Source organism: Hydra vulgaris, chromosome 10 (assembly GCF_038396675.1).
Source record: "Hydra vulgaris chromosome 10, alternate assembly HydraT2T_AEP".
Lineage (NCBI taxonomy): Eukaryota > Metazoa > Cnidaria > Hydrozoa > Anthoathecata > Hydridae > Hydra > Hydra vulgaris.
In genome coordinates this window covers 51,973,340-52,090,733 of record NC_088929.1, presented here as the reverse complement: position 1 = coordinate 52,090,733, position 117,394 = coordinate 51,973,340, and the positions used below count along the sequence as shown (strand labels likewise).

The window sequence follows — 117,394 nt, the reverse complement described above, 5'->3', positions numbered from 1 at the left end:
TTTTCAAAACAATAATATATACCATATAATAAGCAATAGTATAAACATATAACATTAATATAATATATAATAATCTTTTGTTTGATTGTGACAATTTTTTGTGTGGTGAGAGGGGTAAGGAATAAGGAGGTAAGAGGGGGTTATTTATTTTGAAAGTACTTTTGTTTTTGTGATTTATTCAAATTTCTTCATTTAACCATAATTTTATAAATATTTCTCTATATTATGTATATTTCTCTATACGATCTATATTTTGTTGATAATTCTACTTTTTGACAATTAAATTTTTTATGTTTTATTCGGAAAAATTTTTTTATTGTATTGTATATATATTTTATGGAGTTTATTTAATTTAACTTCATTCAGCCATTTTATTTTAGTGCTAAATGTCTGCATGTTATGTATTTCTTTTGTTTATTTTCAGACTTTCGCTCAATGCTTCTTCAACAAAAACAGGGTGATGCAAAAAACAATAACACAAATACAAAGCATAGCAAGACTAACATTTTTAAGTCACAAGACAAGTATTATAGTTGTTGATATAATAATAAATTAGTGTTTATATAATTAATTGTCTAATTGTTAATCAGTTGGTATTAGGTTTCATTTTTGTACCAATTTTTATTTGAATTTTAATTACATCTTGCAATTTTTTTATTATGTTATTTATTTTGCTGTTGTGTTATTTTTGTTAATTGTATACTATTTGACTTTAAATTAAAGATCACATGTTCACCTGTCTTCATCTATGTTTTAGTAATACTAGAATTAAAAAGGGAAGCTTATTAGACCAAGAGAGTTAGACCAAGATCGTGATAGTTAGCTAGGTCATGATAGCATTTATAGAATAATGAGAGTAAAAGGATTTAGATTTTGAAAAAATATGTAATATTTTAAATTAGATAGAAATTTATTTACCTTATTTTTCAAGATTATCAAACATGAGGATTGCATGATCAAGATAAAAAAGGTGTGTAAATTATACATAGCAATTAAACATTAGCACATTTGAATGTTAGGACTATGTATAAAATACAATTCTTTTTTGTCCTAATCATTGTGTTGAACTAATCTTATATTGAAACCAGCAAACTTCTTTGCCATGATGATAAAAACTTTCATATAAAGCCCTCAAACAGTTGTAGGGAAGGGTTTGTGAACCTTTTAAGGCAATTCTCCCAGTGGTAGTAGAACAAGGCTTCCTAGTGATAGTAAAACAAAGCTTCCTTGTGGTAGTAAAACTTCTGGTTCCAAAAAAAATCTCTTAACTCTTTCGTAAACTTATATTAAATTAGAAAATAGTATTATGGGAACCTTTCCAAACCACATAAGTGCAGAAACATTGACATTAGTCTTGTTAAAAAAGAAAAAAAACTCATATTTTCACTACTGTTGTTGTTGTCCACTTGACTTGCTAGCATGGCATAGTGTCTAGCATAGTATAATGGCTAGCATGGCATGTCATTTAGATGACATGGAATAACCTCTAATTAAAAGAGATTTTTTTAATAAAATTTGAAGAAAGAATGGTTTAAAAAGAATTTTGGTTTATTTTAAAATATTTATTCTTTTTGTATTAAGAAAAAGATTTTTTTATATTTTGACTTTTTAATAGTAAGTCTTTTTTTCTTTTCTTTTTTTTTTTTTAATTACAGGATATATATTGTATGCCATCTTATAAGTATATACATTAATGGCATTACAGAATTTATATACACTAGTGTTCTCCCTATATTTAGTGGTGAAACTATCATCCCAACATAATTATTTAATGCTAAAACTGCTAGTTTTAGTATTAGATAGGTATGGTTTCAATATATTTGCGCATACAAACTTTTCAAATATTAAGAATAGTTTTAATGAGTAACATTAAAGTGTTTCTATTTTTTTTATTGTAGATAAATAGAATGTGTATGAGGGCTAATATTTTTTGCAACTTCCACTTGCATTTATACACATTTTCGCTGATGTTTTTGTAACGAAATAGTTTTTTAAAAAACTATGAAATTTGTAAAACAAATCAACTAAAAAACTTACCAGATAATTCTTAGAACTCAAAGAAATATGCAAGCTATTGCAATTTATTTATTTGAAAACAATAGTAAACTGGAGTTTAAGGAGATCAGTTTGGATTTTAAGGGGATTAGTTTCGACATCCATTAGAAATGTATCAAATGGGAATATCCCTCTGCTGCTGTATATAAAGTTTTTTTTGTTGGTTGTTATATATTTAGTTTAGTATTTTGATTATTACAGCTGATATGCAATTGATAATGTATAATAACAAAAAACTTGACTAAAACCATGATAATACAAGGCTGTAGACCATAGGAGGGCAATGAGTCAAATTTGTTATTTTTTTTTTTTTTTAACTTTATTTATATTCATCGATAAATTTCAAATTTGATTCAATAATCTTTTGTTGTTCGGCTTTTATGACCTTTTGAAGTTTACACCCCCCTCAAATTGAGGGGGTGTAAATTTTATAAGGTCATAAAACCCTCCTATTTGGGGCTAGGGGGGCTAACGTTTTGGGGTTTTTGTTGTTCCCAGTCTCCAATCACCGCAATTTTTTGCGTAGCATCTTTATTCCTTATATATATGAACATACTTAAATATGAAGTTTTCTTCATGTTTCAAAGTTGCTTAGCTCAAACATCAAAAAAAGTTGTCTACGACCTTGTAATAGTTATCTGATGTTTTTTTTTTATTTATTGAAGAATCCATTAGTTTTCTAAATGACCAGAATATAAAAAATAATTATAAATTTAAGTAACAAATGTTTATAACAGGTTGTAGTTTATATTCTTTGTATTATTTTAAATGTTGATCTAATAATGTTGGATAATAGTGAAGTTTTATTGTTTAAGAACATTCTAGTCTTAAAAAATAAAGGTTTTTTGTTTACTGTTTATTATTTTCATAGATTTATTAATTTTAGAAAGTTTAACATCAAGTTCTCTGAAAAATGACTTTAATAATAATAGCCGCAGAAGTAGATGAATAAAATATTGCAAAAGCAGGTGGTACAGTTTATTTCTTATCTTTTGAAGAAGACATGTAAAATAGTTTGAAAACTTTTATTCAAACTTGACTGATGTTATTTGACCATGAAGTTGTTTTTTCTTTTTGTATTTATAAATTAAATGAATAATATTTAAATGATTCAAAAATTGTACAACATACATGAAAAACTATCATCAAGCTATTTACGATAAATCTTTACTGCTGATACAGCTTTTATAACAAGACTAAAATTATTTTAAAAGATTTTTACCATTGTTTTTCAACTATACTTTTAGCTTTTTTTTTCAAAAGAATTATGTGCTTGTTCTGATCTATGTGCATCTGCTGAACTATGTGCTTGTGCTGACCGTACAAGACTCAATAAAAATACCGGCTGATCAACTGGTTTTTTGTACTCTATTTCATAAAGTTCAGTAATTAAGTTGTTCGACAAAGCTTCTTCTTTTATAAAACTTTTTATATACGCTAAAATCTCCAATAAATTTATACAATAATTACGAAGTCGAACAAAAGATGATTTAGAGAATGTAACATAAATGAGCGAATTCATGTAACATACATAAATTCATCAGCTCAAATTGTTTCTGTAACTTCTAAAACTCCTAATGTTGATTAATTTCTAAAAATTTATATTAATCGTTGTATTATTATAAATTTTTGCCGTTACAGATGGCAGCCTGAGTTTTGTGAAAAATATTATAACTTTAACTTTTTGTCCAAAGTGAAAATAATTATTCAATTAACTAAAAGTAGTGTTAAAAAATGGTAAGAAAAGAAGACTTTAAAGCTCAAAGCTAATAGTAGTGAGTACTCAAAGCTAACAGTAGTAGAAGGCTTTGAAACATGGCTTGACAGTAGTTGAAGACTTTGAAAAGTGAGTAGAGTATTAAAATTGGAAGCAGAACTTTTAACAAAGGATAAAGAAATTAGTCAACTCAAAGTATTTGTGAATGATCTGAAGAACCAACCAAGCAACATACTAAATTCAAATGATTGTGCATGGTCCGATGTAGTAAAAGGTAAAAAGTGTAACAAAACAGCTCAACTGAATTTAGTCAATGTTGTTGTTAAAGAATCTCAAAGTAAAGACCTAAGACAAAAGAACTTAATAGTCTTTTGATTCAATACCTCTAAAAACAAGAATGATAATGTAGCCAGAGAAGAAGATACATTAGGGATACAATATATACAGTAAGCAAAAAAATAAATGGCACAAACTTTTTTTGAAAAAATTTGTATAAAATGATTATAAAATGGTAGTTGATTTTAATTTTAAGGGAAAAAACTATGAATTATTTGAAAATAGCATTATATTGAAGCATCCTATTCAAAAATTGTTAAATATTAGTTCATATGACGTATAAAAATCGACTGTAATTATATTTTCTCACAAAAAAAATTATGCCATAAATAAGAAAAATGCCAAAATTAGACAAAAAAATTAGTATTTAGACAAAAAATTTAGTATATCAATATTTAGTAGGGCCACCTTTGCCATAATAACTGCTTGCAGACGTCGAGGCATCGATTCCACAAGAGAATTGGTTTCTTCTGGAGTGATTTTCTCCCATGCTTCGACCATTGCTACTTTTAGATAATTTTGTCTTCTGTAAGCTCGATCTTCAATTTTCCGTTCTAGAATGTACCACAAATGCTCAATTGGATTAAGGCCATTCCATCACATTATAATTATTTTTTCGAAAAAATTTCTTTGTTTCTATGGCAGTATGTTTTGGGTCATTGTCCTGTTGAAAGACGAAGTTGTTTCCAAATCTAAATTTATGAGCAGTGAGTTTCAAATTTGCTTTAAAATGCCTATATGCAAACTGGCGTTCATAGTTGATTCAATGAAAGTCAATTTGCCAGCTCCTCGCCAAGCAATTGATTCCAACACCATAACATTTCCACCACCGTGTTTTACTGTTCCTCTTATGCACCTCAACTTGTATGCCTCACCTTTTTTTCGTCAGACTTTTTGCTGTCCATCCAAAGAGATCAGGTTAAATTTAGATACATCACTCCAAATTACTTTCTTCTAGTACTCGATAGTCATGTCTGCATACTTTTTTGCCAATAATAATTTTTGTTTCATATGTCTTAGAGTCAAATAGGGTTTTTTGCGACATACTCTACCATGAAATCCTTGCTCTCTAATTCTATTTCGGATAGTTTAAGCTGAAATCATGATTTTGTGGTCATTTTTAACTTTGTCTGCAGTCTTTTGAGCAGCTTCATATCTGTTTTTCTTCACTTGTAAAATAATGTTTCTATTAATAGCAGCAGGTATTTTTCTTTTACGGCGTCTTCCGAATATATCAGTTGTAGTCCCATTCAAATTATGCTTTTTTATAATATTGCCGACAGTTTCAAAAGGGATTCCAGTCTATTTATCAACTTCTCTGTAGGTCTTGAGTTCACAACTAAGTTTTTTTGAGAAATCGTCCAATGTCGTTTTACGATGCGCATGTTGCTATAAATCAATTTTATTCAATTAATCATAACTTGTGTGTTACAAATATATTTTATGTTACATATGAACGCATCTTAAGTGTTACATATGTAAATATAATTTTAGACTTAAACTTACCAAAATTTTATTTTTTTTCCCACAAAAATTCAAAAAAGTACTAAATAAAGTTTTTGTGCCATTTATTTTTTTGCTTCCAATATAACACCAGTGTGCTTTTAATGTTTTTAAAAACAATAATCCTTTGGTAAAATCATGCACAAGTACATACAAAAATCTTCATAATACACGATTTTTTTTGTATAAGCTACTTAGAACTTTGGTTGGAACTCGAGTTGCTTTTTTTCCAGCCAATTTCTATATCTCGAGTTGCTTAATGGTTGCATAAGTTTCTTAGCCTAAATTTCAGTGTTTTTACGAATAAGAGACAACATACGGTTTAATATCAATCTTTAACAGAAGAGTGCTCTTTACAACTAAAATCACTTAAATTCTAATTTAAAAAAATTTCTCTCTTTTGCTGGATCTTTATTTTCTTCATCTTCACTTTCTTCGTCTTCTTGTCCGTCTAGTTCCTCGTCTTCTCCGTCTGATTCGTCAGGCAAAACATCAATAGGGTTATCCTTTACTTCGTCTGGAGTAGGAGTCTCTGATTTCCACCAGGTTGTCAATGTCAACAGGGGTGGAACAACATAAGCAGGCATGTCTTTAGGATTTATCTTATCGTCCTCCCTACCATCAGCCGTGATAAGACATCCTGTTTTCGCAAAACTCCTATAAAGCATACGAAGAAATTTCTCGTCTTTGGATGTTTTACGGTAAGCTTCACCGACCCAACGAGTTAACAAAATGCGGCGATCTTTTGCCGACAGTTTCCGATCATTTTTGCCAAGCCAGAGTTCGATGTTTTCATCATTTTCGAGCCAGATGTTTTGTTCTACTTTAATATGTGATTTGAATGCTTTTCCTGGTCCGGCATTAACAGGTTGCCAAAAATGTGTCCCGTTGGGAACACCAAACCAGACAATACCTTTATGTTGTCGCACTTCATTCAAAAACTCATCACTGACTTGGTCTGTCAGGTTATCGCAGAGTAAAACATACTCATCCAGGTTAGCGACAGCATTGGAGACAGTGTTCTTTACCCATTTCACGGAGAACGTTGTATCTGCCCATACATTTGGTACACATCTACATCAGTGTCATAACCTAAAACTTCATCTTGACTAATCTTTTTCCCCTTACCTCTGAAAATCAACGCCGGCTTCACCATTTCTTCAGGACTGAAACATATTTGAAGGGTAGCTTGTCGCTTATCAAGCCCACTGCCAGGTTGAGCTACCCATACTCTATGGTCCCTTCGTTCATTTCCCTTACTTATTGGAATTTTGTATGTTTGCTTGCTCTCGACTACAAACGGGAGTGGAATTTGATCTACATTGATTCTCTTTTTCAGTGGGAAACGCCCCCATTTTTTATCGTATGTGGGTTTGCCACTTCCAGACTTAATCAACTTTTCTCTCAAATTTGAATGCCATTTCATCAGAATCAGGGTTTGCTTTTTTACGTTAGCTTGGCGCTTACGTTGAACACACAGCATGCGGATCTTATTTTTCCTTAAGAAATAAGTGACTATTGATTTTGGCAATCTGTCAGCATTCGGGCTTTGTTGTAGATGAATTTGATTCGCTCGGACATACAACCACTCAAAGTTAACTTTTAGCCCCTTTTTTCTTGCTTCGGAGAATTTGTCATAAAGTTTGTTAAACAAAGCTTTGTGTTTGTCGCCTCTTCGGCATTTCCTGAATAACACGTTTTTCTTGTTTTCGTAGTACTTGTTGTAGATTTCTTTTTCCTTTGATTTCCATCGTGTAATCATACTCTTATGAACATTATATTTTTTTGCTACATCCCTACTTAACATACCATCGTTTAAGTCATTCAGCGCATCAACCTTTTCTTTTATCGTATAGCTCTTCCGTTTGTCAGCAATTTTTGGTAATTCATTAGCTTCAACATCAGTAAGAAGCTTCTCTAAAACCGACTTCACAGTTTTTCAATATTATCGTACTTGTTCCTTCCATCAATTCTTACTCTTACTCATGATCTTAACAGCGTTGTCAACAACATACACAACAACAACACTACTATGCTTACTTTCTTTTGAAATCGTTTATCTAAAAGAAGTCATTACATTGCAGAGAAAAAAATTGATTCGAACGCAAAATCGAATGTTTTCATTTCTCAAAAAAACATGTACGGCAATTTTTTAAACTACATAAAGCTATGTTTTATATCCAACATAAAAATAGTATTTGACAGTAAAAAAATGAACTTTTTGAGTGCTTTGATTTTTATGTGCAATTTATGAGTTGCTTATGTTAACATTTGTTCAGAACTGAAGTTGCTTAATATTTTTTCACATCGAGATCAGTTGCTTATGAACGAGTTGCTTATACAAAAAAAATCGTGTAATAGTACTCTTTGATGTACGTTTACATTTTTTAAAATTTTAAAAAACATGAGAAAACGGATAATTTAAAAAAAAACTTAAAAAAGATGCTTGTGCCATTTATTTTTTTGCCTACTGTATTTAATCAGATTAATGCTAAAGCAATTATACAACGTATTTCCAAACTAAATACAAAATCAGACAAGCCACCACCAGTAATTGTTGTTTCAACCAACAAAGAAGAAAGAAATTCACCAGAAACTAATACCATATTTATTAATGCAGACATTACAAAGGCTGAAAGACTTATAATGAAAGCTTTAAGAGAAGAATGTGCTAAATTGAACAAAGCTAATAAAGACTCACAATACTATTACGGAATTAGAAATGAATGCAATGTAAAACTCATTAAAAGATAGCAATTCATATCAAGTCAACCAGATTAGCTGATATTTCCAAAAAATTTACTCTTTAAAAACTTCAACAAGTTGATTGAAAAGAGTAATGACAGGCAACTAATAAATTTAAAAAACCAAGATCATCCAAAAACCAATTACTGTGGGAAATGGGCACTTACTAACATTTGCAGTCTAAGTAATAAAATTGCTGGTTTCCAACACTTTGTCCATTTACACAATCATGATATTTGTTGTGTTATCGAAACTTGATTAAATAAAAATTTACCTGAAAATCTATTATGTTTAAGGTTTTACACTATTCTTCGCTGTGACAGAAGTAGTAAAGGTGATGGAGTAGCAATATTTTTTCGTAGTTTTATACAATTTACAAAAGTTGATATACCACCAGAGTTTCATGAGTTAGAATCGTCTGCGCTGATTTAAACCTTAATGGTCAGTCGTTCAGAATTATTGGTTATTATCACAGTGGGGGTTTGAGTAAAGAAGCTATTGGCTATATGGAAAGTAGTCTAAAATGTTTCCGTATATTGTGTTCCATCGAAAAAAATGTGGTCATACTAGGAGATTTTAACTTACCTGATATAGATTGGCACTACTATCATGGTCCAGATAGTGTTATACATAACTCTTTGTTACATTTTAAAAATAGATATAGTCTCAATTATCATGTTGATCAACCAACTCGTAAAAATAGCATCTTAGATCTTATTTTGAGTTTGTCTTCTTCATTTATTATGATCTCTGTATTGAACCACCTATTGGTACTAGTGGTAATTTGCATTTTTCTGGCAGTTATACTGTTGGAAAAATGCAGCTATCAATAAATATCTAAAATTGGTAGATTTAATTATTATCTTTCAAAAATGTTTAAACATTCCCAATGTTTTCCTAAAGACTTGTGCCAATAGTTTATTGATTCCCATAAACCATTTATTTGATACCTCATTTAAAGATGATGCTTTACCGTTAGACTAGAAAGTAGCAAGCGTTATTCCAATTCACAAAAAGGAACCAACAGTTGACCCAAGTAATTATAGACCCATTTCCTTGACATCTACTTGTTATCGTGCATCGGAAAGAATCATTAATAACAAACTGATAAATTATTTCTTACTCAATAACTGAATCACAAAAGTGCAGCATGGTTTTATTTGTAAACGTAGTACCTTTACTAATATTGTAGAAAGTCTTCATGACTGGACTTTAAATCTTCAGCGCCGTATTCCTACACATATTACTTATTTTGATTTTAAAAAAACTTTTGATTCGGTTTCAAATCTCAAGATACTAATGAAATTACCTGCTAACAGAATAGTTGGCTATCTTCTGAATTAACTAACTTTATTTCTGCACATGAGATCACAGGTGGTAAATTTAAACAATGTTACTTCCCACGCTATATCTGTAACAAGCAGTGTTCCACAGGGGAGCGTTCTAGGACCTACTCTACTCTTATTGTTTATCAATGATGTGAGTCACATTAATAACGAGCTTGATGTCAAACAAACTTTTTGCTCATGTTAACTGTATACTTTTTGGGCTTGCTCATGTTAACTGTATAAGAGATCTTGAAGTTACCATTGATAGGAATTTTAAATTTAATCAACATATCAATCTTATTGTACATCAAGCTATATCAAGAGCCTATCTTATTCTAAGATCTTTTTATTCACTAGATAGATCGCTGAAGTTTAAAGCCTTCTGTACTTATGTATGACCTATCCTTGACAATTGCTCTTCAGTATGGTCACTTTACACTATATGCCTGATTAATAAAATTGAGAAAGTGCAATTGTTTCTTTTTTAAAAGAGTTGCTGGTCTCTGATCAGTTTTCTATGACAAGCGTCTAGCCATACTAAAGCTCAATACGTTAGAATATCGACGAATGTTTAAAAATTTAGTTTTATGTTATAAAATTCTTAATGATAAGCTGAATCAAATACCTATTAAAAAACATATCAAATACTTATCAAAAAACCTATCAAATGCTTTTATTCTCAATTCTTACTTGGGTAATCGTTTTCATAATTTTAAATTGTACAAATATCATTGTAATTTAAACAGCACCAAGTGTTTCTTTTCTAATCAAGTTGTTAATGTATCCAATAGTTTATCGGAGAATGTGGTTTCTGCATCGTCTGTCTCGATGTTTAAGAATCGTCTCGCTGTACTGATTTGTTCAACTTAACACAATTTTTCTCAAACTTGTCCTTCGCTTGATACAATTTAACATTTCAGTAAAAAATTTGTTAATGTATACTCCAGTATTAGTGGCCTTCGGGTCCTTCTGTTCTTTTGCAATAAATAAATATCAATCACTTAAACAATGAGTTTCATCTTTTTTTATAAATATAATGTATTCATTCTGATTGCTTAATGTATAACGAACAAAAAATCGGTGGCTTTTTAAAAAAAAGGGGTTTTCAAATCTTTTTAACTTAGTTATTCTTTTACCAATTTATTATCATTCTTTTACCAATTTTTAAATATTTAAAATTCTTTAACATTTTTTTTTATAAAGTTGAGCATAAATAATCGAATTTTGACTGGGTTTCTACAAATAATCGAATTTTCACTGGGTTTCTACAAATAATCATTTTCACTGGTTTCCATGACTTTTGATAGATACCTCTTTCTACTTGAATGAGTTAGAAATATTTTTGGAAACCCAAAAAGTAGTTGCTTTTTTCAGCACTGAAGCCCGTACACGAAATAAATATGAAAGAATAAGTACGTCTTTTTTTTTCTGTGGTTGTATTAAAATCTTTTTAATTGTTTTGTATTTTGTTTACAACGTGTTGTGGTTTCAAAAAAGTATGTTAGTTTTTTGGATTTAACTTGAAATTAGTTTTAAAAATGACAAGAGAAGGAGACGTAAGAGAAAAAATTATGCTCAAATATTTACAAAATCCTAATAGTAGCTACAATTCGTTGCAAATACATTCATACACCGTTAGTCGTGTTATTCAACGTTTTTCTCAAACAAAATCGATCAAACGTAAATCTGGTGGTGAAAGAAAGAAAGGTTTTAAAGATATAAAATTAGTTAGAAAACTGGTTTACAGTTTTAAGAATAACCCAAGCCTTTCACTAAAGGAACGCGTAAAAATATATGGATTTTCTCATAGTTTTGTTGCAAAAGTTAGAAACAAACATGGTTTTCATTCTTTCAAAGCACAAATAGTGCCCAACCGTTCTGAAACTCAACAAAAAAGTGCAAGAACTCGCGGCAGAGAGTTGTATGACAATATTATTTCTAAAAATTTCTGTATTATTGAAGACGATGAAACTTATATCAAGTACGATCATCAGCAAATTCCTGGTGTTGTTTATTATATTGCCAAATATAGAGGAAAACCAGATACGAAATTTAAATACACAAAACATGACAAGTTCGCAAAAAAGCTTTGATTTGGCAAGCTATTTGCAGTTGTGGCAAAAAATCAGCACCTTATATTTCTCAGTTCACACTTTCTGGTCAAATATATGTTAAAGAATGTTTACAAAAACGCCTTTTACCTCTCATTAAATCATACAATAACAGACCTGTGTTCTGGCCTGATTTAGCATCAATTCATTATTCTAAACTAGTTATAGAATGGTATAAAAAGAATAATGTGAAATTTGTGCCTAAAACAGAAAATCCTCTAAACTGCCCAGTATTGAGAGTTATTAAAAAGTACTGGGCTATTATTAAAAGAAAAATGAAAAAAAAACTTTGCAGAAACATTAAAGGTATTAGAATATTATTTAAAAAAGCATCAAATAGTTTTGATTCTTATTCTGTGCGCAAACTTATAGGTACCACTAAAGCTAAAGTTCGAAATTTTATTAGATTCCCACAGAAATAATTAATTTTTTTTTAATGTTTGATCTTCTTATATTATTGTATTAAAGTTATTACTTGGTTTGAAATAAAAATTGAGGAGTACTTTTTTTTAGTTGTTTTTCTACCTTCACATTTATTTCACGTAAACGCTTTAAAATCAGTTCTCTCGGTTTTTATACTCAATTTGCTTTTTTCGCTTTTTAAACTCAGTTTTACAGTAAGCAAGTTTTAAACATAATAAACTTTATTTGCTTTGTAGACTTTTGAGAACGGAAGTTACCCTTTTAATTTTTGCTCCGAAATCAAAATCCTGCCGTGTAATTACAGTTTCTGGTCGTGTAGTCCTTTAAAAGAACATTACTCACTAATATAGCATTACTTTATCACAATTAAATTTATTTAGTTATTAGCTAATCATTACATTGAATCAGTGTTTTTTAAAACTTGTATTTTTTATTTTTAATCTAGAGCTTTTTTAAGAAAATTTATGGTTTGTTTTTCATAAGTTAAAGTTTTCGCAAGTTAGATTGTTAATTTAGGAATGCAGGTGTACCCGCACTTATCGATGCTGATGATATGTCAAAAGGTAACATTAACAAACTTTCAATGATCACATATCTGCACACAGTCTATAAAGTTCTTCACTACGACAAGCAACCGGTACAAAGCGGTGTATAATAAAAAATTTCGATACAACATGATTGGCTCAAAACAAATATTAATAAAAAGTTATAAGGGGTTTGAAGCATTAGTTAAAATAATTATTTGCTTTTATTTATTATATCGGCTGTGAGTCCGAATGTGCGCAAAGATTTTCTTTTCTGCTTCCGTTTTTTTTTTTTTTTTTTTTTTTACATTTATCGTATTTTTAACTATTAATCCATTGTCAAAATTTATTGTAAATTTTTATAAATGCAAATTTAAATATGTTTGCACTTGTAGTAAATATTACAAATATTTTTATAAATATAGCTCTCTGAGTTTTTAATGCATCCTATATTTGTATTTTAACTCTACTTCCTTATAATATAAATTAAGCCGAGACCATTACTCTTTACAAGAAGTTACAGAGTAACACCGGGTCAAACTGCACACTTATCAATAAAAATAAAATAACTTTTTTTTTCTTTTTTTTTTTTAAAAGATAGGTAATAAAAAACTTCATGAGATAATAAATATATGTTAAAAAAATAATAATAAAATTATCGAAAATATTAAATGTAAAGAAAAAAAGTTGTGCGGTTTTAGGCGACATTCTGATAAAACCGCACACTTGAGAAAACATTGAATTTTTTAAATTTTAACGTTTTTGTTATTTTTATTTTTTTAACGCAACTTATATTTAAGAAACTGCATTAAAGTTTTTACATTTTTTGCAACAAAAAAATTTAGTTTCAACTACATATTTCTTTGCAACCCTTCCCGACACATTGAATTCTCGCATTATAACATTTCTGTTTGTCACTTTTTACACTACACTTTTTACATTTGCAACTTTTAATTGTTTGGCTGCTGGTACTTGTTCTTCATTATTGTTTTGCTGAGGTTGCTCAGCATTGCTATGTTCAGGAAATTACTAGAAGTTCTCTACTTTAATTCTTTATGGGTTCATAACAGATTTTCATGGGAACCATTACACAATCTAACCCGACGTTGGCAACTTAATTCATTCCAACGTTGGCACGTCAATCCATTCCAACGTTGGCACTTCAATCCATTCTAATGTGTGCTCTTCGATCCATTCCGATGTTGTCACTTCAACCCATTATAACGTCGGCACTTCTAGTAAAAATTTGTTAATATGATGCAGTAATGTATGTTAATATAATGCAGTTAATCAAAAATACAAAAGAAAAAATAAGACAAAAAAATTAGTTATCATTATATTGCTAAAGCTTATCGCAAGCTCAACCCCTCACCCTCATCCTAGCCCCAACTTTTACCTTGAAAGCTTATCCTTTATTTTCTAGGTAACTGTAACAAATTATTTTTACTCAGTAGTAAAAATGGCTGCAGTTTTGAAAACTGTTTACTTAATAAATACTTCACTGGAATCACGAGAATGTAATCCACATCATTTTTCTTTGATTCTTCGATTTAAGTTAACTTAATTTAAGTTAAATCTTCAAATTAAAATAACCAAAAACTTAAACAAACTTGAAAAAAAAAGAGCTACAATAACATTACTTTTAAGTTTTAAATTTGATAATCTTTTTGAAGTTTTTTGTTTTTTATGTTTTGTTTGTTAATTAAGATCCCCAAGGCCGAGAAGGCCACTACAGGTGAGGAGGCTACTTAATTCTGGTTATAACCCTCTCTCAACTCTATAACTCCAAAACACGAACCTTGACGCACAAAGTCGCTGCGCGGAGAAACAAGTTGAATTGGTAAACAGATTGGTTTATTAATGTGATTTAACAAAGTGATAAATATTTTTTGCTTTTTTCAATACATAGATTTTTTTTAAATAACTCTTTTTATTAAATTATTAATAAATTATTAAAATCAAAATTACTAAAGCATTTTTTATGTGGGATTTTTAACTAAAAATTGTTTAAAAAAAAAGGATGTCGGGAAAGCTTTACTTTTCGCTGCCTTCCTAACTAATTTAATAAGTCCAAGTCCTTGTCCAAGTCAGCGTTTTCATTGACTTTTTGTTTAGAATAATTAGGTTTGCCAAATTTGAGCCAAAATTAAAAATCCACTCTATTATTTCAAATTTCCTTGAGTAAAACTTTAAACTTGTTTGCAAATTCTTAATAATTATTTAAAAAATTATATTTAAATTGTTGTAAATATTAGAAAAGTTTGTGTTAAAGGAAGTATAAAAGTTATTATCTAATTAACTACAGGTTTTTACAATAAAACAATCAAAATACCGGGAAAAGCTATTGATATGACAAAATGTAAAAGCAAAGCAATGAATGAACAAATCATTTCGATGGGAGAATTTGCGAAACATTTAAACACAACAAGTTTAACTGTTAGCAGAGTTTCTACCGATATCACGAATACGATATAATTAAAAATTGTATCCTGGAAGCCCAGCATTTCAAATGAAGGAAATGAACGCTCAATTATTTGCACAGTTAAAAAAAAAGTTGTCATCTAATAATCTCAGTCTAAAAATGGCATAAATGGCATGTTGTTACTAGTGCTCGAACAATTAGAAGAGCACCCCAAAAATACAATTACAGGTGGTGAGCTGCTTGCGCAAAACTTAGTTTATCAAAAAAAACATCAGAAAATACAAAAAATTGGTGTTAAGTTCATAAAACTTCTCAAGTAAAACCCTCAAGTACACGGCCTTGACATTTTTTTATTTCTAATCAAGCATTTTACTTTTAATAAACTTTGCATTCTTTAAGCCTTTCCATTCCTTTATTTTAAGTTCTTAAATATTTAAAGTAATAAAAAACTAATTGAAAATAAAAAATACAAGTTTAAGTGTCAAAGACAGTAGCAATCGGGATGGCAAGAGGTTCAAGCACACCCTATTTTAATTTTTAAATAATAAAAAAAAGCCGATAAGTCTTCTAATTTTCATAAAGAGGTGAGGTCATGAAGAGCAGTATAAATAAATGTTGTCTATTCGCAAATTAGATATGGATAGACACATAGATAACTTAATTTTTCAAAGTTTTCAATTCCCGACCATAATTCTACTTTGTGGTACTTAAAAGAATGTTATCTTATGAACGAGTCTCAATCTGTATTAATAGTATGTTTTTGGGTTATATACAAAAGCGAACGCTACAGAAATGGTAATTGTTATAACCAAAAACCGTAACAAAGTGATTATTTTTCGTGTTTAAACATGTGAAAATATAACTCAATCACCAAAAAAATAAACATTTGACGCATTAGGGGGTATCCATAAAGCTTTACCGGTTTTTGCATTCATTTAAAACAACATGGCATCCATTTAAAACAACCATGACATTCATTTAAAACAACCATGACATTTATTTAAAACATCGTGCTAATCAATTAAAACAATCGCGATTTTCAATTAAAACAATCGTGACTTTCATCTAAAAGATTTAACGCATGCGCACTCTTAACATTCTTTATTATTCAAAGGTTTTATTTATATATTTATTTGTTTAAATTTGTTTTTTATTAATACTATATTAATTTATTTTAATTTAATGGAATTTATTTTAAATTTTAATGGATGTTATGCTTGTTTTAAATAGATGCAAAACCCGATTCATTTTTTTTATACACTTACTATGTTGGCAACCATGACGTTCAATTAAAACATGCATGATGATAACTAAAACCATGATTTTCTATTAAAATATTTAGCGCATGTGCATATTAGATTTTCATTAAAACATGCAGCGAAATTCTGTTTGCCAAAATACGCGAAAATTTGCTTTGAGATTGGTCGTTGATCAAAGAAAAATTCAATCTGAAACTTCATTGCCGGGAAAAACTCAACATGAATCTTTATGCCGCGAAATTCCGTTTCCCAAAACATGCGAGATCTTGTTGTAAATCTAGCCATTGATCAAGAAAAAACTCAATCTGAAGCTTCATTGTTAACAGGAGTTAATCGAAACACAATACAAGCAATTTTAAGAAGGTACGATCAAACGAATTCAATACTTCCTGGTTGTAGAGGTTGCGCTCGTCACGTTATTTATAATGAAAAGATTAGAAGAAGAATTGAAGAGCTTGTAAACGATAATACAACGATAACTATAATTGAAATTAAATATGCTTTAAATGTAAATTTATTGATTACAACTGTCCGGAGATCGGTGACCAATCTTGGAAACACATATAAAATTACTCGACCAATTTAAGAAAGAAGAAACGACAAATGATTATAAAATCTTCGAATATAATATATTAGGTGGTATACTTCAGTCTCACCTATTCATCGCTATCGAAATATTGTTTTTATTGATAAAAGTCCATTTAATTTACCTGTTTCGCAGTCATTCATGGGCAAGAAGAGGAGTTACACCAAACCCGATCATTCGCCCTAAGCAGCGCAGCGTTTCGATGATATTGGCCGTCAATGGTTTAAATATTATTCACTGCGAACCTGTCAGTGCGTCAGTCAACACAATTTTGTTTCAAGAATATATTGAGGAAGTTATACGAGTTTTGGGTACAGAGGAAGAATTCACCGTGGTGGTGAATAATGTCAGAAGCCATCATAACAATCTCATTCTGAGATGAGAGCTCAGAACTTTCGAACAAAATATTTGCTACCATATTCACCATTCTTGAATCCGTACGAAGAGATTTTTTTATCTTAAGAATAACGTGCAAAGAAATACGGCCCCAGCTGGAAGAAATGAACTTCTTACAAGAATGCGTGAGGCATGCTTATCTATTCCTAATGTTAACTCATCGAACTATTGCACGCACTGCGAAAGCTTTTTCGAAAACGTGTCTTAGGTCAGATGACATACCTGGACAGTAATTGGAAAATAAAAATTACATTTAAATAAAACAAAATTTTAAACAATTTCAAAAAATTGAATAAAAAGAATTAATATATATATTAAAATAAAACTTTTTTTTGAATGATATTGATTAATATAGATGGTGAGATCGCGCATGCGTTAAATGTTTTAATTGAAATTCAAGATTGTTTTAATTGATTATCACAATTTTTTAAAAGAATGTCATGATTGTTTTAAATGATGTTATGCTTGTTTTAAATGGATGCAAGAACCGGTATGAATGCCCCCTAATGCGTATGTAGGCTGATCAGGAGGCCCCCTAATTTGCATGTATGCTGATCAGGAGGGGTTGTTAAAAGCATGCAGTTGTATAAAATAAGGAGCGTGTCTGAAATCAGTGGTTGTACTGTGTACGTTTAAACGTACACAGTAAAATTACTGACTTCAGACCCCTTCCTTATTTTACATAGCTGTATGTTTTTAACGATCCCTCCTGATCAGTCTACATACTCATTATTTAAAACAATATTTTAAACCCCATTCCCGTGAAATTTCAAAACATTAAAAATAAACAAGATCGAAACTTTATGTTTATTTGACATTTTTATGCATTTGATTAAAAGACGAGCAATAACATATAAGCATACGGGTAAAAGACCCAGTGGAAAATATATTGCTATTTTTAATAAAAGAATTAACTTTATTGCAAAATTCACAAGATAGATAGTCAAGTCACTTACGCACTGTTTTAAACAACCCTTCCCTTTATGTTTACTTTATGAACGTTCTTATTAATTATTATTAGAGATAATCGATTTCTGAGATCTTTATAGAGGCCATCACAAATTAAGAGCGGGTAATTTCAACATAAAAACAAAAATTGAATAATGCTGGTCAACAAACTGTTGCTAAGTGTTACAATATTCAGCACTTCCCGATTGCACAACCCTTCATCACAATACCAGATTTAGAAGCAAGTCTAAAAACGAAACGTTTTTAGACTTGCTCTTAACACCTATTGATATTACTGGCCAACTGAGCAACTTGAAGACCAAAATGTTTTAATATAATTAGTATTATATAGTTTTATTAAATAGGAAATTCTTTCATACGCTTAATTACTTGTTTAACATAAATCCTTACATTGACAATATTTGATGTACTTCTAACATTTTTGGCTGTCATCTGGTTCCCTTAGTTGCACTTGGTGGTATGAATAATGTACATTGCTTCATAGAAAATCTGTTTCTATTTTGAACCCTCTGTCAGCCATTACATGATCTTTTGGTTCGAGCATGCCTAGAAAAGCAGAATCACGTACAATAAACACATCAGAGACACGTCCCCCATAAACTGGAGATATCCATGATATTGCACCATTTGGTGCTAATGTAATTAAAAACTTTACAGTGCCATGATGTTTATAACTACTATATAAACAAGCCTGAAAACTAAGACTACTTGGAGTTTTTATAAATACCTCAGTGCAATCTATTATAGTACGAACATTAGGAAAAAAGCTTTATGAAACATTTTGGCAAAGTTGCTTTAATTTAGATTGAAGATGGCCATATGATCAGAACACTCAGTTCTCTTGAGATAAGTTTTATCCAAGTTAAAAAGATTTGGGATCCTTTTCCCGGAGATACTTGAAAGCGAAAACTGAAATCTTCTACCATAAGGCCAAGGCGAATTTTCATGAGAACTAAAAGCAACTCTTGTTCTAAAGATAATTTTATTTTGGGTCCAGTTTTACGCAATTCAAGTAAACTTGGATCAACATCATAATCAGGAGACAATAATACTGCCTCTATTAATTCAACATAACTTGACCTTTTTCTTAATTTCAAACTTTTATTGCTGCCATCCCAATATGTAATAACAGAAGCTTTATGTTTAAGATAACTAAAGACACTTTTGAAAACTTCAGTACTCACCAAACCTGAAAAAACTGCACATCATTTTCACGTGTAAACTGGCAGAACGTCATAGGGACAGACAATAGAAATTCACTTGATGTTGCTATTTCTCTTTAATCTGCAACAAGAAAATTTAACTCAGAATCGCCACAGTCAACACTAGAACTACAACTACCATCCGTCAAATTTGAATTAGTTTCTTTCGTAACTTAAGATTTTTTAAAATTTATAATTGAGTTTCGTGGAATAGGCACTTTTCTCTTTTTCGATGTCATTTTGGTGTTAGTAGAGATTTTTAAAAACAAAGCTGGATCAAGATTATCTTTTGTAGGTTTTTCTTCAAGGACGTGATTTGAACAAACAAAAAAGTTTTTAGGGATAACAAAATCTTTTACCAGTGCTAACATGATGTATCTATGCATTTCTTCTCTCGTTACATGTTGGTAACTTGTGCATTATTAAATTTCCTTCAACATTGCTCTGTTTTATTACATTGTCAGGGTATCTTTTGTCATTATTACAGACACCAACTACACATCTGCTATGACTTTGCATTGTATTACATACTAGGTATTACTTACTAAATGATTTTTTTCTAAAAAAAAGCAATAAAAGTATATCAACTAGTTTCAAACTTATAACTAATTTTTAAAAATGAGATCAAACAATTCACTGTAATAAAATGTATGCACTAAAGTGAATTGTTGATTTAAAGTTTTTATACGGTATAGTCTGTACTATTTAAAATAATAAAAGTTTAACTTTACTGTTCAATATAAAATAAGTGTGTAATTAAATAAAAAATGCATAAACTTATTTTATAATATAAAATTTAAAACCAAAATAAAAGGTTTAATATCACTTTTTCTTTTCGTTTTAAATTGTGAAGATATAAATTTAAGAAAAAGTTCCATAGCAGCAAAAGCTCTTGCAACAAGTTTAACTTTTTTTCCAAATAATTTTTAACCAATAATAGACTAATTATCTATGAGTTATTTTGAACTTAAATTAAGAAAATTTTCATACTTTTTATGTGACATTTCGCATAAAAACGGAAAGTTCAAAGTTCGCCTTGCACCTCCAAGAATATTTTTCCAAGATGGCTACGCTATCTCCGAAACGGTCTATTACCAATGGTGTTCTATCCGTATTTATGTTTGGATTTTACGGATGCAGCTTGATTTAATTAATGCGAAAGTGAAAGTAATGTGACAAAAAAAAAAAGTATGGCTTGTTCTTATCATAAACCATGCAAGTCTTTTCTAAAGGAAATCCAATCTGAAATTCAGGAAACTACATCAAATGAATCTATTAAAGATTTGTTGACTGTAAATAATGGCATTCTTTTATATTGGTCTGAAATTCAAAAATGCATTTATTCAATAAGTGTTTCAAAATTTATGCAGGAATTGACAAATAAACTTGGTGATGACGAGTACCAGGTTTTTTTATTAATCTTATTTATTGTTTATTGATTAAAAAATTTTATACCTAAAATTTTTTATTTGCTTAAGTCTGTAAGATAAGACTAACCTGAAATAAAAAAAGAAACAGAAAAATGATAAACTAAAAGTAATGAATAGTAAACAGGATAATTAAAATTTTTTTTTAGAAAAAAAGCTTTAATTTTATATATATACCTATAAGTATATATAAGTATACCTATAAAGAAAATCATATCATTATTAATGATATTAATCATGTCTTAATATACCAAAAATTATATTACTAAATCTCCTGCATATCTGTTCGATCTCCCTAAAATTTAAACCTTGAAACTAAACACCAAATCATCAGACAAATGTCAACTTGCTTGTGTTAACTTGCTTGTGTTAACTTAAAACATCAGTTGTCTCTGTCTCCATTTCCTTTATTTTTTAACGTTTCTGTGTGTTTGCTGTAATAATTCTTTTGTAAATTTAAAATTTTTAAATTTAGTTATATCAATTGGATTTACTTATGCTTACAAAAGAAATATTAAGTAATTTTCACTTATAGTAGAGCCTGGCACAGATCCTTAATCAACCTTTTTGCTTTGATTAGCAATTTCTTTGGTGTTAGCACATCTCTCAACCATTCTAATTGGTTGTTGATACTCAGGGATGCTACTTTTTGCTTTAATTCCCACTTATTTAATGTTTGGAGTTCTGAGGATGTAAATTGTATGCTGCTGTCACTAAGTACTAATTGCTGTATATCAAGTTAAGAAAAAATCATTTTCAGTTTCTTTACAACTATCAGAGAGATTGTTTTCAAATTTTTCAATTGTGAATATAGTAGTTGACCACTGATTCTCCATCATCTATCATCTTGATTATTCCATTTAAATAAATCTTAACATAGAATATTCTCGAAAGCACACAAGAAAGTGCTTGCCGAATGGTTATTGTTAGGTTGGTGTGTGAGATTTAAAAAATTTACCTTTTTAAATTAATTTTTAAATTTAAATAGAAATTATTTAAATTATATATATATATATATATATATATATATATATATATATATATATATATATATATATATATATATATATATATATACATATATATATATATATATATATATATAGTGCTTTCAAAAAAAATTGGCGCAGTAAAATTTTGTTGCTTAAAGCATATTTAAACTACTATAAAATAAAAACTAAAGAAGATATTGAACAAATTTTATTTTATTTGCAAGAAAAATCTTTTTTAAACAAATCTTGCATATTGGATGGCATACTAAAACATAAAGTTGTATATAAAAATGTTATCAAACATAATAACAAAAAATACCAGTAAAAAACTGCAATTTATAAAAAATTAAAGCAAAAAAAAAATAACAATCTAAAATAGTATATAAAATATCCCCCACGAGCTTTTTTGCAAGCAGCACGTCTTTTTTGCATTGGTTTTACAAGGTTGTTGCAGATTTCGTTGGAAACTTTTCATTAACTAAATCTTGTGAGCCATATTTTGGCTGTTAACAGCTGTTTTCTAACAGCTATATAGACACTTACTTTTTTCAACAGTAAAATATTTCTAACTGTATTTGACAAAATATATTTTTCACGGTTTTCGTTGAATGTGTTGGTAAGTTCATGATAGCTTAACATCGGATTGGCTCTTTTTTTGACGAAATATGAGACTATTTTCGTGTTCAGTACTTTTTTTTACCTTCTTGATCCTGCATGAAGTTGGATGCCACATGTTGTTTTAAATGTCATTAGAGTATAAGGCTCAATCTAATTTTTTAAAAGGTCCCAAACAAAATGTCTGATCAAGTCTTGTTTGGATTGAACAGTGTCTGATGAAGTATTTAAAATATAATTTTTACGGTTTTACTGAACTGGCTTATGCAATCGAAATCTTTGTCATGTTATTCAGTTTATTTAGTCTAGTGTTAGGGTATGTTAGTCTAGTGAAATTGTAGTTTCTTTTCTTATTATTTAGAATATTTCGTGGCAGATTTTTGTTTTTAAATAGAGTAGTTTCAATTTAATATTGTATTTTTTTTAGATAAACTTAAATTTTCAAGCCGTAACTGACAACGCTTATTTTTTTTTTTCTTTACCATTTGACAACTGCTGTTTTTATGTTTAAGCAATTTAAACGCAATATAAAAAATTGTTACGTTACGTATTACTTTTAATCATTGATCTTTTTTAAAGTTTTTATTTTATGTGAAGGCTCTAAGTAAAATAAAAAATTAATTATAATGATCATTTAAAATAGGCCCATTATGTGTAAATTAAATATTATATTGAAATTTTTTTTAATTGGAATGTATTTTATATGATAAATTTAAATGTTTCAAACTATTTTTCCATGTCTTTCTAAAAATCTTTTAAAAAATTATTTTTTTAAGTTATTTTAAATTATGAATAAGTTAAATTAAGTCTTCCCATGATTTGATTGCTTTATTTTTTTTTTTGTTTCTATTTTTTTTTTTTTGTTTCTATTTTTATAAAGTATTGTTTAAAAGTTTTTTTTTTAAACTTGACTTGGTTAAAAATTACGATTTTAAAAAGACTGTGTTATTTTTTAAAACTATTATTTTTTGCAACTTTTTGAAAAAGATGTTTATACAACTAAAAAAATATTATATTTTTTTCTTTTCAATAATTTAATTTCACTTTTCAATAATTTAAATAAAATTTGTTCTTTTACATGGCTGTTTAAACCAAGTTTTACGACTTCTTGCTATTTTTTAAAAATATTAACTTAAGGGGTGTTACCAAAACATTTACAACTCTTAAAATATTAAAGATAATTTTGTTTTGTAAAAAAACATCAATAAAATGTTTCATCTTACTAAATTTAATGTATTAGTAAAAAAACTTCTTTTAGTTTAAAATAAAGGCAACAAATAATGAACTTGGATGAATTTTGTTAATTTGATGTTACTTTTTATCAAAAAAAAAAAAAAATCAGATAATGTATTTCAGATATTATTAAATGTACTCATTGTTTGACTATTATAAAAACAAAAAAACTATATTTAATTATTAAAGGTTAACTAAAACAGACTTTATTAAAGTCTGAAAGCAAACTGCAATTTTTGCAAAATTATTAAAAATGTCATTAAAAGGGGTTTAAATGAGTATGTTTTTAAATCTAGAATTACTTGCTTTAGAAAATAACTTCACTAAGCTGATAAATTCATTGCATTACAAAATAAAGTTAGATTTCTATTTGGAATATTCAGTCTAAACATTTAAAGACAAGGTGCAAAAATGCATTTTAAGTAAGGTGCTCTTGTAGCCAACCTCCTACCATTATCACATCGTTGTAAAGTTGCTTCTCTTTCTCTTTTCCACAAATACTATAATGGACTCTAAAGAGCTAGCGTCTCTTGTGCCATCTACTAAAATTCATTCTCGTGTTACTCATCATTCAATTAAGTCTCATCCTTTTTCTGTGGCTGTTCCTAAATGCTCCAAAAACTCTTATTTCTCTAGTTTTTTTCCTCAAACATCAGTTCTTTGGAATTCGCTTCCTTTATCTTGCTTTCCTGATTCATATAATTTGCAATCTTTTATATTGTCTGTCAGTCGTTACCTTGTTCTACAATCTTCATCTTTTCTCTTCCAGTAACTTCCAAATCTAATAGTGTTTTTTTTTTTTTTTTTAAACATCTTCGCTTCCAACAAGGCTGCAAGCAGCCACTAATTAAAGTTGGAAGTTACTGAAAGAGAAAAGATGAAGATTGTAGAGCAAGATAACGATTGACGGACAACTTAAAAGATTGCAAATTATATGAATCAGGAAAGCAAGATAAAGGAAGCGAATTCCAAAGAGCTGATGTTCGAGGAAAAAAACTAGACGAATAAGCGTTTTTGGAGCACTTAGGAACAGTCACAGAAAAAGGATGACACTTAATTGAATGACGAGTAACACGAGAATGAATTATAGTAGATGGCACAAGAGAAGCTATTTCTTTAGAGCAGTGCCCATTATAGTATTTGTAGAAAAGAGAAAGAGAAGCAACATTACGACGATGTGATAATGGTTGGAGGTTGGCTGCGAGGGCAGTTCCAACAATGTTTACAATGCGTTTTTGCACCTTGTCTAAAAGAGAAAGGGCATCATTAGAAGATCCGCCCCAGATATGGCAACAGTATTCCATACAAGGCCGGATTTGAGATTTATAGAGATAGAGAATAGAATCTGAAGTAAGAAAGTGACGAGCTCGATAAAGAGATGCAACATTAGCAGATGCTAACTTTGCAACCGATTTGATATATGGTTTCCAAGAAAGATTGGAAGGAAGAGTTAATCCTAGAAGATGAAGAGTAGATGACTCATCGAGTACATCACCGTTCATAAATATAGGAAGATCTAAATTATTGCGATAACGATTGGCTGAAAGAATTGAGTTTTAACTGAATTAAAGTTCACCAGCCACTGTGAGCCCCATGCTGTAGCAGAAGTGAGATCCTTTTCAAGCTCAAATGCCCCCTCCAAGCAATCAGAGGGTGATGGTTTCTTATAACGACAAGAATAAATGGTAGTATCATCAGCAAACAATGCCACCTTAGATGTGAGAATATCTGGAAGATCATTAATTTAAATTAAAAAGAGTATAGGGCCAAGGATTGAACCTTGAGGAACCCCTGAAGTTACAGAATAAGAAGAAGAGTGTTGTCCATCGAGGACAACTTTTATGCTACAATTGGAAAGAAAGGATTCAATGATCTTAAAGATGTTGCCAGATACACCATAAGAAGAAAGCTTATGGAGAAGACCAGCATGCCAAACTTTATCAAAAGCTTTTGAAATGTCAAGAGCGATGGCCTTAACCTCTCCACCTTTATCTAATGCACGATAAAACCTGTCAGTTATTACTGTTAACAAATCAGCTGTAGAACGAGAAGATCGAAATCCATATTGATGGTCAGAAAGTAAGTTATTAGATTCAAGATGAGAAATTAAGTGTTTGTTAATTAAAGATTCAAAAACCTTGCTTATGATAGGAAGAAGACTTATGGGACTGTAGTTAGACGAATCAGATCGCTCTCCAGAATTTTTGAAGATAGGGATAACAGATGCCGCTTTCCAGCAGGCTGGAAAGCAAGACTCTGATAAGCACTTGTTGAATAGTTTTGAGAGTATAGATGAAAGCTCCGAAGAACACTTCTGCAAGACAATAACAGGTATGTTGTCAGCGCCACCAGCTGTAGAAGAGTCTAGGCAGGAAATCACTTTAGATACAGATGCTGGAGTGATATGAATGTCAAGCAATTGATCAACCTGTTTGTTGGTAATATCAGGTAGAGCGCAACTAGTGGAATCAAGAGATTAAATTGATGAAAAGTTTTTAGCAAACAATTTGGCTTTGTCTTTAGGTGAGGTGACGAAGTCTGAACCATACAAGAGAGGTGGAATTATGGATTTGCCCTTATTATTGATATTATTAAAGATTCTCCAGAAGTCACAAGAGCCTAATTTTTGAGATGAGATACCAGATTTCATGACCTGAGAATAGCGGGTTTTGGCGTTAGACAAAACCTTTTTACAATTGTTTCTAGCAGTAATAAACAGACGTCTGTTTTCTGGAGAATTGTTTTGCTGATAAATATGGAAGTAACGGTTTCGATTGGCAATCGCAGCAGCACAGTGTGAGGAAAACCATGGAGGAGAGTGAGGCTTGACCTGGAATCGTCGAGAGGGAATAAAAGATTCCATGCCAGCCTGAATCCACGAAGTTATGTAAGAAGCACATTTGTCGACAGGAAGACGAAAGATTTCTACCCAAGGACCATCATGAAGAAAATCACGGAAAGAATCCAAGTCTGCTTTACTGTAGTTGTAAGAGGTTCGATAATAGGGGGATTCAGGTGATGAAGAAGAATGAGATATTAGTTTTAGAGAGATCAAACTGTGATCAGAAGAACCTAAGGGTGAATGTGGAGAAACTGAGCACTGACTAGGATCAGAAACAAGACATAAGTCGAGTAGAGAAGGTGAAGGATTCGGGTTGTCTGGAAAGCGAGTTGGAAAGTTGACTATTTGAGTTAGGGATTGAGAAAGGCAAAAGTTGTGGGCTTTAATGCCTGCCGAATCACTGACACTAGAGTCAAGCCATTCAGAGTGGTGAGCATTAAAGTCACCAAAAACAACTATGTTAGCTGATGGATAAAGAGAGAGGGCTTGGTCAATATGATCAGAAATAATGTCAAAAAGTGTGCAGTCTTGAGATGAAGGAGAGCGATATAGAACAAAGAGAAAGGCAATAGAGTGAAGTGGTGCTAAACGAAAGCACATAAAAGAATAGTCTGTGGATTCAAACCTCGTTTCACGACAAATGGGTGAATTCTCACGAATGTAAATGCCCAGGCCAAGCATGTGACTATTGGAGTCTTTACGAATTAGAGAAAGATAACCATCAACACTAAGATCACAAGATGAGACAGCCGAACTCAAATTAGTCTCACAAAGAGCAAGTAGGTCTGGTGAACTTTGCAAGAGATAAGACTCAACAGAAGAAAAGTTACTTCGAAGACCACGAATATTAGTGAATGATAGGTTTAGAGAACTTGGTGATGATGATGGTTTTTTGTGTTTTATAGTTTTTGGTACTTTATTCATTTTTAAATTTGATTGAAGAACTTGAATCAAAGCATAGATGGTACTTAGAACACTGCTTAATAGCCCAAGCAATTGCCTCATTACTACTAATAAACCCTAAGCCGTAACAAAGGGCTCCAAATGTGGCCTCCGCAATGCACACCAAAAGTACAAACAGGGACACCATCCATGCTCAACATGGCACTGTTAAATACTTTGATATTTTTCAGCTTTTGATGGAATCAGCCTCTCTGAGAGCTACCACAGAGTTCGGGAAACCTGACTATTAGCCAGCCTCAGAACCATAAAACTGAGTTTTAGAGCTGTACCCTCATTAGGAGATAATAGAATGAGTTGCCTAGTCATAAAAACAGAGACACAAGCAAAACCCATGCATTGAGTCAAGAAGATCCAGCATTCAACATCCTAAACTGGAAACAATGTATTAAAATACATCTGCGCCAGCCTAATAAATAGGTTGCTTGCAGCCTTATTGGAAGGGAAGATGTTAAAAATAAAATAAAATAAATCTTTTACACCCCGTTTATACTAGATTCATACTTCATTCTAAACCAGAAGAACAATTGCTCAACTCACAATTGTGACAATAACTTTTACAAATTTTTAATTTATTGAACTAAAGTTTCACACCAATTTGATATGTATGAGAATTATATTCTATTCTTTAACCAGAGTAGATAACTTTTTAACAACTTATCTGCTGTTAGTTTAATAATTCAAAGAGAAAAATTCTGCGTAATTTTGTTTACTTTATACTTCGAAATTTGACTCGCCAAAAAATTGGTTAATAAATAGTTTGGGGTGTAACGCATAAAGGTTATGTCATTGAAATAAAATGTTATCACAAAGGTGGCTTTTGCTAGAGTTGACTTTTTAATTTTAATTAAGAGTTTTAATATAGATTTATTAGAATTCCTGTTTTGACCAACTACTTTGTGTGATTATTTAGAGTTGATTCTGCAGCGCTGACTGTTAATTATGACAAAGGATAAGACCGACTCCTGCACAACCGACCATTTTAAAAGACATCATTTACAGCCGATCAATCAATTATACATCTAAATTAAAAACTTATTCAATATTTTTTTCCAACTTATTAACCCTTTATAGTCCACAAGACAATAAGTTATTTTTAAACAATTCAAGTCCATGACTTTGAGTCAAAGGGGATACCATGACTTTGAGTCAAAGAAAATTGAATATCTTCTTTGCATCTGACTATTTCATGTTTCTAGTTATACAACAAAAATTACTTAAGTATATATATATTTTTGTCAATTAGCTCTTAATTAATTTATTTTTTAATAGTCAGTTGTATTAATTTTTTACTACTCATAGACAAAGTTGGTTCTATTAAGGTTAGTGTATCATTTATTCTGTCATAATGGTCAAACGCAGATAGTAGTCAGCCCTAGCATGTGACATGAACACAAATATATGCCTAAAACTAACAAGATTTGTTGTTAGTATGACATTTTTAAAGACATATTTGATACCATAGCTGACGGTACCTAAAATAATTTTTTTATTTTTATTTGCATTAAAGGTTGAAATTTCAATAACTTATGTTATCCATCATAACTATTATATTTTGCATTTAAAATCGATAAATTAAAAAATATAAATGCATTAAAAACAGTCTTTTTGTAAAAAAAATCATCAGGATGATGTAGGAATCAGATAGAATGGACATTTATGGCTAAGTGTTTCAAATTTCAACTATCAAGCACAAAGCTATGTTATCAAATTTTAGTTAGCCCACTCAGGTTTTCCGCAAAGTATGGAAAAACCAGAAAAGTGATTCTAAATCATTAAAAATATTTAAAAATAATTATTTTTGTTTCAATTAATGTAAATATTTATTTAACAAGGAAAGATGAATCGTTTATATTTTTTGGTTTGAAGATGTAAGCATTTATAGAAAAAAGATACTATTATTTTAAAGTTAGTAATTTTTTATACGTTTTATTTTTTTTAGCAAAAACACTTTTTTTTTTGATAAACTCATGGGGTCATGCTCGTTTTTATATAAAGTGAAACAGCCGTGTTAATTAAACAATCAATAGAAGTAATTTGCGAAAGCGTTTTGCCTAACGTTAATTAAATGCTTTAAAAGATAAGTTTCAAAGTAGTTTTTTTCATAAGCAATTAAAAACATAACAAAAGTAATTTTAACTTCAAGTTTTTTTATTTTTATTTTAAAGCTAATTTATTTTCTTTTTTGTATGTTTTGCTTATTCTTTAGCTTTTTTCATTTTTTTTTCCTAGTTTAAGTTTAGTTTAAAGTTTTTTTTTTAAGCCTATTTCTGAAATGTTTGAATCATTAAAACATCTAAAAAGTCATGTTCAAGTTGTAACAAAATAAAAAAATCATATGCATGGTCAGTAATAACGTTCGATCGCATGCCATTCCTGTGCAAGCTTTGTTTTGTAGAATTTAATTACCGTCGGTCAAAATGTCTGATTACTTTGTATATTGATTGGACAATCTGAGGTTTTAGCCGGACAATGTCAAATGTCTGACCATTAAATTGAGCCCTGGCGTATATCTGACACAATTCTTTGAAAATTTTAGTTTTCTTGCTATTTCTCTATTACTGATCATTGAGTCATCCTTCATACCTATTATTTACCACTTTGTTGCTTCGCTTCTTTTTGACCCATTTTTATGTATATTTACTTTTAGGTCATCTCAAATTATTTTTGATCATCATAAGTAATTTTATCCAACATTTTATGGGAAATTGTCAAACTAATATATAAATTAATAAAATTGTTATGAATAACAGTTGGGTTGATAAGAAAGTAGAATGGAAGTCGATTAAAAAGTTTATGCGCCTATTTTTTTTTACAATCTTTTCCAGTATGTTATTTGTATTCCTTTGAAAAAAAGTAAATTATTAAAAAAAACTATATAGGAACTTGTTATTTACATGTTAGTTGTACAGAAATAATTCTTTAGGAAATATGGATGGGATTTTATGATGTTTTGAAAAAGAAAATGTACTCAATTTTTTAATGCGCCTATTTTTTTTGAAAGCTCTATATATATGTCTGTGTATATATATATATATATATATATATATATATATATATACACACACACATTTATAAAGGTTTTACGAACATCTCATTCACCACTGTTTGACGTTTCTTCAATAAAATGTAGCGTTACTGGCTATCATGCATTAGTTTATGGACAACATGGTATTGGCTTGATTGAGTTACCACGAAAGTGGGGTGAAGCTGGAAACTACGAAGGTGGGAAAGCTGTCATCCATTGCAAGTATTTGATTTGTATTTTTTATTTCTTCATGTATTTTTTTTTTAGATTTTTCAGTGCCAGTTTAGTCCTAAAATGGTTTTTAACCTCTGGGTTAAATGTATCCACAATCCTAATAGAAACATTTTAATTAGAGAAATTAAAAAACGAGATCCTAAATTATCCATCTTTTTTTTGCTTGCTCTGTGCTAAAGAAGGTTATTATACTTATTTACTTATTTTATTTCTATTGAGAACATTAATCTGTCATCAGTGTTACAATTATCAATTTATTAAAATAAATTTATTTATTCATCAATAGTTTTTTTAACTACATATTTGGTATTTTATTTTTTAAGAAAAAGTTATCATAAATATCTGTGTATAGCATACACAGATATTTATGTTTTTAGGGTATAAAAAAGAGAATACATAAATTTTGTTATCAGCAATTTTTGTTCAAAAAATAATTGCAGTTATAGTTTTTATTCAGTTCAAAAGCAAAAGTGAATAATTGAAAAAAAAAAAAAAAAAAATTTTGTTTTGGTACATTTAATCAACTTTTTTTCTAAGGTTTATTTAAGATATGAACACAACTTGTTTCTGTACTTTTGGGATCCTTTTTGTAAGAATTTTGTCTTCATTATGAATAATAATAATGAAAATATAAAATATACAGTATCAAAATTGATAATTTTTGGTGTTTCTATATCTAAATGTTACTTGCCTACACCAAAAAAAAATTCTCAACATTATTAAAAATTTTGTGCAGGGAAAGCACTATTTTGGTTTATAAACAACTAGAGCACTGTTTTGGTTTATAAAAAACTAGATTTTTTTGAAAGTTACCTTAATATTTAATTAAAAAAATTAATTTATTTCAAATACTTCTCCATTTTCTTTGATACATATGAACTCTCTTGAATAAATCACAGCTGGTATGGGCAAGATTGTTCAGAATTTCATTTTAACACTGGAATTAAATAAGGGATATTCTCACACCATACTTGAACGGTTTTTGCTTTGTATGTCATGGCAAAATCTTGCTGAAAAGTATAAAAGACAAACATTCTGTCTGCATGAGGTTTCACATAAGACTTTAAAATGTCATTTAAGTAGAGCTGCTGGTTGGTTTTAACTCATCTATCAATAAGATTTAATGGGAGGTTTCCATTCTTAAAAAAGACAAAAAAAAGCAGTTAATTTTATAAAAAACCACTTTAACTTTTTAATGACTATTAAGTAAAAAAGTTTGTTACAAAAGTTTGAATATAAATTTTTTTTTTTAAATTTTAATTTACCTCCTCAAGGCAGAGAAGGCCACTACAGACAAAGAGGCTACTTAATTGTGGTTATAACCTTCTCTAAACTCTATAACTTTGAAACACAAACCTTGACGAACAAGGCTGCCGCACAGAGAAACAAGTTGAGTGCGGTACTACCAGGGACTTCATCCAGATCAAACTTGGAACCACTCACTTTTAAAGTGAGCGCTCTACCATTACACCACTACCGCAGTTTATTATGTTAGATATAAGTGCTATTTACTAATTATAAAAATACAAGTTGAATTAAAAACTAACAAAACCTAATCTTTATTAAGCTATTAATTATTTTATTGATTATTTTATTAAATATTTAGTAACTGAAAAAAAAATTGTTTATAGTTATCAACAAATCTTTTTTATAAACGAAGTTAATTGAATGAAATCTAAAAAAAAAAAATCCCTAAATATTTTATTGTAATGATTGATTTTTTGGTATGAAATGCTAATACTTCAAGTATTATTTAATTTAAATAAATTTAAATGCATAATCTAATTCTGACGAAAAATATGATTTAATTTTAAACTAATTAATAAAAATGTATAATTTTGTTCTGGAAAAAAAAATTGATTTTGATTTAAAAAAAAATTATTTAGTTCTGATTAAAATATTTAAGTTTAATAAAATTAAAGTTAATGCTTGATTTACTTAACTCGTTTAACTTAATTGTCAAATTCATTTAAAAATGTTACTAAATATTCTTCAATATTGGCTTGTGGCCTACGGTGACTAATGTGTGCATTCGATCAATTGAAATCCATTCTGTTTGTCTTACGTCTGGCTCTGATGTGCTAGCCCATAAGCACAAGGAGTGATTGTGTTTAGTTTTCTATTCGCCTGATTTGAAAGTAAATGAAAACATAACGAGACCATACGAGACGACCAAACGGTACATACTAATGCACTACACCATCACATCTGTATACATCAACAGTCTCTAAAATCAGTATATCAAATATTTGTTCTTTGTTGCATATGTTTTACACACAGAGTGACTAGAGCGTTAGTTGTTTCTCCCCATGCCTCCTTATCGTCTATTCTTCGTTTTTCTACTTCACAAAAGTCTTGCCACACATTTTATATTTTCTTATGAATTTTATTTTTTATTTAATGACACCATCTACAATCTGTTTTTATTTTCACTTCTCCCAGGTCTTCGTAACTGGGCGGCTCCATTGGTCACTTTTTGCGATCTTTGTGTTGCATAAACAATTAAAATTGTTCTTTGTGGCTGGTGAGCCCCGACTTCTTCCAATGTACACCACAATAACAAAACAGACATTAGGCTATCTTGCTGGATATGGTTATGGCGCTCAATAACCTAATGGTTATGCTGACACTCACACACACATTCATTCGGAAGCTCCACAATGCACGTGGGATCAGCACTCTCTGACTATGTGCTCGGATTTAAAATCTCACTCCATAGCACATCATTCCACACCAGCACGGGGCAGTAGCTCTTTTGGCTAAGAGTGATGGCTTGTGGCCTACGGTGACTAATGTGTGCATTCGATCAATTGAAATCCATTCTGTAGGTCATACGTCTGGCTTTTATTATGTGCTAGTCCATAAGCGCAAGGAGTGAGTGTGTTTAGCTTTCACCCGATTTGAAAGTGAATAAAAACGTAACAAGACCATACGAGACAACCAAACTGTACATACTAATGCACTACACCATCACATCTGTAGACATCAGCATTCTCTAAAATCAGTATATCAAATATTTGTTTTTTATCATATACTTTTGTTCATAATCTTTTTTTGACCTTGTCCTTGTATATTTATTCAGATTTGTGTTATAATGTGTGAATGAGACCGCATATTTGTGAGCATAACAGCACAATAATTTTCCACAAAAATACATATTAGCGTATTTTTTTAACAAAATTATTCTTGGTTGGAGTATACTGAACTGTACTATTAGATAAGTTTAGATATATCACGATCTCATTAGGTTTTTTGTTTTTATCTAGTTTTCTTGATCTGATGTTGCTAAGTTAGTTGGTTGTGGTTTGCACTATACAGTGTTCACTAATGTTCTTTTGGTCGTTTTGTCAACAATATTGTTTTTAAACGTTACATTTTTCAGTGGTTATAAGCTATTAGTAAAAAATCGCATTTATTGTCTCATTGTTTATTTTCTCACTATTTTCTGCCTACTGATTATATGTCTGTATTTTTTTATCTCTGGCTAATCATTTTTTAACTTATCTGAGTCTGTTTTTTGTGTCTTAGCTATTTTTCGACTTATCAGGCAAGATTTATATTTCTCATACTATTGGACTAACTACTTTTATACTAACCACAAACATTCTTAGTTTCGATGTTTATGAGTGGTATTTACTTGTTATATTTATAAGACACATTTCAGCCATAAAAGAAACGGTAAGTTACTCATAATTATTAATTACTAAATTCTGTTTGCTTTGTGTTATTTCTATACATTAAAATTGTTTATTTTAATACATGCGCATACATGCATGTGTACACGTTTGTCTCTTCTAGTGTAAGTGTACATGACATTTATATGTATTTACATATTTGTTTATATTTACACCACACGCATCCCTTACCACCCTCATGAGATCTCTTAGAATGTTGGAGCTGTATTAAAAACTGGAATAGGGATTGGGATTTTTGGCTTTTGTAGTGTATCCTATTATATTGCTATATTGACTAGCATGACGTAGAGTGCAGGCAGTGAGATTTGTTGCAAGGACACGCCCCTGGCGAGTGGCGTTAGTGCAGGTCTCGGGCTCTCTGAAACGTCATTGGTGATTGCAGTACATTCCTGAGGAGGGGGATCACCATTATCCACTACTTAATTCTGATTGGTTATCATGGCACCAACATTTTTTACCTTTTATACCCACGTATTATAGCGCTTTGTGAGCCTTATGTAATGAAGTTGTTACATTAACGACATTTATATACTTTTATCTCACACAGGTGATTATCAGTTTTCAATTTTTTATCTAGAGTTTAGGCCATAAATAGTACCACATTTATTAGCCTATTATTTCTTTTCATATTGCCTGTACTATCATTTTTTATCATTTTACTTAATATTTTGTTATCTACTTATTTTATTGTTTTTGTATGGTGCGATAATTTTAGCCATGGTTGCTGTTAATAAACCAGCAGATCTATATTGACTTGTTTACTCATAGACCATTGTTTTATCATTTGTTTAAGATGACTAGAGCGTGAGTTATTTTTCACCCTATCCCTGAGTCCTAATATTTTATTCCTCCTACAAAATAGTCTTTACATTCATTTATGATTCTCACCCAATGACATCATCTACAATTTACTTCTATTTTCACATCACTCAGGTCTACGGAACTGGACGGTTCCATTGAAACCGTCCAGTTTTTTGCGACCATTGTGTCGCATAAACAAACTAATAAAATTAAAGTTAATGCTTGGTTTATTTAACTCATTTAACTTAAATGTCAAATTTGTTTAAAAATATTACTAAATATTCTTCAATATTAAAACTTTATTTATTCTCAAAAAAAATTAGCTCATTTTTATCGCAATTATTTTTTTCAGTTTTTCTTCATAAACATTTTTTTTTTTTACTAAAAACTAAATTCCTTGTAAATGTGTTCCGAGGTTGCAACAAAATTTTTCAAAACATATGTTAAATTTTTTTTATAACATGTTAATGCGCTGCGTTTATTTTTTAATAAATGGTATATGCAGCAATATAATTTTAACAAATGTTGTTTAGAAAACTAATCTTTGCTTTCACATCAAAATTGCTTATTAAGTAATAGACTTAAAGTAAATAAATACTTATTTACTTTAAGTCTATTACTTAATAAGCACTTTATTCATTAAAATGTAATTTTTTTATTTATTATTACCTATTTTTTTTGAAGATAAAAAAACTTTTTTAGTTGTGAAGCCACAATTAGAAATTTTAGAAATAATAATTAAGTTCATTTACCTTCTCTACTCGACTTATGTTTTGTTTCTGGTTCTAGTCTATGCTCAGTTTCTCCACATTCACCTTTAGGTGCTTATGATCATGGTTTGATCACTCAATAGTCTTTCTCGATCATAAACAAGGTTTTTGAATCTTTAATTAACAAACACTTCTCTCATCTTGAAACTAAATTAACACATATCTCTCATCTTGAAACTAATAACTTTTTTTTTGATCATCAATATGGATTTCAGTCTTCTTGTACTACTACTGGTTTGTTAACAGTAATTACTGATAGGTTTTATCGTGCATTAAATAGATGTAAAGAAGCTAAGGTTATCACTCTTGATATTTCTATAGCCTTTGATAAAATTTGGTATGCTGGTTTTTTTCATAAAATTTTTTATGAAAAAGATCAGCATACCAAACTTTATCAAAGGCTATTGAAAACATCTTTAAGACTATTGAATCCTTTCTTACTAATCATAGTATACAAATTGTGCTCAATGGACAGCACTCTTCTTCGTTTCCTGTTAATTCAGGGGTTCCTCAAGGTTCTATTCTTGGCCCTATACTTTTTTAAATTTACATTAATGTTCTCCCCAAAATTCTCACATCTAAGGTGGCTTTGTTTGCTGAAGATGCTACCATTTATTCTTGTCTCGATAAGAAACCAACACTATCTGTTTGCTAGAAAGGGGTATTTGAGCTTGAAAAGCATTTTACTTCTGCTACAGCATAGGGCTCTCAGTGACTGGTGAACTTTAACTCATATAAAACTCAATTTTTCTCAGCTAATTATTATTGCAACAATCTAGATATAATTTTTATCCTATATTTATTAACAATAATGTACTTAATTAGTCATCTACCATTTGTCCTCTAGGATTAACTCTTACTTCCGATCTTTCTTAAAAACCATATATCAAATCCATTGCAAAATTAGCATCTGCTAAGGTTGCATCCCTTTATTGAGCTTGCCACTTTCTTACTCCGGATTCTATTATTTATCTCTATAAATCTAAAATCTACCCTTGTATGGAATACTGTTGCCAAATTTGGAGCGAATCTTTGAATGATCCCCTTTCTCTTTTAGCCAAGATGCAAAAATACATTGTAAATATTGTTGGACTTGCTCCTGTAGCAATTGTCACATCATTGTGATGTTGCTTCTCTTTCTCTTTTGTCTAAATACTATAATGGGCGTTGCTCTAAAGAGTTAGTGTCTCTTGTGCCAATCTAAAATATGCCCATTAATTACAGTCCCACCAATACCATCACAGGGGGATTTACCATGGTTGGTAGCAAAAAACATTCATTTAGCATTTAAATTAATGTTTCTAATGTGATGATAAAGTTTTTAAAGTTTGTACCACTCAGTCATCAGAAAAATACTTCACACATGATACATTGTAGATTTTCTTTGATATATTTAGTAAATTTTATCTACTAAAACTTATTTTTGCATCACTCAATATTTAATTATATCTCATCCTTATACTGTGACTGCTCCTAAGGGCTCCAAAAATTCTTATTCATCTGGTTTTTTCATTGCAAATTGGTTCATTGGAGTTTTTCTTCTTTATCTTGTTTTCCTAATTTATATAATTTACAATCTTTTAAGTTGTCTTTTAATCACTATCTTGCTTTATAAACTTTAACTTTTCTTTTCCAGTAACTTCCAACTTTGATAGTGGTTGCTTGCAGCTTTGTCAGAAGTGAAGATGTTTGAAAATAATTAAGTAAATAAATAAAAATTGAAAGAAAATATACATTCCCCAATAGTATCTCTACATTTATTTAACTGGATTTGCGGTAATAATTAATAATAAGGTAATAATTAATAAATAAAAAAATTATCGAAGTTTTATGACTTTTAATTCACATTTGACTAATGCATTAAGCATTTTTTATTTAAAACAAGGCCTGCATTGTCCCTTATGCATTTTGGTATCAAGAAGTAGCTCTTACATAGCATAGGATCTCTTGCAAACTTTTTTTATAACTTGATCCTATTGTTTGTTAAGAATCTCAATTTGAATTAAATTTTAGGCTAGAAATGGGTAAAAGAGAAAATGACGATGCGACATTGATAATAAAGACAACTCTTGTATACATTATCAATGTTGTAACAATGTTTTTTAATAAATAAAAGAAATACTTTGTTTTACTTGCGTTTCGTAAAGTTTTGAAATAAGATTATTTTAAAATAAGATTAATTTAAACAGATATTAACCATTTTTAATCCATTCTTTAAAAAGTTTTTCTTTAAAAATTACCAAAAAGAAAAGAAATTTTGCAATATTAAAATGGAAACTTGTTTTATGGCAATAGTTTTGAGTAAAACTTTTTCTTATAAGAGGTTTTAAAAAATCGTCTTGTAAAGAAATAAAGGCTGTATAAAAATTAAGAAAAAAATAAAACTTGAATAGTATTGAAATTAAGTACATAAAATCAAGTTCAAAAAAATGTTATTCAATAGTAATAATAAAGAGTTAATCCTTACAAGTAGTAAAAAATGCGTAATAATTTTACGTGATAATATCTTAACATTTCAATCAAATGCTACTCTCCAAAGGCCATCTAATTTAATAAAAGTATCTTGAAAAAAAAATACAGTCTTTGACAAATAAAGAAAAAGTTGTAAACTTAATGCCTGATGAAATTCATATTACTCAAGAAGTTAAATGCATAGATGAAAGGATTTTGGGTATTGTAAATTTCTTTTTCCTTCGTCTCTCTTGATAAAAGTAATCATCTTTGGTAGATATTAACTGCATTCAGTTACTATCTTGCAGAAGGCCTCCTAGACAAAAACTTGTAGGGGTTAGCAGTAATTTCTGTTGACTATCCTCGCACTTCTTTTTCATTTATTAGGCTGGCTTAGATGTAAATTGTGTCACAATCTTTTCTTCCTAGGTTGATGGATGCTGCATCTTCTTGGCTCTACTCATAGATTTTTCTTGTCCCTTTTTGATTGCCGCTATGCAACTGTTTCTGTTATCTCCTATGAGGGTACAGCTCTAAAACTCAGTTTAATGGTTCTAAGGCTTACTGGTAGTAAAGTTTCCTGAACTCTGTGGTAGTTCTCAAAGAGGCTGATTCCATCAACAACTACAAAATATCAGAGTATTAATAGTGTCATATTGCACATAGATGGTGTCTCTGTTAGTGCCTTTGGTGTTCATTGTGAGGCCACATAGGGAGCCCTAAGTTATGACTTAAAGTTAATTAGCAGGACCGAGACAACTGCATAGCTCATTACTTGGAACGCTATGCTCTATCTAGGAATGAGTCAAGTTTTCAACTTATACCATGCCCAAAGTAAGCAATAATATTAAACATAAAAAACCATCACTGGCACCTAGCTGTTTCAATATACCTTTCGCAAATATTAGTGGTCATCAAAGTAACTTTCCATCAATTGAATCTTAACTTTTGCAAAATTCACTAGACTAGTTTTTTCTGAGACTAATTTTAAATTTGTTCCTTCTATAGATCACATCATTAGTGGTTACTATCCTTTGATTCACAAAGACTGCAATAGTCATATGCTCGGCTTCGGCATGTACTTTTATCATGCATCAATTCACTTATTTGTCAAGAAATCAGGTCTGAATCCTCTGACCATTCTTTTATGTGCTTAGGCTTAGTACTTCTTCAATCTATCACTTTTAAAATTTTTCTTTATCACTTTTCAAATTTTTTTTATCATTCTCTTATCATAACCACTCTTCCAAAAATGTTGTTATTAGTGACATTTAGACTCATCACACTGTATGGCTTGGCTCTTACACCACTTCATTCATTAAGCATGCAAAGCATGTTTTTAAAATTTACATTTTAAATTAAAAGTAAAAAAACCAACTAATAGTGAAAATCACAGGTTTTTCAAGATTTTAGTTTAAACTACAGATGTATGTATCTTGAGGTTTAAATTAACACCCCAGGTGATACTAAAGCTTATAACTTTTATAACAGTAGCTTAGACCTATTCTGTATTTCTCAATCTCTTACTCATATAGTTAACTTTGTGACTTGTTTTCCAGATAACCCTAATCACTAATCACTTCCAGGTAGCCCTAATCATTAATAACTTCCAGATAAACCCTAATCACCTTTTTCTATAACTTAATCACTCATTGATGTTGATTACAAGGATGTGACAATGGTTTAAGTTTCATCTGAGTTAAAGTTCACCCGCTATTGAGAGCCCCATGCTGTAGCAAAAGTAATTTCTTTTTCAAGCTCAAATGCACCCTCAAAGCAATTGGAGAGTGTAGGCTTCTTATAAAGACGAGAATAAATGGTAGTATCATCAGCGAAAAATGCCACCTTTGTGAAAATTTCTGACCATTGTGAGATTTTCTGGAAGATTGTTAATGTAGATTTAAAAAAGTATAGGACTGATGATAGAACTTTGAGGAACCCTTAAAGTTACAAAAAATATAAAAAAATTAGTGCTGTCCATTAAGGACAACAAGGATTCAAATTTTGTGAAGGATTCAATAATTTTGAAGATAAATCTTTCTTCCATAAATCATCTCTTGTTCTATCAACCAAAACTCACTTTTGCTTGACTCATCATTCAGCAAAGTTGGATTTTTTCACTATATCTGCCCCTGCATGCTCTAAAAACTTTTACTTGTCTATTTTTTTATCCTTGCATTTTAAGCCTTTGGAACTCTCTCCCATCTTCATGTTTTCCTGACTCATACAACCTTCAACTTTTCTTCTGTCTTCTGTCAACCCTCTCCCTGCTCTTAAACTCTATTATTTGTTTTCTAGTAACTTAATAATGGTTGCTTGCAGCTTTGTTAGGATTGCATTAGATTATTAGATTAGATAAAAATTTCTTTTACCCTCTGAAGGATGTCACATTTCTGTCAGATAACTGTTCTAAAAGCATGGCTTATCAGCAGGTTTTTATCACTTTTTCAGTTATTTTTTTTTTATCGTTTGAAAAAATCTTTGTAGGATTTATCAGTTTTAATTTTTTAAAAAGTTTTAATTTAAATACTCTTTAAAATGTTTGAAAATGTTTTCAAACACTTTAAAACTAAAATCTTGAAAATGTTTCAACTAAAATCTTGAAAAACCTGTGATTTTCACTATTAGTTAGTTTTTTTACTTTTAACTTTAAAAACATGCTTTGCATGCATAACTTAATGAATGAAACATCTGCGTGTTATTAAGAATATTTTTTATTACTTACAGAGAGGTTTGTATTAATTGGCTGGTTGTTTGTTCGATTTTTAAGTTTGTTACTTTGATGAGAGGCATTTCCAAGTGTCTAATGGAAGTTTGTGTTAAGGTTAATGCATTTTGGGTCACCTTTTTTTTTAAGAACTTTGTTTTAAAATTTAATTTTTAGATCTTATTTTCTTACTTTCAAAATACCAAGTTATTGCAAAATAATATTTACACATACAATAAATATGTAAGTTAATATTGGGTTAAACTACAGTTTATCTGTTACACTACAGTTTGATGCAAAAAGTTAATATTGGGTTACACTACAATTTATCTGTTTTCAATTTGATTATTAGTACAATTAGGGTATGAACCAGGCGAGTTTTCTAATCTAAAAAGTTTTATTTTTATTACAGAATGTCTTTAGTGGATGAGTCTTATTATGTACATCATTCATCGTTGAAAATAATTCAATGTCATTGGTACAGTGGAAGTCCAAATGATGGTCATATTGTGGTATTGACTAATGACAATAGCATGAGGTTTATTAATAAAAGTTTTTTAATTATTTTTTATGTGTATTTAATTAAATTTGTATATATAATATCTACTATATAACATCTACTTAGCATAATATAATATCTACTTAGCATGTATAGATCAGCAAATGCTAGTTTTGGTTTCTTTATAGCATACAGCTTTTTTAAAAAGAAGAAAAAAAGGAAGAATTATCAAAGAAAAGATTGTTGCCCCATGCCAAACCCTTAGTTGATGTATATACCCTTTTGAGGCCGCAGACTATAATGTAATCATTGTATGTACTGAAATCCCCGGCAACTATTTTAGTGTGATGTCACAGTGCTTATCTAATCAAGCATTTGTAGTTGTGTGTATATATATATATGAGCAGCCATAGCGCAGTGGTTAGCGCACTTGCACTTACAAGAGATCCATGGTTCCATGCCACCTCTGGGCAAGTTTTATAATAACCATAAGGAAGAAGGCGTGAACTTCCTTTCAAATGCTCTTCCGTGGTGCTCTGTGATAAGACAAGAAGGACCTCTTGGGGCACCTAAAATAAAATATATATATATATATATATATATATATATATATATATATATATATATATATATATATATATATATATATATATATAGTTGATTGCTTTAATATTGTATTAAAATTCAAAATTCTTGATTATAAAAGAGTGGTCAATAGTTTAAAAATTTAATTTGAATTTCAAAATAGAGCATTATATAATTAAAATGAAGAAAAACAACAATTTACTTGAAGTTTCATGCCTTGTAGGTAATCTTCAGCCAAAAACTACAATTTCAAAAATTAAAAACAACCATTTAAAAAAATTACGATTATAACAGAACAAGTTCTGACATCTCTATAGCATGGTTAGATCTAATGAAAGGCTGCACTTGCACTTTAGTTAGTATATACTTTTTCTTAGTATTTAGGTTTGTTAGAACATTCTGTTGCTTGGTATACTATGTTGTTAGATAGACATTTGTTGCTCTATGGGCAGGCAGATTTATTAATGTGATTACAGCTTTTTGTTTTACTATATTCTTTTCATTATATAAAATATTTCTATTGTGCGAACCAATTATTGTTTTGATGTTTAACATTCAAGAAAAACTGATCTTAATTGAGTTTTTGTTAAATATTTTGCGCAGGCTGTGTTTAATAGGGAATTGTTGCTCAACTAGGGTTAGAAAGCGTTTACCGATTTTTGTAGTGACATTTTTACAAAATGGCAGGTTGTACCATATAATATTGCACTTGTGTTTTTTTCTTTAAATTGGTTTAGTGTTTGGTTGGTGCATGAGTGTACTATTGTATCCAGATTTTTTAAATACATCATCATAAGCAAGAATGGAATTCTTTAAAATAATTTAACTTGACAATGTGGCAGACAGTCTTAACTCAATGGGTTGTGAAATGTTAGGTGCATAATTAGAATCAACATGCATGTAATTAAGGGTATTATCCAGTTCACTGTCAAGTTTGAATGAATTGTCAGAAAGGTTTAGAGTTGCATCATGATAATCTTTAGGTTAAGAGATTATAGCTTCTTTAAGCAGCAACCATGATAGCATTTGTAAAAAGAGAAAGAGACTTAATTTTATGACGATGGAAATGAGGCTCAAGCTTGGCAGATAAAGCAGATCAAACTATATTTACAATGGGTTTTAGACCTTGTCTAGAAGAGCTGTCTGTTTTAAGCGATTGAAAAGAGAATACTTTTTGTCAAGACAGGATTTTAAAGTTGAATCATCAGTAAATAGAGCCACTTTAGATGTAAGATTCTCTGGAAGGTCATTAATGTAGATAAATAACAAAACAGGATCAAAGATATAACCTTGAGGTACCTCAGAAGTTATTGGAAATAAAGTAGATTATTGGCCTTCGAGAATGACTTTGATAAAGCTGTTTGAAAGAAATGATTTGATAATCTCAAAATCTTTCCTAGATACACCACATGAAGCAAGCTTATGGAGAAGACAATCACACCAATTCTTATGAATGGTTTAGTGTGATGGTGTAATGCTCAAATAAACCTTTTAGTCACAGCAGTTCAGCCATTGAGTGTGAAGTTCGAAAACCGTATTGATTGTCTGTTACTCAAGATGGTATGCTAGAAATTTGTTGATCAAAAACTCAAAGACTTTGGTAATAACAGATAAAAGACTGATTGGACAGTAGTTGGTCAGAATATTCTCCAGAGTTTTTAAAAATTTGAACCACAGATGCCATTTTCTAGAAGACAGGAAAACAAGATTTAGTTCAGCCCTTATTGAATAATTTAATTTAGTTGAATAGAAAGAGGTCTGGAGAATGCTTTTGTAAGGCTATGACATAAATATTGTCTAGACCACAAGCTGTAGATGAGTTTAATGGAAATATGACTTTAGCAATAAAAGCTGGAGTGATTTGAATATCCAACAATGGATTAACATGTTTTACTGGAATGAAAAGTGTTTAGCCATAAGATTCAAGTTAAAAGAAAAGTTCTTTGCAAATAGCTCAGCCTTTTCTTTGGGAGGTAATAAGATCAGTCCCATGAATGAGAGATGGAATGTTAGGCCTACCTTTGTTAATGACACTGTTGAAGATTTTCTAAAAGTCTTCACTTCTGATATAAGATGCAGTATTTAGTAAACTGTTAATAAGTTAGTTAAAAGTAAAGTTTTTAAAAAGTAATAATTTATTTTTGGTTCTTGCTGTATTTCTTATATATACTCTTCTTCTATGTACCTGAACAAATGTAACTTATAAAATAAACATAGCCTAAATAAATATTTACATGATTATTTTGCCTAGTTTAACTTCTATATATATTTTTTTTACATTTCGTTTATTTATGCATATTAAAACAATAGATAAGTTTTTAAATATTCAAATTGTTTTGATATTATGATGAAAAATTGCGATGATGAAAACTCAAACTTTATTTTTATATTTTATACATTTTTTAACTTGTAAATAATGAGCATATATTATATATTTGTAATTTAAGCTTTTGTAACAATGGTGTGCATTTTTAAATTGTTAATTACTTCATTAAAATAAAATAAACATTAATTACTTTATTAAAATACTGCCTAAAAATATCTATAGAGACATGCACTATGTCTAATGCTGCATCATAAAGCCTGATTTTATATATATATATATATATATATATATATATATATATATATATATATATATATATATATATATATATATATATATATATATATATATATATATATATATGTGTGTGTGTGTGTGTGTATATATATATGTATATATATATGTATATATGTAAAGTTTAGTATTTAGAAAATTCAAGTCTTATTAATTACTATTTTATGATAATTTGTTTTAGATTTTATGATACTTCTTACCCTGAACAACCAATTTTGAGAATTTCCTTGTTTAATATAGCTGGAAATCCAAATAAATCGTGTGGTAGTTATGCAAGTGCTTGTGGTGATGCTGCTGTTGACTTTGATATTGCTCTTCCTAAAATTGACAAAATAGGAAATGAAGTATATCCTATATATGTCATGCAAGAGAGTGGAGATGTGTGGGTACTAAATTGCAAGTTTACACAAAACAGGTTGCATGTTGAACATGAAGGTCCATTAATTATGAATCCCCCTTCTCAAGATAACTATGGTTGTGACTACAGCAGTTTACTTTGCATGGAAACAGTACCAACCACCATTATGATAGCATCGAAAAATGGCGTTATCCATCATTGTCTAGTTCTTGAAGATACCAATGATAATGTAAGATGATAGAATAGTTATACTTGTTTTTATTTTCGACTTTCGGTTTATTTAAATAGAAAGTCTCGAATCTAAATTAATAACAGTTATGTTTTGGCCAGCATAGTCTTTTGATTTTAACACAATAAAAATAATTTAGTTTATATTGGACAGAAAACTGACAGAAGATAAAAAAAAATCAAATTCTTCTTGTTGGTTAGAATGCTTTGCGTAATCAATTGTTAAAAAGACTTGTAGAAATTATCTCTTTTGATTTGTATAGAAATCTTCAAAAACAAAGTCAATTAAGTACTAATATAGTTAAAAACTTGAAAAATATTGTAATTTTTTATATACTATGATATTATATTTTCTTTTTAATATATTGAATGTAAATGTGTAATTTACATGTGATAGTATATCATATATACATTTTCATCAAAGTTGTATTATATTACTTTGTTATATCAAATAAGTTATTATTTAAATTTTTTGCTGCTTTTTTTATAAAATCACATTATTTATGCTTTTTTTTTGCTCTTAAAAAGTGTGTATATATATATATATATATATATATATATATATATATATATATATATATATATATATATATATATATATATATATATATATATATATATATATATATACATAAACTTCTTATGCCATTTCAGTTTGTTTTTTTTACAGTTAATTAAAACATACCTTATGTAGAAAAAAAAAAAGAAAAAAAAATTGCGTTAATTTAACCATCTATTTTTAACTTAAACAGAGACCCTTGATGTGAACTATGAACCCTGATGTGAACTATGCATCAACTTGTTTCTCCGCGCAGCGGCCTTGTTCGTCAAGGTTCGTGTTTCGGAGTTATAGAGTTGAGAGAGGGTTATAACCACAATTAAGTAGCCTCCTCATCTGTAGTGGCCTTCTAGGCCTTGGGGAGGTGAAATAAAAAAAAAAAAAAAAAAAAAAAAAAAAGAACAAAGGTGGACATATCCCTTATTGATCTTGCTATTAAAGCAAACTTAAATCCAGGTGTGCTAAACTTATGAGCAGCTTTTTTTTAACTTTTTTTTTATATACTAACTTTGATTAAAGATATTTAGTGACAGACATTTGTTTTTTTTAGTTGTTTGTCTCTTAATGTAATTAAAAAAGTCAAATAAATGTTTCGTTTTTTAAAAACCCTGAGCTTCTTTTTTTTTACTTTTATTTCATTTTTAAAGAAAAAAACGCAACTTAAATCTAATGTGTGCTAAATTTTTGAGCAGTATTGTATATATATATATATATATATATATATATATATATATATATATATATATATATATATATATATATATATATATATATATACACACCTAGTAAAAGCTTTGAATTTAATGCTAGTTTTAAAAAGCAGCTCTTAACCACTCATTGTCTTTAAAAATATCTTAACAGCTCTTTTTCTTTATATCATCTACCTTGATGTAAAAACTTGATGTAAAAAATTGACGTAAAAACTTTGATGTAAATTTGATTAAAGAAACTAATTAAATTTTATTATTTTCTAAATAAATATATTAAAAATAAAAATATTCCGAATATTTTAATTTTTAATTCTTTTACTGTTTACATTCATTGACTGACAAATAGGTAGAACATTTAAGGAGTTCTGCTACATCAACCTAAAAATTGGTAAAAAAACATATAGAAAATGAACTGAAATTCCTTATTCAAGTATTTGTCGAAAATGGCTAGAAACAATCTAATCTCATAAAAATCATAAAAGAAATAAAACGAAAGAACAAAAAATCACTAGTGACTACTAAAAACAATGAAAACATCACCAGTACGTATCCAACAATTTCATTACCTTGGGTACCAATATTGCCTCCCAAATTACGTAAGGTGTTTAGGAAGGCAGGATATAAAACGGTCTTCAAATCAAACCTGAACCTAGAAGCAATATTACCATCAAGAAATAAATCTAAGCTACAAATGAACAGCCACCCAGGAGTCTACCTTATTAAATGTCATTGTAACAAAAAGTATATAGGTGAAACAAAAATGCAAATAAAAACATGCATGCAGCAACACAAAAACAGTACAATAGGAAATAAAACAGAACGATCTGCATTAGCTACACACATGAGACATTGCTCACAACAAATTAACTGGGACAGTAGCAGAACTCTAAAAGTTGATGCTACAAAGTTTGATAGGAAAGTTCTTGAGGCACTCGAAATACAATGTGCCCCTCAACAAAACGGTATCAATTTAGATGAGGGTCAATATGTTTCAAAAAAATTTTGGACACCATTTATGGCGCACTGACGTCAGAAAAAGATGAAACCATCCCATTGACATAAAATAAAACTGCCGTTTTAAAAATAAGATACAAAAAAACAAAACAAAAAAAACAAAAAAAAACTTTAAAGCTGAAGACGCTGGTCACAACAATCCAGCGAAAATTTCTTTAATAAAAATAAATAAAAAAATAAAATAAAAATAAATTTAGTATCGAGAGAAACTTGTATTAATTGATGTTTATAAAATGGTTATATATATATATATATATATATATATATATATATATATATATATATATATATATATATATATATATATATATATATATATATATATATATATATATATATATATATATATATATATATATATATATATGGTAGTGGTAGAGCATTTGCTTCATAACCAAGAAACTAATTTATTGCTCTGTTCTTTAAGAACATTGAGCACTCTATTTGTAAAAACATAATTTACATATATATATATATATATATATATATATATATATATATATATATATATATATATATATATATATATATATATATATATATATATATATATATATTTATTTATTTATTTATATTTATACACAGTGCTCAAAGTAGTGGCCAGTCAATTATCTATGATATGTTACTTTTAGAGCCATGATATTTTTTTCTTCCAAATTCCACTAAAACTTATACTTTAATATTGATTTTTAAAATAAGTCTTTTAAATGCGTTTCTTGGCTTTATAATAATATAAGTTATAAATTTTTAAAATAAAGAAATATTTAAAAATTTAGGTATGAAGAGTAATACACAACCTAAATTAACAATGATATGATAGCAAAGATATGTTTTTTTGAAATGATTACAATGAAGCAATTTAAAGTTTAGTCTTCATAAGTGTTGATATGTTTCAAGACTATGCTATTATTAATAGGTCTTGAATTATTTTAAGAGGCAGGCCTGTGATATTTATTTTCATAATGTTTTTTAAAGTAAAAAAGTTCCAATAAATTTTTTTGATTTAGTTTTTAAATATGAATAATAATATTATAATCATTTTAAATATTTTGTATTTAGATACAAAATGATGGTACAAAAGATGATCTTGATGAAATATTTGTACGCAGCTCTGATGCATTGTTTGTGTATGAATCTGTACAACTTGATCTTACTTTAATACCTTCACCTGATTTACAAAATGAGTCAAAAGTGTCTGATTTTTTGCTTAAAAAAGGTAAATCTGAAGTTTGATCTAGTTTGGATCTAGTTTTGATATGTTCTGAATTTTGTTTATATTTGTCTTATTGTATTTTTTTTTTTTTTTTGATAAAATTTTTTTTTGTTCACGATTTGCATTCAATATTTTTTTTAAAGTTTACTTTTTTTCTTATGTATTTATTTATTACAACTAGAAGCGTAAGATATGAGAAGCGTAAGGTATGAGACTATTAGACATAAGATTGAGACTGAGATATTCAAAAAAAAAATTATAAGGTAGTGCTTTACAGCATCTATTTGTTATGACTTTAAAGTTGAAAATTTAATGTAAAACATTTAAATTTATGAAGAACTTTCTGCAGGAAATTTTTGATAGTTTTTACTTCATATGAAAAAAATAAAGAAAAATCTTATATCAAAGAAATAAACTTTAAATTAATTTGGATTACAAGTCATAGTTGCAGAAATAGTTATTCAATAAGTTATTGCTCATTTTAGTACTATGCAGACATTATTAAACTGGTCCTAAAAGAATTGCATTCAACAGGTACTGATGTTGAGAGGGCATGAAATGATCTTGAAAATAAAAGCTCAATTTATGTTTTGATATATAAAAACTTAATCTGTATCAAATGTTTTGATTAAAACTTATTCCGTATCGATTTCTGTTTTGTTGAGTTGACAGAAAAATAAGAAAAAAGTAATATTTGGAAAGAACATTACGGACATAAAAAAATCTTTTTCAAGAAAAGATTTTTATTATATTTGAAAAATAAGATAATGATGATAGAGTTTGCATACTGCATTATGTACTTATTGCTAATACCCATTTGCTATCCATTATGTACTTACTGCAAATATACATTCTGCTGTTTATAAGTTTTACCTGGATTACTATGTTCTTTAATCAACAACACTTGTATTTTCTTGACTTTGATAAATGCCATCTTTATTTCCTTTATTAACACTGCTGTATTTGTAATAGTGTGCTCACTATTTTTCTACTCCTGATTCCATTTTCTAATTCTATAAATTTTTCAATCATCCTTGTATGGAATACTGTTGTTGTTGTTGTTATTGTTGTTTTTGTTGGTCCCTGTTTAGACAAGAACCAAAATTGCTCTGTAAATACTGTTGGATCTTTTCTAGCTGTAAAGTTTGCCATTGTTCCATCACCGCAAAGTTGCATCTCTTTTTTCTACAAATGCCACCATGGTTGCCTCTCAAACTAAATTTAAATCTTTTATTAACTGTTTTCTTTAAATCTTTTCTTTTCTTTCTATTTTTCTCTCAACTTGAATAACAACAAATTTGAATAACAAAGTTGCTTGTCACATATTTTGTCTCTAATACCACTGGCATTATTCTCCTTGTTTTTGATCTCAGAAATTATATAAAATTTTTAACAGTTAAACAGTTTTTTTTAACTAAAATTGTTAAATTTTAACAAATGCAAGTTTAGCAATTCATATATTATACATGAATCTGATGTAATTACTTCTCCAATTAATAAGAACCATTTGCAAAGAACTTTTGTTTTATCTCTTCATATGGTTTATCTGGGAATATCTTTAAAACTGTTGAATACATTTCTAACTGCGGTATCATAGATGTTACTGCTATGTAACACTCTTTTATTTCCTGTAATTTCTGGGGTACCCTAAAGTTCCATCTCTGTTCCATTTTTTTAAATCTATTTCAATGCTTTTTTTGATGATCTTATCTTTTTTTGTGTTTGCCATTTTTCTACTCCTGATTCCATTTTCTCTATGACATCATCTGTTATAGTAATAAAATAATAAGTCTCTTATTTGTCTCATCATATGTAATAATCTTATCACTTATTTGTCTCATCATCTGGAATAATCTTATCTCTTATTTGTCTCATCATCTGGAATAATCTTATCTCTTATTTGTCTTATCATCTGGAATAATCTTATCTCTTATTTGCAGGGTTGGTACCCAAAAACCTACCCAAAAACCCACCAAAAACCCAATTTAATGGGTTTTTGGTCTTTAATTTTTCATTATTTATTGATAAATCAATTTCCATTAACACGCAAGATTTGATGCTGCTCAACAATTGTTCTATCAAAAACAAAATAAGAAGTTTATTAAATCATAATTGAAAATTTTATTTTACTTGGAGCAATAACATTTAAACTTGAACATTTAAAACAAAGTTATCTAACAACTTAGTCATCAGCAATTGTGCATCTTGATCTTAAATGTCTGTAAATTTGTACAAACATTTCAGCTTTTTCTCTTCCTAAACGATTCCTAATTTTGCTCCAAATAATCCCAAAAGATGAGAAAAATTTTTCAATGGTGCCAGAACTAGCTGGACATGTGTGCAACTGCCGTAAAAATTTTGCAAAATTTGCAGCAATATGGAAGACTTAGGTTCCTTCATTTCTATAATTCTCCACCAATTTGTTGCTGATGTTGTGCTTTTTACACTATCATTGAATAAATATGTTGGGAAACAATTAGCATCTTTTAGTTTAAATGCATAATAGCCTGGCATAAATTCAGGATAGACTTTATTAAACCATTCCTCGGCTTCTTCATCTTGACTTCTATCCAATGTTCTTCCTAAGTAAACAAGTAAAGTTATAAAAACTTTTCATCTGTTTTTATTTAAAATTGATCAGATGCAATATTTTAATTTTTTTACAATTGTTTAGTTACCTTCATATTTTGGATCTGTTAAATTAGCCAGAAAATGACATGGAACAATTGCTTTCTTAAACCTCTTCAAAATATCATCTTTGTACAAAGCCAACTTTTCATTATGTACGAGGCTTTGCCAAATCTCAACTGCCTCAGACAAAGTTGTATCGTCAACCTGCAGCTACAGTAAACACAATAATTTTGTTAATAATTATGTAAATAAAGTTAATGATGGCATGGTGCCTAATATAAGTAGTTATAATATACTTATTATTATTAAATTTAATACATCTAGTTACTAACTAATTTTATTAATCTTATCTAACGCAACACCAACAATTTTCAGTTGTGCATATAAATTTATTGCTTCTCTCTGTATTGACAGATTGTCAATTAGGCTTCCTATCGAAGGATCAATATCGAATATTTCCTATTGAAGGATCAATATCTTTCTATCGTTCCATATGTTCACCTCTAATGTCAACGTACAGAAAATGATTTGAAATGTATGTCTGTAAACAATCTAGTTAAGAGTTCCAGCAAGTATCATTGGGTAGCTGTGGCATCAGTCCACCTTTTTCCAATAACCATCCCTATAATACATTTGTTCAAGAAAATTTAACAAAGAAATATTAAAAAATAATTTCGTTAAAATAAAGCAAGGATCTTTGTTGTCATAATTATCATTAGGCTTATATCATTAACACAGCTGTTTTATTTCAAAGTGTTGTATTACAGATTATGATCAATAAGTAAATAACAATCTAGAATATATTGTTATTTACTTAATGTATAAATATATATGTATATATATATATATACACACACACACACACACACACACACATACATATATATATATATATATATATATATATATATATATATATATATATATATATATATATATATATATATATATATATATATATATACACACACATTAAATAAAACAGCTTAACATTTAACACTTACATCTTTATTGAATGTTTCTTTAGCAATTTTGATTGCATCCTTAGCAGCTTGAGTGCAATATTCTGCTGTTTTTGATGGGCTTCCAGTGTCAATTGCAGAAATGAGATAGGGTTTATTTCCATTATGGATGCTATGAGCAATTATAGGATCATTACTAAATGTACTCCAACCATCTTGAATTAGGGTAACAGCACAATCATTAGCAAGATCATTTTTCATTAAATTGATTACTTCTTCATTTATCTTTACTTAGAGTTCTGAAGATATCTGTTTTCTATTTGGTGGCTCATATCCAGGTCTAAGTTTTTTAAGCAGCTTGGTAAATTCAAGATTTTCTACTACATTGAATGGTATATTTGCTGAAAAGAAAAACCTTGTAACTTGTAAATCCAGTTCATCCTTCTGATTGCTTGTTATTGTAGTAACAAATTTAGAAATGGATGTTTGCCGTTGCATCGTCATTGCAGTTGACTGAATAACTGACAAATAAGAAGAATCACTAATAAAGCTTAAGCAATCTTGCTCATTATTATCGGACAGGTTAGACTTATTTGATGCTGCAGATGTAGATGGCCTTGACTCTAAAACTGATATATCACTTAATACTTCAGCAGAGTTATTAGCGCTTCCTTTATTCTTTCTTCTGCATTTAGCCAAATGGATCTTAACTCTCTCTCTATTTTTTTAATTATGCTCACTTTGCAATAATTACAAATTACTCTGTTTGGTTGATCACTTACTATGGTCACTTCATTCCACTCACTAGCCTTATTTCTTCCCCCTGAATGATACTTTGGCATGTTGAAGAAGTATAATCTACTTACATTTTAAATTTAACTAAAAAGATAACTCTAATTAAAGATAGATTTATACTATAAAAAAATGCAACCTGATTATTAATTAAGCTTTTGTATAAGAAAATATACCTGTAAAAAATGAAAAGTAGCTTTATTATATTATATTATAAACTATAAGAAAGTTATTAAGATATTTTTAAGTTTGTTACTAAAGGTTTATACCAAACTTTAGCAAAAACCCAAAAACCCACCCAAAAACCCAGCTGGGTTAGGTTTTTGCTCAAAAACCTGGGTTTTTGCCAACCCTGCTTATTTGTCTCATCATCTGTAATAATCTTATCTCTTATATCTCTCATCATCTGTAATAGTCTTATCTCTTATTGGTCTCATCATATGTAATAATCTTATCTCTTATTTGTCTCATCATCTGTAATAATCTTATCTCTTTTTTGTCTCATCATCTGTAATAATCTTATCTCTTATTTGTCTCATCATCTGTAATAGTCTTATCTCTTATTTGTCTCATAATGTCTCTATAACAGGGCTTGAAAAAAGCGCTTAACCTAGGACATATTCTGACACTTGTCCGGTAAAAAACGACATCTATGGGTCAGTTTGTCCCATTAGTCTTTTTTCGATCATAAGCAAGGTTTTTGAATCTTTAATTAACAAACACTTAATCTCTCATCTTGAATTTAATAACTTACTTTCTGATCATCAATATGGGTTTCGATCTTCTCGTTCTACAGCTGATTTGCTAACAGTAATAACTGATTTTATCATTTATTTTAACTGGTTTTATTGTACATTAGATAGAGGTAGAGAGGTTAAGGCTATCGCTCGTGACATTTCAAAAGCTTTTGATAAAGTTTGTCATGCTGGTCTTCTTCATAAGCTTTCTTGTTATGGTGTATCAGGTAACATCATTAAGATTGTTGAATCCTTCCTTTCCAATTGTAGTTTAAAAGTTGTGCTCAATGGACAGCACTCTTCTTTGATGTCCTGTAACTTTAGGGGCTCCTCAAGGTTCTATCCTAAGCCCTATACTCTTTTTAGTTTACATTAACAATCTTCCATATATTGTCTTATCGAAGGTGGCATTGTTTATTGTTAGTACTGCTATTTATTCTTGTCTTTGTTAGAAACCAACACTCTCTGATTGCGTGGAGGCGGCATTTGAGCTTGAATAAGATCTCACTTCTGCTACAGCATGGGGCTCACAGTGGCTGGTGAACTATAACTCAGATAAAACCCAATTTTTTTCAGTCAATCGTTACTGCAATAATTTGGATCTTTCTTTAATTATGAATGGTGATGTGCTTGACAAGTCATCTACTCTTTATCTTCTAGGATTAACTCTTCTGAACTTTCTTGTAAACCATATATCAAATCCATTGCAAAATTACCATCGTCTAAGGTTGCATCTCTTTATCATGCTTGCCATTTTCTTACTCCGGATTCTATTCTTTATCTCTATAAATCTCAAATCCGTCCTTGTATATAATACTGTTGCCATTTCTGGGGTGGATATGCTAACGATGCTCTTTCACTTTTAGATAAGGTGCAAAAATGCATTGTAAACATAGTTGGACCTGCTCTTGCAGCTAACCTCCAACCATTATCACATCGTCGTAATGTTGATTCTCTTTCTCTTTTCTACAAAAACTATAATGGACACTGCTCTAAAGAGCTAGCGTCTCTTGTGCCATCTGCTAAATTTCATTTTCGTGTTACTCGTCATTAAATTAAGTGTCATCCTTTTTCTTTAACTATTCCTAAGTGCTCCAAAAACTCTTATTTATCTAGTTTTTTTCCTCGAACATTAGTTCTTTGGAATTTGCTTCCTTCATCTTGCTTTCCTGGTTCATATAATTTGCAATCTTTTAAGTTGTCTTTCAATCGTTATCATGCTCTTTAAACTTCATCTTTTCTCTTCCATTAACTTCCAGCTCTAGTAGTGGTTGCCTGCAGCCGTGTTGGAAGCAAAGATGTTGTTACGTAAGTTGAGTTGTTACGTAACGTTTGTTTTCACACTAAAATTTTTTGCTATCAAAAGTGTTTATAAAATTAATCCAAAAAAAGGTTTGAAAAGGTTTGTAAAAAAATACATATTTTTATAAATGTAATTTTGTTTAATTTTTTTTGATAGTTTAAATAAAATGGCTTTATTGTAAACATTATAATTAATTTGTTTCTTTATTTAATAAAGTATTAAGTAAACTAGTTAGGTAAAATAAGTAAACATTGTTATTAAGTTCTCTCACTTGTTTTAACTCTCTCTCTTTTCTTTTGAATTTCAATTTTTCTCACAGCAGGGGCTCCCAGGGTTGCGAAGGGGCTCCCAAGAAGACTGCAAAGCTCCCAAGCTCCTTTAACATTTACCTGGTAATAATGTGGGAGTTTTCTATCAAATTATTACCCCATCTATGAAAGTTTATTTCACCATGGCTAACAAGCTCTTTTGAGTTATACAAATTATTACTCCCTGTCAAGTTATAAGATCTGTTTAATGTTATAGTTTTGATTGTTAAAAAAAAAAAAAAAAATGTTTTTATTTAGACAAGAATCAAACTGGTAATTATATAGCTTTGAGTAATGGAGGTGTTCATTTTATTAACTTACCTTGGATAGATGACATAAGTGCAATGGTTGAAAATGGTTTGTTATTTGAAATTGAATATTTAAAAAAGAGTAAGTTTCTAGAACTTTCCAAATTTACTTGTTTTTTTAAAAAGGTATGAATTGTGAAGAGGTTTTATTTGAGACACCTGCAGAAGTTTCTTATCTCCTTTGCACACAACCATCTATAAACAGGTATTATTTATATTTATATATTTTTAATTTATTAAGTTTGACATTAGTTTTGACTTAATAATAAAAGGAAAAAAAAAAACCTTTATTTTTAGTATTTTGCTTTTAAATATTTGGGCATGGTTGCATATCTTTTTTTTTTTGCTATTGGTTTAATAATGAAACAGCTATTTTATTCATAGTTTGTGTTCTACTATTTTATTTCTAGTTTATGTTCTGCTATTAATGGGTGTGTATTAGCAAATGAAAATATTTTGTGTCTTCTTCACTCTGGTGAATTTACAAAACTTTCAATTCCAAAGTACGTATGATTTTTACAAACTCTTGTTTTTATAACTCAATGAATTTTTATAAATATAATAAATTTTTGGTAAATACATTAATACATTAGGCTTTTGGGCATTGGAAAAAAAAATCAGTATAAAATAAATAAAAGATAAACAAGAAAAAAATAGTAATCAGGATATATAAAATTATGAAGAGAATTTTGAGGCATAGATGTTAAAAATGTAAAAAGTTAATTTTAAAATTTTTAAAGAGAATCAAGTTTTTGGTTGTATTGGGCATGTAAAATAATGTGATATCATGATGCTATTTAAGGAGAAACCTTTTATAAGGTTTCTTCTCGAACAGCATCAAATAAACAATTTTCATTTCTTATTACTTCATTGAATGAACAACTTTTCATTTATTATTACTGCAATTACCATGCCAATACTATTGTAAAATAGGAAAAAAATGATAATGTTACTAAGATTTATGTAGTGACTAACTAATAACAGGCCTAATTAGTTCATCTAGTGACTAACTAATGACAGGCCTAATTTTGACAAGGACCTGGGGAAATATGATGAGTCATAATTTTGGGGATTTTTAAGGGGGTCAAAAGTTCACACAAAATTTTAAATTTCATCATTATTATTATCCTTTTAACATCTTTTTACTCATCATCTTGTACATTTTATCTTTATTTAAGCCTTAATCCCCTTTTAATTAATTTCAGCTCTTTGATGTTGTCCAAAACTCACTCATTCCAAGTTTTTCTGCATGTTTTTTTTACCTTTCTATCCATTCAAAGATTTAGATGATCAGAGTTGTTGGTTAAATGTATATATATATATATATATATATATATATATATATATATATATATATATATATATATATATATATATATATATATATATGTATATATATATATGTATATATATGTATATATGTATATATATATATATATGTACATATGTATATATATGTTAAATGTTTATATATGTTAATAAATGTTTATATATATATATGTATATATATATATATATGTATATATATGTATATATGTGTATATATATATATATATATATATGTATATATGTATATATATATGTATATATGTATATATATGTTAAATGTTTATATATGTTAAATATATATTGAAATTCAATCTAATTCTTTTGCTCTATCTACAGTGACTGGATATCATTACTATCCTCAAAGTATTGCAAAACATGTAAAAGTCTTGATTGCCGCTTAATAACCAACCAAGTCAATTGAACTCAAACTCAAAAATATCTAAAGCGTTTAAACGAGAATAAACATCAATTTGCAATAGCCATTATTGTCATTGCCAAATTGCAGCATTACCCTAAAAACTTTATTTTATCACATCAAACAGTTCATTGATCATAATAAAGCCCATATAGCAAAGGTTGAAATGAAGAATTGATTGCCCAGAGTAAGCTTATAGGTACAGAAATGCTTGTTGACTTCAGCAGCTAACACTTGTAGAAAGTTTAGATTATTGTTTTGTGTGCAAAAAATAGAATTTCTGAGTACTGTAAAAGTTCAAGTTTTTGGAATGCTGTTATTCCGCTTTTATGTGCAATAGAGAATTAAAAAAAAAATTTGATTTTTTCTTTGACATTATTGTTTGATTTAAATTTTATCCTTTTTGGTAATTGGAATGTATATTTTTACCTTGTATAGACAGCTTTGTATAGGTTAACTTAGTTCATAAAATTGGTCATTCCACCCAAAATCCGTCAGTGCATTTTTTATTTATTTTTTTGAAAATGCTTTAACTTATTTTAATTTTTTTTTTTACACATTTTTTTTAAGTTTTAACTTTCTGTGGCTTTTTTTTATACTACTTTTTTAACATTTATATAGTTTATATAGATATAGTTGTAAAAATTAATTTTTTTATAAATAATAAATTATAAATTTTTATAATTTTTAATTTTTTTATTCTTTATGTTATTTTAGATCTAGTCCACATATATTAGAGTCAAAGAGGTAATTTTAAGTGAGCAATATTTTATTTGCCAGATTATTAAAAAAGTTATGATTGTTTTTTTTTAATTTTATTGAAATTTGCATAACGATTTTTTACATCATTATGCAAGCAATCTTCTATGAATTTCTTTGAACAAAAAAGTCTGAATAGGACTCAAATAATGACATTGGTAGCAAGTCAATGCTACCAATGTCATGTGAGTTCGGTTCAGATTTTTTTGTTAAACATGGTGTAATGTAAAATCTTATATAAATATATTATTATTATTTTATTTTTTTTGTAATTCACCTCCCCAAGGCCAAAAAGGCCACTACAGATGAGGAGGCTACTTGTGGTTATAACCCTCTCACAACTCTATAACTCCGAAACACAAACCTTGACAAACAAGGCCAAACTGAACCAAGACAAACTGCGCGGAGAAACAAGTTGAGCGCGGTACTACCAGGGACGTGGTGGGAATCGAACTCGGAACCTCTCGCTTATAAAGCGAGCACTCTACCACTACACCACTACCGCATTTATATATATATATATATATATATATATATATATATATATATATATATATATATATATATATATATATATATATATATATATATATATATATATATATATATGTATATGTATATGTATATGTATATATATATATATATATATATATATATATATATATATAAATATATGTATATGTATATGTATATATATATGTATATATATATATATATATATATATATATATATATATATATATATATATATATATATATATATATATATATAAATATATGTATATGTATATGTATATATATATATGTATATATATATATATATATATATATATATATATATATATATATATATATGTATATATATATATATATATATACACACTCACATACACACGCAAACGCACAACTACAAAAACACATTAAGATTGGTAATTGACATCATAGTGAAATAGGGAACTGCGGGGCTTGGGGAGAAGGGTTAGTAGTAACAGTATCGAAAACAGCCAAACTGATTAATCTTGAAAAGGGACTTTCCGGAATAACATCGAAATAGAGAATAACATCAAAGTTGTAAAAAAAGGAATTGTATCGAAACTCCGAAAAAACAGAATCTTGAAATTGTGGACAAAGGAGTAATATCAAAAAGGGGCTTTTCAGAATAATATTGAAAAAGAGAATACATTGAAATTGTTAAAAAAAGAAATCGTATCGAAAATCCGAAAAGCAGAATAATCTTGAAATAGCTCAAAAGAGAATAATTTCGAAAAAGGACTTACTGGAATAATATCGAAATTGTGAAAAAAGGAATAATATCGAAAGGAGACGTTCCGGAATAATATTGAAAATGTGAAAAAAGAAATAGGTTTGAAAATTCCGAAAGGAGATTTAATAGAAGGCCAGTTTTTTGTGGTTTTGAATTAAAGTGTGGTGATTATACTTTATAATTGTATAATTTATACAATATAAATTAAAAGTTCTATTAGCAGAACAAAAAATGTTGAATGTTGTGTTGTTGGCTATTTATGAAACAACTTAAAACAAGATGTAGTGATTTTATTTAGATTTAATGTTAACAAACCACAAAAAGTTACAAAATTTTTTGGCAAAATCAATAAAGACTTACGAACCATAAAAAGATTAAAGGATAAAGTTATTTGTAAATATGCAAAACTAAATAATGTAAATATGCCAACTAAGTCATCTGTTATATGTGCAAAAAAATTTTAAGAAAAAAATACTTTAAAACAAGGAGAGCAGGCTAAAAGATCCTGCCTAATAAAACAATTAGAGCTAATTAAAAGATCCTGCTTAGTAAAACAATTAGAGCTAATTAAAAGATCCTGATTAATAAAACAAGAAGAGCATGCTAAAAGATCCTTTTTAATAAAAGATTATAAACAATACCAACTCCACCTCCAATTGTCATGGAAAAATTACTGTTACTAGTAGTCATCTGGTCATTCTGTTGCAGAATGTTTAATATTGTAAATACTAAAGAAATATTGAGCACACAATTTTAAATACATTGCTGGTATGGTATGTAGCTACCAAATGTTAAAAATTAAATATCATATTATATTTGACAAGATGTTATTTAATAAAATTTCCATACCAGAAGTTATTTAGGTGTTTATACAAGTTGCTGAGAGCTTATATGAAAATATTTTCCATGAGTTGTCTATTATCTTTGCATTATATTTTGTAATAGTCATAAAAATGCCCTACATATGTATCTTTGAACACTTTCCTACTTACAAAATTATGCAGAATCTGTTTGGTTTGGTTTAGTTTTTGAAGAACTAAAAAAAAAATAATAAAGAAATCAGAAAATACTGATAGATATGCATTATTTTAGTGTTATACTTCCATGCAGTCATTCAAAGCATATATTATATCACCATTAAAAATTATTTGGAAAGATTTTCCACTACTTTCTTTATTGAAAACACATTCTAGTAATATTGACACAATAGAATATGCAAAATTATTACTCAAAAATGGCCTAAAATGTTGCAAGATATCTGTTTAATATTTGATGAAATGTATTTACAGAAAATACAAATACTCTGAACTTTGAACTAAAAAAACTCAAGTCTGAACTTTTCATAGATGGTATACGATAGAAAATTGTTAAGAACATTCATTAAATAATAGGAACATTCCGTACATGATAAAAACTGCCTCAGTTATAAAAATTTATAGTAATTGGTTGAAAAATGAAACCATTAAAACTGTGACTATTTCTTTAAACAGCGCTTTTGGTGTGCAAACTTTGTGTGCAATAATCATGCAAGTAATCTTGAAAGATTTAATAGATTGCTATCAGAAGATAAAAATACCTTTAAAAAAGTTTATTTTATGGATTTGTGGATTTACTTTAAACTATAAATGATAAGCAATAAACTGTCCAGACTTCCCCCATTTGAGTATACTATGTTCAAAGATGATGATGCAGTTAAACAGGCAAGTATTTTAACAGCAGATTTATATAAAACCTCAAAAGTTACAAATAAAGTGTTGAATCCAGGAAAATTTAAACAAAATGATTAAAATCTCAACTTTAATTAGCTATGGCATTGTGGATAAAAATCTAATACCAATCTGTCTGCTCATTTACAGTAGTGAAATAGTTCTTCTTATTTAAAGGTCTTTTGAGTTATGATTATAATTGTGTCGGTAAGTTCAGTCAGTATTAGTACATGAGCGTCATTAACTTTTGGTTACTTAGAAGATGTTTTGAGTTACCAAAATTAAAATTTTATTTAAAGATATCAAATAAATTAACAATTTAATATATAAATTCAACAAATTTTTGACTCCAGTTATCCTCTTTAAAGATTTATCTGTAAGAAGTAGTAGAGAAGTCATTTTCCATATCACATATAGCAAAACGTTCAAAAATGGTTAGTAGATGTTAACAGATTAACAATATATTAAGAGTTTATGTTTGTAAATCTTTCTCAATTTTAGATTTTGCTTTTAATGTTATTATCAATACTGATTTGTCATTCTGAACAACTGCTTAGTTTTTTTTGAATTTAGTTTGCGTAATAAAAACTTACTTTGTTCTGAGCATGTGATACATAGATGAGAGTTAAGGACTGAAAAGAAAGGGGAAGGGGCAGTGACCACATATTTATTTGAAGTTGGAAGTTGATACTCCCAAGTTGTATTTCTTACTTTGCTTGTTTTGAGCACACCCCATGAAAAACATATTCAAAAATAAAAATTAAATTCCACAGGGATTCAATCCTGAAGGCTATCGCTTAGAACTAAACACATTAGATGATCGAGCTTCAACAAGTGTTTTGGAATGATAGTGTTAATAGCGCAAAAATATTCAGTATTAATTTAAGGAGAGAATATTTTATAAAAATATAAAAGAATTGGATTAACATATTGCGCTCTAAGCATTGTACTTTCGCTTAAAAAAAAAAAAAAAAGAAACCATGTAAGTTTATGGATAATAGTGAGGTTCACTGTGTTCTTCATGTGCACAAGCGTGTTAGAAGCAACTTTTTGTTTTTAACTTGTTCTTTAGGCTAAAACTAAGAAGAAAAATTTTTCACATTTAGGGCCGGGTCCCATGGCATCAAATTTGGTACAGTCAGCAAAAAAAAAATAATGTAGAAATAAAATAAAAAATTATATAATCAGAAAGAGCTTATCAAGCGGAACAAAAAATATGTAAAAACCATATGCCGTTTTCCTTTCCAAGTATAATTATAGATTATATAAAACACAGGCAGATTTTACAAAAAAGCTATAAAAATGGTTCTTTCATCCTGAATTGGCTATATATTAATGATTCATTTTGTTTGAAGAGTTGTTATTGATATGAGTTTTCTATTAAAAGCAGTTAGATAATAAATATATGTATAAAAAAGTTGTTTAGTTTGATTTTTCGTGATAAATGTTCAGTGACAAATGTTTTACAAAATGTCTCTCAAAATGCAAAAACTTTTTTTGTTTGATTTTAGTTCTATGAAGTATGTTTGCATATTTGGACGTTTGTTCAGCTATTTATTTTTATGTCAGCCTATTTAATTCATCAAAGATAGTCAAAATCCTGCAATCTTAAATAAAATACAGTATTCAGTAACTACTTTAAAATTGCTCTCAGTATCAATAATAGAAGTAACAAAATTATTTTTTCTGATCTGAATTTCATCCATATGTTAGGGGTGTTGTTTTAATGAGCTTTCTAAATAAAGTTTGTTTATAGACTGATTCATGTGCTTTCTAAATAACAATTTTAACATAATGCTGTATGTCCGCATGTATCAGCTTTTGTAAGAACTGTGTCATCTTCGCTAACTTCAATATATTTGCTGATAGCTTTCAAAAAGTCAAATACAACATAGTGTTTACTAGGTTTGAAGATATAATTATTGCATAAGTTTTTATTTGCTCTCACTATTGCATGCGCTGTGTTTATAAATCTATAGCAGTATGTGTAACTGAAAATCTATGCAACCATGGTGTAGTGGTTGAGCATTTGGATTCAAACTGCAAAGTCTTGGGTTCAATTCTAGGCTTGGCACAAAAATACTTCCACTGAGGTTGGAAACGGATAACCAATTTATTAAATGCTATTCTCCATGTGGCAGTGCTCTGTGATAAAACCATTAGGGCTTCTTAGAGTACCTTAATAATAACTAAAAAAAAAAATCAATGTTCAATGGTTTCCAATCAAAGATATGTCGATCCCCTAAATAATATTTAATGTACTTTAAAGGCTCCTTCTGTCAGGAGGATAGTCTCGATACAATGGTAAACTTGGAAATGTTGTCTTAACAGCATTTCCGATAGAAGAGAATTAAAAGCTTCCGCCTCTGAGGAACCTTTGTTTCAATTCATGATATTAATTTCATTAAACTTATGTTTTATGAAGGCTAGTAACAAAGCAGCGCGATAGGGATAGGGGTGTGCATCCCTCCCCATCAATTAACTTTAGTTCATCCAGTTGACAATTTTATACATTTTTGTTCAATCAATCAGCATATTTGGATCTATTAGTTTAGTTCCACTTTCCAAACAATTAGATCAGTCTGCAAATTTAAGCCGAAAACCAAGAACATTTTTTTAGTTGGCAAAAATACTCATTTTTTCATAATTTTTTAGCTACTCACCCTGGCCCTTGGTGGAAGCTGTTCGATTGGAGAAGTAACTTGATACAAACTTATGTTTTATATTTGAAAAATCCTATCAGTGAATCAAACTTTTTCCATAACTTTTATGCCAATATTGTTTTCTAGTTTCATCACCTTGTTGTAAAAAATCATAATCAAAAAAACAATTTTTATAAATAATATATCAACTTTGTCAGTACATAATTATTGACTTGTCTATTTATACTTGACTTGTACATTAAACACCCAATAATTCGAACATCTAGCGACTAAAACTTGTTTTGAGTTTCTGTTGGAGCCTTGTTTATTAATTATACTCCCAATATTTCAAACATTTGTCAACTCAAACTAATCCCTTGGTCCCCTGGAGGTTCAAGTTATCGGAATTTTTTTTTTTGTGTGATTTATGATATATTGTCAACATTATTGTCAAGTTTTATCTTCATATCAATGACATTTGAAGATCAAAATTTCTAATTTTCCTTTTCTTGCAAATCCTTGAATGAAAAATTGAGACAAAATCTTTTAGTAAAAAACTTTGAAACGAAAGTTTGAATGAGTGAAAACTCGTTCATTAACATGGAACTGTGAGCAAAGAGTCACATTTTACCTGAGCTTTATCATATTTTGCTTTTACGCGTTGCAACGCGTTAAAGCGAAATATGATAAGGCTCACAGTTCCATGTTAATGACAAAACTAGAATTTCACAAAAGTGGTGGTGCACTTCATAAAGTAGAGTTCAAACTGTACTTATTTTTAGGCTTTTTTATCCGCTTAAATTGTAAATCAAATCCAAGTGATGCAGTTACAAACGATGTTGTTTATCATCAATAACACGTTGTATCTTAGAAATACTACACCTTTTCAAGATGTAATTGAAAACTTAAAAGTTGTAATTAAGAAAAGTAAGATGTAAATGAGAAATACAACATGTAATTTAGAAGTCACAATATGTAATTAAGAAACACAACATGTAATTAAGACATTTTAAAATGTAATTAAGAAACCAAACATGTAAATAAGAAATCGCAATATGTAATTTGAAAAACAAAAGTTGTAATTAAGAAATCGTAATATGTAAATGAGAATACATTATTTGTAATTTGAGAATGTAAGCTTAAAGAGCATTATAAAAAATCTTCTTGTACATGCATTTTAATAAGTTAATAATATCAAGTTTAGCTTTTGTATGCACCAGCAATATAGTAATACAGTAATGGAATTAAAAGATTGCTGTGTTATTTGTCAATACACTATGAACAGAAAGTCTGTAATTAAATTGAATCCGTACAAGCATTTGTTTCACCAAATTTGTTTACAACCACTTCTGGAACAACCAGAACCACCTTGTCCAATTTTTAGACATGAAATACATACAACAAATTGAAAAAAAAACATGTTTTATCTTCATAGAATGATAGAAGAAAAGTAATTAAATTTGCTGAGCGAAGCGACGATTGGGTGACTCTGGCGCAAACTTTAGGTATCACATATAAGACAGCATATAATTGGGTCCGCAGCAGAAATTTAAATTTCATTGGAAGAGGTTTAGTTACTGCCAAAACCACAATTGCCTTTTTCATTACTTTTTTTTTTTATTGATAATATATTATTATTTATTGAAAACAAACCCATATGGTCACCTTTACCAAATTAGGACCCAACCTAAAATTACAAGGTAAACTAAGGCAACAAAATTAAAAACACAAAAAGCTTCTTTCTGACAATCTATATTATAAACTTTTCTCAATTACAACTTTTATCTTCTAATTTACATCTTACATTTCTTAATTACATCTTCCATGTTCTAAATTACATCTTATGTTTCTTATCTACAACTTTCATCTTCTCAATTACATCTCAAGTTTCTTAATTACAACTTTCAAGTTCTCAATTACATTTTAAAAAGGTGTAGTGACATCTTTTTAAAATTGCAAATAATATAAAAGATCGCTTTTGTTTAAATGCTTGACAACATTTAGCCTCTAGTAATTTTTTAGCAAAATGATTTTTGGGCCACAGCGTGGAATGTTAACTAAACATTTTATGTTAACAAAACATAAAATGCCAAAAAGAACTACTAAAAACCTACTTAGTAAAAAATAAAAAATTGTCCTTACAACAAATTCTGATTGAGGGGGAGGGGAAATGGTATCCTTGATCCCTCCCCTATGCCGTAGCCCATGTAAGTAACCCCCATGCCGTAGCCCATGTAAGAATACTTATTATTATATTATTCGCAAAATGCATTCATTTACTTTTCTAAGGCGTTTTAGGAAATTTGACTAACTTGAAGAATAAAAATATTAGTGAATAAAATATTAGTTGGTTATTGGTTGTGCTTTTTATAAAAAGTACAATCAATAACCTTCTATAAATATACAAGCCCGTATTGTAAAGATTTTTAGGTTAGGTTAGTTGTTTTGGAGAAAATTGCAGTCAAGAATAGCAAATCTTACTCGATTTTTATATCTGAATTTGCGTAAAACAAAGAGCATTTGGTCAAAAAAAGGAGGTCAATCGCTTCCCCTTCCCCACCAACACCACCAACAATAAGTGCATGATATATTTAATAAGAACTTGCTTTTAATAGAAAATTTAAATCAATAGCAACTCTTTAAACAAAATGCATCTTTATTATAAAGCAAATTTAGAATGAAAAAATCTTTTTTGTAGCTTTGGATCTGTGTTTTATATTGTCTATAAGGTGTTATATCTTGGGAAGGAAATATTTTCAGCATATGGTTTTTACATATTTTTTATTCTGCTTGACGAGCTCTTTCCAATTATATATTTTTTTATTTAATTTCTAAATATTTTTTTTGTTCACTGTTACAAGTTATGGGTCCTGGCCTCATATGTGAGAATTTTTTGGCACTCATTTTTTTCTTCTTAGTTTTAACCTAAAGAACGAATTAAAAGCATAAAGTTGCTTATAACATTCTTGTGCACATTTTTTGTGCACAAGAATGTTATAAGCAACTTTATGCAAAGAATTAAACTTTACAAGAATTAAAATTTGTGCACAAATTTTAATTGTAACATAGCAACCTTCACTATAAGTTTTTTGTTGACATTGCTTCAAGGATACATATCTAATTTTGCTAATCAAGCAGATGTAGAATTTTATGCTATCTTTATCTATACAATAACTTTAACATGTAAATGACTATTGTTTCTTGGGAGGTGGAGTTTATTTGGTATTTATTCTAAACGTTATACGGACTTTGCTCAAAACCAATACAATGCGCCAACTAACACAAAATTTTGTAGGCCCAAATGGAAATTAATTACATTTGTGTAAACTAACAAAATTACGTTATTGGTTGTTTTTTATCCCAGGTGGAGTAAGAGTAATTGGAAATAATTTAATATTTTATATAATAAATTTGTTCTTATAAATTTGAACAATTGTGTGACGTTCTAGTTTTCAAAATGTAGGTAAAGGGAAAACTTTTACTGAATCATTGAAAAGGTTCAATTATGGATGATATTGGCCCTCGGCAAGTGGGACAATGAGGTGTATTGCTTTCCTGGACTTGTTAAATGCAAGGCTGACAAAACATGTCTGCAAGGCATTACCAATGCATTTCATTCATTGACAGTGCAAGCAATGCACTTCGGTGACTCTGTTGAAGTGAAAGTTTGCAAAGGAAGACTCATCATGTTCGTCCATTAAGTTTTCATTCAAAGCACTAAAATTTTTAAAGTTTTTTTTCTTTTTTTTTTTGTTATTCACCTCCTCAAGGCCGAGAAGGCCACTACAGATGAGGAGGCTACTTAATAGTGGTTATAACCCTCTCTCAACTCAATAACTCCGAAACACGAACCTTGAAGAACAAGGCCGCTTCGCGGAGAAACAAGTTGAGCACGGTACTACCAGGGACGTGGTGGGGATTGAACTCGGAACGTCTCACTAATGAAGCGAGCGCTTTACCACTACACCACTACCGTATAATACTTCAAATACAATTTTCAATATTTCATATACAAAATTTCATATACAATATTTCATATACAAATACTTCAAATACAATTTTCCATATTTCATGGAAAAAGACTATCAAATAAAGTTAAGTTAATCAGTTTTGTAAAAAAGTTAAAGATGGTTAATAAATAAGAAGTGTTATACAAAAACTTGGAAAATTATCTTACACAGCTTTGAAGTTTTGAAAGAGATGTAATATTGTTGATAGGAATCTCTCAATTGTCCAAACTCCATGTCAAAGGTTTTTCTCAAAACAATGTATTTTTTCAATTGCACCATAGTCGCATTGGTCACGACAGACTGGCTGATTGCAGGCAAGCTGTTGAAGCTCTTGAATCGTATTACATGCTGACTAAGTAATTTCATAAACCGCCAAAATCCTCTGTCGATCACCCATGTTTGTTTTCAGACGTCTATTGAGACATTCTGCATTGTTATTGGTTTTGTGATTCAAGCCATAAACACTGAATCCTTCTGGGGTCACTATATTGAGCCAATATCTCTCAAAATCCCTTTTAAAAGCAAGTAGTTTGCTTTTGATTTTGCCACTGAATTGTGCAATCTCTATAACTCGAGATTCCCAAGCAACCAAAATCTTTTTTGCAGGAAGAAGACAAAGTGCCATAACTTTTTGTGCCCACTTCTTTACTTGAATTTGGTTCAAGTTAAGAATGGGGGGCTCTGGAAATTTGACAATTTGTTGACAAGGAGGAGAAGGGTGAGGTAAAAATTGCCAAAAGTTTGTTGACAAAATTAATGAACAACCCCGTAGATAAATATGTTCTTCTAGAACATATATTTCCTTGAAAATGTTAAATGTCCAAAACAATAAAAACAGATAAGATTAAAAACATTTTAATGATTAACATCAAAAATGTGATTTTCTGATTAATGTCAAAAACAATAAAAATGGAGTAAGATCGAAAACTAATTTTAATGATTAACATCGAAAGTATGAATTTTGATACAAAAACTTTTTGATATTAATCTGAAAATCGCATTTTTGATCTTAATCATTAAAATGAGTTTCGATCAGTTATTTTTGGATACTAATCATTTTTTCAATCAGTTAATTTTCAATACTATTCCACTTTCCCAGTAAAAGGAAGAACATGCCAAAGTTTAGCTAAAAAGGTATTCACTAATCATTGAATGAAAGGTTACAATGTTATTAATCAGAAGATAATGTATACCAACAAGTGAAGGAAATATATGAACCACTAACGTGGGTTTGATAATTTTTTCTAAAATATTGTTGACCATTAATGGTTAAATCTTAGCACAATTTCTAAAAAGGTCCTCATGCTAAAATTGAAAAAAAATTTTTAATGTTATAAAAAATTTTATTTTGTCAAGTATTTTCCTTGTAAGCCATGGTAGTATTTTGCAAAATATTTAGAATTGCTTTATGAAAAGCATTGTTCAATAAAAAGTTTACAAAGATAAAAAGTTAAAAACATTCTACACAGATAAGGTTTAGATTGGTCCTGTAAAATAAAATTTTGCGACAACTCCCTAATGTCAGAAATAGTTTATTTTTACTGCTTTTCAAAAAAATTATGGAACTTGTCTTATTAATACTTAAGAGGAATATAGAATATAATACAGGATATGGATCTAAGTTAAGTTATTATATTTTAATATTTATTATTATAATTAAAGTTAAAATAAAGTAGTAAAAAGTTAATTTCAGTAGTGATGATCATGTAAACAAAGTCAATGTGAAAAGTGATTATATAAAGTGAAAGAATTTTTTGAAAAGACTTTTACAATAAATAAAAAGAATTTAAACGTTATGCAATAAATATTGTCTTACTTTAAAAATTTTTTCTTTAGTACAAGTGTTTGTAAGTTTAATTCACCTCTACGTCAGCTGCGTGGTCTTGGTTCTTTTGATACTCATATTGCGAATATACTTAAAAGAAATTCTTCACTTCCATTAATAAGATCAGGTGAAGGTAATAAAACACTGCCTGCAGATGACTACTATAGATTGCTGACAGCAACTACCCAGATTCTCCGAGAGGAATACTTACAAAAACTGATTCATGCAAAAATTGAACTTGAAAAAAGGTTTTATTTTCTAAATTTTAATATTTTTTATAATTTTTAATTATATAATTAACATGTTTTATTACTTACCTTCAAATGTCATAATTTGCTTAACTCAAAAAGTTTTATTACTTACCTTCAAATGTCAGAACCTTTTGCAGGACCCCTAACACTTAACTTTAATTCCTCAATTGCAACTCCAGAAGTTCCAGATATGCGAAAGAAATTGGAAGTTATGCCAATATTCAAAAGCGGATGTAAGTCGAATTGTAGTAACTATAGACCAGTTTCATGTAAAATACTTGAGGGAATAATACATCAATTTCATCAATTTCATGTAAATACTTGAGGGAATAATACATGAGTCAATCTCTGATCACTTGCTAACCAAGGTATAATTACTAAAGTTCAGCATGGTTTTGTGAAAAGAAAAGGATGCACAATGAATCTGTTGGAATCTCGCAACATTTGTTCTGAAGCTGCTAATTGTAACCAACCTGTCCATATTGTCTCTACCAATTTAGCTAAAGCCTTTGAAAAGGTATCACCATGTGCACCATGGAATGCACTTTTCAGCAACATTATCAACTCAAAATCTGTCAATATTTTCAAGTCATGGTTGCAGCATCAGAGCAAATAATAGAACTATATGTATCAAACTTGTCAGCATGGCAAGGTCTGTCGCCAAACTCCATCAAGCTTTATAATATTTTTGTAAAATTTTTACTGATTACTGAATTGACTAAATTACCAAATGAACTAAACTAAAACTATATATCAAGGTATTTTAGGTATCAACTAGAATTGTATCAAGCTATTTTTTTAAATATCTTTCCAACAAGGCTGCAAGCAACCACTATTTGAGTTGGAGGTTACTTGAAGAGAAAAGATGAAGTTTATATAGCAAGATAACAATTAACAGGCGACTTAAAAGATTGCAAATTATTATGAATACATAAAAACAAGATAAAGTGATTTAATTACAAAGAACTGATGTTTAAGGAAAAAAAGTAATCAAAAAAGATTTTTTGCAGCACTTAGGAACAGTCACAGTAAAAGGATGATACTTAAATAATGAGTAACACAATAATAAATTTTAGTAGATAGCACAAGAGACGCTAGCTCTTTAGAGCAGCGCCCATTATAGTATTTATAGGAAAGAGTTGAAGGTTGGCTGCAAGGTCTAACTATATTTACAATGCATTTTTGTATCTTGTCTAAAAGAGAAAGGGTATCATTCAAAGATCTGCTCCAGATATGGCAACAGTATTTCATACAAGGACGAATTTGAGATTTATAGAGATAAAGAAAAGAATACAGATTAAGAAAGTGGCAAGCACGATAAAGAGATGCAACCTCAGCAGATGCTAATTTTCTTTATACCACCTTTTGCATCTGCTCCTCCACAATTTATTTCCATCTGCTCCTCCACATTTTATAGCCTTAAAACTTTTTTTTTGTGTCGTTAATGCTAAATAACTTCCATTAGGAAGATATTTAACATTAAAATTTGTACTATATATATATATTTTTTAATAAAATTATTTCATACAAAATTTGAAAACTTAACTTTCAAGTATTGGGTGAATAAAATCCTTTGGCTAATGTTCTAAGGGACACCTTTTTCTTCAGGTTTTTTCTGTTTTTGTACCTGGAGTTTGTGATGGGTTAGGTCGTGATATTCTATAGCACCTCTATTCTTGATTATTTTTTGCAATCTTCAGACTGTACAAAGAGTTTTCCAGACTGTACAAAGAGTAACTGAACAATTTAAATCATTAAAAATCTTTGATGTTGTGTTTTTGGTACTTAAAAGCACTACATTTTATTATGTCAATATTTGTTGAAATTTGTTGAAATTATTATATCATGCATAAAATCTTTTTCACCAAAAAATTATTAGGTGTAATAAGTCTTTGTAGAGAAAAGCGAATCTTTAAAAAAAAAAAACATAAAAGTTTTGTATTCTTCATGAAACACCCTTATACAAACACCCTTTATACAATTCACACCTTCAAGTCTGTTATTGATTTAGTTAAATTTAAAATTATTTGTTATATCTCTGACCCTAATCCTAACCTCTTGGAAATAAGTTGTTTATGATTATGATTGTCGCTGCAAATTTTTAGTTTTTCTTACGCATTTTCTGTAGTCAGGAAAACAAATATAACAGATCTTGATCAGTTTCTGTTCTGCATCTTTTTAAAATAATGGACACAAAGATCTTGAAAATTTTGTAAATTTTATGTTTTTATAATTTCATTTGCATTTTAGTTTATGGAGTTTGATTTGCTGTAATGAAACAGGGCATCAATAGTTATTAAAGCTCTACTTCATCACAGCCATCTTTAAAACATAATGGTTTTTGGTGATCTTCCCCACCAATTGGTATAAACAATTCTTTAAAACCAATATATGAGTTATCATTCCTACAAGTTCTTTATATTCATCAATAACTTTATATTAGTGCCCTGCAAATCGATTCGATTTGCAGGGCTCTATTATAAAGAAAAAATAATTCAATTTTTTTTGAAATCTATATTTATTTTGTGAGTGTTGTTGTTTTTTCAGATATTCAATGATAAGATGTTATCAAAATGTTTTTATTTATCTCTGCCAGATTAAAGTAATTATACTCGAATGTAATCGTAATACTGCTTCCAAAACAACATTGATCTGAGCAAAAAATATTTCAGTAGTTTTTTCTTTTAAAAAAAGTAGTTTTTTTTTCAAAAATTTGGATTTCCTTATATTGCTGATTCAATTTGTGATTCCATTTGATTTGCAAATCAAGTCCGGCTTGATTCGATTTGAAATTAAAATTGTTGATTTGCAGGGCCCTACTTTATATATAATTTAATTTTTTTCTTATTTATACATAATATAATTATATAAAAATCTTAACATAAAAAATGCAGTATTATTGTGATAGTCGTGTAGTGGTAGAGTGCTCGCTTCATAAGCAAGAAGTTCTAAGTTTGATCCCCACCACATCCCTGGTAACTTGTTTCTCCTTGCAGTGGCCTTGTTCCTCAAGGTTCATGCTTCAGAACTATAGAGTTGAGAGAGGGTTGTAACCACAATTAAGTAGCTTTCTTGGCTGTAGTGGCCTTCTCAGTAAGCAAAAATATTATATGGTAGTATACAATGTGGCAACAAGTAACAACTTTTTTTCTTTTGTTTCCTTGAGGAATTCTATTGTCTAAATGTCTTTGCAACAGTTAAAATAATTCCAGCACCAAGTAATGTATTCACACAAAAATACAATTCAAGAACTTGAGATTTCAACAGTCTGGAAATTAAAGCTAAGGATTAAAGTTAGGATTTCATAATATACCATAATTATATTTTATTAAATTATATAACATAAAATCTTGTTAGGCATATTACATTTTTAAATAAATTTTAAAAGATTGCTTGCAGTCCACTGTATCATTTGTGTTTAAACAATCTAAACTTTTTTTTTTTTGCAGACCAGATATTTAATGGAAATATCTTGATTGTTTAACTAATAACCCACTGAATGCGGTAGTGGTGTAGGTGAGAGGTTCCGAGTTCGGTCCCCGCCATGTCCCTGGTAGTACTGCGCTCAACTCGTTTCTCTGCGCAGCAGTCTTGTTTGTCAAGGTTTGTGTTTCGGAGTTATAGAGTTGAGAAAGGGTTGGAACCACTATTAAGTAGCCTCCTCATCTGTAGTGGCCTTCTCGGCCTTGAGGAGGTGAATAACAAAAAATATATATTATAATTATTGCTTTTGTTTTGGTTTTTATTGTTTTTTTTAATCAGATTGAGAAATGCTTAAATATGTGCATAATAATAAATATTTTTATCAACATTTTTATTTTTAGAGTAAAAATATTATCTGTAAAAAAAGAGGAACAGATTGATGAGATTAATACTTTACAGAACTTGAACTTGGATGAAGTTTGTGAAAACCTTGCAGTTAAACTAGAATCTGCACAAGATAAAATGAGAAGAATAATTGACAGGTTTGAACATACTACTCTTATTTCATTGCTCTATTGTTGTTGTTAATATATTACAATGTCTATAATTATATTTCTATATTTCTTTACTGAGAAGCAATTAAATGTGTTTATTAGGGATGTTATAACAATTATTAGCCTCTGTCATCCAAGCATCATCCACCCATCATTTTTTCTTCATTACCCTGTCATTCATCTATCATTAACCTGTCATTCACCTATCTTTAATGTTTTTTTAAGTTTTGGTATTGCATTTTTGCAGTCAAATTTGATGTAAAAACATTTATGTTCAACATGTTCAAATAAAAGTAACTAAACAGTTGTTTTGTAAATCACAAAGCTAAACAATCATTTTTTTCTTTTTCTTTTTCTTTTTTTATTTTTTTCAAAAGTTTAAGTGCAAGTAACCACTTGACTTCAAGAGTGCAAGTAACCTTGACTTTAAAAGTAACTTGCAAGTTTTTTGACTTTAAAAGTGTAAGTAATAATACTTAAAGTGTAAGACATAAGACTTAAAAAAATGTAAATGAGTTGAGAAAACATCAAGATGTGAGAGAATTCAAAATCACTGATTTGCAAGAAATACTAGATAGTTAAAACTTTTTTGAAAAATAGTAAGATGCGACTTTGCTGAATGAAAAGTTACACAGAATTGCGTTTTGGTTTTTTAGAATAGCATAATCATTGTATTAATTTATTACCAAAAAATCTTAAACATATAAACACATGTATGTTCACAAATTTTAATCTATTTTTTCAATTTGTGATCTTTGAAGTAATTTTTCATCTATCAAATCTTGTCTTGCAAAATTCACAAGATCTTCATGCTCTTGGTGAGGCTAATTTAAATTCAGTCATTTCAAGAGCAGATCTAAGTGTCGGTGGCTATTATCCTCTGATTTGAAATGATTCCAATAGACAGATTAATCTGCCAATATTATTGTTTTTGTTGACTCTCTCATTATACTAAATGGCTTGACTCAAAAACTTAAAACTTCTATCTCAATTTCTTACTCAGATACTTTTGCCTCTTTGACCTCAGTTTTTACTTAATTTCTCCCCATTTTCTTACATGTGCTTAATACCATGCTATGACATCACTAAAACAGTTTTATCTTGTACTTTCTCTACATCAGATTCATCATTGTACTTTGTCTACATCAGATTCATCATATTATTGTACTAACTACTAGACTGAATGTAATTTTTTTTGTGTGTGTCCAAACTTATGCTGATATCTTGTTCCATTAATAAAATTGTGCTGTAAAATTGTAATATTCTGTATTCAGGTTGGTATGAAAACTATTATTGTTGCTTGTTGGTTATATATCAATCTTATATTTTTTTCTTTTTGTGCAGAAACTGTTTCTAATCAATCATTTCTTTCATCTTTTTTACCATAATAGCTTTCCTGAGAACAAATGCCTGTTTATAATTGCAAAAAGTACAAATTGCAAATTGTATTTTTCTAAACTAAAGTCAATCTAAAGATATTCTCTCTAAAAACTTTAACAAATGCTTATTTTCTTGTCTGCTGAAATTTTTTTCTAATTTTTGAAAACTCTAGTGATCACTTTAATTCTTTTAACTATTGTCCAACTTACTTACCAGTCTTATCACTAATTAGTAAGGTCTTTAAGTCTTTAATTAACAAACTTCTAATTTTAGGCCTTATTGATAATCAATTATTGATATTAATGATTTAATTGATAATTACCTAATGCTATTAATGATTTAATTGACAATAAAGTAATCCTGTTAATGACTTAATTGACAATCAATTAATGTTATTAATGACTTAATTGACAATAAGTTAATGTTCTTATTGATTTAACTGATAATCAATTAATGTTACTAATTACTTAATTGACAATCAGTTAATGTTATTAATGACTTAATTGACAATCAGTTAATGTTATTAATGACTTAATTGACAATCAATTAATGATATTAATGACTTAATTGACAATCAATTATTGCTGTTAATGACTTAGTTGACAATCAATTAATGCTATTAATGATTTAATTGCAATCAATTAATGTTATTAATGGCTTAATTGACAGATTTTTATACTCTTGCTTTACTGCTGATTTGTTAATTAATTACAATTTATAATTAATAATAATTACAATTAATATATGTTTAATAATAATTACAACTAATAACAGAATAAGTATAATAGCAATTACAACAGAAATATTCCATTAGATAGAAGACAAAATCCATTGCTTTTGACATTTTAAAGTCTATCAATAGAGTATGACATACTGGTCTTTTTCAAAAGCTCTTATCATATGATGTGTATGGCAAAGTTTTCAAAGTTTCTATATTTAAGTTTGCTATATTGTTGATATTATTGCAATATTGTATGCAATACTGTTGCAATATTTAAGCTGCTTATTCTAAACTTTACAACAATGGACAGATGCTTAGGCATCTGTTCCATTGTTGTTAAGTTGCATCTTATTCTTTTTTCTACAAATGGTAACATAGATTGCTACCATTGCTGTTAAATCGAGCTATCATCTCTTGTTCTGTCAACTCAAACTCTTGCTTGACTTGTCATTCAGCAAAGTTATAATTTTTCACTGTACCTGTTTTTTATGCTAAATATTTAATTTTTTTACTTTTGATTAAAAACTTTTAATGTTTTTAAAAGTTTTTAATCAAAATCGAAAGTTCTCTCAATATTTTCATGACTCTCAACATTTTATTAAGAGCCGTTTTTTCTAAGAATCAGGCAAATTCCTGAAACTGTGGAAGTGACCTCCTCCAAATTGCTTGAATTTTTTATATATTGATCAGAATATAGAGAAAACCTGTTGGGGAAAAAAAAAAATTTCAAAAATGTTTCGTTCACTCGGAATCTGGGCTTAAATTTTTGAGATTTTTTAAAAAATTTTTAGAAATTTAGTTTTTGCCACCTTTGAACCCATTTTTTTGGCAAGGCAAAAAGTTGCACATAGCTTTTGTAGTTAATATCAGACGTAACCCAAAAGCTCTCTCCAAAAAATATAAAAAAGTTGCGTGACACTGTGCGGTTGGCTAATTATCATAGTTCAAAAGTACAAAATCAATCACTTTTGTCAATTTTTAATCGGAGTTAATTCTAGCGGCGAAGTGTTGCACACAATTTTTCTTTTAGGATTTGAAATTATCAAAGGTATTGAGTCTAAAAATGCAAAGAAAGTTATGTGATACCTAAGGCCTATTAATATATTAAGGCTTGAAATAGTTTTGTAAAAATGTAAACATATCCAACTGTCAATACAAAAAGGTCCTAACATAATAATAAAAAAAATTCGTGTGATTTTGTCACACGCATGATATAACATGAATTAAAAACTGAACAAAAATCTAACATCAAGATAACTATATTGCTAATTAAATAAAACATAAATCAAACATTTAAATGTTTTTCCATTTAAAAATTAGTTTTTCATTTATTAATAGAGTCATTTACACACATTATCCACCACATCACACATAATTTCTACTCTGCTGCAGTAAGTTTCTCTAAGAATAATGATATGACTGTATTATTTTCTTCTTCAGATAATGAATAATCGCCACAACCACTGATTAGAAAAGGAGCATTTACTAAACAGATAATTTTATCAGTTTGGTTATTTATCTCCTCGGTAGTAACTGGCCAGCGAAAAGTATTCTTCTCTTGCCCGTTAATCATACAATTAACTCTGATCCCAGTTATAGATACCTAAAAGTATTAGCGCAACATTTAAAATAATATAATAAAGAGTTTATGATTTGTTTAATTTTGCTTACATTCAATAAAACTTGTAAAGTCTTATATAATGTCATTCTGAAATTATTTTTACATTTTATTTATATTCCTTTTATTTTAGAGCACTGTTTTGTAAAACAAAATAAAAACTTGAAACTAATATATACTTTGAATAATATTACCTCCACAATATATCCAATATTCCATTGTTTTTCATATGCAACAGCAACCCAATCATTCACTTTCCATACAAGACAAATTTCTTTTGCAAGATTGGCGATGTCTTCCTCATATTTATTATCATCTTCATTGTCTCCTGCCAGATTAAAGTCATCATTTTCGCCATAAACTTCTTTGTTATCGTTAACCTGACTATTTTCATTATTTTCTGTTGTCGGTTCTACCAGCTTACCTTTTCTTTTCAGGTTACTAAATCTATAACAATATCAATTGTACATATTTTTAAACATATGTAAACAAACACACAAAATTATAACAAACACACAAAATTATCACCTAAATTTTAATTTCATATTTGTAAAAGAACTATTTAACAGTCAGAAACATAATCTAATTTGCAAAAGTTTTGATAGCAACAATGCCTACCTTGAAAATAAAGATCTTATCTGTTGGCTAGTTACATATTGATCAGGCGGAAGTTCTCTCCTCAGCTGCATGTGAACCTGCTCAGGGCTCATTTTATTACCTGATTCTTCTCCACGAATAAAGTATTTATACAACAGTTCTTTCTGCTGATTTGAAAATCTAAAAGAACTTCGAACTGGTAATGCCCAACCTTGCAATAGAAAAATGTTCATGCAATGTGGTTTGTCTTTTACGGAAGCACTGTTAGAGGATGAAGAAATTGGCATATTTAGTTGTGAAGTAATTTTCATCTTATGAACAAACGAGTTGCGAACTTTATCCAATGATGTTAATGATTTCGGAACTGTATGAAGACCGGATAGCATGTGTTCTTTTAACTCAGCATCGCTTTCAAATGATAAAGTACAATTCATTTCAGTGCAAAATCTTAATGAATATAATTGCCTGTCACTTCTTTTCTGTTTTTCCTTAAGTGACTTGTTACGCTTAATTGAATTATCTGTTTTGCTATATGGCAACAACAACTTAATCGAGGGTTGAATTTTAAGATTTCCATACTCTTGTTCAATTCCCTCACCGATATTGAAATAACGCCACATCTTCATACTTTTCTCACCAAACTCAAATGAGTGATAGTTGCTAATGTTCTTAATCTTTGGTCCAGTAACTACAGTTTTATCATTGCTAATTTGAGCAACTGCTACTTTTGCATCTTTAGCGCCAAAACTATAATGCATAGCCTTGTGTATATCTTCAGCAGTCAAAAGATTATTATCAGAGTCAATGTAACTCCTTAAAATTGTCTTTACAACTGCACTCTCCCTGTCACATTGATCTTTTCCACAACAGGGTTCATTATAATCATATCTCAGCAACTTTATATCTCTCTCTTTGCATACATTGTAGATTGCTTCAGCTGAAAGATTTCCCTGATAGCAGCCGGCATTATCAGATTTGGTAAACATTTTCTTGATATGCGGTTGATCAATTCTGAATTGGTCTAAAACTGCAGTGGCTAACGAAACAACATCACCTATTCCCTGATCACACCTATACATTGAAGTAAAGTAAACACGTTTGAATAACTTTCCTGCTATTTTTATGAAGAATATATCCACATGTAAACTCATTCCTTTCTTGCCAAAATACTCTCTTTGGCCCTCTCTGTATTGAACCTGAAGAATTTTTTGACAAAAATCTTTAAGCCAGAAAGCAGTTCCATCGTTTAATTGCTTAAAAGCTTCGATTTTTGCCTTTTTCTGTTGAGAATCTCTCATCAGGTGTTTTATGTAGTTGAATACATCCTTTACAGCAATTTCCAAATCATAAATAGAATCAGCATCGTCAGAATTCATCTCGATAGCTTTGCACAAATCATAGCAATCGGCACATACCACTTCTGATATCTCTGTGTTGGATTGAAGATTTTTTTCAGATGGATCTGATAAGGCATGTTTTGAGCTATGAGAAGAAATGTTTGAGTCATTGACACTACAATTGGTTTGATAACTTGTTTTCAAATACCTTTTTCCTTTTTCAAGGGCAGCTTCGAGAGATTTAGAACTAAATCTTTGTGCCAATTTTTGTAATGTTTGAAAACCATTCATGCCTGAAGCAGTAACATCATCTAATCCAGCTGAGCTTTTTCGACTTGAAGGTTTTATTGCATGCAATACTTTCCACAAACTTGAATCAGATAATGGTATATAATTGTTTTCACTACAACTTTTTCGATAGAATATGATAGCGTGGCTATATTTTGTTGTCAGTATTGCATGCACTATCTTTTGTTCTTCACCGCTGTCGTATTTTAATTTGGTTATTCCATAAGCAACATCATGCAAAATACCGCTTGTAAATATAAAGTCTAAGAAATGTTCACACTTTGTTTGATCAAGACTAGATCGGACGAATACTTTCTTCTCTGGAAATGCCAACCCTTTATGAGATGCATGCCATTTTCTTGCTGTTTCTATACGATGTTTGGTACACTCAAATGTGTTCATTATAAACTTTTTGGTATACTTGGTATGGTCTAATAATGAGAGGATAACTAACTTTCCCATGGAATCACTTTGCTTATATACTTTCTGAGCACGAATAATTTCAATTGGGAGAGGGCTATTTATTTCATCAACATTTTTACTGTTAAGAAAATCTATAAGCATTTCCTCTTGTCCAGGAGCAACAGCTTCCGCAAATTTTTTCTTTAATAAGTTTTCTAGGCGAACATACTTGCGTTTTAACTTATCTTTAGTAGTATCTTCCAGATATTCGAACTTCCTTTTTAATCTAAATTTTATTGGACTTGCATTAAGAACCTCAGTTACACTCTCACGGCTTCTTAGAGATTCGTCCAAAATCTCCTGTGAAACATTAATTTCACCGGGATCAAGTTCTTCATTTGGAGTAGCAGGTGTCATATATGTTTGTTCTTATTGTGTTTGTGTTTCTGTACATAAATTGGTGTTTTCGTTGACTCTAGATAAAGCAGTTTCTTGCTTTAAATGGGTAAAACACAGCATTGCACCAACTGAAAATACTTCATTGTATCGCTTTGACATTGATATGACGACATGTATTGGTGACGCCCTTAAAGCGGGAGATTTTTTTCCTTTTATATTTAGATGGTGAGGATGAAAGCATGTTTTTGGAGGACTCCATGCAATACCAAACGTGTACCGGTGAAAAGCACATATTTGTTCATCCTTTTCAAGATTTCTTTTAAGTCTATTTGCAATAAGTTCATTTTCTTCCCAAATATTATTATCGTTTAATCGCATGACCTAAAAACAATTTTTTAAACAATTATTAAGTGTGTCATTTAAAGCATTGTTTATAATCTGACTCTTCACGAAAAATGTTTACAAGTTTGAAATACATTGTTGTTATTATTAAAATACAATATTGCAAGAGTGTGATTAATTTAGTGATTATTTATTAAAAGAGTGAGGAATTAATTAAAAGAGCTATTTTTTTTTGTTTAAAGAACTTTGTCTCAAAATCTTATTGCAGAGAAGTTATAAAGTATGTAATTATAAAAATTATATTACAGTCTGCGTAAATTTAAAATACATAATTACCTTTAAGTTGATGAGGTGTTTCTTAACATCAACATCTCCCAGCTGATGAATGTAGAACATTTTGTTTATAATTTTATGTTTTTTGAATGATCCACAATTTCCTTTTGAAAAGCAACAACAGTTTTCATAAAAATATTTGTTTTGTTTCATACTCAACTAAAAACAAGTTCTATTTATGCAGTACCTATTTCTCAATAGCAATGATAAAATATCTACTCTATTTATGCAAATTTTAAAGATCGTTAAAATAAAGTTAAGACATTTTTATGGTAAAGTAAACAACCGCCCACTAACTTGTTTCTCCACAATCGTGATATCAGCGATTCTTCTTCCATTCGATCACCACAAGTTATTTGGTTATGACGTAAATTTAAATAATTCACTTCTGATCATGTATTGTTTTTTATTATTATTTATTTCAATTGTTATGATTTCTATATCATAGTCAGAAACGCTTAAATTTTTTCTTAACATTACGTGCAATGTTTTGTGTAATGCTAAATGCTAATTTTGGATGATAGAAATTTTATTGTGAGCGAAAACCTCATCTGTGTGTCCAAAAAAATATCTCTTCGTACTTAATCATTTTTAACAATTTGTACCTTTATTTTTAACTTAATATCTAAAGATCACACAAATTTTTTTTATTATTATGTTAGGACCTTTTTGTATTGACAGTTGGATATGTTTACATTTTTACAAAACTAAGCGCCTCTGCCATAATGGTTCATTTTGTAAGTATACTAAAACATTTTTTTCCAATTTCAAGCCTTAATATATTAATAGGCCTTAGGTATCACATAACTTTCTTTGCATTTTTAGACTCAATACCTTTGATAATTTCAAATCCTAAAAGAAAAATTGTGTGCAACACTTCGCCGCTAGAATTAACTCCGATTAAAAATTGACAAAAGTGATTGATTTTGTACTTTTGAACTATGATAATTAGCCAACCGCACAGTGTCACACAACTTTTTTATATTTTTTAGGGAGAGCTTTTGGGTTACGTCTGATATTAACTACAAAAGCTATGTGCAACTTTTTGCCTTGCCAAAAAAATGGGTTCAAAGGTGGCAAAAACTAAATTTCTAAAAAATTTTTAAAAAATCTCAAAAATTTAAGCCCAGATTCCGAGTGAACGAAACATTTTTGAAATTTTTTTTTTTCCCCAACAGGTTTTTTCTATATTCTGATCAATATATAAAAAATTCAAGCAATTTGGAGGAGGTCACTTCCATTGACTGCATGATTCTTACATAAAATGACTCTTAAGTATCAAATTATTATTTTATTAAGTATCAAATTACACTTTTTTAAACAACGCCATGTGGTTGTAGAAATAGTGGTTATCTGGAATCTTTTTAAACAGTTTCCCTGTTTTAAAGTGATTTTTTTTTTAAAAAAGGTAGTCACTTTCTGCATAAATGGTTTTTATTTCTTTTTTATCAGAAAACTCTTCAGTACAACTTTACCTCTTTTTTTTTTGGTATGCTATGTTGTATGCTTTGATGTATGCCCTTTTTTTTTGGCATGCTATGCTGTATGCTATGATGTATGCCTCTTTTTTTTGGTATTCTATGCTGTATGCTGAGCAACCAATATTGTATATGTTGCTTATGCAAAGGCTGCAACATTTTAGTAATTTACATCTAGCTCTCAAATGTAAAGAAAATAAGTTGCTTAGTTTTATATTATTAGTATAAATAAAAGTAAAAATAGTTATAATAAACAATAAAAGCAACAACAACAAAAAAAAAAATTTTTTTATATTCAAAACTACTAATTTTTTTATATTCAAAACTACTAAAATTTATTAATGGAATTGATTAACACTAGCTGTTCATACCCATAAAATACGGGTATTGGTAAGTCTGTTCCATACCGTCCCTCTCTTTCTCAAATTATTATACTTTTACTATAATAAGAAAATGCAAAATATATCTAAATATACTTATATATTTATTTACAATTACTATACTTATATATTTATTTACAATTAGCAAAACATTATTTATTAGAAAAAGAAACAAAATATATGACTTTTTAACCATTAAAAAAGCATAAATTGTTAAGAAAATGGAACAAAATATGTCTTTTCAACAAAATTTATACAAACAAAACAATAAAGTTATTCTTACCTTTATTGTGATGGACTAATATCTTTTTAAACTATTAGCTAATGACCAACAGTAAATTTTAAATAGTTAAAGATTACTAAGTTAAAACCATATTTTAACAGTAGACAAAGTAAACTTATGATGGTTGGTAGAGCACTGAGGTAGAACTAAAGAAATAAAATAACAACTAAATTTAAAATGTATGTAATACATAATAAAAAGGTAAAGTTATAAAAACAATAAAAATTCCTTTTAATTAAAAATATAATCCTTTTAATTAAAATATGATCCTTTTAATTAAAAACATTAATGTTTTCATAAACAGATAAGGACACATTGAGAACATAAACAGTAGAAGATTAATTTTTAAGTTCTTTCACATTGTAAGTATTTATTACATACCTCTTACTTCAGTGATAACTGTTGATTATTATGAAAATTATTAATGGCAATTTAAAGTATTCACAAAATCTTAACTGACAATATAATATTATTTTGAAATGGGGAATCATAAACACCGTCACAGCAGCAGTTCATTTTAATAATTTGCGTTTTCTGCTGGCTTAAATTTTTATGGTGTTTAGTGTAAAAACAAAATGTATAACTTTTCAACAAAATTTTTTTATAAATATAAATTAATATTTAAAAAAAGTAAAAAAATGGTATTTTTTAACAAATTTATTTATTTACAAACAAAGTTTAATGAAAAAGATTATTAAAAATATACATATTAAACTAAAAACATTCAAACATTCAAATTCTTCTATTTGTAGATGTAGTTGAGTATTCTCGCCCACTCTAACTCCTCCCTCTTCACTTTCGGTAAGGGTAATTTCTTCCTTCTAAAAAATTAAGGGTAAATTTTTTCCCCTATTCTGGGCCCACACCCTGTGTGCACTATAGGATGTGGGTCTTTGTTAACATCTCAATAGTGTACAAACATTTCATAAGAAACCTGAAAATAAAAAGAGTAAGAGTTGAAATATTTGAAATATTTGAAATATTTTAGTTTTATATTTAACTATAAAACCTACACATCATATACTAGTTAAAGATAAGGCAGCAGCTATTGTTGCTGGCATTGCTACAACTTTATTGGCTATAATAAATATCCAAAAAAATATAAGTAATCAAATTGAAAATTAAAAACAACTCAAAGCAATTAAACCATTAGTAATATATCTCATAAAATAGAATGACAAAATCATATTAGAAAATATTAAATTTTTTCTAAGTCAGTTTTAAAGATTGTCAAAATCTGAAAAGAAAGACATAGATATTAAAGGTGAAAATAATAAGACATAGATATTAAAGGTAATAATGTAGAAATAAAAAGTAGTATTAATAATTAAAAGTTACAGAACTTTTAATGGTAAAAATGTTAATAATTAACATTATACTTTTATTAAAATTAATATTATATATATTTATATATATATATATATATATATATATATATATATATATATATATATATATATATATATATATATATATATATATATATATATACATATAAAGTCATAAGGTAAATGGTGATAAAAAGATACACTAACTGTTGATTCAAGTTAACTAAAATATCAAAATTTAGTTTCTAATGATCAACTATCTTTTTATAAACTTTAAAACCTATAATATGTGATAGGCTATGGCAATAAAATTATATTGTTATTCAATTTTTAACATTTTGCACAAAAAATTTTGTTGAATTAGAACCAAAAAAAGCAAATGTAAATTTTTTTTAGAGAAGTAAATTTAAAAGCTTCTTTAAAATTAAATAAACTTAAAATCTAACCTGAATATCACCACCAGACAATAACACGTACTAAATAATTAGGTTCATATAAAATATGATTGAATATTTAACAAAAAAAACAAAAACAAAAAAAATTTACATATATTTAAACTTAGGCCATCTTCAGCTTCTATAAAATTAACAGCTTGTCGAGATTTTTTCAATTTCAATATATCACCTACAAAACGGGGAACGCGTTTCATCAACTAAAACATTAAAAAATTAAACTTTAGTAACTTTAAAAACAGATTTGTTACATCATTATAACAATATTTATTACGATAAATTACAAAAAAATACATACTATTTATAAATAAAAGTATTTTCAGTAATTATATTTCAATAATTATATTTCAGCAATTATTTATGATAATGATAGTTGAGAGATTCAAAGATATTTCAGAGATTTGTAAAAGTTAAATAAGAAATACAAAAAAACTTACCACATGCACAACAATGCATTGTGCTTTATTAGTTAATAATGTCTGAGTTGACTTTTCCAATACTATACGGAATATAGTACTATTTTGATAATTTTCTAAATTCTGTCATTGTTGCACACTAGGTGTAGAATCTTTAACGAGGGCGTGATAAAACTCTTATTACTTTATATAAAATTTATGATAAAACTCTTATTACTAAAACTTTCTTATTACCTTGATATTAGGTAATTTTAACTTTTTATTATTTTCAAATAATAAAAAATTTCAAAAAATTAAAATAAATTTAATAAAATGTTTATCATACAAAGTTTGAGTTTTAAATTGTTTTAAATAAAATAAACTTTTTAAAACCCATTTACTATTTAAAAAAAAGTTAAGGTTGCCGCGTGTCAGTTTCAAATCATCAGTTTGCTTTTTTTTTAAATTTTCGTTTTTTAAAATGCAAAAAAAAACTATTTAATAGTTAATTTTATAGTTTGCTGTATTATAAATATATATACATATTACAAACGCCTATTCTTTTAGCGAGCTCAACTTATTTGTAGAAAATTTGAAAAGTAAAACTGTAAACCTAAAAGAAAATTAACTTTTTCCAGATGTTAAAACTTACTTGAGTTAGATATTTACATCCACTTTTGTTCAAAATTTCTTATAAAAAAAGTGCAGAGAGACTCTTTCTTGCTATCATCTCGAGTTTAAATAATCTCTTTTCCCTCCTCAAATAATTTTATTGTTGTCTTCTCTAAATCATTTTATTTGAGCAAAAAATAATTTTTTTTTAACTTAATAATTTTTTAGGTTGGATGTTGTTCTTCGTAGCATAAGAACATCAGCTCCTGCTCTTTCTAATGAAGAAAAAGAATGGAATTTAGAACTCAAACAGACAAATGAAAAACTTTGCAAGTTGAGAAGAATGGTGGAAGTGGTAAGGTTTACTCCATTAGTTTACATTATTATAACAGTGTGTGACATTATTATAACAAGGTGTAGCATTATTACAACAGGGTGTAGCATTATTATGAAAGGGTGTAACAATATTGCTCTCAAATCTTATAATAACACAGTAAAATTTAGTATTAAAAAAAAATAATTTTTCTATGCTGTGTAATTCCTCTAAAATACATAAAATTTTGATTCTCAAAAGTTTAGAGATTTTTGTTTTCATGTGTACGCATACATGATTTGATCAGGAGGAGAAATCAAGAGCATGAGTGTGATTTTCCCTGAACTGAATCTGAGTCTGAACGTGAGTATTCAACCATATCCGATCCCTATTCCTAATAGCACTGTGTCCAACTTGTTTCTGTGCATGGACTTTATTATGATTAGTTTATTAAAACTCTTGGTTCGAACTAAAGGATTGATGGAGGCTTGTAAAACTAATCTAAAAAAAAATAAAAATGGTAATCTCTTTGACTATAATGGGCTTCACAATAATAATCTTAAAAAAATCCACAGTCTTACAAGTGAAGTGAATACAGTAAAAAAAATTATAATTTTAACTATAATATTGTAAATTATAAATTTAATTGTACAATTCAGATAAATTAGTTTGTTAAAAATTATTCCATGTTTCATTTTTGTTTATTTTTTTTTTTTTAATTTGATTTTATGATTATTACTTTATTTTGTAATTGTTTCAGGTCAAAAGCAAACATGAAAATATAATTTTACAGGCCGTCCCAATTCCTCCTACAAACATGCAAAAATTAGAATCACAGAATAGCTTGTCAGCATCACAATTGATAAAAGTGCATCGCGTGCTGAAGGAACAGTAAGTGCTTAAAATAAAATAATAAAGAATATTTGTTATTTTTTCTTATACATTTAAGTTATTTACTTTATTGGTTTGCCACTAAACAAAGCAGCAAGTTAATCAATTAAATTATTGAAAATTTATTAATCTTTCTTGTTGATTTTTTTAAAGTCGAGTTTCTTTTTCTTTCCATTTCTTTCCTTTTACTTTTTCTTTCCATTTCTTTCCTTTCACTTGTAGAGCTTTTTCTTTCCATTTCTTTCCTTTCACTTGTAGAGCTTTTTCTTTCCATTTCTTTCCTTTCACTTGTAGAGCTGCTATTTTTAAGTCAATAGCTTTTTTAATACATTTTTTAATTCTCCTAAGAACAAACATCTCTGACTTCATTGCTGTAAGAAGTGACTTGTAAACTGAATCTTTTCACTCAATTAAATCAGTCAAAGAAGAAGTGACTTGTAAACTGAATCTTTTCACTCAATTAAATCAGTCAAAGAAGAAGTGACTTGTAAACTGAATCTTTTCACTCAATTAAATCAGTCAAATTATAATTTCTTTTAAATGCAAATTTGCCTCTAACAAATTATGTTTTTGTCGTTTTCTTGTTCAAAACTGCTAAGGTTGCATCTCTTTATCATGCTCGCCACTTTTTTACTCTATCTATTTTTTATCTTGATTCTATTTTTTATCTCTATAAATCTCAAATCCGTCCTTTTATGGAATACTGTTGCTTTATCTTAGGCGGATCTTCGAATGATGCTATTTCTCTTTTAGACAAGGTGCAAAAACGCATTGTAAACATAGTTGAACTTAATCTTGCAGCCAACCTCCAACCATTGTCACATCATTGTAATGTTGCTTCTCTTTCTCTTTTCTATAAATACTATTATGGACACTGCTCTAAAGAGCTAACGTCTTTTATACCATCTACTAAAATCCATTCTTGTGTTACTCATCATTCAGTTAAGACTCATCCTTTTACTGTGACTGCTCCTTAGTGCTCCAAAAATTCTTATTTGTCTAGTTTTTTTTCCTCAAATATCAGTTCTTTGGAATTCGCTACCTTCATCTAGTTTTCCTGATTCATATAATATGAAATCTTTTTAGTCGTCTGTTAATCGTTATCTTTCTCTATAAACTTCATCTTTTCTCTTCCAATAACCTCCAAATCTAATAAGTGAATATGTTTAAAAAAAAAAAAAAACTAAATTTATCTCGAATCAAAGACCACCACATATTTTTCTATTCAACCCCAACTCTAACCCTTACTCTGTCTATTCAGTTTTCCTAGACAGCCTAGATTTTATTTTGTCAGAGGATACATTCATCATTCAAAATTTTTTAAAAATGAAACAAAAGATTTTCTTAACAGTTAAAAAAAAATGTATAATTGATTTATTTATTTAAAAATTAAAAAAAAATTAAAACATTTTTAAATATGTTTTTTGTTTGTTTTTTTCATTTTTATAATTATTTCAATGTCAAATAAGGAGTCAAAATTATTATATTAGAATGTTAAATTAAGAGTCTTAATTATTAAGCATCATAGTTTCATTCTAGTGGCAAATAAATTAAGATTTCATCTCGTACATCTTTTAATACAAACAATTGTATAGTTATTTGATTTAATCTCAAGTGTTTAAGAAAGTGAATGTTTTTAAAAGTGTTATAAAAAGCCTTGCAAATTTTATATTGCTGTTGAACATATCTTTGAAATGTATATTTGTATTATTATTTTTTTTAGAGAGATAAATATTGGTAATCTTATTGAAGAAACGAAATCTCTTTCACTGAAGCTAGCGAAAAACTAAATAAATTTTTATAAACGTTTTTCTTTTCATTAGTGTTTTTGAAAATGCATTGTGATTCGTCAACGGAATTGAACATTCACCTTAAAATGACAGACTATAAAAACATGTTTTTTTATATTTGAATTGTCAAAAATAGGTTCTAGTTTTAAAGGCTGATAATTAAGTTTATTTAAAAGGAGATCTTAGAAAAGGTCATTGTATTATAAATTTGTTTCAAAGCATAATGTTTTGCCGAACATTGTTTATTTGAAGAGAACGCTATAAAGTTATTTAAATAATATTTTCCCTTTAGCTTTTTTCATTTTTTGGACAATTTTCATTCATTTAAATCATTTATTCACTTAAATCATTATTCATTTGAAGTAAATAAATTCTCTACCTAATTAAATATTTATTAAAAAAATTTTATTATATAAAAATTAATATGAAAATAATAATAAAACAAAAAGTTGTTCAAGTTACATGCTGTATGTTTGCAAATATTCGGTAGTGTTTTCCCATAATCGCTGTATGTTTATATTATACAATTGTAATGATAATAATAAATATAATAAAAATGTATATAAACGTCAGGTAAATGGAACCTGAAAGTGGAGAAATAATAAAGTGCTCACTTTGTGAATATATATATATATATATATATATATATATATATATATATATATATATATATATATATATATATATATATATATATATATATATATATATATATATATATATATATATATATATATATATATATAGGGACCACTAAAATACCAGGACGCAAGACTTTAATTTCATGTAATTTTGACGATAGGGCTGAAAAATTGAAAAAGCGTAAAGTTTTTTTTTTGAGACTATTTTAGCTGTTTTTGGGTGTTTTGAGATTAATCAAGCGAATGATTAATGAAGCATTTTGAGATTAATAAAGCATTTCCTTAATTTGTTTTTGAAATTGTTAACTTACTATTTTAAAGATTGAGCCAACAGCAATTAATTACGTTAAACATTTTATAGGTCCTTTTAAAATGGTATGGTATATTACGTAATTTCAACAACAAAAAGTATATACAATAAAGTTGGTATAATTAATTTATTTATAATTTTATCATATAAAAACAATAAAGTTTAACTTCTCTATAATAATGTGTTGAACATACTAATTATGTGTTGTAAACGAGTTTTCATTTCAACTTCATTGTTTTATTTAATTAGAGATTTTTTGCGGTCATTATTTAAAGAAACTTTGTCTGAGCCATAAAACTTTGTCAAACCCTTGAAGAAGCAATTTGAAATGGTGGAGACAAGTGGGTAATAGAATATTTTTATAAATCAAAAGGTCGAGCTATATAAAATTTAAAAAAAGCTTTGAATCATACTCTACACATTGAAACAGCAGCTCTACATTAGGTATTAAAATGAAAAGTGAATAAGCATGTCTGACATACTGAAATAGATGTTCAGCAGGATGACATAGTCAACCAAGGTAAACCAAATCTGTATATTCAGATGCATTTGTGTCAAGAAATACATTAAGCAAACTTATGTTGGATTTAATATAATGATAGAGCAGCATTTTCTTCTGAGATCTGATTCGTCAAACTACAGTCTCATTACTCTTCTTCTATCATAAGCAAGGACTTTGAATATTTAATTAACAAACACTTAATTTCTCATCTTGAATCTAATAACTTACTTTCTGACCATCAATATGAAAAGGATCTCACTTCTGCTACAGCATGGGGCTCACAGTGGCTGGTCTACTTCAATTTAGATAAAACTCTTTTTTTTTCAGCCAATCGTTATCGCAATAATTTAGATCTTCCTATATTTATGAACGGTGATGTACTCGATGAGTTATCTACTCTTCATCTTCTAGGATTAACTCTTCCAATCTTGAAATATCAAATCAGTTGCAAAATTAGCATCTGCTAAGGTTGCATCTCTTTATCGAGCTCGACACTTTCTTACTTTCGGATTCTTTTCTCTATCTCTATAAATCTCAAATCCGGTCTTGTATGGAATACTGTTGCTGTATCTGGGGCGGATCTTCTAATGATGCCCTTTCTCTTTTAGACACGATGCAAAAACGCATTGTAAACATAGCTGGACCTGCTCTTGCAACCAACCTCCAACCGTTATCACATCGTCGTAATGTTGCTTCTCTTTCACTTTTCTACAAATACTATAATGAACACTGCTCCAAAGAGCTAGCGTCTCTTGTGCCATCTACTAAAATTCATTCTCGTGTTACTCGTCATTCAATTAAGTGTCATCCATTTTCTGTGACTGTTCCTAAGTGCTCCAAAAACGCTTATTCGTCTAGTTTTTTTCCTCGAACATTAGCTCTTTGAAATTCGCTTCCTTCATCTTGCTTTCCTGATTTATATAATTTGCAATCCTTTAAGTCGTCCGTCAATCGTTATCTTGCTCTACAATCTTCATCTCTTCTCTTCCAGTAACTTCCAACTTTAATTAGTGGTTGTTAGTAGCCTTGTTGGAAGCAAAGATGTTCACAAAAAAAAAAAAAAAAGTCAGTACGAAGTGACTACAATCTGATTGAGGAATGGAGCACAGAGATATAGGTAAATCCATAGCATCCAATTTACTAAACAATTTTTAACGTTGTAAACGCAAACTATTTTAAACTTCCTCTATTTAAATATAGTAATTGCCACCACAAACGTGGCTAACAAAAAAAAAATATCACATTTTAAATTAATTGAAACTTATTCTTTTAAACTGCCTTTAGAAAAATTTTATATACATAGGTTCATAAAAAAATTGATAAGGCATAAAATTTCACTGCCTAGTTCAGCTACTGTCTGAAAGATTTGATTAATTAAACTTTGTAAAGAATAAGCAGAAAGCGTAAAGATTGGCACCATACAACAAAATCTGGTTTTCCTAACATTGGCTGAAGCATAAAACAAAGTATAGTCTTAACAACTTCAGTAGGATTATCTTCACTGTAGTCTTTTAAATGACGTCTTAAAAAACTTATTCTTGGTTTAACATAAATTTCATCAAAAAGAAGACAGTAACGCTTTTCAGAATTCGTTGTTTCAAATACACAACAGGTAATGAGTTTCTGGAATCCATTAAAATCCTTTAAAAATTCGTTCACTGAAATGTTGTATCTGATTATCATAATATTGAAGAAGCACACCAGGAAATATTAATGGAGGATGTGATGGAATCTATAAAATTCATTGAAATCCTTGCAAAATTTGATCACTGAAATGTTGTGCCTGTTTATTATAATATTGAAGAAGCTCACCAGGAAGTATTGATGGAGGATAGGATGGAATCTATAAAATAATTCAAAAGAACTATATATATATATATATATATATATATATATATATATATATATATATATATATATATATATATATATATATATATATATATATATATATATATATATATATATTTAGAGTCCGCGCCAGTTCAATTTCTTTGGACTAGGGATTAAATGAAAGCAATCTTTTTTCTCTTTTTCTCAATTTTGATATCAACTTACTTGCTATGAAATAACAAATGCTTATTTTTAGTTAAAGTTTATATTTTACAAACCATAATATTTTGTACAATTTGTTAGTTTTGTTTGTTTGTTATTTAATTATTTGTCTTGTTATCTAACAAGACTTATTTAAATATATTACTGTTACTATTAATCTAAATAATCAAGTTAATTTACAGATTTATGAAAAAATTTATGGAACCAATCTAATTCTGAATTTAGTAGTATTTTTGTTAAAGTTATAACAAAATGCAATATTGCTAACTGCCAAAGTCAGCCCACTCGTCGATTCGCATCGGTTTGAAAAGTTGCGTTCCGGTATTTTAGTAGTCCATGTATATTCCTAATTCTTTTAGTTTCCTAAATCTATGAAAATCTAATGGTTTTGTTATAAAGCACCACAGTTAAACATTTGACAACGAAGTTAACACCGTTTTAAATTCCGATAAATGTATCTAAAATTTCTCTTATTTAAATTGGAAGTGGGCGGAGACTTGAAGAATATTTAAATTGTTATCGATGAAAACCGTTGCATATAAATTAAAGTTATAATGGATCTTGATTAAAAAAGTATAATACTTTTTTGTATTAAAACGTTTAAAGCTTTTGTAAATAGCTAAATAACGTGTGTGAGAAAAAAATGCTGAAAAAAATTTAAAAGTAAATAAGTATATCAAGGTTTTGTCAAAGAAAAAAGAAATTGTGACAATTTAATTCGTCAGAAACAGTTGTTTAACGACATTTTGAGATAATATTTTTTTAAAACTATAAAATAATTTAAAAAAATGTATGATGTCACTTTTCAGTTAAATTTTCGTTGCTTCACAAATATAGCCAAAAATTTTATAGAAACAAAAAATAAAATTTCTATAAACATTTAAATAATTATAAAACAAGTTTCTTTGGACTAGGGATAAGAACCCCAACACTCTTTATTAAAAAGTGTAAAATTACACTGTTTTCGTATCAATATAACCTCAAACGATGCTTTTTGAAAGTTATTTAAGCAAAAAGTTTAAATTTACATAGTTCTAGTGTAATTATACACTCTGAAGGTTAACTTTAAGTAAATGGTTTAAAATAATACCTTATATTTACTACACCGTTTCAAAAAGGTGTTAGAATCGAGTGTTAAGTTTTTCTTCTTTCACACCTTTTAATTAAACGGTGTAGAGTTGAGCTAAAACGATGTTGTGATATGCTTCTTCTAAATAATGTTTTTATTAATTTCAATTTTGAAAAACTTGATTTTGTTGTAGCTGTCGTCATCGGTAAAATAACATGCTGCAATAGTGTCGGAGAAACTACTTGAGGCTGCGGTTTGAATTAAAAGTAATTCAGCAGTTTGGCTTATAGAAGCAAATTCTTTTAATTGATTTTAAAAATAAACTTTAAATTGAAGCAGTTGAGGCCCAAAACTAGGTGAAATGTCAGAGAGGTATTCTGATTGTAACACATCCTGGTTGTAACACCTCCTTGTAATTCATCAAAGAATTTTATTGAACATCGAAATCTTTTTTTGGGAAAAAATGATTCAATATTCCACAGAGCTAATAATGCAATAGCATCGCTTTTAACAAAGTCCGAATTATTTTTCAAAGTCTGGAATTGGGTAAGGAGTGATGAAAGCAACTTAACGGATTTCTCTATACCTTCACGAGGGTCTTGCATCATTTTTCGAGATTTATGGGTTTTAGTAATTTACTTTGTACTATTATCAAAATAACTGTTGAAAATTATTTAAAATAATATTTAAATTTTTAGCTTCACGATACTCATGATGATTTATTTAATTTAAAAATAAATATGTTAATACTTTAAATAGGAAAGAGTGGGGTAATGGAGAACGCGGACTAACTCCGAACATGGTCAAAACAGCATAATAGAAAAATATATTTCTTTTTACCTGCTGAGAGGGAATCCCATCCTCAGTTCCAGACGTGCAGAAGTGTAATGAGACTGCGATAGTTGTTCACGACAATTTGATCCTAACTTTTTCGGATGACTTCATGCAACATTTTTTTAGAGTAGCATTTCTGTTGTAGCTACAATGTTGTAGCTACAATGGATATAAAACAACTCCTTTTGTTATTGTTGCATAGTAAAGTTTTTTCGAAAATATCCCACAAGCGTAGGGAAATTCCGAACACCGATGGTTTTATTTTTGCCCTAAATTTTTATTTTATAATATGATTTATAAAAATTGCTTTTGAAGGTTTGTGACTGAATTGTTAGACTAATTGATAAGCAATAAATGTAATCAATTTTGTATAACTGGTGACTTCGCATTCCCACTTAGCTTTTCGCCAATACCCCACTCGCCCCTACATCAAAATAACGAGAACGTGGTCCATCAAGTGCCTGAGTACGGGACAGCCATCGCGTCGGACAAACTCTTTTCAATATTTTTGCTAAGTTGGTTTGACTTGCTTTCATCAAAATTGCCCAACGTCTAACAGAACTGAAAATAAAGTAAATTTTTTGAAACTGTTCATAAAATTGCCTAATTTCCAGTACATTGGTTATACTGTCGTTGATCAACTCAGATTATGAGAGCAGCAGTGCACAAATCTGGCAGCATAGTTTTGTTGTTTGATTCTCGGTTGTTACCCTGAGTAACCTTGACCACGTACATTTAATAGATTAGTGAAATTTTCTATAACTTTTATGACTGTATTTTCTAATTCTTGTGATGATTGATCAGTTACCTGAATAAATCCACAAAAAGTTTCCTTTATTTGCAGCTCTATTGGTTTTTTTATTTTTCACCTTTTTTTATCAAAACATAACGGAATACGGTACTAAGTTGATCAATTTTTTATATTTTTTGCGTTGTGTCAGTTATTACTGTATTGAAAGTGGCCTCTTCTAATTCTCTTTTAATATGGACATTAATTTCATCAGCAACCAAATTAATTGATTCGTTTTGTACTGGACTGAAGTAATAAATACTGCCATTGGATTTTATTATTAGATCGACTAAAATAATGTCATAGTTGGAAAGTAATTTTATTATTTGTAGAACCTTTTCTTACAAAGTTCCTATATCTTGAGGCTTCGTATTGCCCGTAATCCTATGGACTCGGAAAGGAAAACTATTTATACCAAGCTTTGTAGTTAGATCTACTATACGTCGCAACACTCTGTGCCAATAATTTACAGCATTGTTAAATTCTTGCTGACTTACAATATCTATTTCTGAACCAGTTTTCCATTGCAAGTAAGTCTCACATGAAATTCCATATTGGTTTGAAAATTCTTGTTTTTCAAGATTTCTTGTTAAATGCGACCAATCAGATGTTTTTCTTACGAGTCCTAAATCAAAGTTGGATGTATCAAAAAGCCAACACTGTTGACAGTAACTAAAGTTTTTTTTGTTGAATAACACAACTATTCTCTTCTTATTTTCATACATTCATTATATTTAAACTAATATTTCTTGTTAAAACTCATGTTTTTATTGAGGATATTCGAATCTTTAGAGAAAGGTCTCTCTGAGGCAAGCGCGCTTATCACTGCACTACGACTGCACTACGCCAAAGTCAGGATCAAACATTTGATAAAGTTGTCTCAAAAAGTTGAACGTTCTAGAACCAAGTCATTCGATAATTTGTTTTTTAATTTGCTTTTCTGTTCTTTTTTTTTTTTCCTGAGTTTTCTTGACATCTTTGAGCTAATTGAGCCTACAATAAAAACGTATATTCTATTGTAAAGTATATTATATTTACGTGTATTATATTCTATTGTTTCTTAATAATTAATTGCTATTCTATTACTTTTAAAAATTTAGTATTTTTCTGCAAACTTTGTTTTAAGATAAATTCGGAAATTAATGGTTGTTTTAAAACCATATTTACCTAATGGGCACGGGACACAAGATAGACGTTTTTGAACGTCTTTATTGTAAAAAATAAAAAAAGACGTTTTTTAACGTATTTTAAACGTTCAAAAAAACGTCATTTTAATTACCGTGCCCGCTGAATCAGACTAATCAAAAAGAGTACTGGAGTTGCATTTATTCAAAGAGGTATGTAAGACAAGCAGGAGTAAAAACGAATACGAAGCCGAAAATAATTTTAAATAGTGCTACAGTCTTTCTAATATAATTATTCCAACGGTAAATTAAAATGGCGGAATTGTGACCTGAAAATAGGTAGTTTACAAATGTGGTTTACAAATGCGGTTTGAAAGATTTTAAAAGCTGTAATTTAATAAAATATTTTCTTAAAAGTTTTTTAATTACTTTTTAAACTCTAAAGAATTATTCGCAACAAAAATCACGATGAAAGTTAAATAATCGTTTCTTGCATACTTAAGGTATGCAAGAAACGATTATTTTAATCATTATTAACGATTATTTTTAACAATTATAAGATATAAATAAAGTTTTAGACAATCTCTTCTACCCTATCAAATAATATTAATATAAATATTTAAGTTTTAGACTATATTTGAATTTTTTTTCTTTCTGACCTCATTTGCTTGTGAAATGACAAGATCCTTGTAGATTTCTTGTGAATTTTTTAAATAATTACGGTTATTCAAATATTCACAACAATTTTTTTTTTTACTTTATTTAAGTGCCCCATGAAGTTCTTACGGTCTTATCACAAAGCACCGCGGATGAGCATTTAATTGGAAGTTCACGCCTCCTTCCAAAACGATGACGCAAAATATGCCCGGAGGTGGGGTTTGAACAACCGATCTTTTGTTTCTGAGGCAAGTGCGCTGCCACTGCGCCACGGCTGCTCAATTTTCAACTATTATAAGAACAACTATTATATAAATAAAGTTTTATAATATTTGCTTTCAAATCATAAACACTTAATTCTAATGTTTGACAAAGATTATTCAATGAAGTTTGTAACTTTCCAGATGCTGCATCTATCCAAACAAAATTTTCACAGAAGTTATAATAAATATCACAAGATATTGAATTTTTTCCAGCGCATTTCTTCCCAATACGTAATAAAACATATCAATTTAAAAAAAAAAAAATATTTTTCAATAAAACCTATCAATATATGTTTTAAAAGAAAATATATTTTTCAAAAGTTTTATTGCAATAAGCATAATTTTGTCACAAAAGATATAAGCATAGAACTAACTGGTGACTCCTTAATAGTTTACTACTAAAATATATTTGAAAAATAAATTTAAACCAATTGTTGCAATTTCTGTATAATCGCTCACAGAAAAAGTAAAGAGACTATGGATAAAAAGATCAAAAGATAAAGAGAGATAATGGATAAAAAGATCATAGTTTTTGAGGAACTCAAAAGAATCCTGAGAAGAAACTCATAAAATGCTGAACTCAATTTTTAATGAATTTTCAATCAACTTGGTGATCTCAAAAAAGATTACATGTAAACATTGTTTCATAAAAATCTTTGACATCCCAAGAAATTGATTCTTGAAGATTAATTGCGTCAAAAATAATTGCGAGATTATCTTTAAAAATATACATTACAAAATATACAGAGATTATCTTTAAAAATATACATGTTTTCTAGTTAATTATTTTTTCTAATATATAAAATTTTCTCCACGCAAAACTTTATTTCAATTTCATTAGAACTTGTCAGGAATTAAATTATAATACACTCATTGGCTATACCAAACAAGTATAACTAAAATACCATGTACACCAAGCGTACATATGGTGTAATAATATTCCATACATTGACAGGGAGTATCTTAAGAATTTTAAGTTCAAGTAAAATGTGTTCTTTGGTCCGTCCAGAGGCAGATCCAAACAATTTAGTAAGAGGGGTGGGGACAATCTTTTAATTTTCTAAAAATTTTCCCTTTTTAGTTTTTATATCGGAAATTAATTTAAAATTTATCCAAATATAAAATTTTTACCAAATAATTTTGTTAAAATAACATATCATTTTTACTATATAACTTTGTTAAAATAACATATCATTTTTACTATATAACTGTTAAAATAACATATCATTTTAACTATATAGTTTTGTTAAAATAACATTTTTAAATAGCTTGTTTAATAGGCCTAATTTACTTCTGTTTTCAAACAACATTTTGCGTTAAATATATGGATATACAACGAAAAAAATAGTCTTAAATGATCTAAGCTACCCTAACCCACCCTATCGATCCGCCCTAGGGTCCATCCTTTAAAAGATATTTGGTACAAATTTCGAAATAAAGTGTAAAATAGATTTTGACACAAAACTAGAGAAATGTCTTTAGGATTTCCAACTCACTGTATTTAAGGTTATGATTTCTTGTCGACAAAAACATCAAAGCCATACCTATTATAAGCCATACATATTATAAGCCTGCGAGAATGAGATAGGGACCCATATTTGAGATTTGCAAGATCAAGAGAAAGCTATAATGGCTTAATTTTAATTTCTGAAACTTATATAAGCATCTGTATGTAAATGTTCTATGTCTTTCTCATCAAGTCTTAAAAGTTCTTTTCCATCTGGTAGAGGTGTAAAATTTACTGTTATATCATTTATATACTTAAGTTTTTTGCAAACTAACCATGTTTACGATCGTTGCTATTTGTTGATCCATTAAACGGGTAATCTAACTGTTTTAACATAAACTCATTTGCATGTTTCATGCAATTTGCCAAATGGAAAGTAAGAATTTCTTTTGTTTGAATCTCCACCTATTACTACACATTTTTAGTAGCATTGTATTTTTGAAGCACCTCATAGAATGCTTTAACTATTTTTTTTTTTACAGAAGACTTTTCTAGACGAATAGCATGTTCTGTGTAGTGTGAGCAAGATAAATTCCAGTCAGCTCCCAAATAATACTTATAGGCCCCTTTTATCAATCTAGGATAAATTTTTCTCTATCTATCTGTAATAAACTTTGTTTCAGTCTTTTTTTCCATCATACCCAAATCCGATAATGTTTTTATTATTACATAAATTAGAGATTATAATAGTATTTCTTTTCTCATTACATTATTTTTTGCCTTTTGCATTTTGGTTGTTGACATTTTTTTTAGATTTTGGATCAACAGAAAGATCAGTTCTTCAAACCAATTTCAATTTTCGAAACTTTTATCTTTTTAAGTCTTTGACTACAAATTCAAAAAAGAACTAGTAGATAAAAGTTTTGCAATAGAAAGCATGAGCAATCTATTGCAATAGATTGCATGTGAGCAATCAACATGTGAGCAATCAATATGTGAGCAATCAACATGTGCACAACCAACATGTGCACATATATTTCAGTTTTTTTGTATTTGATGCTATTTTGTGCATATATTGATTGTAAGAGTAGATGCAATAATATTCAAGCGGTTGCTGCGTCAAGAATGTTACGGAAGTACCTGCCATAGATGGATTTGTTGGAACAAGAATCATACATCGAGAAGAAATTCCGAACTTTAAAAAAAAGAATAATGTTCTTGAAAAAATGTGACTAAGAAAAAAAAAGAAAAAATTTTTGTATTCTTCTTTTAATTAACTTTTCTAATGAAGTTGAAACATTTTCTAGAAGTTGAAACATTTTCTAGAAGTTGAAACGTTTTCTAGAAGTTGAAACATTTTCTAGCAGTTGAAACATTTTCTAGAAGTTGAGCAATTGTAGCGTTGAATCAGGGAGAACAAAAGCAGTGCCAGCAGCCGGCACTGATTAGTGTTTAACAAGTCTTAAAATTTTCATCTATTAGGTTGCACTAAAATGCTCCTCACATTTTGTAAATTCTTCTCCTTCTCCTGCTTTCTATCTTAATTGGAAGGCACTGGGAAGCCTAGACGCGAATCTAGAATTATATTGAAGAGTTTTTAAAATTAAAAAAAAACTACAAAGTATTATTTGCAAGAGCGATTAAAGTTTTTCACAATTTAATAAAAAATTTAGTTTTTAAAATGAATGAAATTTTTAAAGGAATAAATAAAAAACTATGTTTTTCAAAAATAAATCCAAATCCAAACTTTAAAATGTGCATTTAATTAGTGTGAGTAGGGATTATTTACCGAATTCGAATTTAGATCTTAAATCTGTCAAAGTTTGAATTCGATATTCGACAACACTTATAATTATGCTAATGTGACATAGTTGAGTACACAATCTACAAAACTTAAAAAATACTTAATGTGAAAAAGCATGCGAGTAGAATAGGGTGTCCAAAATAGAAATTGTTGCAAGCTTTACCCATTCTTTGAAGTACTCGGTTCATATGTAAGATTAAAAAAATATTCTGATTTCAATTTCAGCTATATTTAAATTCTCAATTTTTTAAATTTAAAACAAAACTTGAGATTTTCACATTTTTTTAGATTTAGATACTTTTATTACAGACGTCTGTTTAGCGCCTCAGACTGGTTTCTTAATTGCTCTAAATTGATCTAAAAAAGATCTAAAATCTTAACACCTTTTAGACGTCTAAAATTAAGACATATCATAGTTCAAATTAAGACATCTAATTAATGAATAAAGCTATTATTGTCATTATTTTTACTTTTTGTATTAAAGCTATTAATATAATTATTTGATGTAACTCCTTTGATCAGGTTTCTGCATGAGCGACTCCTTCCTCGTCAACCAATTATTTATATTTATTCTTGATAATGATATTTTGATTTTATTATTTATAATATTATAGATACTATATTATTACTCTATTATTATTATTATTATTATTGTTATTATTATTATTATTATTGTTATTATTATTATTAGTATTATTATTATATTATTGTAATTATATGATTGTAAATTTTGAGGAAAATAATCTTGTTGTTGCCGTCGTTAGTAGTAGTCATCTTTAAGACGAATATGAAATACAAAACTGTTACAAAAAAAAAATTTTTTTGAACTCTGATCATTGTTAACTATATATAAATAATATTTCCATATCTTTTAATAATATAACAGTTCTTGCTATATTACTATAATTAATTATCAGCTTATATATAATTTATTTACATTTCTACATTACAATGTTCTATTTCTACCATTTTTAATTACACAGACGTAGATAAACACCTATTTGATTCAACGATTTAAACTAATGAATCATATCAGATTTCTATATATACTAACTAAATTTTTGTCATTTTTTGCTTTTTGCTTTACCTTACAAAAAAAATAGTTTTTTTTTCTAATTTATTTTCCATGCGTCATAACTATACGTCTTAACTGCGTCTTACGGATGTCTAGAAAAAGACATCATCTGATTGTCTTTAAGACTCTTTTTAGATGTCTTGTTTTTATCTAATAAATCTCAAGAATTTGCATTAAAATCAGACGTCTTATCTGGGTCTAAAAGATGTAAAAAAATACATCTAATAGGTGATCGTCTTTTAGATGTCTCCATTTTATTTTCAAAGTCTCAAGACGCCTGAGACGCTCAAAATACGTCTTAAAAACGTGTTTGTGCCGGCTGGGAAGCCACACAACTTTAACTTTTTGATTTTCCCTAGGAGATTTGGAAAACCAATATTTTAAGACTTGTTTAAAATCAGTTTATCTGGGCGGTCTAATACAGGCTCACAGAACCCTGATTTATAGAAGACATAAAATAGTTTTGACATAAATATTAAGTTTTCTTTAATTTTGAGAGGAGGATAATCTTTTCTGATCTTGACAGAAGGGCTGGATCAACAATTGGTCATTGGAGAATAAGCTTCTTTATTTTTAGGAGGATGAAGGAGGAAATATTCAGTGGTGAAAAAAATTAGGAATGCAATAAAAAAAATCCAATAAACTTAAGGTTTTTTTATTAGTTTGGGGCTGGTTCTTAATCTAAAGTAGTTTTAGATTTTTGATTGATACTGGACAGTTCTTCAGAAAAGTTACTTTATAAATTCAATCGTTCTAATAAATCTAAGATAATGAAATTTGGAACACTTATCCACGAGTGTATGTTCTATCTGGTTCTTACGACATCCAGGTGATTCATGTACAAAAAGTTAGTTTTTAATACATTTATATTTTTAAATTTGTCATCTATAAATACGAAATGTAATATTTATGATGGGTGACGTAAGTTATTAAAAATTCAACCTTTTATGCATATGAAAATTTAAAAAAATTTTTTAACCACCTTTAGCTATGTTATCAAGTATGTCTTCGAACTTGGCATGTTTTGCAAATTTTTCTAGTTTTTTGCGTAAATTTTTATTAATAACGTTTTTTGTTTTAAGTCATCATCAAAACGATGACGTAAAACATTAAAACATTAAATTTTTTACGATTTTGTTGTCTGACTTCATTAACCTCTGTATCAGTTCACATTAGATTTCAGTAAAGTTTTTTGATTTAAAATTAGTCGAACAATATTTATAATAGGGATGTACCGGAATTCCGCTCCGGCCGGAATTTGGAATTTTTAAGTCATTCCATTACCAGATGTAATTACAATATTTTATTTGCAAATAAAATTACATTTACAATGTAATTTTATTTGCAGTAACCAATTAAGTAAGGATTTCTAGAAGTTTGGAAAAATTGTGGTGCAAAAAGAGTTGCTATCCAGGTTTGGGCAACAAACTAGCTCTTTTTTCATCAAAAAATAGGAAATTTTAATCTACCGTATAAAAACAAAACTGTCATGTTACTCTATTTCGTAGCACGGCCCTTATCTCTACAACAAAAAGATATCTAAAAATACTACGATTACATAATTACATTTCCCAAATTCTCTGAAAATACAATTAAAAAAACTTGTTGTAGACATAAACAATTTTACGAACGCATATTAATATAAATAACTAAAAAAACCTAAAAAATTAACTTCAAAGGAAAGTAAATGTTAGATTTTATATATATATTTTGCACATGTCTGTCAATATTTATATTTTGAACATGTCTGTCAATACAGGTCAGGTCAGGTTATCCTGCTACTGGTAACATGTAACTCAGTACAATCTGCTTCATGCCCTGCTGTCTTGAATGATACGCTTTTTTAGGCAAAGGCTAGGAGATGCCAACTCCGATTTTAAACACCCCCTGCCTTGGGACTCTTGGTTGAGTAAAAACTAGAGATGGTGTCTCAATAAAAATACTCATCTTAGGCAGATGTTAAATGCATCCGGCTACTGTCTTTTAGAAGGCCTCCTAGACAAAGACTTAAGGGTTAAACAGATTCTATCTGTTGACCAGCCTCGCACCTCTTCTTCATTTATTAGGCTGGCGCAGATGTATTTTTAATACATTGTTTCCAGTTTAGAATGTTAAATGCTGGATCTTCTTGACTCAATGCATGGGTTATGCTTGTGTCTCTGTTTTTATGACTAGGCAACTCATTCTATTATCTACTAATGAGGGTACAGCTCTAAAACTCAGTTTTATGGTTCTGAGGCTGGCTGGTAGTCAGGTTTCCCGAACTCTGTGGTAGCTCTCAGAGAGGCTGATTCCATCAACAGCTGAAAAATATCAAAGTATTAACAGTGTCATGTTGCACATGGATGGTGCCCCTGTTTTTACTTTTGGTGTGCATTGCGGAGGCTACATTTGGAGCCCTTTGTCACGGCTTAGGGTTTATTAGTAGTAATGAGGCAATTGCTTGGGCTATTAAACAGTGTTCTGAGTACCATCTATGCTTTGATTCAAGTTCTTCAATCAAATTTAAAAATGAATAAAGTACAAAAAACTATGAAACACAAAAGACCATCATCATCACGAAGTTCTCTAAACCTATCATTCACTAATATTCGTGGTCTTCGAAGTAACTTTTGCTCTGTTGAGTTTTATCTCTTGCAAAGTTCACCAGACCTACTTGCTTTTTGTGAGATTAATTTGAGTTCAGCTGTCTCATCTTGCGATCTTAGTGTTGATGGTTATCTTCCTTTAATTCGTAAAGACTCCAATAGTCACATGCTTTGCCTGGGCATTTGCACTCGTAAGAATTCACCTATTTGTCAAAAAACTAGGTTTTAATCCACAGACTATTCTTTTATGTGCTTTCTAAGTCATATTTTCAAATCAGGAGACATTTCTAATCCTGAAAATTACAGACCAATTTCAATTCTTCCTTACTTCTCAAAAATCTTAGAGCAAATTATGTATAATCGAACTTTAACTTTTCTAAATATAAATAGTATTCTATATAATAAACAGTTTGGATTTCAGCCAGGGTATTCAACTGACCATACCATTATTAATACTGTTCACGATATATTTAAAGCATTTGACAAAAGTAAGTTTACCCTCGGAGTTTTTATAGACCTTAGCAAAGCCTTTGATACAGTAGACCATAGCATTCTTATAAAAAAACTTGAAAGTTATAGAATTAAAAGCACATATTTAGAATGACTCAAAAGTTATCGAAGCAATAGAAAACAATACATAGCACACGAAGAAGGAAAAACTAATTACTTGACTATAACTTGCGGTGTTCCCCAAGGCTCAATTCTGGGTCCACTGTTATTCCTTATTTACTAACACGACTTCCATAAGTTTTTAAACATTTTAAATTCAGTTTTATTTGCAGATAACACGAATTTATTTTATTATAATGGAGATGTCAACCTTTTATTTAAAATAGTAAACAAGGAATTTTTGAATCTAGCGAAATGGTTTAAGGCAAACAAATTGTCCTTAAACTTAAATAAAACTAAGTATACTTTTTTTCATAGAATTCACGATAAAAAAATATTCCATTAAAACTTCCTGATCTTTATATTGGTAATTCTAAAATAATTGGAGAGTCATTATTAAAGTTTTTAGGAGTGATACTTGACGAAAATTGACATGGAGAGAACACATAAGAACGTTAGAAGATAAAATTTTAAAAAATATTGGCATTCTATACAAAGCTAAGCAATCATTAAACCAAAACTGTTTAAAAATCTTATATTTTTCCCTCATACATTGTTATATAAACTATGCAAATATTGCATGGTGCAGCTCTAATGTAAGTAAAGTTAAAAAATTACTCAATAGACAAAAACACGCTGCCAGAGTTATTTCAGGTGCAGGTCGTTTTACATATTCTAAAGAACTATTTAAAAATCATCTCATACTTAATGTTTTTCAGTTGAACCATTATCAAATTCTTATATTTATGCACAAATTTCATAATAAAGTAACTTCTATAATATTTAATACACTTTTCAATAAAATTAACCACGAGTACCCTGTTAGATTTTCAAATTACAATTATGAGCAACCTAAAATGCACTATTTGGTTATTAAATTTTCTGTTGCCATCAGAGGTCCTAAGTAATGGAACACTTTATTAAATAACCAGCTGAAAAGTTGTTCTTTTCTTTCTCTATTCGAATAAAAACTCAAACAAAAACTCAAACAAAAACTTCTTAACGATGTTAATGAATTAAATTATTTTTAAGATTCTTTATTTCGTCTTCTTTTTTTTGTTTTGTTTTTCTTTTTTAACAACTATCTTATCAACTGGTCTTTAATTTAAACTTGCCTTAAATTCTCCTATTAACTTATTTTTAATTTTTAGTAATTAAAGTAATTATTACTATTATTATTATTTTTGAATGATTTTCTTTTGATTATTTTTATTTAGATTTAGATTAGTTACTGATCTTAACATACTTGTAAAATTTGTATTTATTTTTTATATGGTACAAAGTAATTTTATATTTACATTTTAATAATTGTACACGCTTGCTGATGAAAGCACGTCGGGGCGTAGTGATAAAGCAAATATTGTTTTCTTTTAGCCCCGGTCATGTAAATTTGATTTATATAAAACGGCATTGTATTCATTTATATATTTAATGACGAAATAAAATAGATGAAAAAATAATAATAATAAATTTTTGATATTGAAAATTTGAAATTCTGCTAAGTTCGTTATTTATCACGTTTGTTTAAAAATTTAAAAACGGTTTTGATTGAATGTTAAAAAATAAAAGATTAATTGATGTTCATATTTTTTTTACAGAACAAAATTATCTTTGCTATTTCAAAAGTTGTACTAGTTTTAGTAACACCCTTGAGTTAATATTTTGAAAAAATAACAAGAACTAAAATGTCCACTTTAAAACAACAGTGATTAATCACCATAAAAAAAATAATTTCGTAAAAAGGTTTTTTTATGTATTTTATTGGGAATTGCATTACCAGTTAACCGGTTTACCTGTAAATCTAATAAAATTTTTATTACCGGTATTTTTATCGATCTTTACCGGTAAATTCGGGTAAAAATAAATACAGCAGGAAACTACACTGATCTATCCAATAAATAGTAATTGCGGATAAATATTTTTATCAGCTCTAATTTTTATAATTAAACAGTTTTCGTTCTGTCATTATTCTCTCTTCCCAGTTAACACAGATTGGTTCAGAGTTAGTCAATATTTAGTCAAAATCGGCCAAAAAATGGATGAAACGTTTAGCAACCTATTATTGACTAAAAATTGATGCTTGATTTGAAATGAACATTTCAAACTTTTTTTATATATGCGTCTATTATTAAAACCTGATTTCTACATGCTTGTTTTAATGTATGTTCTATGTGCTTTAATCTATGTGTTTACGGTTCATATGTTTTAATGTATGTCTTTGCTTATTACTACTTATATTATGTTTAAAAGTTGGTGTCACTCCTTTGATCAGATTTCTGTATGAGTGACACATCCTAATAAATCATTAACTTATTATTATAAATAATTTTATGCTCATAACTACCATTATAATATTAGTTATTATTATTATTTTTTCATTGTAATTATTGTAAACATACTTATTATTACTATTACTATAAATTGTATTAATTTTTTTTTATCTTATAGTATTATAATATATTATTATTATTACTATTATTATTGTTATAATTATTATTATCAAAACTTTGGTAAAAATGATTTACGGAAAATAAATAGCTTGTTATTGTGTTGTTGTTTTTGTTTACTAAACGTCTATCCAACGTTTAGAATATCAACTTATATTTGTCAATATTGTAAACCTTTGATCAACCTTAATTAAACGTAAACATTTATGTATTTAAAATCTGCGCTTAAAATCTTTTAATAAATACGTTTATTAAACATCGATCAAACGTTTACAATATTGACTAATATAAGTTGTTAATCTAAACGTTTGATTGACGTTTAATAAACGTATATTATAGTAAAATAATATAGCCATTGGTCAGAAGACTCTCGTAACTGCTGAAGTTACGCGGTTTAAATAAGCATAATCAAAACAAAACAAAAATATAGATAGGGGAGACCGGGGCTAGTTAGCAGCAGGGGTAAGTTGACGAACTGCGTTTATCTTCAGAGCCTTTCATCAGAAAGTGACAAAAATGACACAGAACCTTCCTAATTGACTATTTCATCATTCACTACAGTATTGTCAGGATTCGCGCATGGTTTACTATATCCAGTCAGACTTTTTTTCAAAGTTGCCGTTTTTCAAGATCTATAGACTGTTTATTGAAAAAAAGGCTTTCGGGGTAAGTTGAAAAAATTTTCACGGGGTAAGTTGGCTCATAGCATTTACTATTGAAAAAAATATATATTTTTATAAAATTATTATACATTTTTTTTTTAATTTTTAACTATATTGAAAAAACTTACTCTTACAAAAAAATTTAAAAAAATATTTTTTTAGGTTTTTTTTCACAGATAAAAAGTGGGATACTGTTTTGGCTGTTATACGTACTAATATTTGGCACCAGCTAAAACTACAATTAAATTTTTGGCTTAAATTTGTTGCCAAAATTAATAGTAAAAGAATTTCTATTAATTTTGCACTTAATAGTACATTATTAATCATTTTTATAGTTTGCGCCAACTTACCCCGTGGTGGGGTAAGTTGGCGCAATTTTTTTTTTTATTGAGGGCCCGGGAAGGCCCTAAGAATTTTTTTTTGTAAATGAATGCAAGTTTTATCAGTTACACAAATTTATACTCTTTGATACTACACTTTAACATTTTCAAAAAAATGTGCTGTTTGGGCTACAGAGCTCGTAGAGTAAAAACCGAGCCAACTAGCCCCGGTCTCAAAACAATGAAACAATGGAAGAAGTCGTTTTTCTAAACATTCGTTAATATAGATTGATGAATTGATCGCTACAGCCTTGGAAGTGCAAAACAATGGCTCGGACATACCACGGTCAGATATGACTATCCACATTAATAATTTTTTTGGAAATCTCTCTTTTCCTATAAAACGAACACTTTCTGGGCATGTCTTTTTGTTGTTTGTGTAGTATCCAGAACGTCGAGGCATGTTGTCCCCTGTAAAACAAAAGTATTTTTCGTCTTCGATGACTCGAAGCAATTTTGTGTTATAGAGTTGGTTAACTAGTTTCCTGCTTCTTTTCTTTGCCTTTATTTGTTGTTCTATAGTGTGTTTTGGAGTCTTTTCACGTTTTCTATATTTAATATTCATTTTTTTTAACTGACGACCAATTGCCGATTGATTTACACCGAATTTAATAACTATTTCTCTCTGACTGACCCCTTTTCGATTGTTGACAAGTCTCGTTAATTCGGCTCACTTTTCTCTAGTCCAGGATGTCGGACGACCACGGTGCTTTCTATCAGAAAATGATTGAACAGTTTCAAGTCTTTTTAGGTTATCATATATTGTACTTTGAGCAAATCCTTCCTTTTCAAAATGATTTACAATTATTTTTTTTTTTATATATATTAGGTTTATTTACAAAAAACATTTTTAGTCGCTTTCGAAAAGATTCTCGTTCAGCTGCATTTAACCTCATTTTAAATAATTGTGTTTCAAATAATAAAGTTTATATTTTATGGAACGTTTATGCCTACGCATAAAACCACAAAAACTAATTATTATGCTCAAATAATGAAATTAGGATTTGTCCGATAACTTCCGCATCACCCGTTACAAAAGAAAAAAATTATTTAAAAAAGCCAAATATTGGATGTGGTGCCAGCACTGTTATAAAGAATAAAAAACAAATGATGAAATCACTCTAAAATATATTTATGCTTTCTACTACAGTAGCATATGTTTTCTACAGTCGTTTATATGTGAGTTTTGGGAAAGATTGCCGTTAAAATATGCCATTAATCGAAATATAAAATGTTTTGACCCAGAAATAATGTGCAATGAAAAAATGGCAAAGGTAAGGATAAGTGATTTGGTTGATAGCTTGATTCAATTGCATTGGGTTACCCCAAAAGGTGTGGTGAGGTAAATACCAAATTTAAGAGATACTTAGAATAAATTGTCTTTAAAAACAGGGAACTTTTCATGAATTTCAACAAAATAGATGATAGATTGGATGAGTTATTTTTTTTTAAAGTTGGTGGTTTAAATGATTCTCCGGCACAGTTCAAATCAATCAAAATAGTGTTGACCCTTTTTCATGATCAAGCAGCGGTTGAAAAAGGGTTTAACATTAAAAAAATATGTTTCAACCTAATTTAATGAGTAAATCATTAATAAGCCAGAAAATTGTGTATAACCATATGAAAGCTCTTGACTTAAACCCGGAAAGAGTTATCTCTAAGGAACTTAGAGAATCTGTCAAAAAATCTCAGAGTCAACAAAAGATTGAAATGGCTGCTCGAAAAGAAACTGAACTTAGAGATGCTCAAAAGTGAAAAAATATCTTAATTGCGATAACCGTAAAGGACTTACAATCTAAAAAGGTTATTCTGGAAAAAGTAAAAAAACACTAAAAAGTGATTCTGAAGCAATTCTTGTGAAAGCTGCAAATGATGCTGAAAAAGCTCATACTTATGCTATTGAAGCAATAGTTATTTTTGAAGAGAGGAAAAAGAAAGAAGAAGAAAATAAAAAGTTAGATAAAATTAAATTATTATTTAAGAAAAGTAAAGAACTTTGAAATTTTAAATATTAGTTTAGTATTACTTATATACAGTAAAATCTAAATTTATATAGATATTTAAAAGATATTTAAAAGTATATTATATAAGTTGTTTTTTTTTTTTGAAAAAATATTTATATGATAATACTTTTTCATTCTTTTTAACAAGAAAGAAATTTTTTTTTTAACTTTTATCATTCTTTCAGTATTATTTTTCTGAACCATTTAGTGTATGCCTATTCTTCATCTTTTAAATATATGTTGATTTTAATTTCATATTTTACTTTTACATTATTTGCGTAATTCAGTATATTTCGTTCCGAATGCTATTTATCAAAATAGTTTATAAAGTCAATAAAAACATAGTATTTTTACATTTTACTTTGTTTAAATTTTAAATGTACTTTAATAACAATAGTAGCAATGACAATATACTAACAATACTTTGATAAATGTAATAATGATGTTTTATTTTTGACTGTACAAATTTTTCCATTTATTATTTGCCAATCCTTTTTAAGTCTCGAAAAGCTCATAATAACTGAAATAAAAATGATGAAAAAAAGGTCAAGGTCAAGGAAAATAGATCCACCATAAGGGAAAAATCAGGAAAATCTATCTTAAAATTTTGGCAGACACCCTGTTTTCATTTGCTATAAATGTAAACAATTGAAATATTGCATTTTTGTTTCTTAAAAAAAAATTAATTTTTAAATTTAAGCGATTAAAGAGAACCTTATAAGTTAATTTTATTGTCAGTAGAATAAACTATAATATAGTATTAGAGAATCTCCTATAATATAGAAGACGTTTTTTTTTCATCTTCGCTTCCAACAAGACAGCAAGCAACTACTAATTAGAGTTGGAAGTTACTGGAAGAGAAAAGATGAAGATCGTAGAGCAAGATAACGATTGACAGGCGACTTAAAGGGTTGTAAGTTATATGAATTAGCAAAGCAAGATGAAGGAAGCGAATTCCAAAGAACTGATGTTCGAGGAAAAAAACTAGACAAATAAAAGTTATTGGAGCACTTAGGAACAGTCACAAAAAACTTAATTGAATGAAGAGTAACACGAGAATGAATTTTATTAGATGGCACAAGAGACGCTAGCTCTGTAGAGCAGTGCCCTTATAATATTTGTAGAAAAGAGAAAGAAAAGCAACATTACGACAATGTGATAATGGTTGGAGGTTGGGTGCAAGATCCAACTATGTTTACAATGCGTTTTTGTATCTTGTTTGAAACAAAAAAGGGCATCCTTGGAAGATCCGCCCCAGATATGGCAACAGTATTCCATACAAGGTCAGATTTGAGGTTTATAGAAATAGAGAATATAATCCGGAGTAAGAAAGCGTTGAGATGAGATGCAACCTAAGAAGATGGTAATTTTGAAATGGATTTGATATATGGTTTCCAAAAAAGATCGGAAGTAACAGTTAATCCTAGAAGATTAAGGTTAGGTGACTCATCGAGTACATTACCGTTTATAAATATAGGAAGATCTAACTTATTGCTGTAACGATTGATTGAAAAAAATGGAGCTTTATCTGATTTAAAGTTCACCAGCCACTGTTAGCCCTATGCTGTAGCAGAAGTAAGATCTTTTTCAAACGCAAACGCCCCGTCCAAGCAATCAGAGAGTGTTGGCTTCTTATCATGACAAGATGGTAGTATCTAATTGGTAGTATCATCAGCAAATAATGCCACCTTAGATGTCAGACTATCTGAAAGATTGTTAATGTAAATTAAAAGGAGTATAGGTCCAAGGATTGAACCTTGAGGAACCCCTGAAGATACAGAATAAGAAGAAGAGTACTGTCGATCGAGGACAACTTTTATACTAAGATTGGAAAGAAAGGATTCAATAATCTTAAAGATGTTACCAGATACACCGTAAGAAGAAAGCTTATGGAGAAAACCAGCATGTCAAATTTTATCAAAAACTTTAGAAATGTCAAGAGCGATGGCCTTAACCTCTCCACCTTTATCTAATGCACAATAAAACCTATCGGTTATTACTGTTAGCTAATCAGCTGTAGAACGAGAAAATCGAAATTCATACTGATGATCAGAAAGTAAGTTATTAGATTCAAGGTAAGGGATTAGGTGTTTGTTAATTAGAGGTTTATAAAACTTGCTTTTGATAGGAAGAAGACTATGGGGATGGTAGTTAGACAAATAAGATCGCTCTCCAGAATTTTTGAAAATAGGGATAACAGATGCCGCTTTCAGCAGGCTGGAAAACAAGACTCTGATAAGCACATGTTAAATAGTTTTGAAAGTATAGACAATAGCTCCGGAAAACATTTTTGCAAGACTATAACAGGTATGTTGTCCGGGCCACAAGCTGTAGAAGAGTCTAAACAGGAAACTACTTAAGATACAGAAGCTGGAGTGATACGAATGTCAAACAATGGATCTGCCTGTTTGATAGCTATATCAGTTAGAACGCAACTAGTGGAATCAAAAGATGATATTGATGAAATGTTTTTAGCAAATAGTTCAGCTTTGTCTTCAGGTAAGGTGACAAAGTCTGAACCATATAGTAGGGGTGGAATTACAGATTTGCCGTTATTATTAATACTATTAAAGATTCTCCAGAAGTCACAAGAGCCTAATTTTTGTGATGAAATACGAAATTGCATGACCTGAGAATAGCGGGCTTTGGCGTTAGACAAAACCTTTTTGCAATTGTTTCTAGCAGTAATAAACAGACGTCTGTTTTCTGGAGAATCGTTTTGCAGATAGATTTGGAAGTAATGGTTTCGATTGGTAATTGCAGCAGCACAATGTGAGGAAAACCATGAAGAAGAGTGAGGCTTGACTTGTAATCGTTAAGAGAGAATAAAAGATTCCATGCCGGCCTGAATCCACAAAGTTATGCAGGAAGCACATTTGTCAACAAGAAGATGAAAGATTTCTACCCAAGGACGATCACGAAGATCACGGAAAGAGTCCCAGTCAGCTTTAAGGTAGTTGTAAGAGGTACGATGGTAGGAGGATTCAGATGATGATGAAAAATGAGATAATAATTTAAGAGAGATCAAACCGTGATCAGAAGCACCTAAGGGTGAATGTGAAGAAACTGAGCACTGACTACAATCAGAAACAAGACATAAGTTGAGTAGAGAAGATAAATGATTCGGGTTGTCTGGAAAGCGAGTTTGAAAGTTGACTACTTGAGTTAGGGATTGAGGAAGGCAAAAGTTGTGGACTTTAATGCCTGAAGAGTCACTGACATTAGAGCCAAGCAATTCAATGTGATGAGCATTAAAGTCACTAACAACAACAATATTAGCTGATGGATAAAGAGAGAGAGCTTGGTCAATATGATCAGAAATAAAATCAAAAAGAATACAGTCTTGAGGTGAAGGAGAGCAATATAGAACAAAGAGACAAGGCGATAAACCCGACAAATGGGTGAATTGTTACAAATAAAAATGTCAAGACCAAATATGTGGCTATTGGAGTCTTTACGAATTAAAGGAAGATAACCATCAACACTAAGATCAAAAGATGAGACAGCTGAACTCAAATTAGTCTCACAATGAGCAAGTAGGTGTGGTGAACTTTGTAAGATATAAGACTCAACAGAAGAAAAGTTACTTCAAAAACCATCAATATATGTAAATGATAGGTTCAGAGAACTTGGTGATGTCGATGGTTTTTTGTGTTTTATAGTTTTTGGTACTTTATTCATTTATTAAATTGTTAAAGAACTTGACTAAAACTGACTTATAGACAGTACTCAGTACACTATTTAATAGCCCAAACAATTGCCTTATTACAACTAATAAACCCCAAACTGTAATATAGGGCTCCAAATGTGGCTTTGACAATGCACACCAAAAGTATGAACAGGGATACCATCCATGCACAACATAGCACTGTTAATACTTTAATATTTTTCAACTGTTGATGGAATCAATCTCTCTGAGAGCTACCACAGAGTTTGGGTAACCTGACTACCATCCAGCCTCAGAACCATAAAACTGAGTTTCAGAGCTGTAACCTCATTAGAAAATAATACAATAAGTTGCCTAATCATAAAAACAGAGACACAAGCAAAACCTATGCATTGAGTCAAAAATATCCAGCATTCAATATTTTAAACTGGAAACAATTTATTAAAAATACATCTGCGCCAGCCTAATAGATAAAGAAGGGGTGCGAGGCTGATCAACAGATTGAATCTTTTTACCCTTTAAGTCTTTGCCTAGGAGGCCTTCTACAAAACAGTAGCCGGATGCATTTAGCATTTGCCCAAGATGAGTATTTTTATTGAGACACCATCTCTAGTCTTTACTCAACCAAGAGCCCCAAGACAGTGGGTGTTTAAAATCGGAGTTGGCATCTCCTAGCCTTTGCCTAAAAATGCGTATCCCACAAGGCAGCAGGATAGAAACAGATTGTTCTGGGTTACATGTTATCAGTAGCAGGATAACCTGACCTGACAACTAAAAATTCCTCTTAAGTAAAGTAGGAAACTTTTTTGAACTAAATAATTGTGGAATTTATGCAGGTGATTTTATCTTATAAGATCATTTAATATCAGCCACTTAAAAATGCAACGCACGTTTCTGAAACCACACAAAATTAAGTTATAGAGTGTTGCGGTAATGCCTTTGAGGAGATTTTTATTTCTCAAATCAATAAAACCAAGTACTTTTCAATTTTAGCTGATGAAGCATCTGATAGTGCCAATTTTAAACAGACATCGTTTGTTTTTCAGTATATACACAGTAGCTATATCACTCATAAAGACTTTTTAAGGTTTGTTAACTGTCTTTAATTATGTGCCCTTAGTCCAAAGTTATACAGCCATGTTTAAATAATTTTTTTTCAGTTGGTCAAGCAAAGCTAATTTGTGTCCGTTGTACTTGTTAGGTTCATAAACGAAAAGGTCTCGGAACTTTTTTTAGCGAAAGACTCTTCATTGTTGATGGTTGAATATTTTTTCAATGTATTTTTAATTTTAACCAAAATTTGATGAATTGCATTTTTTAGACTACAATTAGGCCCCAAGATAAGCAATACGATATATCTCAAATTTCATGGTTCAAGAAATTAAATTTGGTATTTATTTTTTTCACTATAACTGGTTTAATATTGCTTTCAAATTATCTATGGCTTTAAATGTAAAAGTACTAAAGCATAGAAAATGTGAAAAGCAAATCAATCATTATCACTCGTCATCTTTAGTAACTGATTATTTTAAGCTTTCTATCACTTTACCTCTCCGGAAAATCTTACTAATATTCTTGTTAATCATATAATATTTCAAACAGAAAGCATGTTGGTTTATATGGAACGTTTGCAGTTCCAGCCGCCATGTTAAGTTGCCGAAAAAGGTTACTAAGGTTGGAATACCTACTTTCAGGAATTCCTGGATATCTATCACTCCTATCTTCGCATCCAACCTCTATTCATGCAGATTTGGTTTATGGGTGCCTCTTTGGAAAAATCAATCAAAATCCCTATCTAGTATTTCTTAAACAAAAGTTATGACAGTGACTGGCTTCTAACATTCTTTAACTTTTTTAAGGATTCAATTCTAGGTACAATACCTAGAGATTAAAAAATTATTCAAGAAGTAGAGTTAAAAAAGTAATTGAATGGCCTTGTCTTTATGTCAATTTATACATAAATTTTTCAGATATAGGCAGGGTTATCAGCATATTTTCAGCTTCTGGAGAGATACGTTTAGAGTTGCTATTTAGGCCCTAAACAGTTGCCAATTGTTAAGTGATAATTATTATTAACTTTTATATTTACAATTATTTTTTTATTAAAATGTTTTTATCATTTTCTCTTAGAGCATATCATTATTTATTTGTTTTGAATGTTTAATAGATAAGTTTATTTTTTATTTTGTGTACATTTCACGGTCTTTGACTTCTAAAATGTTAATGTTTCGAAAAGTGCTCTAAATTAAATGCAATGTAAACCACTAAATAGAAAATTTTAAATATGTGTGTAAATTTTGTTAGTGTATGCTACAAAAAGAGTGCTTTATATTCATAAAAAACAAAGATGTCATCAATTAACTTCTTGAAGATTCTATAGATGGTGAGACTGTTTAAATCGTTCTGTTATTTATTATATATAGTAGTATAAAATAAGAAAATATTTTTAAAAATAACACAACATCATAATATCATGATGTTTTTGAATATATCACGATATTATTATATTGTTATTGCAATAATAATTGCAGTTATGCAATTAGTAACAAAAATATAAAGTAAAGAACTCAGAGAATTCAATAAAGAATTCAGAGAATTAAATAAAGAATCCAAATAAATCAAATAAATCCAAACATATCAAATAAAGAATCCAAAGCTTTTTTTTGTCAATAATAAAATACTTTTACATTTACGCCTATTGAGAATAGGAAAGAATTTAGAAATGGATAGTTAACCTTAGGCAGCATTACAACTTACAAATGAGGTGCAAAGTCCTATAGCTTACCTTCTAG

At 28.9% G+C, this 117,394-nt stretch overlaps 2 protein-coding genes across 3 annotated transcripts; one reads left to right on the top strand and one right to left on the bottom strand.

Moving 5' to 3' along the window:
- Positions 1 to 5,976: 5,976 nt before the first annotated feature.
- Positions 5,977 to 7,598, bottom strand: LOC136086454 (uncharacterized). Its single transcript, XM_065808751.1, has 3 exons — positions 7,589 to 7,598; positions 6,740 to 7,528; positions 5,977 to 6,662 (listed from the first exon to the last, which is right to left on the bottom strand). Exons 1-3 carry the CDS (start codon positions 7,596 to 7,598, stop codon positions 5,977 to 5,979), a joined length of 1,485 nt encoding a protein of 494 aa, XP_065664823.1.
- A 12,995-nt stretch (positions 7,599 to 20,593) lies between these two features.
- On the top strand, positions 20,594 to 89,908 carry LOC101240334 (nucleoporin 88). Of its 2 annotated transcripts, XM_065808309.1 has the most exons (14): positions 20,594 to 20,982; positions 30,726 to 30,895; positions 41,744 to 41,869; positions 45,217 to 45,622; positions 48,964 to 49,120; positions 56,109 to 56,207; positions 56,285 to 56,363; positions 56,569 to 56,661; positions 58,620 to 58,649; positions 70,120 to 70,356; positions 74,184 to 74,324; positions 86,910 to 87,036; positions 87,755 to 87,885; positions 89,609 to 89,908. In XM_065808309.1, exons 1-14 carry the CDS (start codon positions 20,767 to 20,769, stop codon positions 89,673 to 89,675), a joined length of 2,079 nt encoding a protein of 692 aa, XP_065664381.1. In that variant the 5' UTR covers positions 20,594 to 20,766; the 3' UTR covers positions 89,676 to 89,908. The 2 variants fall into 2 exon arrangements, with proteins under 2 accessions (XP_065664381.1, XP_065664382.1); XM_065808310.1 differs by lacking the exon at positions 58,620 to 58,649 and having other exon boundaries at positions 20,615 to 20,982.
- Positions 89,909 to 117,394: the final 27,486 nt, after the last annotated feature.

What these genes read in the sequence shown, in the direction of transcription:
- LOC101240334 (XM_065808309.1), top strand. Translation starts at nt 20,767, where the DNA reads ATGGCTTGTTCTTATCATAAACCATGCAAGTCTTTTCTAAAGGAAATC. An exon ending in TTGGTGATGACGAGTACCAG is followed by an intron (nt 20,983 to 30,725) that starts GTTTTTTTATTA and finishes ACATTTATAAAG; the next exon opens with GTTTTACGAACATCTCATTC. An exon ending in AAAGCTGTCATCCATTGCAA is followed by an intron (nt 30,896 to 41,743) that starts GTATTTGATTTG and finishes TTTTTATTACAG; the next exon opens with AATGTCTTTAGTGGATGAGT.
- LOC136086454 (XM_065808751.1), bottom strand. An exon ending in GCCGGCGTTGATTTTCAGAG is followed by an intron (nt 6,663 to 6,739) that starts GTAAGGGGAAAA and finishes ATGTATGGGCAG; the next exon opens with ATACAACGTTCTCCGTGAAA.